The sequence below is a fragment of the Lagenorhynchus albirostris genome, chromosome 16 (assembly GCF_949774975.1).
Source record: "Lagenorhynchus albirostris chromosome 16, mLagAlb1.1, whole genome shotgun sequence".
Taxonomy (NCBI): domain Eukaryota; kingdom Metazoa; phylum Chordata; class Mammalia; order Artiodactyla; family Delphinidae; genus Lagenorhynchus; species Lagenorhynchus albirostris.
Genome location: NC_083110.1, coordinates 68,016,078 through 68,154,762, shown reverse-complemented (window position 1 = coordinate 68,154,762; position 138,685 = coordinate 68,016,078). Strand labels below are relative to the sequence as shown.

Below are 138,685 nucleotides of genomic sequence, written 5' to 3'. Positions count from 1 at the left end.
GACAGGAAGCTGGGTTCAGAGCAGGCAACTGCGAGTGTGTCCTCTGGTGCAGTCCCCTGTCTCCTACCAGTGCCCTAAGTTACTGTCAGTTAAAGCCTCAGTGTGTCTGGGATCTGTTCAGGGCCTCCATCTCCGGCATGGGCAGTGCTCTCTTACTGATGAGCTACTAGCCTTTGGTGTCAACTGAGATGTTGCCAGACCATTGTTCTGTCCATCCAGCCCTCCCTTCTGCAAGTGACAGTGGCCATATGCTCCCTCTGGAGCTGGAGCTTTCCAGCTAAGGATCTGTTTCTCAGGTTAGGGAGAAAGTGGGAGAGAAAATCCAGCTTTCAAATTAAGGGCACATGAAATTCGGGGCTTCCAAATTAAGTCAACACAATCATTTCCTTCTTTGAAGGAACCCTAGGCCCCCGAAAGCCTGGGCTGGAGGTTCAGCCCCTCCTGCCTCCTATAGGGTTGTTGGAAACGCAGGCATCTATGAATCAAAGGAAGCCTGCGAGCGGCCCGCCTGCCCGCGGTCGGGGGCGGGGCGGAGGTGGAGAGGAAGGCAGACGAGGAGTTTCTGAGCCGGCTAATCTCTTTGTCCGGGTGTCTAGGCAGGGCTTTGAAAGGTGCCCTGGGAGTGGGGAGCGAGCTGGGAACGGCTCCCCTTAGGAGCTTCCAGCCACTTTACTCGACCCGCGGCTGTGAGTCCCTTTTCACTTCCTAAATCATCGCTTGAGGATTTCCCACGGCTTGAACCACGGCTCTGCCCTTCTTTTCCTTCAAGAGCCTCACCTCCATCTGCGCCCCTGCCGTCCCCCGCCTCCCTGGGTGTAGAGACCCGTCTCATCTCCTCCTTTGGCCCAGGGCCCCTCGCAGCCCACGGGGACACTTATCAGGCTTCCCTGCCGGGAACCTGGTCTCCTCTAAGTGGTTTTCTCTCTGGAAAGGAAAACCTCACTCATTTCTGTCTTTCTCATTCTAGACGGTTTAACCCTGGCTTGACATGTAGGGAATTTTTCTCAGGGAGCCGTTTCCATTTAATGTAGGATAATATTTGCTTTAGTAGCTGGGTATGTTGCTGGAGCTTTGGTATTAAAACTGAGGTGTATCTAGAAATTTGCAAACTTGCTTTAGTGGGGAGTGAAAAATATGGTTTTCCTTAATAAAATCTTTAGTAAAGGACTTGTGCTGCATTGGGAATGCATCAGTAGTGCGTCCTCTGTGGTGGCTGTTTAGATGGGCAATCAGCCACTGCCCCGGGGTCCTTACACCTCATTTTATGATGTTTGGGGATCAGCAGACTTAAATTTGCCTTTACTTCAAAGGCCGCTGGAAGAGAGGGAAGAGCTGCATTACTTAGAGCTTAACATGTCTAAGATTCACACACCTCCCAAGCCGCCGTATCGCCCCCATGTCACAGTCTGGGTGGGATGACAACTTCCCCACTCTGCATGAAGGTCAGAGACTTTGAGATTGTTCTTTAGTGGCATGATTGGAATCTTTGCCAGTTGTGCATATACTGATAAAAATCTAATGATCATCCTGAAAACTGCAAAGATGATGATAATGAAGACACAGAGGCATATTTTTAAGGAATCCAGTTAAAGTACAGTACTTACATTAGTAGACAGGAATGCAAATTCCCAGAACACTTAGGTTTTGGTCCTGGAGCTGGGCAGGGTACAAAAGCACTCAGGTTGGTCTTCAGCCAGAGCATGGCTGGAGGACCCCGATTGTGACTGCTGCGCACATGGCTTATGTCGCTGTCACTTTCAGCAGTTACTATTTTAACCAGGTCAGTGCCTGATCTCTGCCTGCTGGGAAAGTCAGCTGTGTCCTTCCTCCAGCCTCCTTCCCACCCCAGTGGTAACAAAGGCATCTCTAGCCGGTTCAGCAGGGGGAGGGCTCTGCGCAGAATACAGCTTGGCTCCTGGGCCACCTGTTCCAGAGCTGTCTTTGGGACCGAGGGGCCTTCTCTCTGCTTCAAGAAGGCAGACCCCAGGCGTCAGGCCCACTTGGGACTTAGTGAGCGTCCCTGGGGAAGCAGAGAGGAAAAGGGGAAATGGGCTCATAATGCAAATCATTGCTCACGCCCCCAAGTTTCAGTTCTGCCTCGGAATGCAAATGAGCTCTGCCGCCACCTCCCAGACAGTAAACTGGCAGGGAAAGCCTAGACTTAGAAGTAAAGCGGTGACCCCTTCGCAGTGCCTGGTCACTTTTGGCCTGAGTGGGGGAGCAGTGCACTGCAGTTTTCCCCAAAGGAGACAAGTCAGGATCCAAGGGCTGTTTTAATTGGAATTATGTCTGCCTGAAGAAGTCTAATTTTTCTCAGGATCTTTGTCATTCTCTGCGTGTTGCTCAAATAAGAAATGTGAGTATTAGACAAATAAGGGCAGATAAGAAGGGCCGTTTTAGCTTTTCTTTGGGGAAATAGGGGGTGTGGACCCTGAATTATTTTCCAGCGCTGCCCTGCCTAGGATCAAATGAACATTTTGCTCTAAGTACTAATTGAACTAAAAGTCACCTGAAATGAAAGGAACGTTGGAATTTGTGTTTGTGTGTGTATAGCCCTAGGGCAATTAAACAGTGAGGAAGCAGTAAGTAAATCAGAGATCCATTACAGGTTAACAGCCACAAAGCAGGGCGTTTTCGCCTAAGTCAATTGTTTTATTTGATAAAGAAGTTTCAAATTGGGGCATGTGGACTAAAGTTCACTCTATTTCTTACAGGGTGTTAACATCTTTGAGCCTGTGCTAGGCTCTTAGGGCCGCCATAGCAAAAGACCACAGACTGGGTGGCTTAAACGACAGACATTTATTTTCTCACATTTCTGGAGGCTAGAAGTCAGAGATCAAGGTGTTGGTAGGATTTTTGTTTTGTTTTGTTTTGCTTTTTTCCTGAGGCCTCTCTCCTTGGCTTGCAGAGGGCTGCCTCCTTGCTGTGTTCTCCCTTGGTCATCTCTCTGTGCTCCCACAGATGATGTTCTGATGTCCTCTCTGTGTCCTAATATCCTTTTCTTATAAGGACACCAATCACATTGGATTAGGGCCACCCTAATGACCCCATTTTAGCCTAATTACCTCTTTAATGACACTATCTCCAATAGAGTCACATTCTGAGGAGCTGGGGGGGTAAGGCTTCCACACATGAGTTTGGGGGGATGCAGTTCAGCCCATAACACAGCCCCAGTTTCCTCACTGGGAAAACTGGAATAAAACTTCCTGTCCTTTCTTACGTTTAGGCTCAAATGAGATAGGGGTGGGATAGGCAGCTGAGGACAATGTGTCTTATGGGCCAATGTGAAAGTTGCATCCTCAGTATACACCCAAGGTTTGGAGGCCAAGTTTGCCATGAAAAGATGAATTTGCAAAGGTGCTACTAAATATCACGCTTTCTTAGCTATTTGAGCTTAAATGCAAATCATGTTTTCATTTATTTATTCATCACCATTGATTTCAGACCTACTCTGCTGGGCACTGGGTCAGTGTAATCCATTATCTACAGATGATGCAGAATGGCAAGTTGGCTGGATGAATTTTGTAGGAAATTTCATTAAGCAGGAGAAGACTTCTAATTTGTCTTCCTGTGCAGCTTATGGGGAGCTTCACAGAACATCTCTTGCCTTCAACAACTTCCCCTGACTCTTCCTTCGTCAATCACAGGAGGCTACTCAGGATCTGGAGATTCAGAAGAGCTTGGAGGTCACCCTGGGTTGGGGGCTGGAACCACACAGGTTAAATTCAGGGTGGAAAAATTCAGATTCTGTCACTCTTAGAGACTGAATATCTGATATAGTGAGGCAAAGCTAGGTTCTATGAAAAACAAGGGTCAGTTACACACACATACACACACACACACACACACACACACACGGAGGAGTGTACAGAGGCCAGAAGAGTTTGCACTTGTCCTTGAGTAAAGTACGTAGCACTGGTATTTTTAACTGTTAGGGAGTCCCAAGCTGTGCTGAAGTGTGCTCCAAGTTCACAGAGGGTAAAACGACTTCATTATGCACCCTCGATCTCTCTCTCAAATTTTGAAACTTCAGAGCTGAATGAGGAGCATAAAATCCAAGCTCTGATGTCAGCTATGGGAACTCCTTCTCTGTTGGGTTCTAGTCATGTGACAGGGTGTGGGCAAGACGGGAAATTTAGCCACACTGTCCTTGGGAATCCAAGGGCAAAGTGGTGACACCTTGATTTCTTTCTGGTGCCCAGTCCTGAGTCTGAAGTCTCGCTGTCCCGGAGGAGTCCCAAGAAGAGATAAGAAGTCCACAGCCCCGAAATAGATTCTGTGATAAACGGAGGCGGAAAAGAGCCTGCAGTAAGTACTAAGGAGGAAGGAACTAAAGAGTATTGGAAAGTCCACTTGCTACATGACAAAAGCAACCTGGAAAAAATGGGAAGAGGGACCTCAGGAATTTAACTTTTTACCTTGGGCCAACAGACCATTTTGTAGTTCTGAAACTCCTTTGGACTTCAGTATTGCTTTATTTCCAAAACGGGACTGGAAATGGGAATGACAAAGCCAAAAATATCAAACAGCCTTGGATCCTTGGTAAAAAAACACTAGCAGCAACACATGGCAGAGCTCACCTCCCCCATGCTTCACATTTCATTGTAGGAGGAAAACCACAAGCTGAACCCTGCAAAGGCTATTGTAATTAACTCACAAGTCCTCCTGTGCTTCCTAGTGGTTTGAGTCTCTGAGGTGCTGAAGTAATGTGAGATGGGGTTACTTAATATGTGTTATGGGAGGAGGAAACAAAAACGCATTTTTAGTCTTGTTTGCTGAAAGAGTCCATTATGTCCATTTAATTTACTGTTTCCAGGTTCAAGGGAATCATCTCCACGTGACATTTATCTACGTTAATTTGGGATAAGAGGAGTTAACATGTGTCAATCAAGGTTTTAATGGCAAATAACGGAGACCAAGTCTGGCCCCTTGAAGCAGAAAAAACATTTATTTAAGTGTATTAGATGCTGTCCTAGAACGCAGGAGGGTGGAGAATAAAGCTTGGAGGCTGTATAATCAGCCACAATCCCTGACCTCAATTCTGAGGCTGTCCTGAGTGACACTCCACTGCCTTTGCTTCGGGCAAGAGACCACAGCTTGTCCTGGACCACGTCTCACACTGAACAAACTTCTGCCCTCTATAAACTGGCTATAGTGGCCACCATCCCAGCACACCCCCGAATCCTAAGCAGGGTCCTCCGGGTCCTTGCTCTCCAACGATCTTTATGAGGCTCTCCCCCTGCCTCTTTTGGGAAACCCAACCTGAGCCGATGGAAGGGGGCTCATGCTCTGGAATTATGCCTCCCCCTTGCGGTACCCCCGTTGCTTTTGCTCAGGTTGGAGTTGTTCTGTCTGGAGTGACACTTGGGGCTTCAGCTTGATGGTCAGTGATGTTTGAAGAGGTGGTCCAGACCCCTTGGTAACTGAGCCCTCTAGGCTGGGTCCCCTTGTTCTGCTATGGGCATGGGAGGCACTCCTGATTCTTTGAGCACTTGGTCTGTTAGAGCAGGCTCATGCATGTCTGAAGGAGGGACAAGTATGAAGCCTCAAGGGGCAGTATAATCTAGACTCATATCAGGAAAGAAAATTCTCCCATACACTGCAAGGCTCTTTTTCTGCAGGGACAGCCGGATTTATTTTTTATGCAGAGTGGTCACCTTGGAGGCCCACCAGATAGTAAAGGACCCCCATACTACCCTCTAGTGGCTACTCCTGTTGACAACTCTCCACAAATGCTCCTGGCACTCTTCCATCCTTTCGTTTTTCTCCGTCTCCCTCTGGGGGGTGGAAGGTGGTACAGGGCCTGGTGCTACTTCTTCCCATGACTGGGTCATGTGTCACCCTCTACAGGTTGGTGGTACGAGGCCATATGTTGAACTTTTTTTGTTGTTTTTTTTTGCGGTACGCGGGCCTCTCACTGTTGTGGCCTCTCCCACTGTGGAGCACAGGCTCCGGACGTGCAGGCCCAGCAGCCATGGCTCACGGGCCCAGCCGCTCCGCGGTATGTGGGATCTTCCCGGACCGGGGCACGAACCCGTGTCCCCTGAATCGGCAGGCGGACTCTCAACCACTGCGCCACCAGGGAAGCCCCATATGTTGAACATTTAACGTGGTGAAATAACCAGCTTGAGAATTAACTATGCCTATTTTTTTCTCAGCTGTAAGCTCATCAGGAAAAAATGAGAGGTATTTTTTCCTTCTTCTTCCAAAAGAGGAGCCAGGTTCCGTGTCCTGGATGTCTGGACTTCTCCTGTCTCAGGCGAGCTTTAGATGCCTGTGTTTTCAACAGTCTAGGTTCCTGCAGGAGATAGGACTTAACCCACTGCAAGGACAAGGGCTCTGTGGGTTGAAGGGGAGGGTGCAAGGGTGGAGCCCCAAGGCTGGCCAGATGCAAGGAGTGAGGTTCTGAATGAAGACCCACCTTAGCTTGCAGGCAATACCTTGTGAAAGGGGACACCTTGGACAAGGGCTGGTTACCTGCAGGCCAGTGAAGGATCAGGTGCTGATCCCTGAGGCTCTAACAGGCAAGGCAAGTGTTCCCAGGTACCCAGCCTGGCAGGTGAAGAGTAGAGCACTCACCATTAACTGCCTGCCAGCACCTGGACCAGGCTGGCCTGGGCTCACGGAGCTAGTGAGGCTGGCATCCGATGGATCCACAGCACCAAACAGGTGGCCGCGGGCTGCACCCATAAGGGGATGTAAGGTGAACCAGCTGAGCACTGACCCCACGCTTAGAGGGGCCCTACTATGGCCCTACTAAGTTCCCAGGGTTCCTTATAGCCCAAGACTGGAGGTGGGAGCCCCAAAGAATAAAATGGGTACTGGACTTCTCCCTGACCCTTAAGAAACCTTATTTTGGAAGAATTTAAATTTACAGAAATGTTACAGAGATAGTACAGTGAGTTCATGTCTACTGCTCACTCAGTTTGCCCCAAACTGAGGCAAATTGAGTGAGGGGTAGACATTGGGAACAAGTTACTTTTCCATGGTATGTTGTCAAAAGTCAGAACCATCATTGGTACTCTATATTAACTAAACCCCAACTTTATTTTGATGTAACTAGTTTTTCCACTAATGTCCTCTTTCTGTTCTAGGGTCTAATCCAGGGTACCGTGTTGTACTTAATCACCACGTCTCCTCAGTCTCCTCTGATCTGTGACAGTTTCTCAGTCTTCTCCTGTTTTTCATGACCTTGACAGTCTTAAGGAGGGCTGGCCAGCTATCCTGTAGAATGTCTCCCAGATTGGGTTTGTCAGGTATTTTTCTCATATTAGACTGGAGCTATGGGACCTGGGGACTTGCCCTTCTCATCACATCACGTCACATCAGAGGGTACGTGCATGACACCCACATGACATCACTGATCAGGTCAGCCCTTGTCACTCGGTGAAGGAGGTATCTGCAAGGTTTCGCTGCTGTTACGTCACTATTTCCAATTCCCTATTCCTACTCTTTATAAGCCATCCGGCCCTGTTTTATTTGCAATAGAAAAATAAAGAAATGAGATGCTCCGTGCAACTGAGTGTTGTGGAACAAGTCTTGCCTGGTATATGTATATTTGAACAAGGGTTTTCTTGAAGCCCTCTGCCTCAACCAAAAGTAGCAACTCTAATGGTAGGAATTTCAGGCTCTGTGACAGTTGGGTGTGGGCGTGTGGGCTTGGGTGATAAATGTAAGCAGCGTTCTCAATCCTACCACTCAGGCAGTACCCTGCTCCTCTGCCTATATATAGGGCCAGAGCATGGAGTATTCTGTTCATAAAATCTTAGTACAGATTTGAAAACTTAGCATGCCTACATACATATCAGGGACTGTCCTTCCACTTATTTTCTAACACAGGGTGTGGGTGCAGATTTAGAAGGGGTGATGATTGTTGACCCAGGACAAATGAAGCATCTTTGGTTGAGGATGTAATTAGAGAGGAACATGGCTCCCCTTCTATTTCTAGCCCAAAGTGTTCCCAATGAGACAGTCATTCCATTTCAAAAGCAAGACCTTCCCCACATCTTTGAAATTGGAAGCTACATAAGGATGAAAACAGGTATACAACCGTCACCTGTGTTCCCGTTCATCAAGTAGAAAGGTGCTGCTTTCAAAGTCTTGTGGCCACTTTCAGCTCCAGGTATCACTTTCAGCACCTCTTATTTTCCCAACTGTTCCAATAAACCTGAGAGCTATGGATTTTCAGGTTTAATGGCTTTAGACAGAAAGTACTTCTGTGGTTGGAATCAGCAGGAAGACTCTATGAATCATTCAGAATATCCGAAACGACAGTCAAGGTAGTTATTGGAACATTGCAGAAGTTGTTTATTGGGCTTCTGACTCGTAGAGAAGCAAGGAATTTAGCAACAGATTTAGAGCAATAAAGCATGGTAATGTTTATTCACACTTTGTGCTGCCAGCATTAAAATTCAGCTCCAGAAGTCTCTGACTTAGGTCCTGAGCCGAAATCATCTCATAATATCCCTCGGACGTGGGTTGCGTGACAGCAGTTCTGCAGAAGGTTGGAGTGAGGCATAGATTTCAGAGAGGTCTTTTGAAGAGACTGGAGATCAGGAAGGGGCCTGGAGGGGGTTCTGAGATCAGGAAGACCCAGCTGAGCATCCTGAGGCCTCCTCAAGATCGAGGCTGAAGCTCACCTCACACGTTCACCTCTACCCGGGTCTTATTTCGAGCTTTCCTTTTATTTAACACCTTTTGCCGGAAGCTGGACTGCTGGGCAGAGGAAGAGAGCAAGATTCTGCCTCTGCTGCTAAGCGGCTCACAGTTTAGTGGGGGTGGAGACAGAAGGAGTGTGACATGAGACAGACAGATGAACAACTGAGCAGTTAAACCAGTGGCCAGAGTTACCCAGGTGACGAGGTGGGGTGGGGGATGGGGAAGGGGTTCTCGGCAAAGACAGCAAGGCTGAGAGAGCTGCACGTAACTAACCCAGCCAACCTCCATGGAAACAACAACATGTTGCTGCTCTTTAAAAAAATGACATGGTGGGCTTCCCTGGTGGCGCAGTGGTTAAGAATCCTCCTGCCAACGCAGGGGACATGGTTCGAGCCCTGGTCCGGGAAGATCCCACATGCTGCGGAGCAACTAAGCCCATGCGCCACAACTACTGAGCCTCCGCTCTAGAGCCCGTGAGCCACAACTACTGAGCCCGAACACCACAGCTACTGAAACCCGCGTGCTTAGAGCCTGTGCTCCGCAACAAGAGAAGCCACTGCAATGAGAAGCCAGCGCACCGCAACCAAGAGTCACCCCCACTCGCTGAAACTAGAGAAAGCCTGCGTGCAGCAACGAAGACCCAACACAGCCAAAAATAAATAAATGAATAAATTTATTAAAAAAATAATCACATGGTGATTAAACTTCGTTTGGAAAAATAAACATACCAGCAGAGTTAAGAAAGTTTTGGGAAAGCATAATGAGGAGAAGGAGGAGCCTTAAATATTAAAGGAGATCTGAAAGCTACTTTGAAACACTATGCTCTAGGCATAAGAATTGATAAGTGGCTAGACAGACAGAACAGTCAACCTAAGAGAGACCCCAAACATTTTAATACTTAGTAGTTCATAAAGGAACCAACGGAGAAAGATTTGGATTATTCAAAAAATGATGGAAAATTTATTTATTTGTAAAAGATGAAAATTACAGCCTCACCCGATAGATTAAAATACATTACAGTGGATTAGCATAAAAGTAAAACACGAAGCCTTTTAAAATCAGAAGAAAATATCAAAATTGAGCACTTTCTAAGGGCCACATCAATACAATTAATTATTATGAAAAAGAATGAGATTTTCCAACAAAATAAAAGAAGTTCTTAAGTGTCTAAAGAAACAATAAGCACCCAAAAATGCAAATGACAAACTGGCAAAAGTATTTTAACACTGTGATAAAGAGTTAATATCCTTATTTTACAAGCAAACCTTACAAAATATTAAGAAAAAAACTGCACCAGAAAAATAGACAAAAAGGATATGAACAGAAGTGCAGACACCCAATAAACATGAAAGAATGTTGAATCTTAGAGATAAAGAAAGAATGCACAATAAAATTAAAAGATAGCATATTTTCACCTATCAAAATAGCAAAGATTTTAAAATAAGGGACTTAGGCAATAGGTACCATGAGCCTCGAGAATATGTTTATTACCTTTGACCCTAAATTCCACCTTTAGGAATCTGTCTGAAAACTTGAATTTTGAAAATAACAGCCCCATTTTTTAACTTAATTATTTTATTTTTTAAATTTATATATTTTAGTCATATTAATAATGTAAATTCACATGTATATTTTATTTGTTTTATTAAGTCCTATTTGTCAAGATAGAAAGCTATAATATTTTTTAGTTAATGGGTTAACAGTTTGATTTATGACTTTAAGTAGCTGGACATTACTAATTAGCTATGTTATTTATGAAATAGCTTTTCAATATTATCACATTAAATATTATATTTGCTATGCAAAGGAAGCACAAGGTGATCCCTTTGGAAAATTTTTAACTCATCAAGTATTGTAGAAATAACCCCATTTTTAAAAAAGCAAACTCTCCTTCCATAAATTTATGCTAACTGTGGCCAAAACCCACAAAATTATATCTGATTAGTCTCCTCTTTTACGTCATTTTACAATATTGTAAAGAGAAAGGGTTTGCAGTCAACTTGTTGAGTTGCTAGTACTGTGACAACAGGCAAGTTATTTAACCTCTGTGAACCTCAGTTTCTTAAACTTAAAAAATTTTTTTAAGTTTTAATTTCTTAATTTTAATTGAAAAATTTTTAATTTTATATTGGAGTATAGTTGATTAACAATGTTGTGTTAATTTCAGGTGTATAGCAGAGTGATAAGTTATACATATACATGTATCTATTCTTTTCAAATTCTTCTCCCATTTAGGTTATTACAGAGTATGGAGTAGAGTTTCCTGTGCTATGCAGTAGAACCTCAGTTTCTTAATCTTTAAAATGGGATTTTGCTGTTAGATTAATTCCCTAAAGTATCAGAGGGCAAATAATAATTGCTCAGTAAATGATAGTGTCATGGTTTCCATGTTTCCATGAGATCATTCTCTTCCAACTCCTCAACATGTGTTTGCTGATTTGATTTGAATTAACAGGCAAACCACCATTCTGTGTTTAGGAATCTGGTAGAGAATAGGAATCTGGTAGAGAGAAGGAAAGCATTTTAGAAACTTCTAAGGATCTTGGTGTTTGCAGATGAAAAGCCGGTGGGCACCATACAGAATAAACTAGTCCAAGCGCTCAGATGGAAGAAGGAAGCAGGGGCTCATGGGAAATGGTGAAGTGTCGATCAGCCTAGACAAAAAAAAAAAAAAAAAAAAAGCAAGCAGTTGGCCACACCAGTTTTCAGGACATATCTATCCTGAAGGAAGTCACCAAAAATATTGCTCCACTTGAGCTTGAAAAAAACTGTCCTGAGGTTTTAGGATGTACCTGTCATAGATACATGCCTTCCTGTGAGAGACACTCATCATTTGTATCAAGATAAACTTGCTCACTGGTGCTTCTGCGTGATGCAGGAGACTTAAAACTGGTGCGGAGACTCGGTTAACAGGACAGCTTCTGGGTGAGATGACCTCTAGCTGGCTTCCAGATTCCCACTAAAGAAAGTGGAACAGCCTGTCTTAGAGCTGGAAACTAAGGGTGACTGACTGACACGTGACAGGAACAGGGAGGGATTTCTGTCATCTACAGCTTAAACCCGACCTGATTCAAGGAAGGTGTGATCTAATCTGGGACTGACTCCCGTAATGCAGACATCAGGCAGACTCCCTGCCCCCAGAGACCACAGCTCGTAAAACTTCAAAGCCCGACCCACCGTATCTGTGAATTCCTGGGGCTTATATTCTCACGATCCCTTCTGCCTCTGGCCTCTCTGTTCCTCATGCAGCCCCTGCTTGGCCCTCTATCAGCCTGGCCAGGAACTCAAACCCTTCAACACTTTCCACAAAGAATTCACTCAGCCCAGGCACTTCATGAGTTTAGTTGTCTTAACTCAGTTGTTCTCCACTGGGGGCAATTTTGCCCCCCCGGGTGACATTTGGTAGTGTCCAGAGACATCTCTGGCTGTCACCTCTGGAGGATGTGTGCTAGTGGCATCTACTGGGTAGAGGCCAGGGATGCTACAGGGCATAGGAATGCCCCCATGACAAAGAATTATCAAGCCTCCAATGTCAATAACGGTGACATTGAGAAACTACCTTAACTGAAGGTGTGAAGGTCATGGGGCTGGTGGCCTCGCGCAGTGCATGGGTTTCTGCCATCTCTATGACTTCCTTTTCTCCTTTTCCTCTCTCTCCCTCTCTCTTTCTCTCTCTCTCTCTGTTGCTTCTCAGGAGCAAAACAAATTCCTCTCCCTGTCTCATGGTCTGCAATTCAGCAATCATCTTTAGTAGTAAAAATATGCCTTTGGAGTCTCATCCCCTCTACCAAGTAGCTGGTCAAGTTATTTCTTCCAAATACCACACTCTCCTTAAGAGGAATTCTGGTAAATACGATTCTACTATCTTATTAAATACACATGTAAAGGGACTACTTACCTGGGAAGTGGAAGAGGCTTAGACCCTCACCAGTATCCACCAAATTTGAGGGTGAGAGCTGGAGAGTGTGTGTGGGACAGCGGGGGCAGGGAAGGGAGGGAGAGAAACACCAAGCTTCAGCCAGCCCTTTAGAATCTTTGGGGAGCAGTCAAGTCCAGCTCCAGCTCTTGGAATGGACGGCGGTCTCAGGCAGAGTCAGGGAACGCGGTGCTGCTGGCTCAGAGCACAGCTGCATCAGACAGAGCGTGTATGTCGCTGTGAACGCGAGCAGGGGTCTCTGGCATGTAGGTGAAACCCACTGCCCAAGGACCTATGGAGCTGCCTTTCTTCCTTCTTCTCTCCCAGCCCCCTCCATGCTCTCTGACGAAGCTGCTGGACCTTCGACCTAGCAAGGTGAAACTAGAGTCAATCTCTTTACTTGCGTAAAAAATTCAAACAGGTGACCCAATCATTTTGAATGATTGCACCTCCGCTCCCAACCCTCCTCTCTCTGTGGAAGGCTCAACTCAGACAGAATGCATGAAACACAGTGGGACTCCACACTTCTAAAGAAGGGGACCCATCCCAGGAATCAAGCAAATATGCAAAATAAACTATGAAATCAACTCAGTGCAAAAAAAAGCTAATTTGTGTTCTCAGTAAGATCCAAGAGGACATGGCTGCTGGGAAAACATTCAAAGCAAATTCGAGGAGGAGATATCTGAGAGCAGAAGAGGCAGCCTGGAGATGAAAACTGTGATTTTGCCGTATTACAAACCCCAGTGGAGGCACTGGGTACCATAGAAATGTAAACCAGGACAGGAGAAGATAAGGTTAGGAAAGTCTCCCAGAACCCAGAGGAAAAATAAAAAAGAGATTATGGGGCAAGTTTAAAAGCAATAAATGTTATTTCAAAAAATGATTGGGGAATAGAAGAAGGTGGAATGGAAGCAAAAGGGGGGGGGAAATGATACTCTGAAAAGAGGGGACCAGAGAGAATGATCTTAGAAAGAGTGAATACAGATCTTACGAGGAAATATGACGTATCCCGAGAACAGGCAGAGGTAAGCCTTATAAAAGCAAGATTCAGTGAAGAGTGAGGCTTGTCTGGGCCCTGCCCACTCTGGCCACCAGCATCTTGACAGCAATATTTAGACAGTGTCTGCACAGCCCACACATTCTCCTCTAACCTACAAGATTTCTCTAATCTGGAGCTTTAGGTAGACAATAAAAAAGATCTGATAAGAATAACTAGAAACCACTGTTATTAAATGAGAATTGCAGTTTACTGCAATTAACTGAAGAATAATTTATATTGTGCATAAGCATTTCATGGACATATGTAACCTGCTCTTCTGATGTAGATGATTAGTGTATTAATTCCCTGGGCGTGGGGGTTTGGTAAAAACCCTGGGAAGGGGTGGCTGAGAAAACAGTGCTTATATTTCTCTGGTCTGGGTTCCTCTTCTGCCTGTGTCCAGGCACTGCTGGGCCTCTTCTGCAGGTCCCGTGCTGGCCTGAGAACCAGGGTTGTCATGACTAGTCTCGTTTCGCCGATGCTTTTGTTCACAATGTTTTTCTGTGTTTTAAGTGCAGTCTTGTCACCAAGGCTGGTGCTGAGTCTGCCTGCCTGTTCTTGCTGCCTCTCGCCTGTGTGTGATCTCGGTGTTCTGTCCCTTGTCTGCCTGCTATAAGGTGCAATGTTTAGCTCGTTAGAGTGTGCGTACGCTGTGCCAGTGGAAGGGGCTATCTGCTTTATTTGATGGGTAAAGTCAATTCGTCATTGGAATGTGAGATGAAGACGTACCCACAGAGAGCTGGACTCTGTGACACACCAGCATCCAAGGCTTGTCACCAGACCCTGGAGAATAAGCTCCAGGGTAGTGGAGGTGACCCCTAGCTCAACAGCTCTGAAGTTAACAAAGGTGAACTTAACAGCCAATCGGGAGAAATTGACCGGGAGATTGCATATCCTCTGCGGAGGCTGGGAAACCCACTCAATTCCTGCCCACTTTGGCAGACCCAGAAAATTCCTGTGGCTTTGAAGTCCTGAGTGGGAAATGGGAGTCAGATAGTGCTGGAATGCCTTCAGAAGAACAATCGAGAAGAATAGATCATGGAGATAGGGTTGAAGGACTCCTACTTTTCATTTTTATTCTTATGTACTATTTAGTTTATTTTACCAGGTACATATTTTGTTTTACTACATATTTAAGCTAGTTAAAACAAAACAAAATAAAACAGAGAGGAATTGCTGGCCAGGATGGCAGTGGTGGCAGGCTCAAAGCCTAGGAGGCGAGGTCTCTAAGTCATGTAGATTCCTGAGTGCACCAAAGCCTGACGTGAATGGTACTTTAACCAGGAAGTAGGAGATAGCCTGGAGCCTTGAGAAGCCCAGGAAGCCTTGACTGTGGTTTTGATGTCAACGCGTACAGCCCATGTCCTTACAAGACCAAGTGTGGTAGATTATCATGGCAGTTGTCCTTAGTGAATTCCACCTCCACACCCTTGGGAGACTCCTCCCACAGTGACTCTGGCTTTGGCCAAATGACTTGCTTTGGCCAATGGGATATCTGCAAACATGGTATGGGATGTTTAAAAAGTTTGTATTGAGGTTTGCCTTATCAGAACGTTGCCTGCCTGTTAGAGACACGTGACCCAGTTGACAGCCAACACCAACCACCAGACATGTGTGTGAGGCCATATTAGACCACCCAGCCCCAGGTAAGTTGCCAGATAGATGACTTCAACTGCACGAGGGCCTCTAGGCAAGACCAGCCCAAACTGCTGACCCACAGAATAAATAGAACGGTGGTTGTTTTAAGCCTCTAAGTTGTGGGTGGTTTGTTATGCGTTAATATTTAACTGATATACCTGTCAGATGTCTCCTTACGTGTGCACCTAGTACCTTGCTCTACACATACTATATGATCAATAAATGAATCCTCCTACAGCTTTTATTTAAGGGGGTACAGAATGAGAGAATGAAAAATAGTATAGAATAGTGAGGGTTGGGCCTCTCATCTCCTGGTGACTCCAGTTTACCTCTAGATTAGAGATCTTGTCTTACATCACCAGGTTTAGGTAAAGATAGATGATATTGATGAGTTCTGTTTTTCCTCTAATTGTATTAGGAGGTTAGAAATGTGTTTTCAACAATCGAAGGAGAGAAGTTTATCTGTTCCCTACCTGCATTCTCCCCTCCAATAAGATAGTCTGAGGGCTTTGGGGAGAAGCCTGGGTAAAGGGTCCATGGCACAGGATCCCCCAGGCTACTGGGCTGAGTCCTTCCTTGGGAACACAGCAGGCAGTGCTGGTATGAGGCACTCAGCAGAGCACGTGCCTAGATGCCACCGACGAACTCGCAGTGCTTTCCTCCCTTCCCAAGGAGAGGAAAGGAGGAAAATCATGCTTACTGCGTGGCACTGCAACTGAATTTCACGAGGAGAAACATGGCTTTGTAATTTCAAAGTAGAGTCTTTGGTACTCCCAAACAAGTAGTTTGTCTTTTGGCCCCGTGTTTGCATGGCCAATTATTTAAATAATTTGTTAATGATTACGTTCATAATGATTGATAAGTATAATTGAAAAATGAAACAAGCAGACTCTATGTTAACTAGAGCCCTTTTTATCAGAATGATTTATTTAATGAATCGTATCTTTCTTATCTCTTCTCTATGGAGAGGCCAACCTGGCTGCAATTCAGCTTTCTCAAATATGGTTGCCCTATTTGCACCCAAAGAAATGCAATGCATGCACAGATCTGTCTTAACCTCTGAGGAAGGTTAACCTTTTCTTCTTTCCTGCCTTGCCCACAGCGGAAGGAGCAGCAGTCACGTGAGGAAGTTTACTGTGCAGGTGCTACTTCTAAAAATCTTTCAATAGCCACTACGACATCAGGGACAAACCCCAGGACAGTTTTTGCCCAAGTTACCATTGAATGGCATCCCAGATGGAGTACTTTCCTTTGGGGCATCCTAGGGCTGCCATCTGGGTTTATGTCCTTGGTTAGCTTGAGACTTTGGGAGCACATCAGACTTTGCTGTGACTGGACATCAAAGACTTGAGCTTACAGCACCTTTGGATGTTCAGCTGAAAACCTCCTTAATAATGGGTATCTCTGATTCTTACACACAATTTCCAACCTTTTACTTATTCAGTAATGAATCAATCAGAAAACAACTGCCCATTTTGAATGATCCAGTTTGCTAGGTGTAGTAAGCTACCAAAGAAAAGTAAAGTTTCTGGTCAAGCACATGAGTGTTCTACATATTAGAAAAATAAAGTCGAATCAAGAAAGGTAAGAGGAAAAAACCCAAACTGAATGCAAATAGAAACACATGAGCCCCAGTGTATTGCAAAGGAATAACACAACCATGCTGAATAGGCGTGGGAGAGGGGAGAACAAATCCGGGTGATTTTGAACATAGTGATTGTGGACCCTCAGTCCGGGAGGAACAAAACCTGCCAATAGATCTTGAACTCTTTTCAGAAGGTTTGTTTTGTGAAGTGACATGGGTGTGGCAACAAGTGTCATAGAATTGAGCAAATGAGTAAATGTGCCAATATTGGGGGATCTGGAGTCCTTACTGTGGAGGAAGGGGTGTGCAAATATCAAATGGAGGAAAGCAAGGAAGCACCCTATGAGACTGGTCTGGAATCAGGTGCCAGTGAAACTCATGATTTCTACTCTTCACTTCTGAGCTTGTTTTGAGTCCTTGATCTCTTGCCTCTGTATCTCGGTCGATTCCATTCCCATCACAGAGAACTGCCTTCCTATCACTGCAATGTATTCAAACCAGCCTCTTCTCCACCATGTCTTCTATCTTCTCTCTCCCTGGATGGGAGCGATTTCTTCTTCTCTGAACTTCCATCGTTCCATAACTGAAATTCCATAACTGAAATTCATGAAAAAGCACATTCATGTCTGTCTACCTTAGAATAAATTATTTGTGGGTGTATAATCTTACCTACTATAAGCACTTTTTGATGAAGGACCAATGTCTGATTCTTTTTTGCTTCTCACAGGTGCCAAGGAATTCAATAATGACTTAATGACAGAAGAAAGGAATTATTTTAAGGAGAATAAACGCAACGTTCTGCAAAAATCTGAAAATCTAATTGCACTTGGACTAGAGAGGGAAGATGTGCCCTGATGATAAATCTTGTTTTTAACAAGCTCATCGTGGGTCCACAGTGTGATACAGCATTCAGAAAGCTAGTGAGGTTGCAGGACACAATGGCAAATGTGTAGTTTTAGAAGGGAGGTGATTGGGCCATTAGCAGACTATTTTCTGATGTTGGATTTTGTGGTGTTGTGTTCAAATATTTTCTAATCATAATTTAAGAGCACTGTGAACAGCATTGTCAAAGCCATGTTACGGGCAGAATAGGATGAATAAATTGTTTGGACTGGAAGTGAGACTCCTGGGGAAGGGAGGTGGCCAAGGAAAGGGAAGATGCATGAAAATTGTCTTTAAATATCTAAAAAGAAGCTATATGGCAGAGGGATTCCATTTATTTTGGGTCATCCCGGGGAACAGCTATAAGGTCAATTTTGGTGGAGATTGGTGGGAGGGAGATTTTTGTCTTGGCAAAAGGAAGGACTTTCTGACAAATAGGGTTATCTAACTAGGAATGGGGTTAACTAGGGTTAACTAGGTTAACTAGGAATGGGCAGGTTGGGTCAGGTATTAATTTTCCCCCTCTAGGCAGTGGTTTGGGAGAGCTAGACAGCAATGGGGTACAGGTTGGGGTCAAACTGGATGACTTGTAGATACCTTCCACCTCTAATTTCCTATGACTCTATGATGCTAATGAAGAAGAAACCCAAGAAACACTGAATGAACAAGACAGTATGTGACTGAATGCTCAAACACGATGTATAGCCAATGAGTAGGAGAGGAACCAGGAAAGGAGCAGTAGGGTCCTCGGGCTGGGTGTCATGGAGAAATTTGGTGGAATGGGTACAGGGAAGGAGGGATGGGACCTTCTGGCTGAAGGTCTGGCAGAAACAAAGGGGAAGGGCTGTGCACAGTGGTGAGGTGGAGCTGGGGACTCAGGGCCAAGAAATGATGTTCTATTAGAATGTGGGGTCGAACTGTGCTTTGAAAGTTTATCAGAGGAATTAAGGCAAAAAAAAAAAAGAAAAGAAAAGAAAAAGAAAAAATACAACCATGCCTTGGATTTGGAGCTCTAGCTTCTTATTTCTGTCCATTACTAGCTGAGCAACCATGAGTCAGTCACCTTTTCTGGACCCTCACTTCACCACTTTGCAAATAAGGTATCCAGATGAAATGGCTGAGATTCCTTCTGCTCTACAAGGTAGTGACTCTGAGCTACATTATTGGCTGCCATTGTAGATTCATGACTAAAGGAGGGAAATGAGAGGAGTGTTTTAGGAAGATTAATGTAATATGCAGGGAAGATTGAAGGCGGAAGAGACTGAGGTGGAAAGAACAGCTGAGAGGCAATTCCAGTCACTGTTTCTCAAAATAATATCATTCAACTTTAATATTGTTTACTCGGTTTTATGTCAAAATGCCAGGAAGCACGAAGTTTGGTTCCTCTATACGACCTGACAACTTGGTTTCTGGGTCAAATTAATTTCCTGTCCTCCTGAGTAATTTAAAAAAAAAATGCAATGCTGGTGCGATGATTCTAAACACTGCATCAGGGACCTGAAAATTCTGCGAGTATCTCTTTTTCCTATTCTTTCAAGAGCACGGTTTCAACAATGGCTCACTTAGCAGAATGTTTCTCTGTTACCACATCCTGCAAAATATTCAGTACCATCCACAAAAGTATTGAGGCAGACAGAGGAATTTTAGCACGTCATTTTTTCTCAGCAGTTCGGCAGAGATGGCCTAATCCAGACCTGGCTGGCCATCAAGCTAAGAATACTGAATTCTTCTCCCTGTCCTTTTTCCAGCAGGCACTTTGGGGATGAAGTTTCATCCTGAGTTAGTGAAGAGTTATGGTCATGACACTTCGCTCTGGTTCTTAAAATAAAATGCTTTCCACAGGGAGCTGAATGCCCGGGGCATTCGGAGACGGAGACTCCTCTCAGGGTCGCTGGCTTGCAGTTGGACAGACTGAGAGGGAAGGAAAGTCACGGCCACCTTACAGTGACTGTGGCTGGCAGGGGGCGTGGGTGGGAAAGAAGGGGAGGAGAAGAGTCTTTGATGGCCGTGACTGGACGCTTCAGTGAGCTAGAAACACTAATGAGCGAACCATTAGGTTGTAGGTCAGTGGCTGGAATGTCTTCAGAGCGGGGCCTGACCATGATGTTACGTGATGGGTGCTGTCCAGGGACTCACCAGGGAGGTGTGGGAAGCCCAAGGTGACCTAATGAGCTGAAGAGGAGAGCCTGGGAGGGCCACTGGGAGCACCCTCTGTCAACCACTCTGGATGGGGAGCAGCCATTCCAGTCTCATATCTGTCTTTCTTCCTTTTCCGTCTTGGTTTCTTCCCCCATCCAGTGCTTGAACGGAAAACAGATTTGGGAGAAGGAGGATTTGGGAAACAGTCAAGTCCAGGTGGGGTTTGAGGTCTTTCTGATGGTTTCAATTTCTTACTTGCATCAAGCCCCAGACTTGGTGGGTGAAATCAGAGTGAATTGTGGGTTCATGCACTCTTATCATTTTAGGCACAAAGTATCCTTTTTTTTTTTTTTTTTTTCAGTACTCGGGCCTCTCACCGCCGCGGCCCTCTCACCGCCGCGGCCTCTCCCGCCGCGGAGCACAAGCTCCGGATGCGCAGGCTGAGCGGCCGTGGCTCACGGGCCCAGCCGCTCCGCGGCGTGTGGGATCCTCCCGGACCGGGGCACGAACCCGTGTCCCCTGCATCGGCAGGCGGACTCTCAACCACTGCGCCACCAGGGAAGCCCCAGTATCCTCTTTTTAATTTTTCTCTTATTGACAAAGTGTGGTCAATGGACCAGTGCTGATCTGTGGGTGTTTTCGCTTTTTGTTTGTTATTTTACTACTCTACAATGAGATAACCACAGAACTTAGGATAAAGCTTCTAGAAATGTATACAACAATTTGGCATTGCTATGACACCTACACACACTTTTATTGTGTTCTACCAATGCATTGGCCACCAATGGATTGGAAACTTTAGGAAAGATCCCTCTACCGCAGATAATGTGAGGAGCACTGCTCGATGCTCTATGACTTCATCAATAAAATGTTTCCTTAGGGGGCTTCCCTGGTGGCGCAGTGGTTGAGAGTCCGCCTGCCGATGCAGGGGGACACGGGTTTGTGCCCCAGTCCGGGAAGATCCCACATGCCGTGGAGCGGCTGGGCCCGTGAGCCATGGCCGCTGAGCCTGCGCGTCCGGAGCTTGTGCTCCGCAACGGGAGAGGCCACAGCAGTGAGATGCCCGCGTACACCCCCCCAAAAAAAAAAGTTTCCTTAGGACCTATTACATGCAGGTGTCAGTTCTAGGGGCACAAACCCCCGAGAAGTTCACAGTCCTGGCTTTGTATGGTTGGCTCATGATTTGAGGGTGATGGTCTAGTCCTTCCCTGTGTCATTCTGGAAGGAAATGTGCCGTATCTTGATCTTCTTTGGTGTCTACCTAAGTCTCTGGCACAGTGCTGAGAACAGAGTAGACACATACATGTGCTTGTTGAATGAAGTTATTGCTCTGCATTCATGGGAAGAAAAATGAGATAAAAATTTCAGAGCAGTATTTGGCTACAGCAGGTAGGTGATCGCTTGCCTTTCTTCCTCCCTGCTCTTTTTTTATTTTCTTTTATTAAAAAAATTTTTTTTGGCTGCTCTGCACACCTTGCGTGGCTTGCATGATCTTCGTCCCCTGACCAGGGATCAAACCCAGGGCCCAGGCAGTGAGAGCGCTCAGTCCTAACCACTGGGCCGCCAGGGAATTCTCACCTCCCTGTTCTTCCTACACACCCATTCTGAGATAAACTTCAGGGCACACAAACAAACATGGACTGGAAGTGGCTCTACTGCTGACCTGAAATAAAAACCCAAATCTAAAAATGACTGGAATCTATAACGAGTCATCAAAGGAAGTTAAACTCTTGCTAGGCAAATCATATGGTCTTGTTTACCTGTTAATTATTTTAAAAAATTTTGGGGGATGACTGGAGGCAAGGGTTCCTAAACAGATATGTACACCTTTGGTGCCAAGAAATGGTACATGGATGATTTCATTGTGCTGCTGAATGTCAGGAGCACCCAACAGTCTCGATAGGGATCAAAGCACAGGAGAGCCTTAAAGAGGCCTTGGCAGTCAGCTGCCGCTCTGATTCTCTTATTTCATAGAAGAGGAACTGAGATGCTGAGAGAGTAAGTGGCTTGCCTTTTGGCAATAAATTGTTACAATTTTCAAGGATTTATGATGCAAACGTAACTTACTCTGAGCTAAAGTTTGATAATACAGAGTCTCACCATTAAAAGGAACTCAGTCGCAAAGGAAAACCTCAATGATTTGACATTTATTTAGGTCAGAAGAAGGCCAAATACGTAAGTTAGCAAGAGTGTGCGTCTAAACTTGAGAGAGAACTTATCATGGGAAGTATCAAGCTGAGAGCATGAAGCTATGAACCCTAGGGCAGACTGGAAAAAAAGGGTTTAAGATCTACTGGAAATTGTTTCCTAAGTCCATTTTTATTAGTGTAAATGTAATATAGCATGAAGAGCTCCCCTAATCTTCAGGGTGGCCCGTGTTTGAATCTTTCTGACAACACTCTAGTGCAGAGTTTCTCAGCCTTGGCACCGTTGACATTTGGGGATGGATGACTCTTCGTTGTGGGTACTGTCTTGTGCATTGAAGGATGTCTAGCACCATCCCTGGCCTCTACCCAGTAAATGCTACTAGCACTCCCTGGTTGGGACAACTGAAAACGTCTCCAGACATTGCCAAATGTCCCCTGGGTGACAAAATTGCCCCCAGTTGAGAACCACTGCCTAGTGGTGTGGTTACTTATAGTTGTGGTAGAATTAAAACCTTTCCAGCTTAGCATCATTAGTCATTAGGGAAATGCAAACTAAAGCTACAGTGAGGTATCATCCCACACCTATAAGAATGGCTATGTTTAACAAAAAAGACAATACCAAGTACTGGCAGGGGTGCAGGAAAACTGGAAGTCTTATACACTGCCAGTGGGAATGCAAAATAGTGCAACCACTCTGGAAAACAGTTTGGCCATTCCTTATAAAACTAAATAGGCTAAAAACTAATAAAACTAAAAACCTAGAGAAGACCTGAAGAGAAACATTGAGAAGTAAATGCTGAGCTGTTGTTATCACTTATTGTGTAACTTTACTGGCAAGAGCAAAAGAGCTCTTTAGCCATTCCCCCACCCCAAACAATGTTAAATTATATACAAATATATGTGAAAAGGTCAAGGGAACATAAGTTTGTGAACCTGTACTTTTCAGATTTTTTTACCTACACACTCAATGTTCCTATGAGGCTTTGCTTAATGACAACAAGAAAAAAACCTAAACATACACTTATTATGTGAGCCAGAGGTCCCACTCTGAAGTATTTATGCAAGTAAAGTGAAAACTTACATTCACACAAAAACCTGTATGTAAATGTTGATAGCTGCTTTATTTGTAATTGTCAAAAAAATAGAAAAACAACTTGAATGTCCTTCAACTTCTGTATGGATAAGCACTTTGGAACATCTATACAGTGGAATACTACACAGCAACAAAAAATAACAAACTACTGATATATACAACAATGTGGGTGAATCACAAATACATTATGTTAAATGAAAGAAGCTACAGAATGTGTGATTCCATTTACAGACATCCTGGGAAAGGCAAAACTGTAGGGACAGAAAATAGATCGTGGTCACCAGAAGCTGGAGGTGAGGGAGAGGGTCGCCTGCAAAGGGCCCAGGGAAATTTTTTTGGGTGATGGAACTCTTTGATATCTTGATTGTCATTATGGTTACCTGGCTGCATGTGTTTGTCAAAACTCGCAGGACTATCTGCTAAAAATTACATGGAGGACTATCAACTTCCTCCATGTAATTCATACATTCTACTCTATGTATTAATTTTAAAGCATGAAGAAGTGTGTCAGGGTTAAGAGAATTAAGTAAGCTAAAACAAATACAGTTCTCAATCTTTTCTAAGCTGAAAACTCATACTGTTCTTAGTAAGCTAAGTAGAACACAAACAGCAAAACGTTGCTTCCATAGCAAAGGCCCGGACATCGTGCTGTCACATTCCCCCAGTACACCAAATGGCCTGGACAGTACGTGGCACACACAGGGATGAGCCAGTCCCTGTCCTACAGGTAAAACAAACCTACCGTACCAAGCTCTGGCCCATTAACCGGCCTCAGGCAGGTCTGGCTCCTTTCTGGTTTTGTTTTATGTCTTTGTTCACACATTTCTCCTTGGAAGAAAAGAATGCCCTTCTCTCTCATAATCTCAATACTGTATTTCCCAAGTCCCACCTCTTTACTGAGATCATTTTTTAAAATATCATAGGCTGTATCTTCTCTCCCTTTCCTGAACTCCTGCAGTATTTATTGCCTGCATGGTTGAGCAGACACTTCCCATATCATTTTCCTTAAACCTATTTATTTTTCCCTTCTGTGCAAATATATGCATGTCCTGTATTCACATGTTGTTAGAGGGGGTCCTGAGCAAGTGTCTAGTAAGTGTTTCACGATGATGATGATGATGATGATGATGATGATGGTATCAAAGCAATGGACGGCCTGGTTCTTTTCCGGTTTAAGGATATACTTCTGCTTACATTGGGGTTTTTTAAAAGGCCAGATTTGGCTGCAAGAAGCAGTGGAAAGTGGATCTAGAGGGACAGAAGGAGAATATCCAGCATTCCTCTTAATTACCTCAGTGAGAGAAAGTTATGCACATGAGAAATCAAGTATCTTAATTGGTAAATGTACTCATCTTGAGATAAGAGTGTATGTTTCCAGCCCCGCTAAGCTAACTTTAGGGCTGGGGTTACAGTTCCCCAGACAGAATATTTTCTCCTGTACCCACGCTGAGCTGCCAGGAATAATGATTTTAGGTGTAAGACTAAAAAGTTCTCCCAGCAAGCTGTCTTCAAGGTCAAGGGGACCATCTGGAGCTGAAATGAGAGATGAACTGACAGGCAGGGAAGGGCTGAGTGAGGCAGAGCTCACTGTGGGGATAATTGGCGTCTGGCCCCCCATGTTTGAAACTCTTCCCCTTATCCTTACTGTTCTCCATTTATTTTCTTAAAGATTAAAATGCAAAGAAAATATCAGTAAAACAAACTGCAATAAGAGAAGCTATAATAAAAGATAATGTACTAAAAAATAATTTCAATACAGTAAAAAATGAAAGTCCACAAAGATCAAGACTTCTGTCGTACTGGAAAGTCTAGAAGATACAAACCAGTGACCTAGGTTGTTGAAGCAAAAAATCCAAAAAAGGGCTTCCCTGGTGGCGCAGTGGTTGAGAGTCCGTCTGCCGATGCAGGGGACATGGGTCCGTGCCCCGGTCCGGGAGGATCCCACATGCCGCGGAGCGGCTAGGCCCGTGAGCCATGGCCGCTGAGCCTGCGCGTCCGGAGCCTGTGCTCCGCAACGGGAGAGGCCGCAACAGTGAGAGGCCCGCATACCGATAAAAAAAAAAAAAAAAAAAATCCAAAAGGATTCTTCTTGGGTGAAACTTACAGAGCGCCAGGTAAAAGGTCCAGTCAAGGCCTAGCAGAGGGCTTGGTCCAAAGGGTCTCTGCTATCCTGGTTCTTTGGTTTCAGCCACAGGTGGGCATCTGAGGCTGGAAACACCCACAAGGTTGTGTTCAGGTGTGTATGGTCAGGCCACTCAAGATGGCTGTTCTCTTGCTCTCTGTCCACCCCCTGCTCCATCAGTCCCTGCTTCACTCACATGACTATCCAATGCTCTTAATTATAGGGCTTAATTAGTCCCGGTAACTGATGAGCCCACCTGACGTCCATTCCCCTATAAATGGGAGCCTCCTCCTCCCCCCACCCCCTCACTGCAGTAAAGACTGCTGCCGTGTCCTGCTCATTGACCCCCTCGCTGCGGTAAAGACTGCTGCCGTGTCCTGCCCGTTGACCCCCTCGCTGCGGTAAAGGCTGCTGCCGTGTCCTGCCCGTTGACCCCCTCGCTGCGGTAAAGGCTGCTGCCGTGTCCTGCCCGTTGTCTGCTGCGCATGGTGGGGTGTCGCTCCAGGACGCTCTGTGTAAGATCCCCTGTCGGATAAATGATTGATCTTTTGTCGCTTTCTGTGGGTTCTTTCTTTGGTCTCATGGCTGGGCAACTACAAGTCTTGTAGGCCTGTGCTCTATAGCCCAGCAAGGTGTTTTCCCCAGAAAGCCAAAGATCAGTAAAACTCAGCTGAAGCTGTGATCAGGCCTCTCCCTCTCTCGCTAAGCGGCTCTACCCCAAGCCAGGGTAGATTAAGCCCACGTGAAACCTCTCATACATAGGACGTAACCCTTTGGATTTCCAACAGGCAGAGTGTTGTCTTTGCTGACTTCCACTGAAACCCCCATGGCCTTGGTCAGAAGTTTGCGGGCAAAATAAAAAGTGGATCATAGAAGGAATTGCAGAATGTTACCTAGAAGGGTGAGTTTAAATGCCTACAAATATTTATTCTATTTCAGTTCCCTCTGGTATAATTCCGCAGAGGTCAAGTTTATCAAAACTCAGGAGTCTTCTTCCCTCCAAAGTGGATGACACACTGAAGATGTTTTCTTGAAGCAAGAAGGGGTAAGTCTGTCCTCTGAGTTCCAACTCTCACGAAATTTAAAAATGATAAAGTGACACACTGGAATTCAAGCTCGCAGATCCCACATTTACTAGTTACTAACAGATAATAATGCTGGAAGGATTGTGGCTTCAAAGAACATGTTTTGGAAATTATGTAAGTATTTATACAATGGATTATGAAAACCTTTTAAAAACAAACTTGGGTATTTACATCACAGACCTTCAGACTCCAAAAAAGTTGTTAAGCTCTGTATGTCAACTGCCATTCGCTAGCATGAAGTCTTTTAAAAAATATTGCCTTGCAATGAAGTAATGAGAGAAAACCGCAAGAAAAATAAGGTTCATGAGCCCTCCCTCCAGACCACTACTCTGCATAATTTAAGGGGTAGAGAAAGAATATCTATCAGTGTAGGGAAATTACAAACTGTGACAAGAAATAAGGATAGAAAATGGAAGCTAGCCCTAACATAAGTAAACTGAAACTTCATAAAAAGGGAAGAACGTATTTTTCCCACTTTAATAAACTTTGTGGGACAAGGGATGAAATGATTTGATTCTGGGAGGAAAAACATGCACTTTTCATCTTCAAAGCACTTTCATTTGAATAAAATAGCTCCATGAAATTTAAAAAGTATCTAGTTTGATTAGCACTCATTATAATTTTTAAAAATGTTGTGCTTTTTAATTTGATAGATCAGAGACCCTCATTATACACTTGGAGGTTCCATTAAGTGCTTTTAATGTCTTTTGTCCATAATAATCATCACTTTAATCTTTCATTATCTAATAGGAACACTTGCCTATGGGAATCATTCTTTTTTCTTTTCTTTTTTTTAAAAAAAATAGTTCTCTAAACTAGTGGTCACTGGGACTCTGTAAGATGTAGAATGCTGGATCTCAAAACAGATTGGCTGGAAAATAGCAGGTTGTAGATTAATACCAATAATATAATGCCTATAACATTTAAAAAGTAACAAGACAATATCCTATGATGTATCTATGCATGGTTTAGGCACAAAATCTCGGGAAAAGATGCTTATTAGATTCATGATAGAAGTTGCCTCTGGGGAGGGAGAGGGAGGAATGGTGCTGGGTGGAAAGCAAGGGGCTTCAACTTTATTTTATTAATTTATTTATTTAAAAGCTCTTGAAACACGGCCCAGTGTTAATATTAATACATTCCAGTAGCTAGTGCCACATAGATATCTGTTGCCAATTATCTTTACTTTTCCATTTTTCTTTATCCTCCTGTTAATAAAACGTTACATTTTAAGGAAATGGAAAAAGCCCAGTTGAGTTCAGTTGAACTCTATTATGGATTTGCCAACATAAATGAAGCAACTGTTTTTGGGAGGGAAGCAAACATAAACTCCAATGATGGAAAAGTCACATCTGACCCTTTGTATAAGGTCCTTCTGTTTCATTCTTGGATGAGAATGAGTCTGACTCCCCCAAAAAGAACCCTCCAGGGTTGCTGTCAGTAACAGCACTTTCTGTTGGTTGCACCTCCATGGACCCAGTTTTCCCTTTTGTTGCTCTTGTACCCCTTTCCCCTTCCTGGAATCCCCTATCCATGTGTTTGTTGGCATAATCAACATAACAGTTCGTAGTAAAAAAAAATTTTTTATTGCACTACCATATAAGGTTTGGGAATATAGGCTAAACACATCAAGGTAATTAAAAATAAGATTCTACCCCATTTAGTCAACTTATCTTTATTCAGTTGAACTTGCTAATCAGGCCTTTATTCGAACATCAGCTTTCTTTCTCCTGCTCCTGTCTATAGCTGAAGCCAGGACTCTCTTAATTCTCTTGGCCACTGGGCAGGTGAGAGCTTCCTGTCTGGCAAGACCCTATACCAAACGGTTATCCCCACGATCCACTTGATTTAGCTGCCCTTGTTTTCTGAGCATGTGTCTCTAGGACACTCTCTCAGCTACTGCCATTGGCTTTTCATCCTGTTGTACCTCTGCCAGTTCATGTATTTATTCTGTTCTGGTCGGTTTTCTAGGCCTTCAGTTTGGAAACTACTCATCCTGTTTCATGGGGGACTGGTAGAAGGATTTTTCAAACCTGCATATATTTAGGGGAGATTTATAATAAAACGACAAACATGCTGGAATTTTCAGAAGTATAGACATTCCTATAGAGAAAAGAAAAATAGAAATACAGAGGAATGCCTTAGCCATAGGGGTGAGCCAAAAAATCTATTTCTAGTTCAACCTATTAGCAATCCATGTTAAACCCATTCCTTAGAATCTATCCACACCACCCAGGGAAATAATCACCAGTGAGATGATGTTCATATTCAACTGCCCTTATGGGACAGGGACGTGCAAAACATCTGACTCAGGGACTTCAGCTCAGCTGCTCTGGAAAACAGACTTTAGAGGTGAACAATTCCAACATGAGGTTGGTGTTTAGACTGGATGACTGTTAAGGTCCTTTCAACTCTGGGATCCCACGATTCTATGAACATAAATTGTTTTCTAGAAAGAAATTAACACATCAAGTTATATTTGCACCCATTTATACAGAGTCACCAGACTTGACAGAAGTTCCAGTTAGTTTACGGACTTATTTAAAAAAAAAAAAAAAAACAGGTCTTGCAGCAACAGGGGTTGGACTGCTTCATGGAAAAACTTATCTGCAGCACTACAAACTGAAAAAGGAATTTAGAAGGCCTCTGTGTACGGTCCTCTCCCAGCTGTGCTTGTCTTCTCTTCTTCAAAGTCTGATGTTGGCTGTAAAGTTTATCAAGTATTTTCTCTAGCAGAGCTTTGAGAATCCTTTCTGTGGCATCAGGGTTCCCAGCAGATGAATTTCAGGGGATGGAAGGGGAGGGGGTCATCGTTATTTGGATTCCAAAAGTAAAATCGTAAGAAAAGTATTGTCCTAGAGAATACATTTTCAAAAGGACATCTAAGGGGCAAGTAGGTAATGAGAAAATCATTATGATTTGCAACAAAAAGCCCTGTTGTGCCTATAGTGACTGCGTTTCTTATTGAATAATTCAAGGATATTAAAATGAGGTTCAAATAAGAGGAAAACCTAAATGCCAGGAAGAAAATGCTGACTGATGTCTTTAGCCTGACGTCATAGCTTTCCATAGAAAATTACGGACTTTTGTCTGATTTTTAACCAAGAAAATGGTAGCTCGCTTTATATTGTAGATGTGTATCTGAAATGTGATTATACAATAGACTTTGATCAATTGAATCACCTTCTGCACACTCTAACACTTGATGACTCATCACATTTTCCTCTAATTATTCTTTTGAGTGCAATCAGAAGGTGAGTTCTTTGGAAATGTTTTTGTATGTTAGTATTCAGCCCAGGCAGATAGATAGGCTTCAATAAACATTTAACAATGTGCATTTCCGAGATGCTTTGTATTAATTTCTAAGTGATTGTCAATTAGCCAGGACTTTATTGCCCTCCATAACCCGCCCTGCCCCCGCAGTGGCTATTAATGACTTGTAATGCAATGTACTAGGGACAACTATTTAAAGGTCTTCTGCTCAATTGAATTCAATAGTCTACTCCATCCTAGGACTCTGTGGATGTGGAAGTTTGAATTTTCATAAATCAGGGGAAATGGTGGAAAAATACTGCAGGGGGTAAGACCATGAACGTGAGTTCGGTAGGGTATGCTCGGAAAGAAAAGCACATATTCCGTCGTGCACGAGAACAGAAAAAAGTCATGGCCTGAAAAAGGAAATTGGGTGAAACAAAAGAAGATACTAATATTAAAAAAACGTGATCTTTAATCAACAAATGCAGATGTGTCCTTCGATCTTGCACCTCTGGACGTCTTGAGTATCTGCGATTACCCAGGACATCGTGGTACCATGTGAAGTTAGGGAGGATGAGGCCATGGAATAAACCCCAGCCTGGGCTCCCCAACTCAAGCTGGGGTTTGGAGAGTCACTCTCTTGCCTGAAACCCAAGCTGCCACCCACCAGACAAATCATGGCTTGAATCAGAGAGCCCAGTGGGAGGGGGCTGGGGAGGCGGAGTGCCCATTTCAGTATCCATAAAAAGGCATTTTGGTGTCCTCGGTAGAACAGTCATGTGAGGAAGAGAGGGCGGGCTCTGGAGGAAAGTGCTTGGGTCCCCAGAGCTCTGACAGCCACTTCCCAGCTCTGGAATCTTAAGCAGGTCATTCGCCCCACCAAGCCTCAGTTTCTTCATCAGTAAAATGTGCTGGTACAGGACTTGTCTCACAGTGTTCTCTCAGATCGAGTGATGTGATCCATAAGAGCGTTTAGTGTAGTGCTAAGTAAAATAAGAAACACTAAAAAAAAATTAGCTATCATTTCAAAGCATTTTCCCAAGTTATGCGTTGTTCCTGAGCTATTACCCTATTTTTCCAATTCCTACTCTAAGACAGACCCTTCTCCCCCAATGCATAACTATAGTTATTAATATGAACAGGATGTCCACAGGGATGTAGTTTCTTGTGCGCCAGTAGAACTGCTTCTGTTAAGGGCCATAACCCTCCATTTCCTTATGATTTGCCTCTGACTGTGGCCCTCTCTTCCCCAACTGAAGTGTAGTAATGAATTCACATAATTAACGTCTCTTGCCGTCACTGGCTTTTCCTACTGTTTATGGTTTTCTGTTGTCTAATGACTACATGTCTGGGACTCCTATTTTTAACAAAACATTTAAAACCTGACAGATGACAGCTCTTGGGTTATAATTGTTCAATAAAAATAAGATTCTCGGGCTTCCCTGGTGGCGCAGTGGTTGAGAGTCCGCCTGCCGATGCAGGGGACATGGGTTCGTGCCCCGGTCCGGGAAGATCCCACATGCCCCGGAGCAGCTGGGCCCGTGAGTCATGGCCGCTGGGCCTGTGCGTCCGGAGCCTGTGCTCCACAACGGGAGAGTCCACAACAGTGAGAGGCCCGCGTACCACAAAAAAATAAATAAGATTCTCAACAGGTAGCTGTTAAAACAGAAGGGAGACTGACTTCTTAGGGAAGGTCACCTGATAACAGCGGTTATTTTGACACAGCTGGAAAAACCGTATAAGAGGGAGGAACAGAAAATGCCCGGTCAACACCAGTGCTCTCAATCAAGGGAACTAAGAGCCATAAATTCTGCAACCGACTGATGCAGCGGTGGCAATGCCAGGACTCTGCTTCAATCTGCCTTCACCCTGTTCTGAAGCTGGGTGACCTTCTTGGAAGTGGGTGAATTGACCTGGCTATTTCTGGCAACAGTTCCGGTTCTCAGGCTCTTTATTCTGACAGTGCCACTTCTAAAGTAAGAAATATGTTGTCTGCCTGATACCAAGTCCTCAGGGCCAAACACATTCTTTCAATGATGGAGGGGAAAGTCTTGCATACATTGGACAGCAAACTAAAATATAAAGAAGCAAATATAACTTTTTCCTAGCTATTCTTGGGCAACTCACCTGGCTTGAAGCTGATGCACCATCTTTTCCCAGAATAAGGAAGGACACACACACACACACACACACACACACACACACACACACACACACACAAATGCAAAACACACATTTGCATGCATATGTATATATAAAAATTCTAGAACCTATATTTTTCTTACCTATTATTATATAATGTTGGAATTGGCTATAAAAAATGTTTATCTGTGAAGATATAAGAAATAAGTCTAAGGAAAACTGTAGACATTATTTGTCCCTTACCTACCATTATTTTCTTACTTGTTTTGTTGTATTTTTGTTAGTAGTATTAGAAAGTTTTCACTTTGAACTTCTTTTCAGTGGTGTGCCAACCATTCCTACATCTCTGCATCATGCCATACCCTGAAACCCAAATCTCTTTTCTCAGCTGCTTGGTAGACTTCTCACCCTGCGTGTCCACGTCAAACTCAAGAACCTCCAACCACACATCTGACTCTGTTTCCTTGAACTTCCCCCACCCCAACCCCAACAAGACATGCTACTGGTCTTGCCTTCCTTTCTGTGATTTATGGCCTTCTCACATCGTCTTGACTCACTTAACGCATCTCCCCTTTTCCAGTTCTACTCACCTGTCCACCCTCCCTGTTCTTGTCAAGTACGTGCAATGGAACTCAAATCTGACTTGAGAATTCATTTACTTAAAACCTTCCATGACTCTCTTCGCCCTTCAGAATGAACTCCAAAATTCCTGGTAAGATCTATAAACTCCTTCCTGGTCTAGCCTTTTCCTGTTTATCGGGAGTCGTTTCCCACTGCAGTAGCCTTGGCAGGCGTACGCTCCAGCCATGCAAATGTTCTTGCTGTCTTAGGAATCCAGCCTATTCTTTCTTGCCTCCCTGCCTTTGGAAAGTTCTCTCCTCTGCTTGGAATGCCCTTTTCATCTTGGCAAAAACTACAAAATCAACCAAGTTCCAGCTCACTTGATACTTTGTAGGAGATGCTCTTCCTAATTATCCAAGCCTGTTTTAGAATCTGTTCCCTTTTTGGGGGTCTCATGGTAAACCTTGCATAATTCAATTAGGGACTTGCATTGGCTGCTTCCTCCATCAGGCTGTGAGCTCCTTGGGGGCCAGGATTGGTAACTGTGTGTTTCCATTACCCAAGATGGTACCTGGCTTCTAGTTGGAGTGCAAAAAATGTTTCTGGACAGAAAAATATTAATTAACCCATAAAATTTGATCTTTTGAAAAACCCATTAGAAAGTTACTGGGTTTGCCTTCTAGGAGAGCGTGAACTTTCAGGAAAACACCCTTGGTTAAAAGTAGGTAGTTAACAGCTCATTGGAGCTAGGAAAAGATCTTAGCTGTTACCCTGTTCAACCAGCAGCCTTTTTCAAATTCAACATTGTGGTAAAGACGTATAAAATTATTCCCCCAAACTTACTGGGAGCAGAGGGTATTAGAACCCATGCAGGTCCCTATACCTAGTTTGGGGGTCTTTTTTTCTGATGCTTCCATTGGAAGTGTCCAGAATAGGAATTATTTGCAATACTCTCCTGTCATAGATTTAACCTGCCATATAGATGTGGGTAATTCTACAGGTCAGACAAACTGCTAGTTTATATAAATAAATACTGAAACAAAAACTGTTGTACTTGAGCCCTAGGCAGTAAATCAGGTTGAAGGGGAGTAGCTAAAACTGTCAACGGCTCTGCCCATGAAGGATGTTGGAAGTCATAGGATAGGAGAAAAAGCAAGTAGTCAGACAGAGAAGTTAGGCTTGATGAGGTTCAGATTATCAGACTTTGGGGCTGCCTATTTAAATAATGTGAACCTTTTGGGCTTAAACTCTGTGGGTCCCTCACGTCCCAGGGGATTTTATGTCCTTCCTCTGAGCAGGAAAGCTCCGGATGCCATTGGAAAGGCTGCTTTCTCAGCATCCCGAGAGCCACACCCAGGTCCTCTCTGAAGATAAGGAACAAGTGCAAAACAAAACAAAAATTCATCTTTGTCAAGCCTGAGAAAAGGAATTGAAATTAGAATTTGGGAGCATGGATTTATTAATTTAAAAGATTAGGTGAGTATGTACTGAGTGCTAAGCATGGCCATCCTTGTTTTATAGGTGAGGAAGTGAGGCTTGAGGGGCAAATAATTGGCCTAGGGTCAGATCTGGTGACAGAAAACCTAAGACCCAGGTCTGTTGGCATCACAACCATTCTGCTCTGCTGCTTCTTCATTCAGTGTGGCAGAAATACTTGGGGCTTTTTACTGTGGCTGAATTCATTTGCCTATGCCAGGAGAGGTGGAACCCAACCCACTCATGGAAAGGGTTCTAGAAAGCAAGGCAGAAGACTTGGTTCTAGTTCTGGCTGAGATTCACCATCTAGGAGCAAGTGTTTAGTGGGAATGCTGGTGAGATTTTGGGAGAAAATAAAGGATTTGTTGGGTGTAGGCAATGGTTATGTGCTTGACATATAACCATAGCACCTCTGAGGCCCCCTACATCACACGTGACAGAACTCTTAGGGCCTGGAGCTGAGACTACCCATGTCAACATGGCTTGCTTGTTTGTTCCAGGAACTCTTCCCTCAGAAACGATAAGATTGTAAACCAATAATAACTGCACAGTTTGCCTCAGGAAATTCCTGCAGATCAGTTTATCCAGAGCAACAGGTAAACAGCTGGCTATTCAAACAACAGTTAGTTAGTGAAGACTTGCTTCAAGCCCCTCGCCCTGTTGTTTCCACTGATCCTATGATGCTACGAAATCTGCCCAATCTCAGTCAGCTCCACCTTGAAAGACCTGCTGTAAGTCACTTGAGACCAGATCCTAAAACCCTATAAATATCCATTTTGACTTTCTCTTCTGAGAAATTAAGACTTTGTCAAGACGGCATTCTCCCTTACTGCACCAAGTTCTGATAAATTTAGCTTTGCTGTTATCAAAAAGTGGTCTGGTGACCTTTTGCGGACTTCCAGGCCCATTTTATTGATGTGGAAACTGAGGTTCAGAGAGACTGAGTAAATGCATTCAAGTCACACAGGCAGTAATGTAGACTAGTGGTAGGCCAGAATCTGGCAGAACCAGATTCAAATCTGGTGGTCTGCTCTTCAGACCAGGTTACCCCGAAAGCCTTCACTTCTTAGCTGTAAGATGAGAGAATTGCGTTGGCTCATGAAGACTGAGATGCTCCCTTGCTTGCTTTCAACTTTGATAAAAACAAACTGAACTATTTTCAAAGCTAGAATAAATTTTCTCCTCTTCTGTCTTCTGTTGAAATATTTTCTCCAATTTTCGTCTTATATGTTTTTGTCTACAGAAATAAAAATGCAAGCCTAGTAGAAAAGGACCCTATCACATTTCTTTTTATTGTGGTAAAGAACAAATACCGTAAAATTCACCATTCTAACCATTTGAAAGCTCACAATTCAGTGGCATTTAGTACATGTAAAAAGGGGCAATCATCATTCCTCTCCAATTCCAGAACATTTTCATCACCCAAAGGGAATGGTGCACCCATTAAACATTCTCCATGACCCCCTACCCCGGCCTCTGGTGACCACTTATCCACATGCTGTCTTTATAGATTGGCCTATTCTGGACATTTCATGTAAATGGAATAATGTAACATATGGCTTTTGTGCCTGATTCGCACTTAGCATAAAGCTTTCAAGATCCCATCAGATTTTGTCTTTTGTAATATTCATGGTATATCTTTGACACTGAATGGTAGCAAAGGAACAAGCCAAACACATGAATTATTATGACTGAGAGTTTTTCTCCTACAGGGAGAGGCAAAGAAGTGGTCCTCAAGGGCAACAATGGGAAGGGAAACCGTTCACATCCCTTGGCCACTTGACCTAAGGATTGCTCTCCATCACTTTCCCTGGGACCTGGGCTGAGTCTGATGATGAGACTACATGCAGGAAGGGCAAGGAGCCCATCATCTGACTTGGCCATGATTTTGTTGCCCTGCCTGGTCTTTTCCTCGCATAGTCCTTGTATGGACATGAGGACAGTGCAGCAAGCTATTGGAAGATGCCTAGTAACAGGGTGAGATTTCAGCTGGGCTCCAGCTTGCCCTTAGGACAGTTTATGTTCAATTTCACCAGACTAACTGGAAAGAGGCTGCAGGACACTTTTTCTGTCCATGCCTAGCAGGAACCATTGCTCTCTTAATTTCTTACGCAAAGAGAAGTCAGTCTTTTTGATGTGATTGTGGAGTTCAGGTACTCCTTCTTCGGGTGTGCCAAGGGGCTGGTGTTGGTGAGTCAGTCTCTTTGAGATGCTTAGATTGAGAAGGATGCTCTCGATGAACCGTTCGGATAAGTGCATAGAAGGAAGTTTCTACTGCAGCACACGCAGAATCCTCTCCTATCAGACGCCTAAAAATGTCAAAGAAAGGTAATGGTGTGCCTAATACTGACAAATCTAAATCATGATTTGATGCCAGAGACTAATATAAGTCTTTTCTCCCGTGACAGCTCCACACTTAGAAAAGTTACTCCATCATTTCCTATTCCAGTTAATGTCAAATTGAAAATTGTTGCTTGATAAATTATTAGCAGGAAATTTTATGTTTTTTCCTTAGAGGATTTTTTTTTTTTTTTGCTTTTCCTATTTATTTTTTTAAAAATCCAGAATGGATCAAAAAGAACAGTCATCAGGGATACAGGTGCCAGACACAGGCCAAAGGGTAGCTAGGAAAGTATGCCTTCAGAAAGTTTGGGAGACTTGCGTTTTAGAAGCTGGACCTCACATAAATAGCTAGCTTAGTTTTCCATTGATTTAGCTTCCCCTGCCCTACCTCCCAACATGGCACAGCTGGTTTGCCTTGCAGGGCCTCAGTTGAAGAACTCCATATACACACAGGCTGGTACAGCAGTACTTAGGTAACTAGAAGGATCTCATCCCCCTATGGTCTCATTCCAGACCTGTCTTCAGTGTGTGAGATGGTTTCACCCCTTTGAAAATACAGCTACTTCAGCACAAAACAACGTTAAATCTTTAGAATGATTGATAAATCATCTTTCCCCCCATTTTACATGCAGCTGAAAAGGAAGGACAGGCTAGGGACAGAACACTGTGAACTTTGTACTGTTGGGAATTATCACTTGTTAAATGATCATTAGCTAATGGTCACGAAATTTACACATTCAGGAAATTATATAGAGAGTACTGCAAAAACACAGTAGAAGACTGAAGTTTTGCCCATTTCAGCTCAGGAAATCCCTTCACTCCCAAGCATCATAATATGTTGTCCTTTCGACTCCAAAGTTTACTGCCTTCCCGCTCAGATGCCATCTTTTTGTATGCCATTTCGAAGAGCTTCAATGATGCTTGCTGAAGGGAAGATGCTGCCTGCCTTATGTTTTCTCCTGTTTCACTGTCTTTTCGAGCGAGGAGCTCCCTCATTTTGGAAATCTCTTCTTTTCGCTTGTGGCACTCATCAGCAGGCAATTGGTCCTTGAATTCTTCCATCTTGGTTTCTGTGTCATGAATGATTCCTTCAGCCATATTAACTGCTTCAACTCGTTCCTTCTTTCGCCGGTCTTCCTCAACATACTTCTCTGCATTTTTAACCATATTTTCAATATCATCTTTGCTTAACCCACCAGAAGACTGGATCACACTCTGCTGCTCGCGTCCTGTACCCTTATCTTTGGCAGAAACATGTACAATCCCATTGGCATCAATGTCAAATGTAACTTCAATCGGAGGGACTCCACGAGGGGCTGGGGGAATCCCAATCAAAGTAAACTGTCCAAGAAATCTGTTGTCTCCAGCCATCTCTCTCTCACCCTGACACACTTTAATCTCCACTTGAGTCTGTCCATCAGCAGCTGTAGAAAACACCTGGCTCTTCTTGGTTGGAATAGTGGTGTTCCTGTTAATAAGCTTGGTGAAGACACCTCCCAGAGTCTCAATACCCAGAGACAGGGGAGTGACATCCAAGAGTAGCACATCTGTGACATCACCAGCCAGCACACCTCCCTGAATGGCAGCTCCAATGGCCACAGCCTCATCAGGACTGACAGCTTTACTTGGGGCTTGACCAAAGAGATCCTGCACAGTTTGCTGAACCTTGGGCATCCTAGTCATGCCACCAACCAGAATCACTTCTCCTATGTCACTTTTGCTGGCTTCTGCATCTTGCATGGCTTTTTGGCATGGAGCTATGGTCCTTCTGATTAGATCAGTAACAATCCCCTCAAACTGAACCCCGTCAGCTTCATATTCAAATGCTTGGGCCCAGAAGCATCCATCGTAAGGTGTGGCAAATTGATGTCAGTCTGCACAGATGAAGAGAGTTCACACTTGGCCTTCTCAGCGGCTTCCCGAACCCTTTGAAGCGCCATGTTGTCTTTGGTCAAATCAACCCCTGTCTCTCTTTTGAACTCCTTCACAATGTGACGCAGCAAGGCCTGGTCGAAGTCTTCACCACCTAAAAACGTGTCTCCATTGGTGGATTTCACCTCAAATACTCCTTTCTGAATTTCCAGCATGGAAATATCAAAAGTTCCGTCACCTAAATCATATACGACAATGATTTTGTCTTCTGATTTGTCTAGACCATAGGCAAGAACAGCTGCTGTGGGTTCATTAATTACCCGAAGCACATTTAGTCCAGATATCTGGCCAGCATCCTTAGTGGCCTGTCTCTGAGAGTCACTGAAATACGCTGGGACAGTGATCACAGCATCTTTTGCTGTATGCCCCAAGTAATTTTCTGCAGTCTCTTCCATCTTCATCAACACAAATGCTCCAATCTGACTCGGGGAATAGAGTTTTCCATGAGCTTCAACCCAGGCATCGCCTTTAGAGGCACGGACAATTTTAAAAGGAACATTTTTAATGTCTTTTTGAACTTTTGGGTCATCATATCGCCGGCCAATGAGACGCTTGGTAGCATAGAATGTGTTGTTTGGGTTGGTGACAGCCTGTCGCTTGGCCGGCACGCCAACAAGTCGCTCACCATCCGCTGTAAAGGCTACAACTGAAGGGGTGGTTCTGGCCCCTTCAGCATTCTCTAGCACCTTTGCTTTGTTAACCTTCCATAACTGCCACACAGGAGTTGGTGGTACCCAAATCAGTACCAACAGCTGCTCCCTTGATCGCTTCTGATGCATAGTCCCGCCTTGAAACAATTCTAAAAGTTTCATGACTAAAGCCATTCCAGCCATCCTGGTGGCGGGCGGCTGGGGGGGCCCCGAGAGGCTGCGGCGCCGACGAGACGGGCTACTGCGGCTCGGCTGGTGCTTATCATGACTGGTAAATAGTGGAAATACGAGGCAGCAAACACGCGCTCGGACCACCGAGAATTGCGCGGCGCGGTGATGCTAGCGCTTCTGGAAACCTCCAAGTACGTGAGGTGGGGGCGGGGTTTGATCGCTGCGGCCTGGAAGCCCGCTCTTCCGCTGAGGCGCCGCCGCGCTGCCTGATAAGAAAATACCTGAACGCTGCTTCCGGAGTCAGGGCCTATGGCTAACACGCTTCGGGGCATGATGATCGGGAAAAGCGTGTCCTCCCGAGCCAGCTGCGGCAGGTCTGGGCTCCGTGGCAGACCAGGAGGCTGAAAGCGGCATATCGAGGATTTCTTTTTCTTTCTTTCCCCCGTCTGAGTTATGTGTGATATGGGATGTAAAAATACAAAAAGAAAAGCCAAAAAATGTCATGATGTTTCCTCTTTTCAACCTTTATGGTTAAAACAAAGGGTCACAGTGAGTTCAAAAATATTTATCTTGGGCTTCCCTGGTGGCGCACTGGGTGAGAGTCCGCCTGCCGATGCAGGGGACACGGGGTCGTGCCCCGGTCCGGGAAGATCCCACGTGCCGCGGAGCGGCTGGGCCCGTGAGCCATGGCCGCTGAGCCTGCGCGTCCGGAGCCTGTGCTCCGCAATGGGAGAGGCCACAGCAGTGAGAGGCCCGCGTACCGCAAAAAAAAAAAAAAAAAAAAAAAAATTATCTTATAAATATTGCATAGAAAATCATAAGTTGAGATAAATGTCACAGAAGCCATTGAAACATATGACCACAGTCAATTTATGAGCAACTTAAAATATAGAAGCTCTCCAGGGTAGTAAGATTGCTGTGAAATTATAAAACATTTGCTTTCTTTTCAAATATGGCAAGCATCTAGGCAGGAATTCTGAACTCGGGGTCGGTAGATCCCTTGGAAATGATTGTGACACTTATCATGTATGTGCATCTTTCTGGGGTGAAGATCATAACGTTTTTTCCCTTTTCTTTTTTTCTTTTGTAACTTTAAGGGGTTGGTGACCTAAGGATAAGAAGATTCTTTGCTCTAAGAGGTGGTTGGACTACAGTGATTTTAAAGTGATTCCAATCCTGAGATTCTTTGAAATCAGCCTTGAATTAATCAAGGATATTTTCATAGCTGATATGTTGCCACTAACAAGCAGTGGGTTGGCTGTATAACATGTTGGCTCTTGTTGATTGTTTGCAAATAAGTTGCCCACCAATCACTATCGAGCCTTTGGACATTCTTTTATTTTTCTTAAATATGCATTTATTTATTTATTTGGCTATGCTGGGTCTTAGTTGCGCCATGCATGTGGGATCTAGTTCCCTGACTGGGGATCAAACCCAAGCCCTCAGCATTGGGAGTGCGGAGTCTTAACCGCTGGACCACCAGGGAAGTCCCCAAGCCTTCGGCCATTCTTAATGTCCGCTAACAGGATGTAGCCTATTATATCAAATCTCCCTGCAATTGTCACTGTTTAAATAACTGTGTTTATTCCTCATTGGACAAGTATCTATTGAATAATATTATTTGAAAATTAATTGATTTAACATATTTGGTAGGTTTAAATATGTTTCATTGCCTTCCCTAAAGAGTAGATGACATTCTATGAAGGAATATTTCATAATACACGTCCACAATTTCTCACTCTCAATTCCCAAATCTAGAAAGCTCTGAAGATAGAGTTTTTTTCCATAACTCACTTGAGAGTAAATGCGACCTGAATTGAACTCATTTGGCAGTAAGATCTGACCTGAACTGGCATGAGGCTTTTTATAGTCATTATTTATCTACTCAGTATGAACAATCATACATTTCGCTGCAGAGACATTAATGTTTGATTATGGAATGCTGACCTGGGACCCTGCTTAAGATGTTCTGTAATATGTACCATATTATGTTCCTAGAATCCCCCAAATCCTGAATTCTAAAACATATCTTCCCCCACAGGCTCTCAGGTAAGAGTTTGTGGACCTAGACCTTATATTTTTGCCTGAGAAGCTTTTGTAATGCTGTGTGTATGTGTCTGTGCGGTCACGTTTAAAAGAAGAACAAAGCACCTTTCTCATCTCTCCAAACCGGACTGACACACAATAAATTACTTCTGACCTTTGAGAAATGAACTTTAAAAAGCACTCATTCACAATTACGCCAGCAGGCAGAGCACGGGCTCTGCCCTGCAAGGCGCTGCCTATCAGGGCGTGAACCAAACATGAAATGCTGCACACGGATCAGAGAGCCAACCATGAAGGCCCATGGCCTTCCCGTGGCACACGCCAGCCCCCATATGGTCCTTCTGCCCCCGTGCCGCCCATGACAAGGCCCCCTCCGTCCAACTACCAGCCCCCACCAAGCATGCAGAATCACATTACTCAGGTATCCAGCCCTGCTCCCCTGTCCCAGCCAATGGAGAACTGCACCTCTCCTAGCAAGTCTCCATTCCGGCGCTCTGGGATGAAGATGCAGAAGCCAGGTCCCCCAGTACCTGACTCACACATAGCACCTGCCCCTGTGCAGCCCCCTATGATTCGGTGGGACATCACCTTCCCACCTGGCTCTGTTGAAGCCACACAGCCTGTGTTGAAGCAGAGGAGGCGGCTCACGACGAAAGACATCGGAACCCTGGAGGTGTGGCGGGTAATGATGTCCCTCAAGTCCGGGCTGCTGGCAGAGAGCACGTGGGCATTAGACACCATTAACATCCTGCTGTATGATAACAACAGCATCATGACTTTCAACCTCAGTCAGCTCCCAGGGTTGCTAGAGCTCCTTGTGGAATATTTCCCACGTTACCTGATTGAGATCTTTGGCATTTTAAAGGAGTATGAGGTGGGTGACCCAGGACAGAGAATACTACTGGACCCTGGGAGATTCAGCAAAGCGTCTAGTCCAGCTCCTGTGCAGGGGGAGAAGGAGGAAGACCTTCTAGGTCCTAAACTAGAGGAGGAAGAAGAGGAGGAAGTAATTGAAAATGATGAGGAGATGGCCTTTGCGGACAAGGACAAAGCTGCCTCAGAGACTAGTGAGGAGAAGCTGATTAGTGAGTTTGACAGGCTTCCAGTAAAGCTTGTGCAAAAGAACGACCCATCTACGCTGGGCTGCTCAGATAAGCTTGGGCGCGTGCAGGAGTTTGACAGTGGCTTGCTGCACTGGCGGATTTGTGGGGGGGTCACCACTGAGCATATCCAGACCCGCTTTGAGAGCAAAACAGAGCTGCTGCCTTCCCGGCCTCATGTACCCTGCCCACCAGTCACTCGGAAGTATGTCACAGCAGTAGAGGGTACCCCAGGGACAACAGAGCAGGAGGGTCCCCCGACTGATGGCCCTCCAGAAAAACGGATCACAGCCACTATGGATGACATGTTGTCCCCCGGTCTAGCACATTGACCGAGGAGGGAGCCAAGAGTGTAGAGGCCACCAAGGAAAACAGCAAGTTTCCATTTGGCATCAGCCCAGCACAGAGCCATCGGAACATCAAGATCCTAGAGGATGAACCCCACAGTAAAGATGACACCCTACTGTGTACCCTTCTGGGCTGGCAGGATTCCCTAGCCAAACGCTGCGTCTGTGTCTCCAATACCATCCGAAGTCTGTCATTTGTGCCAGGCTTCGACTTTGAGATGTCCAAGCACCCGGGGCTGCTGCTCATCCTGGGCAAGCTGGTCCTTCTGCACCACAAGCACCCGGAACGGAAGCAGGCGCCACTGACTTACGAGAAGGAGGGGAAGCAGGACCAAGGGGTGAGCTGCAACAAAGTGGAGTGGTGGTGGGACCGCTAGGAGATGCTTCGGGAAAACACCTTGGTCACGCTCGCCAGCAGTTCGGGGCAGCTGGACCTCTCCCCATACCCCGAGGGCATCTGCCTGCCTGTCCTGGATGGACTCCTACACTGGGCAGTCTGCCCTTCAGCTGAAGCCCAGGACCCCTTCTCCACCCTGGGCCCCAACGCCATCCTCTCCCCCCAGAGACTGGTCTTGGAAACCCTCAGCAAACTCGGCATCCAGGACAGCAATGTGGACCTGATCCTGGCCACACCCCCCTTCAGCCGCCCGGAGAAGTTGTACAGCACCATGGTGCGCTTCCTCAGTGACCCAGAGAACCCGGTGTGCCGGGAGATGGCTGTGGTACTGCTAGCCAACCTGGCACAGGGTGACAGCCTGGCGGCCCGTGCCACTGCAGTGCAGAAAGGCAGCATCGGCGACCTCCTGGGCTTCCTGGAGGACAGCCTTGCTGCCACACGGTTCCAGCAGAGCCAGGCCAGCCTGCTCCACACGCAGAACCCGCCCTTTGAGCCAGCTAGTGTGGATGTGATGCGGCAGGCTGCCCGTGCGCTGCTGGCCCTGGCCAAGGTGGACGAGAAACACTCGGAGTTCACGGTGTATGAGTCACGGCTGTTGGACATCTCGGTATCACCGTCGATGAACTCACTGGTTTCACAAGTCATTTGCGATGTTCTGTTTTTGGTTGGTCAGTCATGACAGCCGTGGGACGCCTCCCTCCCTGTGTGCGCGTGCGCGCGCGTGGAGAACTTAGAAACTGACTGTTGCCCTTTACTGATGCAAAACCACGTCAGAATCCAGTTTACCCTGTGCTGTCCAGCTTCTCCCTTGGAAAAAAAGTCTCTCCTACTTCTCTTTCCTCCTCCTTCTCGCCCCTTCTTCCTCCCGATCTTTCTACTCCCTGTCCTCACTTTACTCCCCTCAGGACCCTGCCCTATTTGAAAAGACAAAGCTCTGCCTACATAGAAGACTTCTTTTATTTCAACCAAAGTTACTGTCGTTTACAGTGAGTTTGGGGAAAAAAAAATGCAAATAAAAATGGCTTTCCCAGTCCTGACATCAAGGGGATGCCACATTTCATAATGGTTTTTTTTTTGTTTGTTTGTTTGTTTTGTTTTTTTGCGGTACGCGGGCCTCTCACTGTTGTGGCTTCTCCCATTGTGGAGTACAGGCTCTGGACGCGCAGGCTCAGTGGCCATGGCTCACGGGCCCAGCCGCTCCGCGGCATGCGGGATCTTCCCGGACCGGGACACGAACCCGTGTGCCCTGCATCGGCAGGCGGACTCTCAACCACTGCGCCACCAGGGAAGCCCCATAATGTTTTTAATGGTTAAAAAAAACAAGCCAAAAAAAACCCTGAAGGACAAAAATGGTGACTGCTGAACTGTGTATGGTTTATTGTTGTACATTCCCAATTTTGCAGGAACCGAGAAGTTCGCAGTTGTGGACAAACCCTGTTCACTGGAGAGGCGTGTGCAGTAGAGTAGACCGTTTCATGTACTGTACACCTGATCCTGTGAACATACTGTAATAATAATGTCTCACATGGAAACAAGAGAAAACGCTGGGTCAGCAGCAAGCTGTAGTTTTAAAAAATGTTTTTAGTTAAATGTTGAGGTGGGAGAAAAAAGAAAAGGCTTTTCCCCCAAAGTATCATGTGTGAACCTACAACAACCTGACCTCTTTGTCTCCCCCTTGATTGTATGAATAACCCTGAGACGACCCCTTAGAACTGGTTTTAACCTTTAGCTGCAGTGCTTGCGCTGCCACGTGTGTATATATATGATGTTGTACATTGCACATACCCTTGGATCCCCACAGTTTGGTCCCCCTCCCAGCTACCCCTTTATAGTATGAGGAGTTAACAAGTTGGTGACCTGCACAAAGTGAGACACAGCTAGTTAATCTCTTGCCAGACATCTCTAAGTTAGTGAAACAGAATCTGATTCTCTTAGCTATGTTAACTGTTGGGGGGGGGGTCTAGGGAGAAAACTTGGGGGTGGGGAAAGGGACTTTTTCCCTTGTAAAGTCCAGTAAGAAAAATGGCTACAAATCTTCCAGTTACAAAAGAGAGAACCCCATTGAAAATAGAATACAATAAGTGACAAATAAATCAAGTATTTTACACATTGATAACTGAACCTGGAGCCTAGAACATGTAGTTCTGACTTAACAATTTTAGAGAAATGCCTATTTTTAAAGAATAATGATGTACATTTTCATACAGTGTATACTCATTGAATATATGTTGCTAAGATACATTCCAGCAATCTAGGTGCCATTTCTAGAAATAAATCCATTTCTTAGAAATTTTTGGGAAATAATCTCATTGTTTCCTGTGACACTAGCAAAGAATGCCGCATATATGTTGCAATTTGAGGCTTAGCACCTTTCTTAGAGAAACTATTATTTATGTCTGCTAGTGAAAATCTGAATTTCAAAGGAAATAGAGGGTTACATCACATCTTCTTGCAGTGCACTGCTCTAGTGAGGCCTGTTATCACTCTGTGCTTGGATTGTTGCAGAAGCCAGAGAACTTGGTTCTCTGGCTCCAGTGGAATTCAGTCAATGAAAATTTAGAGTTCATCCCTTGTGCCAGGCAGTGTGTTGGAGCTTCCAGTCTTGTGGGGAACAGACAAGCAGTCTGGTAACAGGAGTAAGAGATGGACTTAGGAGTCAGGCACCTAGACTTGATCCAGACTGCTTACCTGTGGTCTTGAACAAATCACCTGAGCTCATATGCCTTACCTCCAAGGGGGCAGAACCTTCCGTCACTGGCCAGGCTGTCAGCGTTATGCACTCAGAAACCTGGGTCGGCTTCTCTGGGCCGCATTTCTCTGGATCGGCTCCTGGGGCTGATATATGAGAACCAGAAAGCCAGTTTAATAATGAACTCATATTTATTATATGAGATTATATAAATATTAGTCTTTTGATTTATAAAATATGATTATTGAATTTACTTAACTCAATTATTTGGAAGATTAAGATGTGATATCCACCTGTCATGCCTCTGATGCCAGGTTCATCTTTCTAAAACACTGCTTTTCTCATAACACTCTTGATCGTCAATCTCCAGGCTTCCGGGAAGGTTAGAGTTCAACACTTTTGCATTAACCTTCTGATCTGTTCCCGAACTACTTGTCCAGTTTCATCTTCTAATTACTGCATCAACATGAACCGTCTGTAGCTGGTTATTCATTGTCTAAAAATTCATCTCAACTACCATGCTTTTGTTCATGCGGTTTTCTTCCCCCAGCAACTTCTCATGGAATGGCCTTTCACACAGGTTTATCGCCTTATCCAAGATCTACTATATCACCAAGCCTCTAGATTATGCCACCCTATCCATCTACTCCTATCCATCCATGTCCTCTGAACTCTAGAGCTGAAGTGTCAGGACCGTAGCCACCAGTCATATGGGTCTGTTGAACACTTGAAATGTGGTCTCAGTTGAGATGGCTGTAAGTGTAAGATGTATATCAGATTTCAAAGATTTAGTATAAAAAAAGCATCTCCTTCATACAGTTTTACATCAATTCTATGTTGAAATGATAACACTAGCTTCACCTGTTTTTTTACTTTAAAAAAATGTAGCTACTAGAACATGTAAAATTAAATATACAGCTTGCATTGTATTTCTATTAGAGCTGGTCTAGAGCCCTTACTTTTGGCCACGTGTCTGGCCTGCAGCCACACCTGCCTCATTCTTTGTCACTTTTCACTTGTGGATGTCTGATCTCCCCAGCCAGAGTGTGGGTGCCTTGGGGACAGGCCCAGTGTTTTCAGCTGGTTGTATCCCATACAGCACACTCACTCAGGACACAGTACCCTCAATCTTTCAGGAACAGGTAAACATATGAATCACAACTCAAAAACTAATCACAGAAATCCTCCAAATAGTTAAGCTCCCCGGGTGTCTTCTGAGCATCTCTAATGTGAAAAAAGTATTTATCTGTATAGGTATATTAACACTCAAAAGGTTTGAAGAGACTTGTAAACATTTGCCGCTTGAAGAGGTAGTTCTATGGGTTGCCTGTTTTGAGTAAAATTTATATTGTCCTGTGCTTGCAAGAATGCTTTTTGCAGTACTGTAAGGACTTACAATTTTCATGTTACCTTTGTCACTTGGTACAGTATTTTTTCAGATCCTCGGAATTTTGTGACTCGGAGATGTTTAAAAACATTAGCAACACAGTTACAGGAAGGATGGCATGTTGATGCCACCAGGCCTCGTGCCACACTGAACACTGCACAGTGCCGTGTTTCATTCTAGTCTCCAGCCAGGAAAAATCCCTGTAACTGGGATGTAATGGGACCCCCATTTGAACAACAGAAAGAATGAAAGGATTTGAAATGAAATGAAAGTTGTTTATAAGAGGAGAAGATTTAGCACATAGAAAGCTGAGGGGGAGGGCCCTGTTTTTCATATGTACCACTGGAAGGATTTTAATACAGAAAATAGTGGCTCAGTCATTAGTTTTCAGATTCCATTGAGATTAATCATGAGTCAAAACGGTAAGAGGGATTTGGGTTAGCTACAAAGGAAACATTTGCTGATAAGATGTAATTAAATGATGGGTCAGGTCTTTACATCTCAGATTATGTCTCGTCAGTCTTGGTGGTCTGTACTGATCTAGTTATACTGTTGCTTGAGTATAGTGGTGTTTTTGTTTTTGTCCATTTCCTTTATTTATTTTTAAAATTTAATTTAATTTTTATTTTATATTGGAGTAGAGTTGTTTTACAATGCTGTGTTAGTTTCAGGTGTACAGCAAAGTGATTCAGTTATACATATATATACAAACCATTCTTTTTCAGATTCCTTTCTCATATAGGTTATTACAGAATATTGAGTAGGGTTCCCTGTGTTATACAGTAGGTCCTTGTTGATTATCTGTTTTATATAGAGTAGGGGTGTTGTTTACTATACATATCTAGGTCCTTCCCATGCCGAAAATTCTGGAGTTTTTCTGGGTGACTCAGTTTTATTAAGATATGCCTATTTTAAGGGAAAAAAACCCACACATTATTTCAGGACTGATCACTGAATCATTTAAACACAAGGAATTCTTTAAAAAGAGCATCTTACTAAACTGTTAACTTTAATGGCTTTAGAAAAAACTCACTGCAGAAAATGTCATTGGAACATCTATTCATGTTTACTCTTTAAAAGCATTTTTAACTAGGACCTCAAGATCACAGGTGAGTTTCTTTAGTTAACATAATAGATATTTTAAGTCAGTGAAGTTCCTGTAGATTTGCCTCTGTTCATTAAGTTGGGAACAAAGAAACCCAATGCCCTGCAAGCCACAAAAGAGAGGTTAGCAAAAATCCGAACTGCCATTGCTCTCAGCACTCTTCATCTCTGAATTGCTATTCCAGGAAAAGGAGAACAATCTAGAGAGTTGCTTTTAGTGTTTACAACTCAATGCAAAATCGTAGAGTTGAGTTACCTTCCAAATTGACTTACTTTTCTCAAGTGGCCGTGGGTTCAGAATCATTAAACAACCACTTTTGCTTAGCACAGAGCAAACAGGTTTTTAAATCTGATGTTTGGGAAGGAGACTATTTTATTCAGTTGTGGTTTTTGTGGAATTTTTTGGGTGTATGGAATTTTAAGTATAATAATAAGTGAAGGACTGTTTCTTGGGATGCATGGGGTATTTTATATATATATATATATATATATATATATATTTGCCATTCTTAGTTGTTCTTTTCACTTAAAAAAAAAAACCCAGGGATTTTGTGGGTGGTGTTGCAAGGAAAGGGAAAAGAAGGTCAGGAGGAAGTATTCGAAATGATAGACCGTGCAAAGCTATAAACTCCTTCTATCAGAGCATCTCAGAGGGATTTACAAACAAAGGCTACTGATCAGGATTTGTGGGAAGTGAACCCGAGTAGCAGGGAAACCAACTGACTTCTCCAAGCTCACTGGGCACAGCAGCAAATACAGAGGAGCCAGAGCAGCCAGTCTTTGGACTGTCTGCTTGAACACGTTTTCTGCTCTCCTAGAGTAAAAATTTACCCACAATTCCCACAAATCAGCTAGCCTAATGATTAGGAAAACTAATTTACAAATAGTTGAAGGTGTAACAGCTCATGTTATCCTTTGCAATCAGGATGCTGAAAAACGGACAAGGTCATACAGTTAAGAACTGAAAAATAAAGAAAAACAGGAAAATAAAGCCTGTTAGAAAGCCCCACACCACAAATATTAAACTCAACATGAAGACTTTTTATAGGAAAAGTACAGAGTTTAAAATGTTTTTCTACTCATAATTATGAGCAATACTGAAATTCTCAGGAAGAAATCCAAACTTAAGACATTTAAAATGCATCATAGGTAAGTTCTGTCATAAATAGGAAGAAAACAATGTGATCTTGCTAATATTAATTAATAGCTATGAGCCAGGGGACATGGAGAGAGAAGAAAACAAGAATCTTAAGTATTGAGAGATGTTGAAAATCAGAGCTTTAGGAAACTGTTCATGAGACATTAATGCTGCCAGGAAGACAATTTATCTAGATGTTCTAGATGGTTCTAGTTCATTCAAGAGGAAATGAAGATGTGCTCAAGAGAAGAGCTGGTGAGTATAGGGTATGTCCAAGGCAAGAACTGGCTTCAGGTGCCAGGAAGGTAGAGATGTGCTCAGAGTGAAGGCAACATGTAAGTGAAGACAAAGGTTTAAAGGGTGTAGACAGTTACTTTCCATGCTTTCTTGGGTGCTGCTAAGATGACTGCCAAGATCATGCTCTAATGTTGTCAGCATAGTGTCAGCTTCCCCTTTGGGCAGCTGTTTTCCATCTGTCGTTAGAGGGATTGGATCTGGAAGCCTATTAACTGCTCCATCAAATGACCAAGTCTTATTGATTCAGAAACTATCTCCCACAAAAGGTAAAGAGACTATCAGGAGGTAAATTAATCCACAAAGTATCTATTTATAGTATTAATACTTTTTGATGACATTATACGGACTATTTAGTAGAGACTCTTTAAATGAGAGCAGAGTAAAAGTTGGAATTTTAGGAGAGGTGTATTTCTCAGAAAGTAGTTTGATAGAATTTGCTTTTTTTTTCTTTTTTTTAACATCTTTATTGGAGTATAATTCCTTTACAATGGTGTATTAGTTTCTTTTGTATAACAAAGTGAATCAGCTATACATATACATATATTGCCATATCTCCTCCCTCTTGCGTCTCCCTCCCACCCTCCCTATCCCACCCCTAGAATTTGCTTTAAAATAATTGCAATGTAGCAGTGCACTCTGGGACACATTGAATCACAAATTATGAGATTCACAAGCAATATTCTAGATGGAAATTTAAATAATGTGGAGGGTGTGTGTGAAGGAGAAGAAAGAGAAATTAATTCCATTTGCTGATGTGACTGTAGTACAACTATTTTTATGTATAATCCAAACAGTGCATATCTTCTCCATTTTGATTAGTAGCAAATTGGCAGGGAGTCAAAAGAATTAGTATTTCTCAGCACATAATGCCAGAAATGTACAAATAAAACTAAATTATCTGTGCCAATGTGTTTAATTTGAATTACGGCTAAGGTTTTAAATTTTTTTCCTTCCAAAGAACTGATGGGTCCTGCTTTGTTAAAAAATTTTTTTAAGCCTTTCACAAATGGCAGTAAAACTTAATAATTTTCCTTTTGACCCTTGCTTAGAAGCTCTTGCTAAAAACTTGAATGCTAATATCATCCTGAGACTTCGAGTGCAGAATTTCCGTCTGGCAATTTTACATATTGCCAGAGGAAGTCAGCACGCTCAACAAAATGCGAAATTAGGAAAATGTGCTTAACAAGGAAAGGTTTCACAATAGCCACTTAGAGGTTATTAATAATTCCAGTTCCAAAGAAAGCCTGGATAGAAAAAATGAGCTCTATTTACAAAGTTTTACATTGCCAAGTTCACCAAGCGATGAAGCTATCTTCTATACCAATTATAGATTCCTACACTGGAGGGAGAATTATGGATGCTGGAATATCTTGTTACACATAGAGAACTTTACAGCGTGCAACCGAAACATAATTTCAAATGTAGCAAATAAGTGACTCTTGGTCATATGTTCACTGTTTTAATTTTAAGGCTTATGCCTTTGGTACTGTTACACACAAACCCGCGGGGTAAGGTTGATTTTCTGCATACTCACTGCCCTCCTCCTGTCACTTCTACTGTGCATTATCTCACCAGATTAAACAGGATTGGCAGTTTTCTCCTCCCACTGATGTAGCTATTGGGATTGGCAGCTCAGATTCCTACATTTCTATTATAGATCAATGTCTTCTTCAAAACAACGAAAAGCAGTTTTCCTGGGTAGTAGGAATCACTGACAAGGTCTGTTTCTGAATCCCCGTAACCCTCAGAGAACTCAAGAGATCACAGAAAACTCTTTTTTTCTATTTCCTACAAATACATATAAACTGGCCCCAAGATTATAGTGGTTTCCTCTAATTCACTAAAGAGTTCAGACCTGTCTACTAAGCAGTTAAATTATATATATTTGTTATTAAAGTTTATAGGACTTTCATGATTTTGAGACCTAAGGTTTGATGGGTCTATATGTAAGTTTGGGTCTGGGAAAATTTCTTTTTATTTAAATGTAAAGACTTATCTAGACAAAATAGGAAAGTGAAGCATTACCTGGTACTTGAGTGCTCTTCAGATGAAACTGTAGACATTAAGTCTATTAATTTTCTAGTATGATTTAAAAACGAAGAGGAACAAAACCCCTAACAAAATGCAACTTACATATTCAGGTGGGGGAAGGGAGGATAGAAATGGACTGTATTTATTCCTAGGGGAAAGGATAGTGAGATTTCATCCTAGAATTTTTACATTCTCCAAAATGAGTTTCTTTAGGTATGTATCTGTATTTTTAAATAACTTTTGCTATCTCCCACCTCTCCACTTTTTTCTTTGCTGGACAAAGGGGTTAAACTTCACAGCAGCTTTTGTTGAAACTGCTACTGTTCATGCAACCTTCTGCTGGTCTCTAAAACATCGGCAACATTAATCTTTCTCAGAAGACTGGTCTTTCCTGGTTTTTAGAATATCGCATTGCCAAAAAAAAAAAAAAAAAAGGATAATCGGTCTTGACTTTCCTTGGTAGCGAAGAGTTTGTTCATGTTCAATCTCGGTATAAGCCAAAACTTTATACTCTTCACATTGGTTTCTTTACTGTACCATCATGAAATGAAAAGCTTGTTTAAAAATACAAAGAAAGAGAAATACTTAAACTTATTTTGGAGAATGTAGAATTAATCCCAAGATAGAATTTCACTATATTTTCCTTAGGAACTAACTTTAGGAAAACTATCCTATCCATTGGGGGGTGTCATAATCTTGTTAGGAAATTTGAAAACTTCACATTTACTTTTACCTGTTACCTGTCCACCCAGAACTTCTGCTGAAATGGTCTACTTAATTACACAAGAGAAAAAAAAATTTACTTAAGTGCTCTTTTATAAATTTTTGCTTAACCATGAAAGCATTTTGCTTTCTAAACAGCCACTGGAGAAATCTGCACACACTGTGATTTTGATTTTCTGTTGGAAAACAAAAACCAGCCGTGGATGCCACTTACCGAATTCCAAGTAGGCAATGCCGGTTCCACAACTTAGTCTTCTTTCCTGCATTTCTGTGCAAAGTTGCAGCTGAGTTACCTGACTCAATCATTTTTTCTTAGAAGATGCACAATCCCAAATATTACTTCTTAAGGCAAGTACGGCAGATGGGATCTTGAAAACACCTACAAGTAGTCTAGAATACTCTGAATCTGGCTGTGAAAATTTAGGGCAAGCATGCAGCTCTCAGTAGGTGCACGCCTTATTTGGTCTAGAGGCATTTTGCTATGCTATTGAGTCATGAAAAGCTATTAAAAGAGCTCTATGGGAAATCCAGCCTATATTTTGAACAAAACAAACTGTCTTTTCCATTATCACTGAGCCCTTACAGACACACAGTACATAATCTTTTTTTGTGCTTTATTGGTATTTATTGCACATGGATCAATTCCTCACATAGTAGTTAGTTGCACCAGAGTATAAATACTTGGCAAAACACAGAGAGGAAATAGTATTTACACACAAGTGCTAAATATTACCAGCAGATTCACGTGGGCCCTTGGACATAAAAAAATAATAAAAAAATCCTTAAGATAATTATATTTATAATATGGATACAGTTACAGTACCATGATAAAAGAGTATAAAAAGGTATTTTTCCAATAAATCATTAGCTCAGTAACATAATAGACAACAGAAGCAGAGTTTGAGTTTTATTTTAGTTTTTAAGATCTGCCCCTACCTCACCCCACCCCCGTTAAAAAATATTCAATTTCTTTTTGTGCAAGTAACATCTTCAGCGGACTTTACAGTTCCTAATACTGTGCAAAAATGCCACTTTGAATCACGCCTTTTTGTTTTGTTCTGTTTTTCGTTTTTACCCACATGTGCAGTAATCTGAACTGTTTCCTCTTCTTTTCTTTTTCTGTCCTGTCTTCAACAGACAGAGTCACACGTCACAGAGGCTCAGCGCCTGGTCCTTCCAACTAATATTGATACATAAATAAGCTGTTTAATATAAACAAGTCTTTCTATCTTGCTGTGCAATGTGCACAGTGTGAGGTAGGAACCCCTCGGCCTGACCACCGAGGCTCTCGGGGACAGCCGGCTTGCCCTACAAAAGGAAAGCAAGGTGAGGCTTGTTCCAAGAATAGCTTAAAATTTCCTGAAACGCGATTTTTGCATCCATCCTTTCCCTCTGCTTTAAGAACAGGAGAAATCATTACTCAGCAATTCAAATGAAATTTCAACGGAAGGCAAAGGAAACACGTCCTCATCAACTGTCATCCTCTCCTCTTTCTCCGGTTGACCGCTCCTGTTCCCGAGAACGGGATAGAAGCCAAGTCAGAGACTTATCTCCTAACGCTTCTCCCTTCCCTTCCCGGTCATCGCAGAGAGTGTTAAAAAACCACCTGGGAGAAAAAAAAAAAATCTAAAGACGTATCACACGCACCCACAAAAGAAGGCCGGACCACAAAGAAAAAAGAACCCAACAAAAATCAGCAAGCCGCTCTCCCACCCCTCCCCAAACCTTCCTTTCTGTGCAACACTATCTGTGGCTTTTCTGTTTGCCTTGGACGATGCAGACGAGGTTTGCGGGCTTCGAATTCACCTGCTTTCGGTCTTGAGTAAACACAGATCTCCTCTTCCCCCAGGAAGCCATTCAGGGACGCCCGGGTTCTTTTCCTCCCGGGGCGCAGAGACTGCGCCCGGGCTGGGGAGGCGGGGAGGGCGCCCGGCCCTACACCTTGGATTCCGAGGCACAGCCCGGGCGGCTCGGCTCGTCCGGGCTCGAGTCGCTGTCGCCCGCCGCCCCACCGTTGTAGTCGGCCCAGGGCTCCAGCAGGCGCGCGGGTGGCGAGGTCCCGACGTCGACGTCGTCGTCGTCGTCGTCTGAGGCGGCCCCGGGCGACGGCGACGGCCGGGCCACCGCCAGGCAGCCCGAGGCGCGCGGCGGGTCCCCGGCGGCCGCGTGGCTCCCGCGGGCGGCCCGGCGCGCGCAGCAGAGCAGGCGCTGGAAGGCCTTGCGGAAGTCGGGGCTGCGGCAGTAGATGATGGGGTTGAAGGCCGAGTTGGCGTAGCCCAGCCAGTTGAAGAAGACGAAGAGGCTGTCGGGCACCAGGTCGCGGTGGAAAGCCTTCACCACGTTTGCCAGGAAGAAGGGCAGCCAGCAGAGCGTGAACACGCCCATGATGATGCCCAGTGTCTTGAGCGCCTTCTGCTCGCGAAGGGCCACGAGGCGCGAGGGGCGCCGCTTGCTGGCGCGCCCGTTGGCCACCGGGGAGGCGGCGGCGGTCGGGAGCGGGGGCGCGGGCGAGGACGCGGGCGAGGGCGAGGGCGGCCGCGTGGGGCCGCTGAGGAAGCGGCGCTCGCAGCTGTCGATCTTCTTCACCTGCTTCTGGGCCTCGCGGAACACCCGCAAGTACACGAAGGCCATGATGCACAGGGGCACGTAGAAGGAGACGACGGACGAGGCTATGGCGTAGGCCCGGTTGGTGACGAAATCGCAGCACTTGGGGTCGTTGTAGCAGCGGCGCGCCTCGTCGCCCTCAGCCCGCCACCAGTGCATGAGGATGGGCAGGAAGGACACCAGGGCCGAGATGGCCCACACGGTGCACACGAGGGCCCGCGCCCGCGCGCGGGTCAGCAGGCTCTGGTAGCGGAAGGGCGATGTGATGGCGAGATAGCGGTCCAGGGCGATGACACACAAGGTCTCGATGCTGGCCGTCACGCACAGCACGTCCACCGAGGTCCAGAGCTCGCAGAAGAAGGAGCCGTACTCCCAGCGGCCCCACACCACGATGGTGGCCCCGAACGGCACCACCAGCAGCCCCATGACCAGGTCAGCGCTGGCCAGGGACATGATGAAGAGGTTGGTGAGCGTCTGCAGCCGCGGCGTCTTGGCGATGGACACGATCACGAGCACGTTGCCCGCCACGATGAGCAGCACGATGAGCGCCATCAGCAGGCCCATGCCGGCCGTCCACTGCTGCGACAGCGGCGCGGATCCCTCGCTGGCGGGGGTCAGCAGCGAGGCGGGCGGCAACGCGGGCACTAGCAGCCGCGCCGCCGTGGCCGCGCCGTCGGGGAGCGGCGCGGCGGTTGACAGGTTGCAGGGCTCGGAGGCGCCCAGGGCGAGCGCCCCCGCGCCCATGCCGAGCTGCGGAGGCCGGGGGAGGGGGTGTGGCGGAGTTGGGCCGCGGTTGGGGAACCCCCCAGAGGCCCGGGCGGCGGGGCGCGCGGAGGGAGGTCGCGGCCAGGTCAGGACAGCCGAGGCGCTGGGCCGGAGGCATGGGCGCCGGGCGCCTTCCCAGCCGGAGCCGTGCGCTGTCGCCGCCGCCGCCGCCGCCGCTGCTGCTGGAGCCGCTGTCGCTGCTGGAACAGCTGCCGGGACCTCAGCATGTTTCTGAGCGCGCGGAGCCCGCAGCCCCGGCACCCAGCACCCAACCCACCTCAGTCCCACTCCCCCGAGCCAACCCCCGGGGCCTCGCGTCAGGCTCCTGCAGCCAATCCGGGCGAAGGCACGCCCCTGTCTGGTTCCCCGCAGCAACCCCCCGCAACCCCCCCTCCTACCGGCGGTTCCGCGGCTCCGAGGAGTGAGGCAGAGGGCCAAGCGAGCGTCTCCTCGGCGCCCGCGGGTTCCTGCGCGCGCGCGCCTTCCTGAGTCCGCTGGTTCCAGCGCCCGGTTCCCCTTGGCTCCCTACGGCGCCCGGCTCCCACCCTGTCCCCTCCCGCGGACCCCAGTCTCTCCTCTCCTGCGCTCCGTTTGCCTCCGGCGTTTGGCTCCTTCCTGCGCTCGGGCTCAACTCTCTACCCGTCTACCTCCGGTGCCCAGGATTCCTGCGGAGCAGAGCGCGCGCTTCCTTTAGCGGGGAGGGGACCTCGGTGTTCTCGAAGCACCAGAGCGCCTTGGACGGTCTGTTCACTGGGGTTGGAGGAGTCTGGCTGCAAGATTGTTTCTCGTGTTGGGCAGCCTAGGAGAGTGCGTGTAAAAGCCTTCCTCCGTCAAGAGGGGACCCAGCCAGCCTGCGTCCTGCCAGCTCAGGGGATCGGAGGCGGGTGTTAGCGGTTAGAGGAAACTTTCCAGCAAGCGCCTTGCTCGAGCAAACCGCGCATCTGTCAGCAACGCTCTCTGGGAGCTATTCTTGCACGAAGCTTCTGTTGTTCCAGGACAGCAGATGCAGAAAGGAAGGGAAGGTTTGTGCATCTGACAGCTAATGCTGAGGACCAGTTGGAAAAACACACACTCCCCAGTCCCAGCTGATGGATGTGTGAGTATGATGCAACAGTGTGTGTCGATACTATGAAGAGAGAGGCTCAAGGAAACACAAATGTTAACGTGGAGTAAGTGACACCGCCACGAAGACAGAGCACGTTTAATTACATTTCAGACTTTTCACATTCAGTTATAACACCAGGATTTTGTGTTTTATTACTCACTTGATTTTACAGTTTGAGCTGGGTCAGTGCAAACAGAAAGGTACATTAGTTTTGGATGACATAGTGAATTGAGATTTCAGATTTCTTGGTCTGCCCAAGTTGTTTTCTCCTTTGCCCAAGTTCCCAGATTCTCAAAACTCTAGGATTAGTTTTGGAGGGATGAGAGAAGAAAATATGTAAATACTCCAGAAGATTAAAATCCGATAGCATTTAAAGTTATATCAGAGACCCCTGAGTTGGCAGCTAAATGGGTTTAAAATTAGTGAGTCAGCCCTGCAGTCGGTGTGCTTATATGTGGGGACCCACCTACAGGATGGGCACCATGAGCACACAGTGCAGCAGAAGGTGTTCAGGCCCCCTATCTGATTCCACCACAGTAAGGTCCTCAGCTCAGCCTTGAAAATAAAAAGACTTTAATCGAATCTTTGAGAACAAGGACGGGTAAACAGCTTCTAATTACCCATGTAAGGGTGCATGAAAGTGTTATATAATGCTCACACATCTTTCTAGCATTGGAATAAAAAGCATAGCATCTGCGGGGGCTTCCCTGGTGGCGCAGTGGTTGAGAGTCCGCCTGCCGATGCAGGGGACGTGGGTTCGTGCCCCGGTCCGGGAAGATCCCACATGCCGCAGAGCGGCTGGGCCCGTGAGCCATGGCCGCTGAGCCTGCGCGTCCGGAGCCTGTGCTCCGCAACGGGAGAGGCCACAACAATGAGAGGCCCGCATATCGCAAAAAAAAAAAAAAAAAAAAAGCATAGCGTCTGAAAGGAACAAACTCATATTCTTACCCTGTAGAGAAAGACTGACTTCCACAGCTACCCAAGTCAAGAGCTAAAAGCAATGTTTATTCAGTTTATAAAGCCCAGCAGTTTAAACCACTTTCTCTATATCCAAACATAAATTTGCTTTAGGCCCGAACTTGATAATCAGTGCTACAAGGTGGGTGGGTGTGGATGTGGGTGATTTATTTGTTTATTCACCCCTGCCCTAGGACTTGTCAGCCTAGTTCTGCCCTAGTTCTGCCAACTTGGGAAGCTTGAGAAGGGGGAGCAAGGAAAGGAGAGGGCTAGAAAGAGGCGGGGTTGGAGGCCTGCACCCTGAGTTCAGTGTAGGCTCCCAGAGAGCCCTAGGTACCCAAGTCACTGCAAACCTGTCTCCGCTTCCGACTTTTTTCTGTTCCCGCCCTCAAGGGACAGTCTCAAAATAGCCAAGGGGTTGGAAAGAGTTGGATTTGACGCTGCAGGATTCTGAGTGCTGGGCTGTGCCGTGAGGTGTAGGGAATGTGGGAAGGAGGCTTTCTGTTGGGCGCCATCTTTCTGTCAAGTGGTGTTACCGGGAATATTGTGTGCCAAGCTTAAGGGCCCCTGAAGGGCAAAGGGACTGCATTTCTGTGAGCGATAAGGCCTGAACTTGGTTGTACAGATTCAGTGCAGAAGCCTGGATGCCAATAGCATTACCATATGTGCAAATATGTATGTATTTGTATACATTTTGTATACATCCATGTATTGGTATACGTATGTATATGTATAAACACACCAAAAATACCAGGGCGCGAGATTTGAATTGTTGAAAAACTCTTCTGAAACTTTTTTCCCCTGCTTATTCAAAGATAAATCAAGTTTCCCTGAATTTCTGGATAATAAATACATTAAATCACAAATATCTAAAACCAGAAGGTTATTTTGATAGGAGTTCCAACGTAGGGCTGCAGGCGTAAAGGGATTCCTGGAATTCTTGGGGCCGTCCTTCAGTTGTACTGATGGAAAAGTTTGGAGTATTCAACTAGAGTTCACTTTCTTTTAAAATAAAATGTTCTCGGATTTCCTTTAATCCTTACACTTCATGACACTTTTTTAAAAGAACATTTTTGAGCTAACATTTTTTTGTCCTGAGTTAAGGATACAAGATTAAGAAGAAAACATACCCACTTACACAGGTATGAGATGTTGCAAGTTCAAAATTAGTAACTCCTCCATTTCCCCGTTCCCCACCCCCAACTCTTAAAATGAATCAGTTCTTGGGAACCCACTGACTTGACGGTCCTTTAGAAAGGAACAGAAAGCTCCAACAATACATGCTAATCAGCACATTGAAAACGAGAGGGCTTCCTCCTCAGTATTTCCTGCTCCCACCTCTACCTTTCCCGTCCCGCTACCTTTATCCCACACCTGAACATGCTATGGGTTCTTTTTGAGCTCCTGGCCTCTAGTCCTTCCTGATCCATTTAATCTGGCATACCATAGCCAAATTCATATTTCTAAAATGCTGCATTGACCGAAATGCTTTTCTGTTCAGAAACCTCAACTCCTCAACATGGCCTTCAAAGCCCTCCACAGTCCGGTTCCAAATAGCCTTTCCAGCATTATCCCGTACTAGAACTCTCCATGTCACCCTAACTTGCAGTTGTGTAAGTTAGTTTTTGGATCTATACCCTTTTTCCTTTTTTTTTTTTTTGCTGTACGTGGGCCTCTCACTGTTGTGGCCTCTCCCGTTGCGGAGCACAGGCTCTGGACACGCAAGCTCAGTGGCCATGGCTCAGGGGCCCAGCCGCTCCGTGGCATGTGGGATCTTCCCGGACCAGGGCACGAACCATGTCCCCTGCATCGGCAGGCGGACTCCCAACCACTGCGCCACCAGGGAAGCCCCCTTTTTCCTTTTTTTGCATCTGTACTCTTTCTCATTGTGATCCTTCCACCAAGAATTCCCTCCTCCATCTCTGTCTCATTGAGTTCAAATTCAAGATCTGGTTGATATATTTTTTACTTTATGGTCATCCCTACCCACTGTTTCTGGAAATGATCTCTCCTTCCCCTACCTAGAGTAGTTACTTTGCTCATTGCATTTCATGTGTCAAGGAACAATATGTTGCCTTTCGACGTCTCTTATATTGTGATATGGTTTTTATAATTTTTAATTTTTCTCTTTTCTTCTCATATGGATTATAAGGCCATCGAGAGCCAGGACCATCCTCTACATTTTTATATTTCCCATGTTTACTAAAATTACCTAACATTAAGCTTTGATTCATAAATATTTAATATTTAATTTATTAAAATATTCTCATATTTACTAGTATGAGAAATAATCGAGTGTTTTTGGAGTTATGATCTTTCCTCATGCTTCAAGTTTAGAGTAATAATTCATGTCCCTATAGCCTAGTCAATACTTTCATATAAGCATTTCAAAATATAAGCTTTACAAATACAAGGTAGGCTCATGAGATAAATAAATTTATATCATACCTACTCAGTAATAAATAATGTGGGGCAGACTTAGGTAAGAGTTTTTCCAAAGGTACAATGAAAGTCCACATAATAAAAAATACTACCTAATCTTCATAAATATTCAGGGTGAATTACCTTTTTCCTTCCTTTATTATACTATATATCCAGGCATTTCTGCCCTGGGAGAATGGCTGATGACTTGAATCTGGCTTCAAATTCTAGATCAAATTAAAAGTCTGTGTGGCAGTGACTAATGGGCGTCCAACCCACCCATAGTTGTAAGCCACCAACTTGATGGAGACCTTTCCATTCTTCAGTTGACTTTGTTGGCAAATGAGATTAAAATAATGGTGAGTAGCCTAACTGGACAGCTGCTGGAAGTTTGGCCAGAGGAAGTCCAGGGGAAATTTCTAAGTAAAGCGCCAAGAAAAGTATCAAATCAGTAAGTTAGCATAATTTGCCTTGAGGCTGATAATAGGTGGCAGAATTCATTGATCAGAGCTCTAGTGGCTGTTTCTGAGGAAAGATATACAACTTTTCACATAAAGTAATGTAACTGCTAAAACACTCAGTGCTAAACTAAGCAAAGAACAGTTTGCACCTGTGGCTGGCTTAAGGTCATATACTGGTTTTGAAGACACAGTTTACACAGGGACAAGCAATTGCATCCACTGTGATAAGAAGAAGCACAGAAGACAGTTGTGTAATCATAGCAAAGCGTGGACTATTTGGGCAATTCAGAAGCTCTCCTTTCTCCCACTTCCTCCCTCTTTGCCTTCTCCTCCTCTCCCTGGTATGTCTAAAGAGTACTTTGAACAATGCAAGAGCCAGTAATAATATTTTTCAAAATTTGGATATATTGAAAAGTGTTCAGACCTGGTAGGCGGAAGATCCAGGTTTGTGTCCTGGTGTCACTTTTGAGTTTGACCTTCAGCAGTGGCTTCATCCTTAAAATGGACTCACCGTTCGCTCCCTCGTAGGGTTACACATGGATTAAATGAGATGATGTATGTGACAGCTTCTTGAAATCTCATATAGCACCGTATGCTTGAAACACATCAAATGCGGTCTCATCCAATCATTATGACATTTCAAACCATGAAATGTGTCAGGATTTGCTTGTACGAGAGGAGTCAGTTCACTTACATAAGCTTCACTTTATCAGGTCACTCCTTTCTTTCTCACGCTGGATATTAGTACGACTCAGAGGCTGGATAACAGTGAACAATTTTTAAATGCCTTTACCTTTGGCCAATCACATTTTAAAAAAGATTTTCCCCCATCTTTGTGCCCTTCCTTAGTAGGTACCCTACTCTTTTTTTTTTAAGTGTTCATTTATGTGATTCTCTGACATAAGTTCCTTTAAAGTATTTCAGTGGTGAAATATTAGCAGCAGAGAAAGGATTTTTTTTCCTCAACTATTTAGTGCCATAACTAGTAACTTTAAAAAAAGTGGAAGGTAGTGCAACATAAAACTTAGCCAACTTTCATAAGTTCTGTTCTTATTCAGGTGTATGATGAATAAAAATTGAGTGTTCATCAGCTGAGATCTTACCTTAAAGTGCCGGCGGCAATGGGAGTATTATCAGCACACATGAAAAGTACTTGGCTAAGAGTTGTCCTTCAATCTGCCCAAGTCTAGAGCTTGTAATGACAACAAGCTGCACTAATTATTGAAAACTCTAGGTTTTATTTTAACAGAGTCTTATTGTGCTCCTGATAAAACGATTATGTTGTAAAAAGCTGAGAAGTCTGTAGCAACAAGAATCCCCCAAGCCCTTATTTTAAGTTTCTAACGGGTAGAAATGATACCTTTTAAACGTTTTAGCTCCCATTTATTTTGGTCATGTAGTTGGTACTTTGCAAATTCCTGTGGAATAGAGGAACCACTTAAAAGCTTATGTGCACTCTCTAAAATAAAAGAAGACATTGTGTTTTCCATTCACCTATGGAAGATGGGTCTGGCCCATCCAACTGAATGGAATTGCCAAAGGGAACCAGTGGAAGAAGCAAGTTGTCTTGCCTCTGGGTGGCAGACCAAATCATTTACATTGCTTCTTTTCACTCACTACTCTGAGTAGACCAAACAGGTATCTTCTTTCATATGTTTTTCCACTTCTTTGTTTTGGATATATATTTTCGTAGGTAACTTACGTACTGTATAAATGCTCATCCAGACCCACTCAATAAATACAGGCATGGCGAGTCCTTTGCCTTGGAAGGGCAGAGTCCCACACTAGTGGGACACTATTGCTGCTACTTTGGTTTTGATAACCACTGTGGTTAGGCTTCTTGCATTGAAAATAAATATCAAACCTTTGACATGACATATATTTTCCACAGTGTCTCAGCTTTGCAGCTCCTTGAATAAAACCCATTAGAAATCTTTATCCTATGATAGCTTTCTGTTTCCAGAGCATTATCACTTAATTAAATGTTAAGGGGGCAGTGACCTTCTTTGCAGACCTCTTCTAAATATAAGTGACTTTTCACACTGGTGGAGAAATGGTTGGGTTTTTTCCTTCCTGTTTTCGTATGGAGACACTGAAGCATAAGGAGAGAGACGTGCTTAAGGTTTCAAGGAAAGGGAAAGGGAGTTCTTCACTTTCCTGCCTATTGAGCTAATCTTTAATTACCAGAGCCTGCATCCTTAACAGATTTGGACCCACCTCTTAACTACTTGTCAGCATAATTCAATTGCATGATATATTTTGGGGCCTGGAGCGAGTCATGGAGTCATTTTTTTAAATAAATAGCTCTGAATGAGTGAAGAGATTCTATCATGCAATGTTTATTTGTATTTTTCAATTGGTTTAAATATAATAGATCTAGAAGAATAATCATATTTATCCACACAAATAAAAGTCTCTTTGTTAGTACATTTCAATGTGAATTTCCAGAAGTGTCACATGAATACTAACTCTGAAGACAAAAACAAAAAACCCAAAAAGCAAAGCAATTAAGTAATTTGGTTTTTTGTTTTGTTTTTAAATCTGTAACTAGAAAAAAATTTCACAAAAGACTCTTACTGAGAATCAAAGGCCCCAAAGCTGTGACAACCTTGGGGTTTTATTTAAAAGTCAAAATGAAGCTGTTTGGGAGTTTGGAACAGAAAATTAAAAAGCAAGCTCTACTTGCTTGGTCATTTCCTCACCCTAGTAACTTTTCCAAACCAGGTAGCTCTGTCATGGGCATGTTGAACTTTGAGGCTCTCTGAAAAGCCTGGAAAATGCACTGAAATGGTATTGACACGGTCCTGAAACTATTGTTTTTTCTTATTCTGAAAATATCTAAAGTTATGATTTTACTCCAGCTTGTCACCATTTCCATCCCACTCCTTACCTTTCCTTGCTTCTGCTGCTAGTTACTCTGCATTTTGACATCTCCCCCATTATTCATTAATAGAGATTATTTGCATTTTCATAGCTGTCTCTTGAGGATAATAATCTTGGTTTAAAAAATTCCCACGCGTACACATTCATGTGTATAGTGTCCATAAGTTCTTATCTGAGGGTTGACTTAGACTAAAAGTAATTTATTAGCAAGTTAAAAACCCATACTTAACCTCGCAAAAAAGAATCAGTGTTTTATAGCATAACCAGGCTTGATGGGAGATTTTGAGAATATCCCTGGCTTATGCGTTTTTGTTTTAGTTGCTTTTTAGTACATAATTTCAAATTATGGCATTTTAGTAAGATGACACTCATGTTAGTGTTGACACTTGCCTCTCTCTGTATACCATCAGGATTAAGGATGCAGATTCTGAAGTCACACTGCCTGGGTTACAATCCAGGTTTTGCCAGTTAGTAGCTGGATGACTCAACAACAAGTTACTTGAACATCTCAGGGCTCGGCTTCATCATCTGTTAAGTGGGAAGAATAATAATAATCGTACCTACCTCTGAGGCGTTTGGAGGATTCGATAAGACACACAAAGCATTTGGCATATTGCCTGGCTCATCGTTAAGTACTTAATAAACATTATCTTTTCTTTTTTCCATTTTCCCCCCCAACTGCCACCACCACAAAAAGATCATGGCAGAAAAATCCTCATTCTGCACAAAATCACGGGTGGCAGAGGAGGCAACCTCTAGTCAGTGGAAATTGAATAATTGCATTTTCTTTTCAAGTGAGAGGATGTAGTAAAGAATCTAATTTGGTAAGTACTCTTTTGCTTTCAAAGGCAAGTTTATTCCTTTGTGGTCATTTAATCTGATTATCATTCTGTTTGGGGAATTAGAATTTCTCAAACTAATTTTACATCATGGAAAGGTCATTGCAGAGAGTTCCACCCTATGGTATAAACCACATTCAAAATATATGAAACAACAACAATTACCAAACAAAGCCCCACTGGGCTCTTAATAGAGAGGCTTATTTCCCAAGCTCTAATTGATCCAAGCTGCTTCTTTTTACGGTGTATATTCATAAGATCTCGAGGAGACCAGAAGGTTCTCTTGTGACGTGTTTTGTGTCAACGGAGGACACTTCAGTTGTCCTGAGTACAAGGGGTCTGACCACCCCACCTCCTGAAAACAGAGAGTATAGAAGCAGGCGACAAAAGAAGTTTTCCCAAGTCCATGCGGTGTAAACCCTAGGAGAGTCTTTCAGACTCACTTGGAACAATTTTATTTCCAAAACAGTTTCAATATCTTGTTCGGTCTCTGTTCTTTCATAACAGATTAGGAGAAACAAGTTGGAGGGAAGGCACGAGGATGGTGCAGGGAGCGGAAGGGCGCTTCTGGGAACTTCATATTAGAGAAGAAAACAGGGAAACCGGTGATGCCATTTACTGCAGAGACCAATAGTCTTCTGTGTTCTGCACTCCGCAGTCACCGATAGTCCTGGCTCACTAAGAAAGTTTTAAATTAGGTTCAACCGTCCTCAGTTTAATGTGCGTTTTATGAACATTTTTATTGAAAAACGGTGGTATGAAAATCCGGGAACTTCTTATTTTCTAGAACGCATGGGTTATCTAGAAAGTGAATTGATGTGGGCTGTTTTTATCCTCCAGTGGTACCAGATCAGTGAGGTGGGAATTAGTTTGCTACGCGTCCAAAATCAAGGTGTTGGCAGAGTTGGCTCCTTCTGAGGGCTATGAGCAAGGGATCTGTTCCAAGCCTCTCTCCTGGGCTTGGAGATGGCTGTCTGGCCCTCCATACCTGTCTGTCTCTGTGTCCAAATTTCTCCTTTTTATAAAGACACCATCATATTAGATTAGGATCCACCTTAATGACCTCATTTTATCTTGATTACTTCTATCACCTGTATCTCATACATGCTATATTAGTTAAGTCTTCTAGGACAGAGGGCAAGTATAATGTCTTCTCAAATCTCATGCTAAAGATGGCTCTGCAAATAAATAGTACCCAGACCCTGATGAGAGCAGTCAAGTTGGTTGCAGAGTCGCAGGCTGTCACAAAGTCATGAATGCCACAGGCTGACGGTGATCAGATCAGTTCCCAAGTTTGCTGAGTAAGTAGCCTGGGTCTCAGATGGAGGGGTGTGGGGAGAGGGCCGGGGAAGGGTAAGGCACATACCCTGTTAGGTATGTGCTTAAGGTAGGAAGGGGTGGATGCACTGCTCATTTATAGCTCTCATTACAAACCAACAAACTCTACTGTTTTCTTGCAAATGGAGTAGAATAATTCAAGTTCACTTTAGTAATTCAAATTCAAGGATTAAAACCAGCCAATCCACTTGGTTGTTGTGTAGACCACTTTCAGCAGGTTGTTTTGACATTGTGTAGACACACTCAGAGTTTCTCTCCATAGCTGCAACATGCCTGTTACTTTTCCTGAGCTAGAATTAGTGTAACAGACAGCAAATAACTGGGTAGGAGAGATATAATAAACCTTTATAAGTGAAGAACAAAGCTGGCCTTTGAGGCAAGATAAATCAGGTACTCGCTCATATGGAATCCATTGAGAAACAGGATTTTTATCACCTTGAAGTAATGATTTTGATGGAGAGAATGATTCAGATCTTACAATATTGGCTAGCAGAGGTTTGACTAAGAAACAACTTCCTTAAGTATGTCGGTTTAGATTTATTATGGAATCTGAAGTTCACAAACAGCCTGATTTTTTGTGGCCCTAAGTTGTACATCTAATTGGCCTTTGTTGCTACTGATGATCAAGCTAATAATAGCTTAACCTGTGCATGGCCACGGACCAAATCAACTTGACCTTAATGCCAAAAGAACAAAACCCAAAACCCCAGCTGATTAAGATCCAAGAACTCAATCTGATAACTTGTCTTTGCCATTTGATATTAAGAACGGCTCCCAGCTGTCCCGAATGCCTCTGCTACCAGAGCCTCATGAGAACTGGGTGCCCAAGCGGGAAGTTCTGAGGATCTTGGTAACATAGTACCGCATTCCACAGGCAATGATGCCAGCTCCTCCTGACAGATGTATCTGTTACGTGTGTGCTATGTAAACAGCATGGATGTGGATGTATATGAAACTGTATTTTTTTTAATGTCACATCTAAGTTTGTTTAATGGCGAGGTTAGTTCAGTAGAACAAGCTTATATAAGATAGTACTTAAAGAAAAGCTCAGTCCTCTGGGTCTGAGTATTATTTAGTCATCTGTTTGTGCAACTGTATTTTTAACTTGATGTATGATGAGCAGATAGTTTTTCTGAACTCCCAAGCTGTGTTTCCTTACTTCAGCTTGGTTTATTTTCCTCTCAGTTTCCTTCAGAACACATCACAGAGACCTTTCTTTGGAAACTTCATAATGCTTCCATGAAAGTTAGCAGCATCCGTCAGAAAGCACGAGACCAAATGATGAAAATTAAAGACTTGAAATAGAATCATAGGATATATGCACTCTTTGCAGTGCAGCGTAATAGAAACATAGATGTGTGTCACATTCTCTTTCTTTTGTCCTTTTTCCTGTTTCTTTTTATTTTTCTTGAAGACATTATCTGTGACCATGTAAAACTTCTGCAAACACTTCTGACTGACAGAGAATCTTGAAAATTTTGTTAATTGAGGTACCATTATTGTCATAGTATTAATAGTAATATCCAGCTGTAAAAATCCACTTGCTATGGAATATAGAATAGTAAGTCTATATGTAAGATTTGGACCCAGTCCTCAAGAAGTTTACCTTTGGAGAGTTTCTTTCTTTCTTTTCTTTCTTTTTTTAACTTCATTGAGGAATAATTGACAAATATAATTGTATGTATTTAAAGTGTACAATGTGATGATTTGATAGAATGATCACCAAAGTCAAGATAATTAATATATCCATCACCTCCAATAGTTAGCATAGCTAACTCTGTGTGTGGGGGGGGTGGTAAGGATGCTAGATCTACTCTCAGCAACTTTCAAGTCTGCAGTACCGTATCATTAACTATAATCACCATGCTGTACATTAGATCCTCAGAACTTATTATTCTCACAACTGAAAATTTGTACCCTCTCACCTATATCACCCCATTTCTGTCTCCCCCCCAGTCCCTGGCAACCACTGTTCTATTCTCTGTTTCTGTGAAATCAGTTTTGTTTATTTGTTTTGATTCCACATGTAAGTGACACCATACAGTATTTGTCTTTCCCTGTCTGTCTTATTTCACTTAGCATAATGGCCTCCAGATTTATTCATGTTGCTGCAAACGACAGGGTTTCCTTTTTTAATGGCTGAATAATGTTCCATTGTACATATATATATATATATATATAGAGAGAGAGAGAGACATATATGTCTATATATGTATATAATTTTCTTATTCATTCATTTGGACATTTAGGTTATTTCCATATCTTGCTAATGGGAATAATGCTGCAGAGAACATGGGTGTGCAGATATCTCTTTGAGATACAGATTTCAATTCCTTCAGATATGTACCCAGGAGTGGGATTTTTAGATCGTATGGTAGTTCAATTTTTAATTTTTTGAGGTACCACCATACTGTTTTCCATAGTGGCTGCACCATTTTACATTCCCATCAACAGTGCACAAGGCTTCCCTTGTCTCCACGTCCTCGCGGACCCTTATTATCTCTTGTCTTTTTTATAATAGCCATCTAACCGTTGTGAGGTGATAGCTCACTGTGGGTTTGATTTGCATTTCCCTGATTAGTGATGGATGTCACATTCTCTCTCAAAACCAATGACTAAACACCAGATACTTTGTTAAGGGTATCATTTATAATATCTCATTTACTTCTTGTAATAGTCTTGTCAGGTATTACTTTTCCCTCTGAAGGAGTAAATTGAGGCTTGGAGAAGTTGAGTGACTTGCACAAAGTTTCACAACTACTTAATAGCAGAGCAGGGCTTCCAACCCAGGTCTGTGTGACTCCAAAGGCAGCCCTCTTTACATCTCTAAAATAAGCCACATTTTATTTTTCTCCTATTTTGAAACAGCTTATTATTTTGAAACTAAGATCCAAATTCAATTGATATCAGAAATCTTAAGTGAATGCTACACGATGTCATATGAATTTTTTTCTGTGCTTATCTTTTGTAAAAACTTCGTTTGTAAGGATGTTTTCCATGAATGCTCACGGCTGGTCCTCCATGACTTATTGAATTCTGCCTGTTAGGACTTTCTTCTCTTCTGCTGTTACCATGTCAAGTCTGCCTCCCAACATCCCACACAAATCAACAATTACATCCTTTTAATGCCTTCAAGATCTTGTTCCAACTTTCTGTGACCAATAGGGAGAGAATGACCACTAACTGGGGGCGGGGGGGGGGCGTGTCACACCATCAGGAACAGCATTGGTGAGAGTTGACCTTGGTCCCCGGGAACCTCCCTTTCCTCACTTGGGGCCCAGGCAGGAAGCCAACCTCTCACCTTTAGAGTTTTTCAAGCATGAGTCAGGTATGAATCCTGTGTCTCCCCAGTTCCATAAGGCACAGGCCAGAGTCTCTGAAAGTTTCTCTGAAATTCCCCTGCTTGGTTTGAGGGTGTTGGGAAGGAGCCACAGGACCCCCTCGACTCTGCGGAAAACCCAGGAGCCACACTCAAGCCTCAACTGAAGACCCTCACCATGAGGCGTGGCCCCTGTGTGGTGTTTTGGGTCACCCTCCCAGGGTCTGCGTGGAGGGTCTAGCCCTTCTCTTTAGAAGGCATGGGTGCCTTACAATCCTTACTCTCAGCCCAGATGGGGGCATCAGAAAAGTCCTATTTTAATATCTGGTTCCATGTGTATTTGGGAGTTTTCAGCATACAGTTGTAATTAGAATTCTGATGGAGGAAGAGATAGAAGGGAAGGGCTGCCTTAGAAGGATATGCAGAGGAGGCAGGCTGCCGAATATGGGGGGCACTACCCTTTTTAAAAAGGTACCAAGGGGAAAAGTAACCCACGCACAGAAGGAAAAAGTCCCAAAACGCTGAGACGAGATCCTGGGAGGCGAGAGAAGACCTAGGAGACAGTACTGTTGTGGAAACGAAGAGAAGAGAGTTTCAAAAAGGGGATACTATAAAGGACCAAACTCTGTGATATTTAAAGAGCTCCTAGAAATCAAGAATAAAAGACACACAGCTCAACAGAAAAATGGGCAGAGACCTTGAACAGATAGCTCTCCAGAAAGAAAGACAAATGGCCCTTGAACATTTGGCAAAATGCTCAACCTCACTCTCAATAAGGGATTCACAAGTGAAAACTACCCCGAGATCCAATTCTCACCTTCCAGATTGGCAAACATTTTGACAACACGCTGTGTTGGCAAGGCTGGGGAAAAGAGCACATCGACGCCGTGCTGATCACGGTGCAAAATGGCTCCACTCCGGTGTAGGCGAATCTGGCAACCTCTTCCCAAAGCGCATTCCTGGATACAGATGGCCACTATGCGCTCTGGAAACATTTTCTCTTTTGGGTTCTAGACAGCAGCTCCCATAGTTTTCCTCCTATATCACAGTTTGCTCCCTTTGAATCTTCGTTATTGGCCATCCTCCTCTGCTTGGCTTCTAAATATTGGTGTGCTCCAGGGCTCACTCGGGAATCCTCGTCTCTATCGAAACCCTCTCCTTAGATTGTCTCGTCCAATCCCATTGCCTGTTTTTTGTTTTTGTTTTTTTGAGTGTGCTAAAATACCGCGAATGTACACTTTACCATTTCAAAGTATACAATTTGGTGGCATTTAGTACATTCACGTTGTTGTGCAACCAGCACCTCTATCTAGTTCCAGAACATTTCCGTCACCCCAAAAGAAAACTCCATACCCATCAAGCAGTCACTCCCCATTTCCCCCTCCCCCCAGCCCCTGGCAACCACAGATCTGCTTTATGTCTCTGTGTATCTGCTTATTCTGGATGTTCCAAAGAAACGGAATCGTTCACTTAGCACAATATTTTCAAGGTTCATCTATGTAGCACATATCAGTACTTCACTCCTTTTTATGGCTGAATAATATTCCACGGTGTGGTTATTCCACAGTTAGTTTATCTGTTCATCTGTTGATGGACATTTGAGTCCATCATTTTCTACCATTTGGCTATTTTAAATAGTGCTGCTATGAATATTTGTGTACAAGGTTTTGTTTGAACACCTGTTTTCAATTCTTTGGGGTCTATACCCCGAGTGGAATTGCTGGGTCATATGGTAATTTTATGTTTAACTAATCTGACCTTTTTTTTTTTTCTTAAATCAATATGCTGATAACTCCAATCTGTAGTGCTGGCCTGACTTCTCCCAGCTGTCTACTTCAGATCTCATCTGGCATCTCAAAGTTAACTTGTCCAGTACTCTCAACTCCCCCCAAACTCCTCCCTCAGTCTTCCCATCTCAGGAAATAGCACCACCATTCAGCTAGGGTTCTCGGGCCAAGGTCCTAGGACTCATCCTCAGTTCCTCTCTGTCCAGCTCTCCCCACAGCCAGTCCGTCAGCAAATGCTATCAACTCTGCACACACCAGATTCTCACCTTCTCCACTGCTGCTGCTACCTTGGTGGCAGCATCTCCCATCTGGACCCCTGCACAGATGCCAGTGACTTCCACTCCTCCCCCTAGAGTTCATTTTCCACTCTGTACCCAAGGTCATCTTTTAAAAATACCTACATGATCACTTAGCCTTCCTGCTTCAACCCTCCCAGTGGTTTCACACTGCAATTAGAATTAAACCCAGATTCACTTCTGTGGCCTCAAGTGTACGGTGATCTGTTTGCTGCCTCCCCTCTTTCCCCCTCCCCTGCTTCCTGTGTTTTACCACACTGGCCCTTTTGTCCCTTAAACTGGTACCTGCCACAGGGCCTCTGAACTCTCTGTCCCCTGAGCTGCATGGCCAGTTCCTTCTCACTACTGAGGTGTTCACTCAAATGTCACCTCCTTAGAGAAGACCTGTCTGACTACCCCTTCCCCCAGACTCAGCCAACTTCTATCTTATTACACCCATCTCTTTTGTCATCGCTATATCATTGACATTTTCACATCATTATATAAAATTACCTTATTTATATTTATTGTGTTTATTTTTATGCTTGGTGAGTCTATCTACCCTGCCCCCTTCCTATTCCCTCCCCCAAACATAAGTTGCTGAGGACAGGAATTTTGTTGGTTGTAATCATGGCTGTGTCTCTGGGGTCTAGGACAGTGCCTGGCACAATACAAGGCACAGAAACATGTTTGAATGCTGTTGAAAAAGAAAGGTTCATGTCTCATCTGGCCTTAAACAAATCCTTCCCATCCCACCACCACTTCTCATCTCTCTCCTCCTCTTGTCAACATATTTCTAGAAGGAGTAGATCATACCTAACGTATTTATTTCGTTATTGTTCCCTCCCTCTGTAATTCTGAGCAATCCAGTTTTGCTGCCACTACCATTTAAAAGTGCTTCCTCAGAGATTCTCGGTAACTCCATGAAAGTTAGAACCAGTTGCCCTGTGCACTGTGCCCCTTCTGTAGCATCTGACACTATTAACTCTATTCACACTCATGAATCTTCCTTTGAAATGTTGTCCTTTCTTGGCATGAGGCCTGGATCTACTAGGGGCATGGGAATCCTGGGAATACATCCTAGAGTCTCAGGAATGTGCTGGGGGTTCCTTCCACTCACACCAGGTGAGCAGGTTGGCTCCTAGGTGGATGGTCCAGACCATCTGTAGGAATGGGTCAGTGGCACAGACTCCTAATGAAGAGTGCGAAGGCAGATGCTCAAAGCCCCTGAAGTGATCCTGAACTCATTCGGGTGGTACCTTGGCAGTATCGTGCCATGCTGCATTCCCTAGGGCAAGGGAAGCTATACCTGCTCTGTGTGGCCGTCTCTGGGCTGCAGGTTGGTCTTTTATCAGTAAAGTGAGTTGGATCATTGTCCTGAGCCTATAGAATCTTTTGATCCACTCCGTTGGGTCAAAGTCACACCTGCTGCAGCTAGACTCTCTCTCTTTTTTTTTTTTTAATGTTTTTAAAATTTATTTTTGGCTGCGTTGGGTCTTCATTGCTGTGCGCGGGCTTTCTCTAGGGGCGGCGAGTGGGGGCTACTCCTCATTGCGGTGCGCGGGCTTCTCATTGCGGTGGCTTCTCTTGTTGTGGAACATGGGCTCTAGGTGCACAGGCTTCCATAATTGTGGCATGTGGGCTCAGTAGCTGTGGCACACGGGCTTAGTTGCTCCGTGGGATCTTCCCAGAGAAGGGCTCGAACCCGTGTCCCCTGCATTGACAGGTGGATTCTTAACCACTGCGCCAGCAGGGAAGCCCTGAAGCTACACTCTTGATGTTCTTTTTTTTTAAATTGAAGTATAGTGGATTTACAGTGGTGTGTTAATTTCCGCTGTGTCTATATATATACATTCTTTTTTCATGTTCTTTTCCATTATGGTTTATCATAGAATGTTGAATATAGTCCCTGTGCTGCACTGTAGGACCTTGTTGTTATCCATCCTATGTGTAACAGCTTACACCAGCTAACCCAACCTCCCACTCCAGCCCTCCTCCAACCCCCACCCCCTTAGCAACCACCAGTCTGTTCCCTATGTCCATGTAGACTCTTTTTTTAAAAAAAAATTATTTAGCGATTTTTGGCTGCTTTGGGTATTTGTTGCTGTACACGGGCTCAGTAGCTGTGGCTCACGGGCTCTAGAGCGCAGGCTCAGTAGTTGTGGCGCATGGGCTTAGTTGCCCTGCAGCATGTGGGATCTTCCTGGCCCAGGGCTCGAACCCATGTCCCCTGCATTGGCAGGCGGATTCTTTTTTTTTTTTTTAAAGAAGATGTTGGGGGTAGGAGTTTATTAATTAATTAATTTATTTTGGCTGTGTTGGGTCTTCGTTTCTGCGTGAGGGCTTTCTCTAGTTGCGGCAAGCGGGGGCCACTCTTCATGGCGGTACGCGGGCCTCTCACTGTCGCGGCCTCTCTTGTTGCGGAGCACAGGCTCCAGATGCACAGGCTCAGTAGTTGCGGCTCACAGGCCTAGTTGCTCCACGGCATGTGGGATCCTCCCAGACCAGGGCTGGAACCCGTGTCCCCTGCATCGGCAGGCGGACTCTCAACCACTGCGCCACCAGGAAAGCCCCCCACATAGACTCTTGATGTTCTAAATCACAGTCCTGTCTTGTCCCACTCAATTCCCCCTGGGTATGAGGAGCGTGGGGTTTTGGGGTGCCCACCTCAGCCACGTACTAGCTGCGTGAACTTGTGCAAGTTAACTGCACAGCTTAAATCCTCCTGCTCTGCATCTGAAAATTGAGCAGAGCCACTGCCGTCCCACAGGATTGTTGTGAGGATGGAAGGAGGCCATGCCCAGAACATTCCACCATCAATGGCTCCCCATTACCCTCCTAATTAGGTCTGGCATTCAGGTCTCCACCCCACGTTCCTCCCTAGTTTATCAGGCTCCCCCACAGGTCCTGCTGTCCAGCCCCCCATGTCAGGTCCTGCGCCTCTGCTCAAGACTTCCACTGCTTATGCAAGGTCATTTTTTCCTTGGGGTTTTCTTTGTTTTCTGTATTTTTTTTAAAAAACAAAAATATTCATTAATTTTATAATCAGGAGCAAAACTTCACTATTAATATTCTTTTGAACATCCACCCTTATTTCAAAACCCACGTCTACATAAACTTTTTCTTGATCGCCCATCATCTGTGGTTGCTCGGGCCTTTGAATCACCACCGGATTTTTTAAACCTTTCCTAGAGTTCATAGTATTGAGCCGTTAAAGTATACAAAGTCAAGTATGTATGGGGATATTATACAAATATACAACAAATTGTTATAGAAATCAAAATCGTAAATACTCTGAGGGCAGATCCTTATTTTTTTACTCATTGGGTATTTCCACTGCAGTGACGGGTGACTATCAGATTGCCTTGTCCATGGTTTCAATAAATATTTGTTTAATGGAATTGTTAAGTAATGCATGTAAGAACAAGCAGGACCTACATGCCTTGTCTCTTATGAATAGAATAAAAATAACTGATGTAATTCATCAGATTAACTGATAGGAGGTTTTGTTCTTTTGCCTAGAGAGAGGGCTGTTGAGAGAAGCTTTTCTTTTCTGAAGCCAGCAGTTTCATGCCACTTGAATGCATGACTAACAGCAGCCGTTACAATGATATATCAGTTCGTATCTATCTTTTGCCTTCCCCCCGCCCCGAGGGTGTCTCATGAGGGAACGGGTGTCACCTTCATTCCCTGCCTTTGCAGGACAGTAATTGCAAAGAGATGTTTATCCCGCCTCACACTCTTCACTCTGAGGGTTGCAGTCATTCACTGCTATGGGGAATTTCAGTTTTCCTGCCTCTTACCTTATTTTGTGGGAGCAGTTTCATCAGGAGGTGATGGACCCTTTTCTTACAGGTTTTCAATTCCCCTGTGTGGTTAATACATGAGAGCTAAGAATTGTTGTTTTAATCTTACAGATTTGAACGGAAAGCTGAATAAGACAAATCATCCACTGTTTACTCGATTATCTGTTTAAATGTTCCGTTTTCTTTAGATGTGAGCCAAAAATTCTTGTTACATTTTTAGTGATAGTGATCATCATTAAACAGCCTCTCTGAGCACCTTCCTGTTGTGAAGTCTGTACAAATTAGGTTAGTTCCAATCCTAAAGGAACTTGTAATCTAGAACAGCGTAAAGCCAAGTGTTTCTCAACCAGGGAAATTTTTGCCTTCCTGGAGGATATGTGGCGATGTATAGAGATAGTTTTGGGTGTTGTAACTTTGGAGGGGGTGCTACTGGCATCCAGTGGGTTGGCCAGGGATGTTGTTAACCATCCTTTTGTGTATAAATAGCCCCGCAACAAAGAGTGATCTGGCCCAAAATTTCAATAGTGCTGAGGTTCAGAAACCCTGATATAAACATATGGACTTAAATGCACAAATAATTTAAAAATAGTGATGGATTAAGAAATGTCTATGTGCAGACTTCCCTGGTGGCACAGTGGTTAAGAATCCGCCTGCCAATGCAGGGGACACGGGTTCGAACCCTGGTCCGGGAAGATACCACATGCTGCGGAGCAACTAACCCTGTGCGCCACAACTACTGAGCCCACACGCCGCAACTACTGAAGCCCACGCGTCTACAGCCCGTGCTTCGCAACAAGAGAAGCCACTGCAATGAGAAGCCCGCGCACCACAACAAAGAGTAGCGCCCCGCTCGATGTAACTAGAGAAAGCCTGCGTGCAGCAATGAAGACCCCACGCAGCCAAAAATTAAAAAAAAAAAAAAAAGAAAGAAATGTCTGCGTGCTATACAGGAGGTGTAGGCAAGAGACTGGAGGGGCAGCAGACAACTTGATGCCTACTGAAATAGCCCCAGGTGGCAGAGTTAACTACCGTTCTATTGTAGAGGCTTTGGGAAAGGAATAAAGAGGGCGCAGGAGATCTTTGGGGAGCCGAGAGATCTTCGTGAGAGTGTGTGATGACTTGAAATCATTCTCGGTATTAACACTGAGGTCTACATCGGAGAAAAATGCCAGTCATTTAGGAAACAATCACTACCAGTCAACCCTTTAAATTGGAAGACGTGGACTTTATCCTGGGATTACGAAATTAACCCACGAAAGCCAGAAACAACTTAAAGCTCAGAATCGTACTAATTCAAAGACCAAAAAACAGGAACCATTCAGCCAGCTCAGAGAAATTATCGCCTCATTTCCTTGTGTGCCGTTCAGGTTGAACATAACCTTTAATCCTCATCAAGAGTAAACTGTCTTGTCAAAGAGAATTAGGAAGTCACCTCAGAGCGAGCTTACAGGGCAGGGGAGAGAAGGAGCAATTCATCAAGGAAGAAGTTACTTGCCGTATCTTAAGATGAAAATTTCTCCCTCCTCCTCTTCAGCAGCTGATTCATTTTACTGTACAGCAGAAACTAACAACATTGTAAAGCAACTATACTCCCATAAAAATTAATTTAAAAAATACAAAAAAAAAAAGATGGAAATTGTTGACATGGCTGAAGAAGTGTGGGACTAAGGGGATGCGGTCTGTAATTGGAGGAGCAGAAGGGCACGGGAAGGGTTTGTATGTCTGTGTGTGGAGTGCTTGGGGGGCACAGGAACGCTGGGGCAGAGGTGGCTGGCTACGGTGTCTCGAACTCTTGGGCAGCCGGGTGTTCTTTTGTTCTCAGTCTTGGGCCGTCTGCCCGGGCCTTGAATGCTCCCAGAGATAGAGGGTGAACCACAAACTTGGTGCCTATTGGGCCATGAAGTGAAACGCGGAAAAGGCTGACCTTAGACTGAGCCCCAAAGCCATCTCAGCACCTCCGCGTCACCATAACATGCCGGGGACAAGAGTAGACGTGGTCCTTGCAGGGTCACCACTGCTGCCTAGCCTATAACGGAATGAGGTGGGGTGGCGGTGGCAGATGTCAAACAAAGGAGGCTTGCTTTTTTTTTTTTTTTTTTTTTGCGGTACGCGGGCCTCTCACTGTTGTGGCCTCTCCCGTTGCGGAGCACAGGCTCTGGACGCGCAGGCTCAGCGGCCATTGGCTCACGGGCCCAGCCGCTCCGCGGCATGTGTGATCTTCCCAGACCGGGGCACGAACCCTCGTCCCCTGCATTGGCAGGCGGACTCTCAACCACTGCGCCACCAGGGAAGCCCCAAAGGAGGCTTTCTGACCTTTCAGATTAACTGTAGATTTCAGCCAGCTGGCAGTCACCTCCTATTTGCTACTGTGTTTAAAAACTCCGTAAAGCAAAAACCAAGCGGAGGTGCTGTAAATGTGTCCTGAATTCTCAGTATGGGCACTCATATATAGGCGAAGATTATCAAAGGTTGCAATGTCCTCTCCCACTGTCCCTCCAGCCTTGTAATTTGGGACAAGCCTTATCGCTCTGGAGGTAATCAGCCAGACTCATTCTACCCAATCCACTTCAGAGTACGCATGAATATGCATATTGTGGAAGTCCGTATTTGAAAGATTAAGCGGTTTTCTTTTTTTTTTTTGAGGTCACACTATACTGAAGTCAAAGGAAATCTACACATCTGATCTTGTGGGTTTTTTTTTAATAACCAAACCACAATAACCCTGAACATGGTTTTTAGTACATGAGCAGTTCCACGATGTCCTGTGTAATAAGCGAAAGAAATGTGTTTTTCTTAGAACTATAGTATCTAACCCAGGTGGTGGAGTAGAAAGAACACAGGCTGATCTAGGTTTAAGTCTTATTTCACCACTAATTATATGTCTTTGAGCAGTACCTTTCGTAGTTTTTGAGGTTCAAGTATTTCACCAGCAGAATCAGAATAATATTCCCTATTTCCTAGGACTCTAGTGTGAAATGACTAAGCTAATATGTGTAAGAGCCCTACGTAGTGTGTGCTTAATAAATAGTATTTATTATTTGTTTTCATAATTTTTGTGTTAGAAATACAGGGTCTCTAAGAGACATCTTTTCATCAGTGATTAAATGACACATTATATAATATGCCACAAAACCATACCATCACCGACAGTGCATTGAACAAATACCAACACATTTTTCATTAACTTTATCATCAAAACCCTCCAGGAAGCGGTCACCATGTAGAATTAAAACTTGCTTACCTGATTACAATTTCTGTAAATAGTGGGAAATCAAAGATAATGTGCGCATACGTAGACGTAAGTCAACTGTTAGAAAAATGCACAATAAAGAATATGACATCATTTGGTCTGACGGTTAAGGAGGTTTGGTCGACAGGAGTATGCAAAACTCCAGGGAGATGCCGGGACTCCAGCCAATAACTTCTGACCTACAGAGAAGAGACTCTGGGAACTGAAAGGTCGCTTATCACATTTTAACTCAAAAAATAAAATCTTACACTCTAGAGTCAGAATCTATAAATGGAATAATATATCAGAAAGAGTAGTCTTCAGGTGATAAATAGTGCATTTGGCAAAGAGCTTGCCGCATGTGGCATCAATGAAGCATGGAACTCTTTTTCTGTCTATTCCCACCATGCTTATCATCAAAACAAATGAATGTCTAGACTTTAATGATAATACCGTGCATTTATTTAGCAGTTGAAATACGGGGGCAGCTTGACGTATAGGACCTTGAAAGTGGGGAAATTTATTGACTGATTGGTCTGTCTGTTCATCCATCCATCCATCCATCAACCCATCTATCCATCCACCTACCCACCCACCTACCTACCCACCCGTCCGTCCATTTCTCTCCCATTCACCCGTCCATCCATTCAACCAACATTAAGTGATTGCACACTCTTTGCCAGGCCCTGGGCTGGAGGCCAAGGCTACAAACACGGAAAGGCTCAGTTCTACTCCTCAAAAATCTTACAAAGCGCCGAGAGTCAGGCACAGTCAAAAAGCAGAAATGTTCAAAATTCAGTGAGTTACCCACGAGCTGGGCACAGAGCAGACTTTCAGTAAATACAGAATGAAAACAATAGAAATGAACCACAGGTTCTCTCTGCCATATTTAATTTGAGAATAAGGGATATCGAGCCTGACTTTTGGCAATTTGGGTGGAGCAACTGTACCAAGTAGGTGGCTCTTGCCTCGCTTTCACCTCCACGTTCTTCCTCTCCAGAGAGAGTGACTGCTGTGGCTTGAAGCCTTTAATAGAGCCAGGTCTGCCCCATGGGGAGGGCTACTTGCTGTGTGCTTCACCACTGACGATCCCAGTGGAGACAACCCAGGAATCACAGTCACTTTTAGCCTCTGAGCGTGCTGGACTGGGGCCACCTGTGTTACTCTCCCTTTATCTAACGTGTGTGTAAGGGGGAAGCCAGGAATGCATTTTTAAAAGAAATACTCAGAAAAGTTTAAAAAATGGCACAAAATGACATTCCTAGTTCAGTATCAAGTTGTGATTTATTGTTCATTTTAGTTTCTATTTTGTGTGTTTTGCCAAGGACTTAGCCATGTATTCTTTGGCTTTTTTGAATTAGAATTTCCAACCATATGGAAAGTCTGGTTTTAAACAAACAAACAAAAATTGAGTGCCACGCTTCTCTGTTTTAAACACGAGCAAAAACTGAAATTGATTTTCATATAATTGTGCATTATAATGACTTTCACCTACTTGGGTTTGGTTTGCAGTTTTGGCATGAACTGGTGAGAGCTAAAATAATGTTAAACTTAAAAAAAAAACCTTCTGGTTTGGATTTGAGAGATTCTGGAGGTTTGAGATTTGAAAGTAATCACTGCAAAACATATGCTCATCAGTCAAATTACTGAGACCACGGTGTACATGGTGTTCCATTCCAGCTGGTACAAATCATCCCATCAATTCTATGTAGCCCTTGTCACAGGGGTAGACAAAGAATCAATCAAATCAACAAGTATTTATCTGGGACTTGTTAAACACTTAGCACGGTTCCAGGGCACCATTTGCAAGAGGAGCCGGAGGATGTGGAAGAAGAATAAGACACATTCCTTCATTATGTGAACAAGTGAGGAGGACGATGTCAATTGTTTCCTCAAAGCACATCTGCCTTGATCGTGAGCTTTGAATAGCTGTATGATTTCAGGTTACGAGGTTGAAAATATTATAACTGCTTTGTACTTTCAATGTGAGTTATCTGGGGAGGAAAAAGCCCACAAACTCAGTATACTCGTCTGTTTTTTTCTCTTTACAATTGCTGCTGATTTGGGCAGTGTAGAAAGGACCCTACATCCTGTCTGCTGCAAAGGCACCACAGTATAGGAAGGGCTTCAAGGGAATTCTTTCCTCCCTGGCATCCTCCCTGTTGCGTGAGTGGGCATGGGACCAGCAAGGCCCTGCTTACCCGTTGGTATTGCGGTGTCTCAAAGGCCCACAGACAGCAGGCAGAAAGACACTGATTTTCTGTTCATATTCCTTGAAAAGGGGGAATTGGCCAGGTTATGTAATAGTCTGACTTTAAGAAATGTCCACACCCTTTGCTAATAAAGAAAGCCACAGCTGAGAAGCATAAGGGAAAATTTCTCCTGTGCCACCCAGCCAGAGAGGCGTTTCAAAACACCTATGATTTTTCTAACAGCTTCATGAGGTATAATTTACATAATATAATTCACCCATTGTAAGCGCACAATTCAACGAGTCCTAATAAATGTATACAGTTGTGCAACCAACACTAGAGCCAGTTTTAGAACACTTCCAACACCCCCTCAGGCCCATTTGTCATCAGATTCTGCTCCCACCCTCAGGCCCAGGCAACGCCTGATCTGCTTTTTGTCTAGAAATTTCGTATAAATGGAATCATACCATAAGCTATCTTTGGTGTCTGGCTTCTTTCACTTAGCATAATGTTTTTAAGGTTTGTTCGTGTTGTTTCAAGTGTCCATAGTTTATTCCTTTTTATTTCTGAGTAGTGTTACACTGTATGGAGAGACCATTTTGTTAAAGGTCTCCATCGGTTTATGAACATTTAGATCTTTTTTAGGTTTTGCTGTGATATCACTCGGTCACTGATCTTTTTTTTTTTTTTTCTTTTTTGCGGTACGCGGGCCTCTCACTGCTGTGGCCTCTCCTGTTGCGGAGCACAGGCTCCGGATGCGCAGGCTCAGTGGCCATGGCTCACGGGCCCAGCCGCTCCACGGCATGTGGGATCTTCCCGGACCGGGGCACGAACCCGTGTCCCCTGCATTGGCAGGCAGACTCTCAACCACTGCGCCACCAGGGAAGCCCGGTCACTGGTCATTTTAAGTGAGACATGATACTAATGTTGAAATGGCAGTTTGGTCTAGTTCTGATTTTGAGTTATTCATGTCACAGCGCCAGTTCTGAAGTGTTCTTATATTAGATCCACACAATATCAAGTACATTGGAAAGTAGGAAGTTATCAGATGGATGTATTGTCCAACTAAGGCTCCAGTTTAAAAAAAAAAGACTTCCGGTATTCCACATGAACCAGATCCTAGCAGCTTGAAATGAGCCAGTTCTTCCCCAAAAGCAAGAGAAATTCGCCCCCAAACCCTCTTACATTTTTTCTCTTATCTGTTTTCTCACCCTTCAAGTACTTCCTCATTCTAGCCACGTTGCACTTCATTATTCAAACATGCACTTAATCATTCCTCCACAAATACTCAGTGAACATTCCCTCTGTGTTAGGGCACGGTGCTGGGTGCTAGAGGATATGAACAGGAATGAAACATGAAAATAATAACCAGTTCTGCACAGTTACTCAAGTCAGGTTTTTGAACACTTTTGACTGAGGCCCACAGTAAGAAGTACATTTAACTTATATATACATACCTGACACAAAAGTTTCATAGAATGATACTTAACTTTACCATGTATGATGCACTATGTTATTTCCTGTTTAACTTTTAAAAAATAGTTGATGGCAACCCATGGAACTGATTTTACCAGCGCTAATGGGTTGCATCTTGCAAATTTAAAAAGCTTCACCGAAATATTAACTCTTTAGGATGAAGAAGGACAGTGCTTGCCACATAGGAGGAAGAGGCGATGGGAGAATTGTATGGAAGCTGATGGATGGTAGGGGGGAGGGTGAATATCACATAGAGGGAGAGCACAAGGGGCCTTCTCAGCGACATAACACCGCTCGGAGCACTTGTCACTCTAGTTTCCACCACAAGCATCCCAGCAGTGAATCCTGGGTAATGGAGAAGCTAGGCCTCTGTGGCTTAGCAGAGGCGGGTAGTGAGGAGATGACAGAGAGAGGGATTTTTCTTCCTTCCCGGCTGATAGAACTTCATAAAGCAAATGTGCCCTCACTTATTCTAAATTTATTGCCCATAAAGCAAATGTGCCCTCACTTATTCTAAATTTATTATCTAACACTTCTCTCAGTGAAGCTAAAACTCATAAGCACTGAAGAGACTTGATGATCTCCCTGGATGATGGAACACTTCGGCTGTATTTCCCTCTCTTTCTGAATCAATAATTATCCTTGGCTTGTTTTTCTTTCCTCTTGGTTCAGTCCTTTAAAAATTCCTTCTCTAGCCTGTTTTCTCTCAGCTGTCTCTCTTATGAACTAACTAAAATTGGGCACTGTAACAAAACAGCTCCTTTTAATAAATGCCACCCAAATCCTTTATCTGGTGGTACTTCTGTCCTTCCCTAAGGCTGGAGGGTGACAAGCACTGTGGCATAGGTGGCTGTCAGATATGCAGCAGAGGCCTGCCTATCTAAAGAGCATTTATTGAGAGTTTATTATTGACTAAAAAAATTTTTTTAGAAAGCATTTATTGAGAGTTTATTATTAACTAAAATTTTTTTAAAAGCATTTATTGAGAGTTTATTATTGACTAATCATTTTATATACTTTGTTCCATTTAATTCTCAAAAAGAACCAATGAAATAGACACCCTGACCCTCATTTGCCAACATTGAAAATGGGGCTCAGAGGGGTTAGTTAACTTACCTAAGCCATTAAGTGGTGGAACCAAAATTCCAACTCAGGTTTTCTGACCCGAAAGCATGTGCACTTGGCCGTGCTGATCCAGCACACATTAATGGAGAATCTGTCAGGTACAGACATAATCCCTCTCCTGAGGAAGTCACGACATTGTAGTCATGACCTGGAGACAGACCGACCTGGCAGCCGTGGCAAGTTGCCTGGGGAGATCAACATGGGGGGCTAAGCTGAGGAGTTGGAGGTTTGTTCTGTAGGAGGTTTCCGAGCAGGGGAGTCACCTGGCAGATGTGAGCTCCATCTGGCAGCAGGCGAGAGGTGATGGGCTTCTGGCCCAGGAAGGCGGCCTTGGGAGGCAGAGGAGAACATTGCGAATGTGGAAGGGAGACGAGCAGACCTGATGGCTGATTCTGTCCAGGCATCGTCGCGTCACCAGCCACTGTGGCTGACCGGAGTGACCCCCTGCCGGAGCCATCCAAGATAACCCTTCCAGAAAAGGCCCTGGGCCCTGATGCTCCTCACTTCTGCCTTTGGGAGAAGCCGTGTTGCTCTCACCTCTGGCTGCTGCCGGGTTTGGCTGGAGGTCTATTTCCTTGGGTATCCTGAGCTCACTAGCGTGTGTGACAAGTTTAACTGCTCTCGGCCACAACAAATGATTTCACATTTTCTCCAGTTGCATTCGAGCGATCTGGGAGCCTGTGATTTTCCTTGCCTTGGTCCAAGTTCCACGGTGCCGGCAGTTGTGCAGCCCCATTCCTGCAATATGTTCCCCCCATCTGCCGCAGTTTCCCACAGTATTTAACTTTAAAAATCTTGAGTAAAGCCTTCCACGTTGGTGGATTCCCATTTTCAACATTTTCCTCCAGCCTCATAGTTTCTGCCACCCAAGAAAGAATCTCGCGGGGCTCAGTCTGGGACTGCCCATCACTTTGACCTTGGTCATTTCGGTCTCTCCCTGAGATCTCTTGGTCTAGGGGAAAGAGGTGAAATGGTCAAAGCACCCCACAATCAGGAAGTGTTGGGGTCTAACATTTTTTAAATTAGGAAACAGCTCTAGCAACCTGGGCCAGCCCTGCCTCTGAGAAATGGCAAAATGCGGAGAACCCTGTATTTTCTAACCACAACAGCAACTGGGGTTGGTGAGTCTGAATGGGGCTCGCTGGCTGTGGGACCCAGAGAAGCTGGCTTAACAGTCTCTGGACCAGAGGTTCCTTGACTACAGAAACGGGAACCGCATCCTAGAGCTGGGTGCCATAGTTGAACGAGCTAACATTTGCACCTGGTAAGGCCGGGCAAGCCCTTACTTTCTTGTCCCTTATTTGCATTCATGTCTTTGGTTTCTCAGCCTCTTACCTCCTCTAGGGCAGAATAGCAAGTGGTCAAGAATGTGGCCTCTCGGGTCAGACCATCTGGGTTTGGATCCCTGCCCTGCTTACCACCAGCCATGTGTGACTTGGGGCAAGTTGACTTCAAAGTGCCTGTGCCTCAGTCTGCCTGTAGGTAAAATGGGGCTGTTGTGAACATCAAGTGAGCTAATCTTTACAACTCCTTGAATCTTGGGAGCCACTAGTTGGTCAAGGAAGCAGGCCTTTGCTCATCTTTCCTTGGCTTCCAGTTACTTATTCCTTCTCTCTGATGAAGCATCTAACACAACTTGGAATTTAATGACAGCGAGATCTGCCATGAGTCTTAGATTCTACATGTGACTTCTGAGAAAGCCACAGAACAATAGTCTCCAGCTTAAGCTGTTCTCCTCCTGGACACATTTCCTATGGCAGTTAAGCTTTTTGATCAGGCAGGTTCCCTTAGAAGAAGAAAAGTTAGGAAACTTCATTTTTTTTCCCCATTTAAAAAAATTGTGGTAAAATATATATAACAAATTTTGCCATTTTAACCATATTTAAGTGGACAGTTCAATGGCATTACATACATTCACAGTTTTATGCAACCATCACCAACATCCATTTCCAGAACTTTGTCATCTTGCAAAACGGAAACTCTGTCCCCATTAAGCACAACTCCTCTTCCCCTCCCCCAGCCTCTAGCAGCCACCATCCAGTCCCTGAACCTGATGACTCTAGGCACCTCATAGAAGTGGAGTCACACAGTGTCTGTCCTTTTGTGTCTTCTTTCTTTCACTAGGCTTAATGTTTTTCAGGTTCATTCACTTTGTAGCATATGTCATAATTTCATTCCTTTTTAAGGCTGAATGAGTATGCCATCATATAGCTATACCACATTTTGTTTATCCATTCACGTGTCGATGGTCATTTGGGCTCTTTCCACCTTCCGGCAATTATGAATAATGCTGCTCTGAACATTGGTATACAAATATCTGCTCGAGTTCCTTAGGTAACTTCATTTTAAAGAATTATGGTAAAAAACACAAACTGTATTGTCTTAACCACTTTTAAGTGTATAGTTCAGTAGTGGTAAGTATATTCAAATTGCTGTGAAACAGCTCCAGAACTTTTTCATCTTGCAAATCTGAACTTTTATACCTTACTAAACAATAACTGTCCTTTTCCCCCTTCCCTAGCCCCTAGTAATCTCTATTTTACTTTCTATTTCTATGAATTTGTCTACCTTAGACAACTCATATAAGTGGAATCATACTGTATTTGTCTTTTTGTGACTGACTTATTTCACTTATCATAATGTCCTCAAGGTTCATCCATGTTGTAGCATGTGACAGGATTTCCTTCCTTTTTAAGGCAGAATAATATTCCATTGTATGTATATACCATATTTTGTTTACCTACTCATCAGTTGGTGGACATTTGGGTTGCTTCCATACCTTGGCTATTGTGAATAGTGCTGCTGTGAACATAGGTGTGCAAACATCTTTTTGGGACCTACTTTCAATTCTTTTAGGTATATACCCAGAAGTAGAATTGCTGGATCATATGGTGGTTCTATTTTTAATTTTTTGAGGAATTTCCATACTATATTCCATGGCAGTTGCATCATTTTGGAATCCCACCAATAGTGCACAAGTGTTCCAGTTTCTCAACATTCTTGCCAACAATTGTTATTTTCTTGTTTTTTGATAGTAGTCATCCTAGTGGGTGTGAGGTGATATCTCATTGTGGTTTTAATTTTCATTTCTCTGATGATTAGTGATGTTGAGCATTCTTTCATGTGTTTGTTGGCAATCTGTATATCTTCTTTGGAGAAATGTCTGTTTAGATCTTCTGCCCATTTTTGGATTGGGTTGTTTGTTTTCTTGTTATTGAGCTGCATGAGCTGCTTATAAATTTTGGAGATTAATCCTTTGTCAGTTGCTTCATTTGCAAATATTTTCTCCCATTCTGAGGGTTGTCTTTTGGTCTTGTTTATGGTTTCCTTTGCTGTGCAAAAGCTTTGAAGTTTCATTAGGTCCCATTTGTTTATTTTTGTTTTTATTTCCATTTCTCTAGGAGGTGGGTCAAAAAGGATCTTGCTGTGATTTATGTCATAGAATGCTCTGCCTATGTTTACCTCTAAGAGTTTGATAGTGTCTGGCCTTACATTTAGGTCTTTAATCCTTTTATTTTTTTTTGCGATATGTGGGCCTCTCACTGTTGTGGCCTCTCCCGTTGCAGAGCACAGGCTCTGGACATGCAGGCTCAGCAGCCATGGCTCACGGGCCTAGCCGCTCCGCGGCATGTGGGATCTTCCTGAACCGGGGCATGAACACATGTCCCCTGTATCGGCAGGCGGACTCTCAACCACTGCGCCACCAGGGAAGCCCCTTTAATCCATTTTGAGTTTATTTTTGTGTATGGTGTTAGGGAGTGTTCTAATTTCATACTTTTACATGTACCTGTCCAGTTTTCCCAGCACCACTTATTGAAGAGGCTGTCTTTTCTCCACTGTATATTCTTGCCTCCTTTATCAAAGATAAGGTGACCATATGTGCATGGGTTTATCTCTGGGCTTTCTATCCTGTTCCATTGATCTATATTTCTGTTTTTGTGCCAGTACCATATTGTCTTGATTACTGTAGCTTTGTAGTATAGTCGGAAGTCAGGGAACCTGATTCCTCCAGCTCCATTTTTCGTTCTCAAGATTGCTTTGGCTATTCGGGGTCTTTTGTGTTTCCATACAAATTGTGAAATTTTTTGTTCTAGTTCTGTGAAAAATGCCAGTGGTAGTTGGATAGGGATTGCATTGAATCTGTAGATTGCTTTGAGTTGTAGAGTAATTTTCACAATGTTGATTCTTCCAATCCAAGAACATGGTATATCTCCCCATCTATTTGTATCATCTTTAATTTCTTTCATCATTGTCTTATAATTTTCTACATACAGGTCTTCTGTCTCCTTAGGTAGGTTTATTCCTAGATATTTTATTCTTTTTGTTGCAATGGTGAATTGGAGTGTTTTCTTAATTTCACTTTCAGATTTTTCATCATTAGTGTATAGGAATGCCAGAGATTTCTGTGCGTTAATTTTGTATCCTGCTACTTTACCAAATTCATTGATTAGCTCTAGGAGTTTTATGGTAACAGCTCTAGGATTCTCTATGTATAGTATCATGTCATCTGCAAACAGTGACAGCTTTACCTCTTCTTTTCCGATTTGGATTCCTTTTATTTCTTTTTCTTCTCTGATTGATGCACAAAAGTTTTAAAGTTTTACATAGTCCCATTTGTCTATTTTTGCTAAGTAACTTCATTTTAAAGCAAAAAGAAGTGTGGTTATTTTTTCCAATGTACATGTTATATTCTAAAGAAACTTTTAGATTTTAAGACCAATGAAGCAAATCTATGATAATAGTAGTAAGTCATAACATCTGCATATCTTTTCATTTGGTTCAAGAGGAAAAATAGTCCTAATGTTATTTTAGAACAGTCAGAAATGGGGGCCAGGAGTGCAGGGGTTAAGTGTAATCACTATAGTCTGTCCGTGTTCTAGGCCCAGTCCTACTCCCTCCAAGCGGTGTAACCTGAATAGCTTAACCAATTTGCTAAGTCTTAATTCCTCATCTTTAAAATGGGATAATAATGGCTTCTATGTTATTATGAGAATTAGGTGAGCTCACTTTTGTCCAGTGCTTGAGAGAGTACCCAGCACAAAGTAAGGATGTGCTCGTAAACCAAGACCATTGCTCTTCTAATCCCGTCCTGACCAGTGTGCCTGACTGTTCCAGAAATTTTCATTAAAAAGCATAGTGGCAAAACCAGAGATAGTAAAATTATCGATGGTTGACAATGTTTCAAGGAGGGGACAGGAGTGAATAGATGGAGTACAGGGGATTTTTAGGTCAATGAAATTAATCTGTATGATAATGGTGGATACATGACATTTTCACGTATGTTAAAACCCATGGAATGTACAACACAAAGAGTGAACCCTAATGTAAACTAGGGACTTCCGTTAATAATATTGGTTAATCAGTTTTGGCTCATCAGTTGTAGCACATGTACCACGCTGATGCCGGATGGAAATAACAGGAGATACTTTGTGTGAGGGGAGAGGGGATAAGGGGATTCTCTGTACTATCTGCTCCATTTTTCTGCCAACCTATAACTGCTCTAAAAAATAATGTCTATTACATTTTTTAAAGACACGGTAATAAAAAATACAGTATGCCAGCCCACCTTACTCCCCCGCATGCTGGGGGAAACATCCTCCAAGTGTACCTGCCAATAGGTGTTTTCTTGAATTTCTCTGTCTCTGATTGCCCACCTGACCCATTTTACCCTTCACAAGGTTTCCCTCCTAAGGCACCATCTAATGGGAAAAGGGTTTTGATTGGATCTGTCATCATCTGACGAAGAAAAACAAGACTGTCCTCTCCTTTGGGAAATTTCTCCTTTTCACAGAGACTAATAAGGACAGCCTTTAAGCAGATGCCTCATCCAAAGACAGAGGGGCTGGGACGAACAGTGAGAACACTCGCAACTTACCCTTGGTTTACATTTCAAACAGACGAAAGGATCTTGTCCTAATTACAAGACATCATCTCTTATTAGCTGCACTACTGGTCAGCAGTGATTTGTAAATAATGACTAAAACCTCACTTTTCACCAGGGCATTTGGGTCCCACCTGGGCTGACTCCAGAGCCTGCTCTTACGTGCTGCCCTCTTTGGCTTCTGCATGTTCTAACTACTCTCAAGTAATACAATTGCCCTTTTCCCTTTTGAACCTAATGAAAAGATGGGGAGAGAATATAGTTTGCATTTAACACCAGGGAGACCAGCTGACAGCAAAGCACATTCATATAGAAACATTCTGGATCAAGCAAGTTTGCCTTGCTGAGATCAACATTCAGCCTCTGGAACTGAAACGCAGCCACTGGCTATTAACTGTTCTCAGCATTGGACATGCTGCCGTCACGCCAACACTGAAGGGTGCCTTTGGAACATTACAGCTGTTCTCCCTGAAAGGCCAGTACGTTAAGTCGAAGACAAATAATATCAAGTGTAGAATACTCTTGGGGGCTTAAGAAATGGGCATAATAAATAATGTGTATTGGTTGTGAACAGCTTTGAAACGTTCCTCTGGGTGCTAAGTGCAGCCATTGCTGCCACCCCCATATGCCCTTCCTTGGAGTTGCTTTCTATCCACAGCCCTCCATGAAGGCAGGGGCCAATTTGACAGTGTTTGCCACAGCTGATTGGGCCCCAGGGGCTCCTGACCTCAGAGGAGAAATGCTGAATGAGGGGACAGAGAAGCTGGAGTCTCATGGGGGCCCCTGGAGCTCTAAGGTCATGTGAAGATGAGGCTTGGGCATGTGTCCTGGGAAGCCAGACACTGAGGCTGCGGATGGGAAGCAGAGGTGAAGTGCCTCACCCAGGGAGGAGCGGATAAGCAGGGAGGGGCAGAGACGGGACTACACTGTCCCCAGAGAGGGACAGGGACAGGGTAGCCATCTGATGCCTTTCCAGGTCCCGGAGGCCCACTGAACTTCCTGTACCAGGATCCCAAGAGGGGCCCCCTTTGCCTCATAGTAACCCTCTTCTTAATGGTGCTTTTTTGAGAATCCATATCTGTTCCTTGCCACCAAATGCTCTGTGTGGAAAGCACTGTGATGCTGAGTGCCTTGTCTGTCCCAGCAAAAGCAGCTTCCTCCAGCAATCCATTTCAAAAATGGGCAAAAGACTTGAAGAGACATTTCTCCAAAGAAGATATACAAATGACCAATGAGCACATGAAAAGATGCCCAGTGTCATTGGTCATTAAGGAAATGCAAATCAAAACCACCTTATACCCATTAGGATGGCTAAAAAACAAGGAAAGTAACAAGTGTCAATGAAGAGGTAGAGAAATGGGAACCCTCTTGTGTTGCTGGTAGGAATGTAAAATGGTGCAATGCTGTGGAAAACAGTTTGGTGGTTCCTTAAAAAATTAAACACAGACTTACCAATATGACCCAGCAATTCCACTGCTAGGTATACACCCAAAAGAGATGAAAGCAAAGTCTCAAGCAGACACTTACACGTGAATGTACAACCGTATGACAAATTGCAGCATTATTCATGATTGTCAAAAAGTGGAAACACCCTAAATGTCCATCAGCATTTTTTGTATGAATAAACAAAATGTGGTGTACCCGTGCAATGGAAGAAAATTCTGACGTGTGGTACCACATGGATGAGCCTTGAAAACATTATGCCTAGTGAAAGGAGCCAGACGCCAGAGGACAAATACTGTGTGATTCCATTGATATGAGGTGCCTAGAGCAGGTGCCAGTATCTGGGAGGAGAGGGAAATGGGAAGCTATTGTTTAACGGGTGCAGAGTTTAAGTTTTGCAGGGCGAAAAATTTCTGGAAAAGGATAATTATGGTTGCACGACAATGTGAATGTACGTAATGCCGCTCGATTGTATACTTAAAAATGGTTAAAACGGTAAATTTTGTGTGATGTATGTTTTTCCACAACAAAAGCAAACAGATAAATAAATAAAAGGCAGTGGAGAGCAGACTCCTTTCCATCCTTTGCCGTTTTGTCACGGTCCCTGCACATTTGGCAAATGCTACCCGGTGCCTCCTCATCAGAAAGTTCTTGCTGCTGCTGGTGTGCAAGACTTGGCCACCTGATAAGAGGGATATAGTTGTTGACTGAAAAACACTGTGTTGCATCCACAGTGTTTTTCAAGAGCAAGTGGAGTCTCAAGTCCTAAAATGATGAGCAAATGAGGGATGATTTTGTGTGTATTCCACGGAACTGCTCCCTCAGGAGCACAGGGGTCAAAATCTTTGATGGACTGTCTTTTGAAACGTCTTTCCAGTTATGTAGTGCCATATTTCTTCTTGCTGTGTTAGTAATGCTACCCACGCAAGACACAAAGATTCCCCCTAGGTTGTTAAAAAATAAGTTAGGAGGAGTGTTCATTACAGAACGGTTTATAATAATGAAAAGTTGAAAACGATGTAAATGTCTAAGGTAGGAATATAGTTAATTCTGCTGTATCCATGTGATAGAATAGTACGCAGCCATTAAAAATCATGTTTCTAAGGCTATTGAATGATGTGAGGAAAGGCTCACAATATAATGCTAAGTGAAAAAGCAAGTACAAAACTGGATATTTATCAAGGTTCCAATTTTGTTATGACCTATGACCATATCTGTGTAGGAAACCATTTTAAGGAAAAACACTAAAATGTTAACAGTGATTATTTCAGAGCAGAATGATTATAGGTAATTTGATTATTTTCTTTATACTTTTCTGGGTTTTATTCTATAAGGCATAATTTAGTTATTTTTATATTAGGAAAGTTAAATATTATTAATTTTTTAAAAGGAAATGAGATGGGTTCGTCTTGGTGCCTAGAGGGAGTCCAGTATAGCACTCACAGGACAGTTTTAAAGGCCCCCAGACACTTGACCCTTGGTCTTTGACCCTTGGCCTGGGTCTGTAACTGTCATGTGTGTTAGGAGAATTGATGAAAAGTGGTTTTTAACCCATTATTCCTCCCAGAGACCTCAGTTTGGTGAATCATTTTGTCGGTGATTGGAGGTGGAAACACAGCCACCTGCTTCTTCTGCTAGAATTTGTGTCTGAGTTTAAGCACTCACTGTCCTATTGACACTTTTCCTCTTTCTGACGCTTTCACTACCTGTCCACTCCACGGCACCCAAAGCTGCACAGCCCTGCCTTCTGCTCCAGAGTTCACAGTGGTCCCCATTCTCCAGGGCTTTAGAGTTCCTGATCACTTACTCAAAGGGATGAGTGATTCATGCTTGGAATTCCAGTTCTTGTTTATAATCTACAGAGCAGTTATTTGGGGGAACTTTGAATTCATCTTGGTTTGAGTTTTGCGGAAAGGAATAGATTACTCTTCTTCCCCAATAAAATCTGTTCCCAGCTTGCTTTTGTATGGAATACATAAACTACGAACAAAACAAAAGCTAGTGACACACTTCCTGGTGTTAGCATCACAGACTTTATTACAATTAAGGAAAGGAAAATTAAGTCAGTAATTCAATCCAAGTGGCATTTTTATACCACTTATTATTGCCATTTTTTGATGGGGCCAGTACTTATGATTCTATGGGAATTAATACATTTGTGTTTCATAAGTATTGTAAGCCCTGTCATTGGCCTAAGCATCTTCTCTTTTGGAATATTTAAAACACTTAGTATGATTTGTGTGTCTTTTTCACTACATGGGATTGTGTAATAATAATTTTACTCAAAGTTAATAAAATCTATAACCGTGAAGTGAAATACACACTTGCAATGACTCTAAGGAACGTTGTGGTTTTGTTTTGTTTTATTTTAAAATAATAACAGCAGTATATTCTTTGACATTCTTTTAAAAAAAAGCCACCACGTCTAGGCAAAAGCACCACACTCTTTGAAGTCTTTGGAAACAAATCCCTTTCCTTAGCCAGAATAGGAGCAACCAGGCCATTAAAATGATTACCTACTTGGAAAACAGAGACTCGAGAAGATTGTAGAAGATACTCCTACACTTAAAAGGGCAAAACCTCAAAATAAAAACTAATCTAGAACACTTGCCAGAAAGAGCAGCCAACGTCATCAAATTCAGTTACACCAACGCAATGCGCCCCTGAGAGTCCTGTTCGACATTGTTGAATATTAAGACTGTTTGGACACAATTATGGCTATTGTTGGTCACAACTCCGGCATGACATTGGCAACATACTGGGGCTGTCATTGTCTCAAGGTCAAGTTCAGACCATACCAGAGAGCTTAGAGCTACAGCTGAGAGCGTGACAAGAAGCAAGTACAAGATCAAGACCATTCGCTATGGTGATTGAACACCACCATAGTAAGAACATAATTTTTAATCAAAGTGACGTTTTATCTATCATTGGGGAATAAATCTAAATATTAAAAAACTTAAAAGAGGGCTTCCCTGGTGGCGCAGTGGTTGAGAGTCCGCCTGCCGATGCAGGGGACACGGGTTTGTGCCCCGGTCCAGGAAGATCCCACATGCCGCGGAGCGACTGGGCTCGTGAGCCATGGCCGCTGAGCCTGCGCGTCCGGAGCCTGTGCTCCGCAACAGGAGAGGCCACAGCAGTGAGAGGCCCGCGTACCGCAAAAAAACCCCAAAAACAAAAACAAAAAAAAGTCTAAATATATGATGGCACTTAACAAGACAGCATTGATTTATTGATTCTAATTTAACATGCTGAATCCTCCTCTTAAAATGGGATGAAGAAATGATTTAGGGAAAATAGCATATGATTATTGCTTTTAACAACTTTACCGAGATGTAATTCACGTATCATCCAATTCATCCATTTAAAATGTGCCATTCAATGACTTTTAACATATTCACAGAGCTGTGCAACCATCACCACAGTCAATTCTAGAATATTTTCATCACTCCCAAAAGAAACACTTTATCCCTTAGCCATCAGTCCCTAATTTCCCCCTACCCCCATCATCTTCAGCCTTCAGCAGCCACCAATCTATTTCTATCTCTATAGATTTTCTTATTCTGTATATTTTATATAAATAGAAATAATGCAATATATGATGCTTTGTTATTGGCTTCTTGCATTTGGCATAATATTTTCAAGTTTCGTCCATGTTATAGCATGTATCAGTACTTCATTTCTTTTTATCCCAAAATATTCCATGATATGAATGTATCACATTTTATTTATCCATTTATTAGTTGATGGACATGTGGGCCTTTTGATGGACATGTTTCCACTTTTTGACTCTTATGAATAACGCTGCTATGGACATTTACATACAAATCTGAAGGTTTGTTTTCAGTTCTCTTGGAATACACCTAGGAGTGGAATTGCTAGGTCATATGTTAACTCTATGTTTAATTTTTTGAGTAATAGTAACTTACAATCATGGCATTAGATTTTCTGAAATATTTGATCCAGCATATTTTTTTTATAACTCAAGCAGACAACCCTTAGAATCCTCATTATAGCTATAGTTCACCCTATTAAGGTAATTGATTCAGACACTCCTAGGACATGCACATCTCTCATTGCTCCCAGTGACTATAGTACTGAAATTTTCTATACTTCAGTATAGGTTTGGATTTACGTATGTGACACCTCTCTTCAAAATAACATAGTATAACATCTTGGAAATTATCTTGCTAAATGTCAATTATCCAACCTGAGGGGAGGAGAGACAAAGTTAGAGGCACTAAGATGTTGAGCTGCTTGTAAAAAAATCACAGTAAGTTTGTGGTAGCCTGAAATAAGATCTTGGTCAACTTGGTCACCATGCCAATACCTAAAAGATGCAGTACATGATTGTCTTCTAACTTAGGAGAAAGAGCTTTCTCTATGAGCCCACATCCCTCTCATTTTTCCTTCCTAGGAATATTGACAGTGTTTTCAGTTGTGTGTGTGTGTGTGTGTGTACAAATTAACTTTCAAATAGGTGTGAATTCTCTCCTTAGGTATGGCAGTGTGAATACTTTTTTTTAACATGTTTATTGGAGTATAATTGCTTTACAATGGTGTGTTAGTTTCTGCTTTATAACAAAGTGAATCAGTCATACATATACATATGTTCCCATATCTCTTCCCTCTTGCGTCTCCCTCCCTCCCACCCTCCCTATCCCACCCCTCCAGGCAGTCACAAAGCACTTAGCTGATCTCCCTGTGCTACGCGGCTGCTTCCCGCTAGCTATCTATTTTACGTTTGGTGGTGTATATATGTCCATGCCACTCTCTCACATAGTCACAGCTTACCCTTCCCCCTCCCCATATCCTCAAGTCCATTCTCTAGTAGGTCTGTGTCTTTATTCCTGTCTTGCCCCTAGGTTCTTCATGAATACTTTTTCAAACAAGGAGTTCTGCAATTTTCAGGAATGGGTATGTGTGTCACCCAAGCACCTTTGAGGAAATTTTAAACAAATACTTTTCATTAGTTCTAGGATTATGCTCTTATTTTTATAGGCATTTTTTTCCAGAAGAGCCTTTAATTCTTCTAAAAATTTTTACCTGAAAATCTTGTATCAAGATTTACTTGCCTGTAAGTCTTGGCATTTCATTCATTCATTCATTCAAAGCCATTCATTTATTGAAAGCCAATGGAGATTTCAAGGTAGTAGGGGAGAGATCCAGAGAGAGACATCTGATGGGATTGCAGAGGTGGGCAGAGATGGGTCCGGTAGGGCTCAGTAGGTTTGATGTTATTAATACTATGGGGATTCTCTAGGTTTGATGTTATTAATACTATGGGGATTCTCTAGGTTTGATGCTATTAATACTATGGGGATTCTCTAGGTTTGATGCTATTAATACTATGGGGATTCTCTAGGTTTGATGCTATTAATACTATGGGGATTCTCTAGGTTTGATGCTATTAATACTATGGGGATTCTCTAGGTTTGATGCTATTAATACTATGGGGATTCTCTAGGTTTGATGCTATTAATACTATAGGGATTCTCTAGGTTTGATGCTATTAATACTATGGGGATTCTCTAGGTTTGATGCTATTAATACTATGGGGATTCTCTTTCAGTTAACCAAGGAGAAAGCCTCAGTGTGGTACCAGTCCGCATAAAGCGCTTCTCTAACTGCTGTTAATTCCCTTTTTAATCAAGAGAGAGCAGGCTGCAGACCTGGAGCTCTCCATCTGAAATTATATCAAGCAGAAATTGAATCACACTGCTTTGCTTTCATTGTACTTAATTTTTTATGATTGTTATAGTTCTGTCAAGTGATACCGGTTTTCCATTTATGTTGGTGATATGCAACGTCCTTTGAAAATAGAATTGAGTTTTAAAAGTGAGGCAACATCAAGAAAAATCTGTGGTAAATGATATCAACAGCATAGGAAGTATGGGACGTGACCAAGGCAGTGGCATAGGAAAGACAGAACTGGGAAACATTGAATCCCTTCATGTTGCCTGACCTGATTTTCATTAGAGTGAGAGTTAGCTTCATCCACTCCTGTAAGTTCATGTCAAAGAGATGAGTCTCCAAGTCCTGGAGGTGGGCTGGGCAGCACTGTGTGATGGGAGCTATGCAGATCAATTACTAGCCCAACATCCCAGGAACCACCACGCGGCCCAATCTAATGACAAGAGTTCTTGAGTTAGCAGGGTGATTGGAAACCCCAGGGCAGAGGAGCAGATGGTGCACTGCAGAGCACTGTGCTGTCCCCCTCCCGCTGCAGAGCCCCTCCTTTCTGCCATCGGCACCCACCTCCCCTCTGTATTATCATTCTGCTTCAGGACTGTTCTCACAGCATTTAGTGTCAGCTGCCTGCACTGCTATGTAAGAAAGAACACAAGGGAAGTCGAGGACACATTATTTCCAACCAGTCTAACTTCAGCATTGGCCCTTGGCCTTTGTGAGGGCATGGGCATGAACGTTGGATGAATCAGAGATTCTGGAATTTTCCCAATCAGTGGAGCCTTAAAGGAACTTATCGTTTCCTAAACTGAGAGTGTGCCCTTCCTGGTAGAAGGAGGAAAAAAGTCCCTTTTCTTTGTTCTCTTCTGGATTTCCAGCCATATATGTAGACTTGCTTCTAACAGAATAGTATCCTGTAGGGTGACTAACTCTTCCCAGTTTGCCTGAGACTGTCCTGATATTAAAACCGAAAGTCTCATATACCAGGAATTCCCTCAGTCTCGGGAAAACTGGGGTGGTTGGTCACCCTAATCTTAGGTCTGGAGACAAGTGTACACTCGTAGGGTGGTGTTTCTCTTAGACACTAAAGAGTATTTGAATGGTTGTGTCCAGAAAATTGTGTTTTGACAAAGTCAAATGGTATTAAGTGATTTCATCATTCAGGTTTAGACTACAGTGAAAATATTAAAACCATGGTGTTTTTGTTAATACTCGTTATGTAATGCATTAAGAGAAGGGTTTGTTGCATCAGCAGTGGCTTTAATTGGGCTGAACCAGGAAAACCTGAAAAGAACCATTCTTCAAGTCATGTTTATAAAACCTGCTGTGTTCAGAGTGACACATAAACCCTAATCAGTTTCTTACAGTTGGCATTGATCCCACCGTGTGCCTTTCTGCAAAACAGGCTGTGCTTGCCCCAAATATTTGGGATTTGCATTGTGTGTTTCCTTAGAGTAATGCTAGCTGCTATGATAAACAACCCCCAAATATATAATTACTCAACACAATAGAAGTTAATTGCTCATTCATATAAAGTCCCAAACAAATGTTCCTGATTGGCTGGTAATTCTCCTCCACCTGGTGATTCAGGGACCCAGTCTCCTTCCATTGTGTGGTATATACAACATATGGCTTCCAAGGTTGTCTTGATTATCTGCATCAGGCCAATGGAAGGGTAAAAAACATGGAATAACATGCATAGGGGGTTTGGGGGAGGGCAAGCTTGGATGTGGCACACATCGTCCACTCACATTCCATTGGCTAGACCTTGGTCGGAGGCCACACCCAACTGCAAGGATGGTCTGGGAAGTGCCCAGGAAGAAGAGAAAATGGGTTTGGTGAAAGCTACCAGCCTTTGTCACAGATGAGTGTCTTGCGTCTCTCTCACTCTAAACCAGAGGCAGATTTAATCTCGAAGGCAAGAAACCTGGGAGTGGAGGCACAGTGCGATTGAATTCTGTTTTCTTCTTTCTAAACATACTCCGTCCTCACACATAAGCCGTCACACTTTTTTTTTCTTCTCTAAAACCATAGCTCATTTGGGTCAAATAAAAATAGAATCTGTTTCTTAATATGCCATCTCAAACTCTTTAGGAATAGAGGTGAGGTCATAATTATAAACAAATACACTTGAAACATGTGAATAATGGTTCTGGTTGAACAGGGCTGGAAATGTCCCCTCTCCCTAGGGTAACTTTGTAAGACCCATGGAAGTCCGTACTAGTTTCCCATTGCTGCAGTAAATTACAGCATTAGGAAACTAGTAATTAATAAGTTACCACAAACTTAAAACAACACAAATTTATTATCCTAGGGTTCTGAGGGTCAGAAGTCCAGAATCAGTCTCAGTGGGTTAAAAATCAAGGTGTCAGCAGAGCTGCTTTCCTTCTGGAGGCGCTAGGGAAGAATCTATTTCCCTGATTCCACCAGCTTCTAGAGGCTGTGCACATTCCTCGGCTCACGGTTTCATATCATGCTGACCTCTGCATCCATCAACACATCTCCATTTCTCTGACTCTCCTGCCTCCCTTTTATAAGGGAAAATACAATCTTTAGAGTATCCTTCTTCTGTACAGATTAGGAAACTTTGGTACAAGCAAATTCCATGACTCGACAAGGTGATAGTCCCAATAAGGGGTAGAGCCAGGATTCAAATTCATGGCTGCCTGGATCCAAAATCCATTTATGAGTTCATGAGAGCCAAGGACAGGGAAAGTTTTGCAGTGGAAACACACAATCTAGACTTTAAGGAAGCAGATTTCCCAAAGGTCAGAGGAGAGATAGGGCAGATGTCACGGTCAGAGACTTTCAAATGACTCATGTCCCAAGAGGGTTGGGACACTCTCAGAAATGTCACTCTGAATCTGCAATTGCAAGTGATCCTCTTGCAGGAGGAAAGGGAAGGGAGCTAGTAAAAGCAGAGGCTGCACAGGACATCCTTTGATGCTCTCGGACTTTAAAAGGGCAGGAACAAAAATGGGAAGGAAGAGCACTTAGCCAAGTACAAATAGAAACCAGTGGCGGAGAATTGTAGGAATAGCAGCAGGAAGCGTTACACCCCAAATGGTTTCAGGGAGAATGTTTGGGAAAACAAGGCAGGGCAACACTTGCTTCTTTAGGTCACCAGCGTAACATTTATGGGTCAGAAAAGGAAGGAACTCTTCCAAGACAATGACCTTGAAACTAAAACAACCTCTGAGACACAGAAGATGATCAATCCATATTGGTTCAATGCATGAATGAACAAGCAAATATGTTTAGGAGGGGAATGAAGTTGTGCCAGGATTGGCCACAGGAAGAAAGAACCAAGTTCTTTTACATGAAGGTTTGGTGCAGAAGATCTATAGCCAAGTGGGATGCTAAGAGCGGAGGTGATAAAGGAAAGAAAAGTAAGATGAGCCAACATCAGTCTAATGTCTACAAGGAATAATCAATGACAATTAAAATGGGTTACTTGGCAAAAGTTAGAACCACTATTCCATTGAAGAATTGGCAAAAGAAGTTTTGACTCAGAAGTATCTTTGGCTTTAAATGGTTAAAAATTAAAATATAGACATTTGTTTTAAAGGATTGTCTTGTTTTAGTACACTGTAATTTAAAAAATCTTCTAATTCTGTATTTTTTTGCTAGGGAGAAACTTTTAGTTCAATTGCTTGCTAGAGAGGTACCAAACTTTAATTTTTACTCAGACTCCCAGGTTTAAGCGTAATTTACTAACAAAACACATTGTTTTGTAACTATTTCAATATTTAGTTCTCAAAAAAACGGGGATTTTTTTCATGAATTGGATACTATGATACAATCAAAGGTTTGTTTTTGGTTTGGTTGTGCTTTGAAAATGTGTCGATAAAAGTAATTTGACTAATGTAATCAATAAATGCTTTGTCTTTTCCTTTATAGACTTTATGAATAAATGCTAGCATTTTCCCATTAAGCCCTTGTGAGATTTGCATTCAAAACTCCTGCAGTTGAAACCATTTTAGTGTATTTTGGTATTCAGAAATCTGTTGATAGACGCCACAAAAAAGACATCAAATATATTTATTCAATCATTATTATTGTTTTTGATTCCTATCATGTGCAGTCTGGGTTCTAGGCACTGGAGATAAAGCAATGAGTAGGATGATCCCTGGTAAGCAAGTAATCAAATAAATTAAAAAAAATAAGCTCAAAGAGTAATATATGCCATAAACAAACACGGGAGGTGTTATGAAGTGACCGCAGAAACTTCTGTTTCAGATATTTAGGTAAGGTTTTTTTATAAGATGGTGACACATGAGCATAGATTAGAAGATAAGGAGCCAGCCATTGTGTACACAATAAGTATAATAAAAATATATTATCCTTATAATAAATCCTATAAAAAAACTTCCTTAGTTAGTTGGTTCATTCATTCGTTATTTAGGGACTTAGCCTCACAGCACCGTGGCAGCTGGTAACTAGATGATGTGAGGCTGTTGCTCCTGTATCCTGTGCTCCATCCTGAAGTCAGCAGCGCAGGCAGTTGGGAATGATGTGATGTGATGTGAGGGCAGGAAGGATGAGTGGCGAGCTGCAAGGGTGAGCTGGAACCTGACTGGTCTCTCAACACCTTCATGCCTCCATCCTCAGTGCCCTTCGTCACAGGGCTAAGCGTGCACCTGGCCAGGAGCTGAAGTTGCTGAACGAAGAGATCCTGTGGGAACCAAAGGAGCTATGGCTCAGCCACTGGCTGACAAAACAAAGCCAGCACAGACGCATCCATCAACGTGAGCGAGCTGCACCTGCACCTGGTACCCGGCACCACCTTCCTAGCAAAAAGGAATAACGCTGCGGCTTCGTTTCTGCCTTCCAAACCTCATGCGCAACTGTGGGCCATGCTAACCTGGAACTATGCGTGGAACTAGGCTATTCTAAGCAACAGACGTCCAGCTTGGCTGAGTTGACACAATACAAGCCCAGCCCAGTCCATTCTAGGCATGGCAAGAAGACCGTGGGTGGCTTACTTCCTCATCTTAGCTCGGGTCCTGCCCCCTCAGTGAGGACCTACCTAACACTGCAGCCGGCTCTCGCTGGGCCAAGCTCACCCCTTCCAATTCCTCTCTAACGTCTCTTTACTTTCCGTAGCACTCATCACCTTCTTATACACTCTATTATTAATTATTACCGTGTTTACTGCTCACTGTTTGTTTCCCATCATTATATATAGAACAGAAGCTCCACAAGAGCATAAATATTTTTCCATTTTGTGCCACAATGTGTCCCAAACACCCCGAACAGCCCTGTCCCCAAGCAGGCACTTAGTACCTGCTGTTGAAGGAAAGAGAGTAATTGGGAGAGTGTTGGAGTTGAGTCTGGAAAAGTCAGCAGTGGCCGGGTCAGGTAGCATGGATTTTGTTTTAAATGTGGTGAGAAGCCTTTGGGAGGTTCTCAGCGGAGGAGTCATGTGTTCTGTTTGACATTTTTAAAAGATCACTCTGACAATGTGTGTGTGTGAAAGGGTGGGCGGGACGGCTGTGGGAGAGCCTGGAAGTGGGAAGACCAGGTAGGAAATGATGGCTGTTGTCCAGCTGAGAATGGTTTGGACTATGGTGTCTGCAGAGAAGCAGAGGCAAGTCGTCAGATTCAAGATATATTTTCATGGTCAAGCTGTTGGCACTTGCTAGTAGAAGATGAGGGCGGGTCAGAATTTTATCCTGAAACACTGAGTGAAATGGTGGGCCCGTCGGCAGAGTGGAGGCTGGGAGAGACCAAGAGGTTGAGGACAGAGACCAAGATTTTCATTTATTTATTCAACAAGTATTTCCTGAGCCCCTACTATGTGCTGGGTGCTGTGCTGAGTCTTAGGGATACAACACTGAACAAACTGAACTAAAATCCTTGCCCTCGGGGAGCTTACATTCTAGTGGGAGGAAAAGCAATAAACAGGAAAGTCAGTAAGATATAGAGCGTTGAGAGGTGATAGGAGGTGGGGTTGGGGAGGGCGTAGGGAGTGTGAAGGATGTAATTCAAAATATGGTGCTCAAGGGAGGCCTGTTTAACAAGGGGCCTTTTGTAAAGACTTGAGGAGGTGAGGGAGGAAGCCATGTGGATACCTGGTGAAAGAACTTTCTAGGCAGATGCAATAGCAAGTTCTCCTAAAGTGAGGCCTGTCTGCCATGTTTCAGAAATAGCAAAGAGACCAGCACGACAGTGGAGAGAGCACTGAGAGAGGAGGACAGGGAAGTGATGGGCTGGGGACGTAGGTCAGACCACTTTAGGGATTTGTATTTGGCATGAGATGAGTAGACACCGGAAGCAGAGGAGTGACATGAGCCAGTGTAACCTTTTGAAAGGTTTGAGACACCCATTGGACATCCTAGTGGAGATGTCAAGGAGGAAGTTGGATATAAGTCTGGAGCTCAGGGGAGAAATCACAGCTGGATTTGGGTGTTATCAGTGTGCAACAGTATCTAATGCCATGGATACCATGGGACGAGATAAGGTCAACCAGGAAAACATTACAGAGAGGAGTAAATAAAAGGCAGTGAAAATCTGAGAAAAAGTGTCATGCGCGGAGACTCAGGCCATCTGTAGTTATTCTGGTTCTGCTTCGTTCACACTGGGGGACCACTGTTAGGAGCTGCGCTTGACGTAATAATACGCAGTGCTCTGGGCACCCATGATAATGGAAATTTACAAATTCAAAATGCAGATTATACATGTGTGCATATTGCAATCCTTTGTAAGAAAAGCCGTGATTCTAAGTGGTCTCAGGTGGGCAGAGGTAGCTACCAAGACCCAGAAGTGACCAAGATTCTCAGCTACAGGCAATGGCCAACCTTTGTTCCGGGCACCATAGGCTGCTCGTGGCAGAGGCTGGTGCCTTGCACAATAAGGCCTGTCAAGGTCACAGTCAGCTTGAAGCTTTTGCTCAAAACTTGCTCTAGCCTGTGCACAGATGCTCAGGTGTTAGCAGTCGTGTTCTGGTAAACCAGCTCTCCTACATGAGACGGGATGGGAAGAACCTGATTGGCAGTGTTCGCTGATTTCCATGGTGTAAATATTCTTACCACAGCTGATCTCAAGGTACCAATGATTTGACAACTGGCTCTCAAAATTCCTGCAATTTTCCTGAATATGTAACAGCTGTCTCTGTGGTACCAACCTTTTTCCTCTCCGTAACCCATGGCTAGGCTGTACTTCTAAAGCCGCAATTCCTGGGGCTTCTCAGATTTTTCCCCACTCCCTGTATCCATGCCTATGGTTCACACTGAAGATGGCCAAGTGTCCAGCACAATGGCATTTACCTCTGGAATTAGGAGCTCCTTTTCTGTGCAGTTGCTTTTAGCCATGACCCCGGGGAGGCGTCAGCAAGTGTTTTCTTAATTGAACTGCTGTCCTTGTCATTTCCTACTGCAAGATACTTGTCCTCACTTGGGATGGGCCATATATCCATACATAAATGGACGTTTCTGCGTTATTAAATTATTTTGAGACCTTCTGTAGGGAGGGCCCTTAACTTGATGCTGGGGATACAATAGGCACAAATCTGCCCTCCAGGGCCTTATTGGAGAATCGAGAAAAATGCAAAGAATATCTAGGAAGGTTATCATTATTATTATTAGAGTTAGCAAACGTTCCATGCAAAATGAGGGAATACAGCTGGTGGACGCTGCAGGCGGTCACAGTGGGCAAACTCAGGCAAGCGCTCACGGAGGATGTGGGGCTGGCCTCTGAGCGTCATGGAAAGCTTGGGACTAGGAATCCATTTGCTTTCCACATTTTCAGTTACCATTTTGCATCAAAGAAAACACCATTCCCCAAAGCGCTTTAATGGTCAGCCAAATGCCGTGGATCTCAGGATTGTACATTGGAACAAAGACGGACAACATATATAAACATATATATACACACACACACGCGTGCGCGCGCATATATATATATATTTTTAAATTTAATTCGATGCACCGCTCTCCCCACCCCCAAAATTCCATCCCATTTCTAAAAGTCATGAATGGAAAGTTTAACAGCCTTGGGGACTCAGTGCTACTTAGGATGGGAAAGGGCCTCTTTGCTAAGCTGAGTCACCACCTTTAGAGCCCAGTGACTCTTTTCTCATGGGCATATTGTTTGGAGCAATGATTCAAGCTCAGTTAGCCAGTCAGCCGGTCCCCCACGGGTCACACTTTTGCATGTGCTCATCAGCAGACGCGGCGTGAAGCATCTCAGGTGGCTCATGCGGCCGGGAGAAGGGAGACACAGCCAGCCCGAAGGGCACCCGTGTCCAGGTCTCCAGGAGAGGAGGCATTTCGTGATCAGTGGAAGACACGAATGTCTCCCAACACCTTTTTTGTTATGTGATGGTGAAAATAGGGGAAAAGTCACAAACTAGAAGACATCCAGACAGTGGGCTGTTCTCACAGACGACATTTGTGCCGCATTCTTCCTCGCCCAAGGAGTGCATTGCGACACTCAGACTGGGGACTCTGGGAGCCAAGTTGCTGATTGGGGACCCCAGGAGGCAGCAAATACAAATTAATCTTCAGGCCCACCAGGTCCCCTGAAACGTACCACTTGCTAAACTGTGAATTTCAAGCCAAGAGCAGCAATTTTTCACAGCTCGAGTCTGGAAAAGGCTATGGAACCACATGGGTCAGAAAACCAAAGTTGGTTTTTTGCTATTTTGCATGGAACACCAGAGGGACAATTCCAGAATTCCAGATGTGCAGCAGTGGAGAAAAGTCTGTGTCCACACATCTGCATAGCAGCTTCGGAAAGGCAACTGCTGGCAGCTTCTAAAAGCAGACCACTGACCTCCTTCTTTCTCTGTCTGAACCTCTGGACTTACTTGTTTGGAAAGAAAGAAAAAGAAAAAGAACTGGCGCTCAGTGTTTTGTTTTCTCAATTTTCTTGTCAACTGACTCATGATAAAAGAATGTCAATTTCAATCAATTTCGATTCCACCGGACAGAAAAATAGAGAATTTATAGGCAACTATTGGAAACAAAGGAACCATCTGTTTTTTTAAGCATAACTTTTCTCTGAAACAGCTCTCTCCAAGTACCAGGATCGTTTGTTTTTCCTCACTGCACCACTGTGAATAGTCCAGTTTCTCTAGAGAACCACAGAGCTCTACCCAGGTGGGTTTCTCTGAAAAGACCCCTCCTCCCCAGAGTGGGTGGGCTTCTGGAGCAGAAGGTCGGTGGGGTAATCAGCACATCTGTCTCTTATGTGAGGAGGGCTTTGTTATCATGGCAAGCAGCCCGGGCGACTGGTGGAGGTCATCCAACCCTGGTTATTCTGATTCATTTGTCATTTTATAGTGACAGTTGTCACTTTCATCCAGGAATCTCCAGGGACATTTTACAACATTGTGACTCAAATTCAGTCATGTGCTGGTAGCTTCCATTGACTAAAGACTTACTTGCCCAAAAGCCAGAGGTGGCTCCATAAATGGGGATAAGTTTTATGTAACCCGTGTGATGGCAACACGTTGTTTCTAAATCTTCCAGCATTTGGGGTCCGTCCTTCCTTCCTTTTAATACAATGCTCGCTGGCTCGCAGTCCCTTCCCACATTCAGGAACCATCTTGCATCCACTCCAAGGTTGCTGGAGTTTCCTGATGGAGCCTTGCGTTCTGCTCACCAGCCTGTGCCTCAGAGACTTCCCCAGTTCAGACCCGCCCTGCTCAGCAGCTTGCCTTCCCGGACCTTCTCTTCTCTCTGCCTCTCTCTCTCTCATCCACCTGAAGGTTGAATGCAGCTCCCTTTCCACGAGACACACTATCACAAGATTGTGGCACTTGGCCGACTTTCCTGCAGGCTCGGGAGTGGGGGGATGGAGTTCCAATAGAATATTACACAATCTTGACCTGCGCCCGACTTTCCTTTTCAGGCCCTTGGTCTCCTGCTCTGCTGCTGGGTCCTCTTTTGTTCCCCAGAGCTGGTCTTATCACTCACAGCTTCTCTCCCATATCTCCTGTTCCCCACCCATCCTCTCCCTCCCGAGGCTTCCCTGAAATCTTCACATTCTACCCCCTTCATTTTGCCTCAGTACTTTCTAAACCCAAGCTTTCCAGGAAGACTATACCCAGGGGCCTCTCCTCCCGTGACCAAAAGGCCCCTCAAACCCATGAGGATGGCTTTCATCCATCCTCAAGGATGAAAGAAACAGTAGTGGACACGAGAGAGGCATTTGGGGGCTCTCCTATAAGGCCATGACCAGTAACTTGGGTATTAGCTTACTTCTCACTAAACTCAGATCGCACTGTTAAGACCATGCAGGCTCTTTGCTGCACTTTGATTTAGGTTCAAATACATATAGGTGCCCATGATGTGTCAGACATTCCAGTGAGCCCTGCATATACAGGAACAGCCGGGCGTGTTCCCTGAACTCACACAGCTGATGAAGGAAGCCGCGCGAGGGCTGCAGAGAACCCCAGAACGTGTTTAGGCCCCTCACTCTGGCAACATTCTATTTCACCTCGGGGAATTCAAGGGAGACTCCCAGGTTAGGCCTGGAGAAGAGCTTGTGCCTCTCGAGCTGGGAGACCACCTTGCTCAGGACATCCTCGTGGACTCTGGGGCCCCGGAAGTCAAGGCAAAGTACTGGAGTCACCACGCAACGTTCACTCCAGCTCTGGCTCAGGCTCTGGCCGGGGGCCGGTGGCCAAAGCTGGAGATATACATTCACTGGGTGATGGCTGGAGAAGGGAGGAGGGAGGATCTGGGGCCCAGAGGGAGGTCAAGGCTGGGGCCACAGCACACCTACAGAAGCAGCAGATGCCAGTTTCTGCTTTGTGACCCAATCTATGGTCACAGTGGGATCCCCCAGAGTTAGGTGTGGGGGGAGCCACAGAGGCCAAGGATGATGTGACTGTGGCTCTCAGCGGTTGTGTCCTCATTACTGTGGTCAGGCAGAGAGGCTGGTGGATGTGAGATGATGATTTTCTGGTGCCAGCTCAGTGCCAAGGGCAGAGAAGCAGGTTGAGGTGGCCTCAGGAAGGAGAACCAGGCCCTTCCCTGGCTCCCATGGAATTGGCTGCAGGGGAAACCACTGGTCTTCATTCTACACTTTAAAGTTCCATATGCCTTTTGTTCATTTCTTCTAGACCTGTCTGCTGGGGTTTCATTTCTGTTTTAAAAAGGCATGAAAATAAAACCACTGGTTAGTGACAAAGAAGCCTGCTAAATCTTCAGTTCTGACCAACGTGTGGTCGGAAATAAACTTCTCAAACTTTGGCATAACATGCGTCCCCTGGGAATCTTGTTAAACTGCAAATTCTGATTCAGCGACTCCAGGATGGGACCCGAGAGTCTGCATTTCTGACAAGCTCCTGGGTGTTGCTGAAGCTGCTGGACTGTGGACCACTCTTTAGGTAAAGCTTGATCTTCTAATGGTTCTACTTGTTAGTAGATGTGAACATGTCCACGGTTCTGAGTCATGATGAAAGGGACAAGGACAACGGGAGCACCCAAGACAAGGCCAAGAGGCCTGTGTCAGTGACCAAGAGAGAACCAGCATTTCTTTCCCTTCTCCTCTTCCCAGATTTCACGCTCCCATAACTGGATTTGAGCTGATCATTCGCTCCCTTGGCAGACACTCTGCTCTCCTAAAATGTTTTCGTCTTTCAAGGATGGAGTCACTTTTCCAAGACACTTTCCAGTTAGAAAGAAGAGCAACTCTGACTCCCAAGATAGAATCTGAATTTTTCTTGCACCAAAGTTCCACGGCCTTGGCTTGAGGAGGTATTGCTCTTCTCACGTTGCAGGACAGTAGACATGACTTATGGAGGGCCTGCTTTTTGCCTTATTTATTCTGCAAGGAGTTTTTCCTATCCCCATTTACAGATGAGGAAACTGAGGCTTGGAGAGAAATCAGGTAACATGTCCAAGGTCATGCAGCTGACCACTTGCAGAGCTGACACCGCAGGCTGTGTTCCTTCCACTACATGTCACTGTCTTTAAATGTATTCAGAAAGCTCAGGGCTTTCCTGGATTTCAGACACCCTGAAATCCATTATTTGTGATTCTGCTACCAAATAGGGTGACCTTAAATTACTCTAGACAAGAGATGGGAAAGGATCGGTAAGTACCAGGCAAAATTTATTACATAGACCAATAGATCTGCAGTAATTAATTTTCTTGAATTTCAAGGGTAAAGAAAACAACAAAACAAGCAAAACATGTAAGCTTCAAGGAAAGTTACTACAAATGAGTATGTGTCAGTGTGCTTTTAGATTTCTCTTCCCTTACATGAAACAAAAGAAGTAACTGAACAACATCTACATAATTTTTAGGGGAAATGTTTATGAATCAATAATTCTACAAGCCAAGTTAATGTTCACAAAAATATTATCAGATATTCTAGACTCAGAAAGTCAACTGCTTACATGCTCTGCCTGAGGGAATTACCCAGAGAAGAATACCAAACTGGCAGATTAAGTGAAACAAATACTTTAAAATGGGGAAGACAGTGTAAGTGCATGGGTGTTAAACTATGTGACCAGTTAAATACAAATCAGTCTAAGTAATTATTGCTGATGTGGTCATAAAACTTAATGTAAATATCAATAATTATTGAAATAGAAGGTATATATTATTAGCAATAATAATTTAAGCCCCAAATTCCATATTAAATGAACCAAAGCTGGGAATGGTTGAAAAAAGTAGCAAGTAAGTATTAATGTACCAAATACCATGTCTTCCATAAGAGAAAGGTAATAGGTACTATTTAATTCTTGCCATTGATAGAGAAAAATGAATTCAAATTAATGTGAACCAGTAGCATAGTAAAGAGAGGATGCACTGTTTTCCCTCCCAAACTACTAGAAAGGGAAAAATAAAACAGATCAGAGAAATAGGCTTCAAAGTGTACACAGCTGTTGACCCTAAATAGTGGAATTATGAATGATTTTAGTGTCATTGCTTTTTTCTGCAAATTTTCTATAATAAACATGAATTATTTTATAATATAAAAATGAAAGCTACAAAATTATTATAGGAAAGTTTTGCTCCTTAAAAAAAAAACTATGCATGCATCCAATAAACCATTTTTACACAATTCATCACACTTAATAGCCACACTAACTGGATTTTTCTCTTTTTAATCATTTGTAGTCCCAGTATGAAATTTATCTGTTTCAAAGTCTCAAATGTGGGAATGAATAATTGATGTGCCTGGAACCTTCTATGAATATATCAGATGACCTTTGCTTTTGTAAATAGCATCTGACGAAGGGAAAACTCAATTGCCTGACATTGAGAGCTGTGGTCCCTCAACCACCTGGGCAGAACCTTCTCTTTTTAGCACTTAATTTTTAGCTGGTTGAAAGTCATAATTTTTGTCATTACTGTTACCACTACTACCACCATCACCATCATCATTATTATCATCATCACCATCATCATTGTCCTTTCTTTTATTGAGCACCTACTGTGTGCCAGGCTAGATACCCGATATCTTAACACACACCATCTCATATGAAAATGAATTCTCACTACAACTCTATGAAGTAAGAATCCTGTCCCCTCCTTATAGCTGAGGAAACGGGCTCAGAGAAGTTAAATTGCTTGCTTGATCATTGATGACCCAGCATGAACTATAGTGATTTTAAAAAATTATATAAATATTTTACTTTAATAATAAAATAGATATTACAGATTTTGGAGATTAGGAAAGAAACAAAATGTCTAATTCCACTGTCCTCACCCAACAATATAACACAGCAACTAATTATATTACTATGATTCATTCATTCATCCATCCACTAGGATGTTCAACAAATACCTTGTACCCCATCTGTGGGAGGCATAGCCCTAGGAATTAGAAGTCTGCACAGACCAAAAAGACAAGTTCCCCAGGCAAATTTAGGAGAAGAAATAAGCCAAGGATAACTATAACGCGTGTCCAAATGCGGCAGACGTGTTAATAAAGACAAATGCGAAATGGTATGAGAGTTCAAAGAAGAAACTACCAGTTGGGGATGAGTCTGTGTAAAGGAGATCTTCATGGAAGATACTGTGTTTATTCATTGAACTGAGCAGCAGCTCAATATATTTCAGATGGAGTGACAGAGGCTAAGGAGTTCATAAGGCATGCAAAGGGAATTGCAAGGAATCCAATCTGGCTGGAGCAAGGGGTAGCCGTGTGTGGGTGAGCAGGGAACGGCTGATGTTGGAGGGGGCCCTAAATGATTCATCTGAGGCTTTAAACCTTATTTCAAAGGTGCTGGGGACAGGTGGTGGAGGAGGACACTACCACAGCTGTACTTTAGGGAGAGTAACCTACTGATGGTAAGGTGGGGGGTGATTGGATAAAAGGGAGAGTGGGGATGAATCAAGAGACTTCAAGAGGGTCAGCCCTGGAGACTGGATGAATGGAGAGGCACAGAGGCGAGAGACCAGCCCTACATTCCAAGCCCGGGTGACCAAAGCGCTCACGATGGCCTGGGCGGCCTGCCATTCTAGACTCTCATCTCCTCCTGATCTCATTTTCTTCTGATCTGCCCCCTTGCTCACTCTGCTCTGGCCATTGTGGTTTCTCTAAATGTCAAATGCTGGACACACTCAGCCATGAGGACTTCTCCGTTGTCTTGGAAGCTCCTCCCCGGGTATGTGCATGGTTCACTCTCTCTCTTCCTTGAAGCCTTTGTCCCAGTATCACGTTCTTTGTGGGCCCACCTAAGTACCCCTCTCCTACACTCTGCATTCCCCTTATCTTGCTATGTTCTCTGTAGTGAGTATTACTTTCTGACATAGTATGTATCTTCCTTATTGATTATGTTTGAGTGTCCATCTATCCTCACTGGAGTGTCACCTCCACGAGGACAGAGATGCTCGTCTGGCTTGTCCCCTGCTGTATCCCCACAGCTGTCACAGAGTAGGTGCTCGTTAAATATTTGTTCAGTGGTGATTCAAACATGAACAAAAACTGGGATGTCAGGGAAGAAAGCTAGCATGGGTAGGAGGAGAAGATAGGGCTGGTCTAGAACATTTGGTCTTAGGTGCTGAGGGATGCTAGGTGGATGGAGAAGTCCTTCAGGTAGCTGGGAATATGTGTCCTGAATGCAGGAGCCAGGTCCAGCCTGGGAGCCTGGGTTTTGGAGCTGTTCAAATAGAGAGAGAGAGAGGAAGACAACTGAGGCTTGGAGGGCAGCAAGAGTGCCATGAGGACACCATTGGAGAGACAGGGAAGGAACCGAGAATGTCAGGTTTTGTAACTCAAGGGAGGAGACAATTTCAGGGAGTGGGTCATCAAACGTGCCTCACATAGCAGAGACTTCAAAGAGAATTCGAGGAGGCTTGTGTGTGAGAAGAGGCCATTTGCCTTAGGAGGTCACTGGTGTCCAGTCAGAGAAGAGTTGCAGTTGAGTGGCATAGGCAGGGACCAGACCCGCGATGTCCAATATAGTGGCCACACATGACCTTCGAGTGCTTGAAATGTGGCCAGCTCAAGCTGAGATGCGCTCCAAGTGCCCAAAACACCCTGAACTGTGATGATTTAGAAAAGTCAGGGGAAAAAAAGAATGCAGCATGTCTTCATAATTTTTACATTGATCACGTGTTGAAATGATCTTTTCATTTCAAATATATTAGATGAGGTCTGGTTATATTAAGTTAAATAAAATATATTTTTAAAAAGTAGTTTGGGGCTTCCCTGGTGGCGCAGTGGTTGAGAGTCCGCCTGCCGATGCGGAGGACACGGGTTCGTGCCCCCATCCGGGAAGATCCCACATGCCGCGGAGCGGCTGGGCCCGTGAGCCATGGCCGCTGAGCCTGCGCGTCCGGAGCCTGTGCTCCGCAACGGGAGAGGCCACAACAGTGAGAGGCCCGCATACTGCAAAAAAAAAAGATTAAAAAAAAATTTTTCTTAAGTAGTTTCAACTTCTTTTTTTTTTTGCTTTTTAAATACACTTACTAGATACTTTCAAATTACACATGTGGCTCACATTATATTTCTTTTTCTTTTATTTTTCTGAATGATATTATTTTGAACATAAGCATTTCTTGCGATTTTGTGTATGTGTGTGGCTGTCTCTTTCTCTCCTACAGATTAGTGGACATTCTGAAGGGATGATGGAATGTGTCAACAAGGAGTCCATCTGCTGTTATATAAGCATCTCTATGCTCAGTAAGAGAGAGTGGTCCTAAGGTCTAGTTATAAAGAGCCATGAGGAAAAAAAAAATCAAAAATTTCTAGGCAAGAGGCAGGCTGTTTAGTTGATTTAAAATAAATATTTTAGTGAGACTGGTTTTGTCCCAGCATACTGAAAATGCTAAGTCCTAAATTGTAACACTCCATTATATATTATAAGTAGATCAGAAGGGCATGTTGCATATGACCTCATTCCTTAATTCGCTCCTTCATTTACTCAAAAAATATTTACATTTCTGCAATGTTTCAAGTAATGCTTAATGCAATATGGTAGCTATTCAGTGAATATGACTTGAATTTATTCGTGTATGCCGTCTCGCATTTATATTTATAGAACAGTCACCTCATGCCAGACAATGTTAAGTCTTAGGGATATATTGGTGATCAATGAAGATAGTCTCTGCCATCATATTTCTATTAGACACAGCTGGCTAGTCAGCTGGGGTTAAAATTCAACAGCATATATACATTTGGTTTTCTGCCTTTCTTTCCTTCTACCTCCCTCCCTCCTTCCCTTCCTTCCTTCTTCCCTTTTGTTGTTTCATCCACTTCCTTCCTTTTTCCCTCACTCCCTCCCTTTCCCAGCCATGCCTTCTAACAGCTACGTTATTTTCTGAATGGACACCTGATTAGTTGATTTCCCATTCTCAATAAAAATGGATGCTTTTATGATATCAAATCATCACAATGCTTTAGCATTAAGTTGCCTGGGACTATGTTAAAGCCAGTGATATCTGTAGTCCATTAGCTTTACTGAGCTCTTAACCTCCCTGGGAGAAAAAGAAACTACATAAATGAGGTTTCTTTTACATCAAGCAGCAAATAAATGAAGGCCTTTGAAGAAACCACCTACGTGAAATCCTGGAATTGCAATTACCCAACTCTCCAATTTGGCAGACAGAGGTTTTCTTACAATATAGCCATCTCCCAAATAATGGTCCCTCCCAGTGGGACGTAGCAAGCCTGTGGGTCTCATGGGTCCAAGACAAAGACGTTACTGATTTGGACACTTGAACTGCTGCTTAAGAAGGATATTCCCAATGTTCATCTTGGCTGGGGTCAGAAATTGTCCTTGTAAGCTGTGAGGTTAACCTTTAGTCTTTTTTTTTTTTTTTTTTATGGTACTCGGGCCTCTCACTGCTGTGGCCTCTCCCGTTGCAGAGCACAGGTTCCGGATGCACAGGCCCAGCGGCTGTGGCTCACGGGCCCAGCCACTCTGTGGCATGTGGGATCCTCCCGGACCGGGCCACGAACCCGCGTCCCCCGCATCAGCAGGTGGACTCTCAACCACTGCGCCACCAGGGAGGCCCAACCTTGAGTCTTTATGAATCTGCTTGTAGTGCAATGACTTTGCTTACTTCTCAGATAAGTAAAAGGACACTTAATAAAATAAGTTGCTTCTACTCCCCTCTGGTTTCTGTGAAAAAATAAAATTCAGTATTAAAATTCAGTGCTCTGTAGGAATGTGGACGTTCTTCCCAGGAGAGATGGAGAAATTTGGAGCTGGACAGGACCCATGAGGCAATCATTTCAATAGATGAGGAAGTGGATTCAGAGAGGTCCTATAGTCCCGCGATGGCTCAGCTCGTCCGGCAGCAGCAGAGTGGAAAGGAGACCTCCCATCCATCCTGCCGTCTACTCCCCGCGGCTCACCTCTCTGCTGCGCGTCGTCCACCTGCCCTTGCCCAGGAGACCCTGTGGGCACCAGAGCTGCCCAGATGTTCCTGTGCCTCAGGGTGCCTCTCTCCACCAGAGTAGTCTTTTTTTTTTTTTAATTTAATGAAAGGAAAGGGTTCTTTCCTCAAATATTTATTTAGGAACTTGTGGTTTAAGTGGACACCTCTGGTGACTGTTAGGATTGGTTTGGCCAAAAAGTTGGTTCAGTCTTAAGTAAAAATAAAAGACACATCTTTCATTTTCACCAAGAACTTTATTGAACGACATACTCCTTAACTGGATGAACTTTTTGTCCAACCCAATATTTTCTAATCAAAGAGCAGTGAAAATAAAATCGAGATTAATTGATACTCTCTTAGGTTTGCAATGACTTTAATCTGAGTGTAAGGACAAAGAAGGAATTATAAACGTTCCCCGTGTAATGATCTCCTTTTAAAAAGGAGGAAACCAGTTTGCATCCAGAATCCTAGCTCAGAGGTGGGACTCACCTGGATATTGACAATGTCACGTTCCAGGTGAGCCAGAGCAGAGGCCGGGATTCTCATTGGCTGTGAACACTTCTGGCCATTTCAGTATCTCCAGTATTCTCGGAAGCAGACCCAGAGATGAGGATTTGTGTGCAAATGATTTATTAAAAGTCTTCCCAGGTACTGGGGGAGCAGGTCAAGGAGGGGGAGAAGCCAAGAAGTGGGGGAGAGGTATGCTCTGGGGTCAAGTCCCAGACTCAGCTGGATCCCACGTGGGAACCCTGCAGTGTCAATTATACCTCAGAGTTACTCCACACCTGAGGCAGGAGAGCTGGCCTTTCATCCCCCTGCACTGGTCAGTCATTGGTCAAGAGCTAACCTGCCCAAGGTGAGCTCCCGGGTAGCCCAGCACTCTGCGAGTGGAAGAACCCAGGGTAGTCTTCTGCTGCAGGCCAGAAGCCGAGCACACAGGGCCAGGGGATGGATACAGGAAACAGGAAGGAGGATGGAGGGAATCTGTGTGTGGCACTGTCAGTGCCTTCTGCACCACAGTTTTGGCCCGGACAGAATCTTGACATCTTCCACTATTCCGTTTATGTCTTCCAAGGCTCCTTACCCTGACATCTGAGTCGGGGTGTGTAGTGGACATTTGTGTTTTTCGGTTGCCCAATCTCCATCCCCCCTTTCCCTCGATAATTGTAATTTAATTGTTAGTAGAGTAATTTAGCAACACTAAAGTAATAGTACTTTCAGGAAATTATTCTTTTTTTCTGTATCTTTTGGCAAAGATGACTAATCCAGACTCTGTGGGTGGGCATGTGCCCAAGGCCCGGGCAATCAGCACGTTCCTTTCCCTCTGGCCCAGTGACTGGTTCAGGGATGGGGCCTTGGTCAGGAGTCAGACACAGGGAGCAGGAATGACTCAGTGGTTTTGAAACAGAAATATATTTACTTGGCGGGAAACAGGTGTTCATGGAAAAACTCTGGCTGGGTCTCCAGGAAAGATGCTTTTTGCCCACCAGGCATTAAGGTGGAAGGAGAGGAACACCACCCTCCACGCTGCCATCCCATTCAAGAATATACCCAGTTGCTGCAATCCAGGCTTCAGAAGCTTCTGGACACCCATGGAGCTGGAGACTCTGCCCGGAACCTTGGCCAGGAGCCACAGCTGAAGCAGCAGGAGAATGGGACCCGTCTCACTGCTGCCTTCCCAATCTCACACTAGGACATGTGATGAATGGCACCTAATTTGCATGCAGAACCCTAGCTGAGCGGGGCTGAGGATGCAGATTTCCACTCTGCAGGCTTTGCAGCACAGGGACGCAGCCTGAAGGGATCCTGAATGGGGACTGGTTCACCGTGACCCCCTCAGGTGGGTGCAGAGCACCTCTAGCAACAAAGTCAGCACTTTGGTTTGGACAACAAGGGGGAAGAGAAGCTCTCTGTGTTTCCTGCTAGGTGTGAGCATCAGAAGAAGAAGGTTAGTAGCTACTGGAAGCCATCCTGACATCATGTAAGGTCTGAGAATGAAGCCACTGTGAGGTGGAGAACAGAGCCAGTTTGAGAGATCCGAAAGATCAGACGCCAATTAAAGGCTCAGGGGAGGCAACTTATTCAAGGTCACACACCTGGAGTGAGGGGCGGGGCTGAAACAAGACCACCGACTACCTGACTCCCAGTGCAGACTTTTCCCCATTATTGTGATCCTTGGTCTCCATAGAGCCTGTCATCCTTCCCCCGACCCCGGCAGCCCTCCCTCTGCAGCTGGCAGGGTTCCACAGGCCCTTTTTATCGAAGGAGCTGATTGGCCCGACCCCTCCGCATGCTCGGAGCTCCCGTAGCAGGGGGCCCTGGCAGGAACGCACCAGAACGCACTTCCGCTGCCAGCCTGGTGGAGGCCTTGTGCGTGAGAATAACTCCTAGCTGGAGCCTGGCTCGTAAGGAGCTCAGGGCTGGCTTGAAAACACCCTGTGGGTCCTCTCCGAGGGCCGCTGAGATGCGGTCACACCGGTTCAGGCTACTTTAAAGCTTCGGAAACCAAGGGAGGTGAGGTGAACCGGCGGTGGGCTCTGAGGGCAGATGAGTCTCAGGCCAGCTTTCTCTGTGCCTCCAAGGTCACCTTGGGCCCTTACTCTGTCACCTGTGATCTTGTTTTCCTCTCTCCTCTTCTCCCTGGAAAGATGGGAAGGAAGGACGCTTCTGACCTCAGGAGGAGGGGGCTGGGAAGGAGGCGCCTAACTGGGCAGGCGCCTCATTTAGACCCTGAGACGGGCAAAGATGTCGTCTGCCAGCTCCTGAGCGCTTCCCCTACATTTATTTATGTACATTGATTTTTAAAAAAATCCTCCCAGCAGCCCTTTGACGTACGTACAACTGTTATCTCCATTTGTCACAGGAAGAAACAGAGGCTCAGAGAAAGTAAGGAGCTTGCTCAAGGTGACACAGCAGAACTGGGATTTGAACCAGGTGGGTCTGCGTTCCAAATTACTATGCCCTGTGGCCTCAAACCCCAGTAATGATCAGAGCTACCCTCTCCTACACATTGGCTACTTTCTATTCCTCCCGAGAGCTCTGCAAGTTCCTTTTATAAGCCCCATTTTTCAGACGGGAAAATTGAAGCTCAAAGAGCTTAAGGAATCTGCCCGAGGGCACTCAAGGACATAGAGTCAGACGTGGCAGTGCCAGGACTGAACCCAGTCTTCTCCCTCCGTGGCCCGGTTCTGACCTTTATACTGTGCCAGGCTTTCATTCTCTGAAACGGTTGCACAGTCTCTCGTAGGACACCTACTCTGATCCCTCCCCATTTTACACCGAAGGAAGTGAGGTTCTCAAAGCTTGGGCGACTTGCCCCAGGTCAACAGCGAATGGTTGGTAGGGCTAGAACCCAGACTCCGGACTCTTCGGCGGTGTGTACGCAAACTCCATTTCCTGACTCATGTTGTCATTTCAGGGATGTTTTATCTCCATTGCTAGCTAATCTTCATTGGGCGATGGCTTCTACCACTTTGGCTTAGTTTTTCCCTTATCCTCTGTCAAGTAGTTAATGATCTATAATTGCCTGAAGAGGAGATTGGGTTAGGGCTTCTGTAATTGCAATGGATACTCTATGAGAAGAAGACTCCTTTTCAAAACAGGAACCCTCCTATAATACAGTGTTGACACCCATCATCTTTCGCCATGGAGGTCCTGAGCACAGCTACACTTAAACAGCAAAATTCCTCTAGGTACCTCTATGTATGTTTCTTACAAAAACACTTATTGGAACGCGGGAGGGGGCCTGGGAGGGTGAGCAGCGAGAGAGAGAAAAAGCCTAGAATCTGGGAACCAACAGGCACTGCATGTGATTTGGCTTTCCTCGAGGATTTTAGATGATCCCGTTTCTTTTAATTTTATTTTTCATTGTGCTGAAGTAGATGATACAGGTCTAAATAATATGACAATTATGGCAGAAAGTCACATTTTAATTGCTTGATTTATTCCTCCTCTTCTGAAATCAACAACATTTGCTGAACATCCCCCCTGTGCCGGGCACTGCAGGAGCCAGGTGCTGAGGATCCAGAAATGAATGAACCCAGGTCCCTGCCCTCCTGCAGCCCATAGTCTAGTGAGAGAGACAAATGCGGGGCACCCAGCTGCAAAGCCCCGTGTACAGTGCTGTGATGTGGACAGGGTCGGTGTCAAGACCAAGCGCACGGCCAGCAGCGTTTCCTTGGGTGGGGAAGTGTGGGATGCTTGAGCTTCACAGAGGCTGGGAGCCTGGGAGGCTGGGAGGTGGGGGCATTTCGGGCAAAGGGAATGGCTGGAATGAGTGCCTTGGGGGCCTACAAGCTGCAGTGGCTGTGGGGAGAGCTGCTGAGGAAGGAGAGGGGAAGAGCTTGGCAGGTTTGGTTCTCAAGAGCCCTGCGGGTTCTGGAAAGGAATTTAAATTGTCTCCTGGAGGCAATGTAGAGCTATTGAAGAAGTTGGGCAGGAATGTGCCGGGACAGGGCTCCTAGTTTAGAAAGTTACTCTGGCTGCCGTTGGAGGAGGGACTGGATGATGAGTGACACCAGCAACGGGGAAGCCATGTAGGGGAGGATGTCAGTGCTCAGAAGAGGATTGAACCGGCCCCAAGTGTCTGCACTAAGGACCAGAAGGTGGAGATAGAGAAGAGAGGACGCATGGACTGAGATGTTTAAGGGGAAGAAAAGAGAGGCCTCAGGAATGAGTGCCGACATTTTTAACTAGGTGTTTGGGTGGCTGATATGCTAAAGAAAAAGGGGGGGGGTGTCTTTTTTTTTTTTTTATGGTATACAGGAAGTTAGGAAAGTAGAAGGACAAAAATACCCAGGAATCCCTTCATCGTACCACAACTCATGTGCATATTTTGATTTATTTCCAATATCTCCCCCTAGTTTGTAACTCAGATTCTTAGGTGACACTTTGAGTGTTGGGTGGTGATGGGAAACACTGCATGCTTCCTGAAGCTGGTGACACTTGAGTGTTGGGTGGTGATGGGAAACACTGCATGCTTCCCGAAGCCGGTGACACTTAAGTGTTGGGTAGTGATGGGAAACACCGCATGCTTCCTGAAGCCGGTGACACTTGAGTGTTGGGTGGTGATGGGAAACACCGCATGCTTCCCGAAGCCGGTGACACTGGAGTGTTGGGTGGTGATGGGAAACACCGCATGCTTCCTGAAGCCGGTGACACTTGAGTGTTGGGTGGTGATGGGAAACACTGCAGGCTTCCTGAAGCCTGTGAAAGACTCACTTGTAGACCAGTTGCTGGAGGCTCTGTCCTCATTTCTTACTTTAAGGGAGACTGAATTTCTTGCATATGTAAGAGCCAGTCTCTTTGATCCAGGACCTGACAGTGAGCATTTTACTGTTCCATCTGTTCCACAGCTTGGTGCATCTAATTATCTTTTTTTCTTCTACCTCCCCACCGGTCATAAAAATGACCAAGATGATGCAACATCTCATGCCTTTGTGTCCTGGAAAATTCATCCTGAGATGCCAAGAAATGGCCATGTTCAAATTAATCCTTGCTGTGGCTGGTGAGGCCCACTCGTTGGAGAAGTTGGTGGGGAGATCATAGATTTTTCGCTTAGCAATGAAACCTGGTGTTTTCACTGCCAGGATATTCTCTGAGCATAGTTTGACTTCCAGCTTTGCTCTACAGGGAGTGTCCAGCCTGGAAAATAAGTAATTGATGAGAAGCCTGCAGAAATGTCCTGACTCTAGCGGTCTCCCACGGGTCAGAACCGTTTGCTATGAGCAAGCTCCGTGTTTTGCAGAAGCATGGAGAGAAAGCTGCAGCCTTCCTTGGGGGAGGTATTAGGCAGAATGTCAGCACACTTGGCTTTGAATGAAAGGCCTCAGGGACAACCAGACAGTGACCTTATTCTGTGTTATCAGGCTGAAGGGTGATCTTTGGCAAAGTAGACATTTGATGGAGAGAGCCGAGCCTGGAAGGGGAACCAAGTTAGTTTGCTAATCCGGAGCATAGATGTGGTTTCAGTGGAACCTTGGCAAACAGGAGGCCACTGGGTTCATTCCTCGGCTTCTCTCTGCACACCATGGCGACCAGGAGACTTCCCTCTCCTGGGCAGCCTCTGGGAGGAAATTCAGTGATCAAGGAATCCAGGGCAGCAAGAAGAGTAAAAGTAGGAGATGGATAGTGAAAACTGGGAAAATGCTGATGACCAATGCAGGAGTTGGAACCATTTTTATCTGTCACATGCTCTTGTGCAGGGAGAGCAGGATGGCATCCAATGGTATGTTCTCTGGGGCTTTGCCCGGGCTAATTTTACATGACAAAGGCTGTTCTGTGTTCTTTCATGGAGCTTTGGAATGATTTTGCAGGCCCCATGTGGCCTGGTGGCCAGAGTTGGAAAGGCTCCCTCTTGGACTTCCGGCAGCAGGTGAGGGACACGGGCTGTGATTACCCAGGAGGCTAGTTTCCCCTGGCCGCTCCCGTTGTTCTTCCAGTAGGAGGCCTTTACCAGTCACTGGAGGGGCTGCCCAGGGCACGATGGGTCACGGTCCTGAACACCAGGCTCTTTCATCCAGGCCGGAAAGAAGGTTGGACCTTTCACTCCATGTGGGTCACCGAGAGATTTTGCAAGATAGTGTGGCAGAATGTTTCTGTGGGCCTAGCCCTTCACGTTCTGTCCATGTGGAAATGCCCAGTGTGGCCAGAGGAAGAAAGATGCCTGGGAGCCAATGTGAGGCTGGGCCAGACTGGCAAGAGTGAAAGCACTGTGGTCAGCCAAGTTGCAAGCTGGTTTAGAAATTTACTGATCTCTTTAAAAATAGGTAAAGAAAACGAAGTGACTTCTTTTTTTTTTTTTTTGAAAGAAAACCACTAATAAAGAGAAAGAAAAATGTAAGCACTCTGTTCTTCTGAGAGCAATAAAGGCAGCGAACAGGGAAACGCCAGAAGCTGTGACCCATAGTGTGTGCTCTCTCTTCAAAGCTCATTTCCATTTGCACACGAAGGGGAGATTCTTGTTTTCAGGTCACCTTCGTAAAAAGACATAACTCAGGGAAGGAAATGAGCTATAATTATTATTATTAATTTTTAGTTTGTTCTTTCAATCAAAATAGCTCTTCAGTAGAGTGTTCCAGTGCAACCTAATCTCTTACGTCAACACGCAGCCCGGAGAGCCAGCAGGGGCCCTACACGCACACCTAGGGCATAGGCGTCTGGGGAAGAATCTCTCCATAAGGAAGGCAATCTCCATTAACTCCACGGGCCCCTCCACTTACAGGGCTTCTCGGTTTCCTCTGTGGTGTGTTCCTGAAGCCAGAGACAGAACCAAGTAGAACCTTCCTGACTCTTTGGTAGCAAGTGACAGAAATCAAAGTTAAAGGACATGATAATTATACAAAAAGGATGGGAAGGAGTGGGGGTTGAAAGTGATTAGGTCATGTAGCTGAGAAGAGGCAATTCCTTTCCCCCAGTTTTTGTCTCCAGAAGAAAGGGAAGAGGAGCAATGTGGTTAGAAATAACAGACACCCACCACAGCCTCTGCCTTAGCCCCAAAGGGGACAGTAACATCAGCCTCCTCCACCCTCAAATCCCGAGATGCTACTGCTCTCTGTAGTCACTGGGTGTGTCCTACTCGGGAGCTCTTCTTTGATCTCAACTCATCTTCCCCCTCTTTGAGCACCTGGCATACAACCCACTGAAAATCCTTATCTTTCTAATGCATATTCTAGGAAGACCAGAGTCCACAAGATCGCTTTGGACTTGTAGTAACCTGAGTACTGAATGGATGGGATGCTACAGTATTAGAATCTTGTATCGGGGCTGAAGTTGCTGCAGCAAGCAGATGGAACTAAAACATCTTCCCTTTCCATCTCAGTAAAGTCCCCTTACCCAAGATTCCAAGGAGGGAGCTTTTGACGGTAGTTAATTTGCACTGCTGCAAATGATCCCAAACTCAATAATTATTGACTTCTTTCTGAGCTAAGGAATAGAAGAGAAGACTATTTTGGTTGGATTCTTGATACACAAATCAGAGACTTGCTCAGGTGAGCTCAGATAAGGATTCCTATTGTTCAGTTTCAGGGAGCTCCAAGAACAGGGCTGTCTGAGCACTGGGCATCACAAAGAATGGAGATGGGAGATGACTCTAGATTCATGTGAGACATGTCAATAGTGGGTTTCTTCATTTTCATACCACTCACTGGAAATGTGTGTGTGGGGGGTGCTTCGTTTTGTTTTTAGCTCTAAACTCCTGCTAGGCAATGAGAAAGGTGTTCATCTCATTCACTGTTATGTCCTCCCAAACCAGCCTAGAGTGCACAAAACACTAGGAAGTGTCTCTTGCATTTTTGTTCAGTGAGTTAATGAGTTTTCACTGTATGTTTCACCATTTCAATGAGCAGCTAACTCGGTGTGTTTGCTTCTATCAAGTCTGCTCTCAATGGTCCTCTTTGGTTCCTCTGATGACCCAGTTTTTTCTCCCACAACTCTGGATTGTACCTGGCCCATCATGAACTTCTCAACCTCTTTTCCATCATGACCTTTTGGTTTTAGCTTCCAAGACTGACTGACCAATGCTATCCTAATTTATTCAAATTTTTGAGAGGGAGGGAGGGAGGGAGAAAGAGAGAAAACCAATTAGCCGCGTCATCTGTATGTACCAGGTCATAGGTCACGAGCCAACCAGAAGACTGTCCTTGGGACTGATGCCCACTTTTGTTTCAGCTGAGGTGAAGGTCAGGGGTCAGTGTCAACCGGTTCAAAACATAGGTTCCTAGGCAGCAGGGTCTGTGGGCAAGGCGATTTCTCAAAGAATGGAGTATGAGTATGGCGGGCAATTTTTGACCTTGTTTTCTTGTGTGCTTGGTTATTTTTTACCACGACCTGCTCATTTTCCTTGGGAAGTTATTTGTAAGACATTTTCCCTAGGCTAGGGATGCATTTTGTCAAAGAAGATTTGTGTTTGCTTCTGCCAGGTACTTGGAAACTATATTAGTTTAGGACCTCTTTCAATTATATTAACAGCTTAAGATTTTTTTTGACCATCCAGGTGATATGAATGTGGGCTCCTGTGGTGGGCTGAATGGTGGCCCCCAAAAGTTATGCCCACTTTCTAATCTCTGGAACTTATGGATATTACCTTATTTGGAAAAAGAGTATTTTACAGATGTATTTAAGCTAAGGATCTTAAGATGAGATCACCCTGGATTATCTAGGTGGGTCCTAAATCCAATGATAAGTGTCCTTATAAGGGACACATGGAGGAGAAATACACACAGTAGGGGAGTCCAAGATCACACAGCCACAGGCTAGGAAATGCCAACAGCTACCAGGAGCTGGAAGGAGGACAGCCCTGCTGACACCTTGATTTCAGACGTCTGGCCTCCAGAACTGTGAGAGAACAAATTTCTATTCTTTAAAGCCACCAGTTTGTGGTATTTGCTATAGTAGCTGCTGGCAACCAGCTCAGCCTCTAAATCCACGTAAGGACTGACCTATTATTATAGCTTCTCTAGGGCTCCCCCCACTTCCCACCCTGCTTAGCACCCACACAACATTATTTGCCATCCTCTGGGGGTAGAGAATGTCCAACATTGTGAGGGGTGTTTCACCTATAAACAGTTCCATGGATGTTGGCAGAAGATACACGATTCCTGGGTCAGAGACAAGGGATGTTTTCGTACTCATCACAGTGGCAGTAGCTAGAGTATCGGCTTTGTGTCAGTTCTCCTCCCCCCGATTCCCACAGAGTGACATGAACACGCGGTGGGTTGTATTAGGAAAGAAACTTTGAGTTTAGGGAACTGACATTTTTGTATTGGTCAGTAAACATGCCTATCTTTTGTATGACAAGGACATATCTTTTTTATACGGGATGGTAAGTCTGCATGTCCTTTGCTCTGGAGGGAGAAACTACACTTCTAAGGCTGTTCATTACACAAGCATCCTTGAAAAACTAATCCAGAGTGAAGGCAGTCAGTGCTTCTGTTCATAACTTGTGTAGAAATGGAAGAGATCCATGGACAGTTATCTCCCAGCGAAGAGGTGGGGAAGAGTGGGCTGCATTTACTTCTAGTTCATTCTTGTTATATCACCAGAAATGGACTAGGGCAGCTTGTGTATAGCTGCCTAAGGGTAACACAAACAGTAACATCAGGATTGGATGATTCCTCACATGAAATGGCAGTGAGAACTGTGCCGCTTCAAAGGGTGTGCCTATCTGTGCTTTGCAAACTGCTGAGAGATTTAGCACCAGTTATTGTAGCCCATTGTCCTGTAAGACTCTGTGAGCAGCCATAGGATTGTTTAAAAACAACATGGAGAGCTTCCCAGGGTGACTGCTTTGAAGAAGACCTCACTTATCTGGATACAGGGTTCAGTGTGGTTGTTACACAGCAAACAGCAAGCTCGCTGGTTTATGATTCGCCCTCTTCTTTACTGAGAGCCCCCCAGCAGTCGACTGTGAGGTGGAAGGCAGGCAGAAGCACGGATGAGGGATAAAATAAGAGAATGTAAGCTGCACTCGGCACCTCTCCTTGCGTGATGGTACGTTCCCACCTAGAGGGTCTCGGTAGCCCGCCCTTTGATCAAGGCTTAAGTAGAAGCTGAAGGAGCTAGAATGTGGAAACCACCCCCCACAGCCCCTGTCATTTGTTTTTATTTGTTGTTTCCATATTCGAGGTGCTCTCTGGGTTGGGCAGCTCTTCCACCCCTCTGCCTCTGTGGAGTATTTTATCACCTACCAAACTATACAGTTCCTTCAGAGCCCTTTTGGGAATGGCAGTGCTCAAGCCAAGATGGAGTTTCCCCTTAGTTCAACAAAAACACCCGCTTTCTACCAGTTCCATTGATTCCATTGGTATGAGACCAAACTCTGCTGAGGCAGAAAGTCACTACAGCAGAAACAGGTGAAATGCAGGTATAGTCAGTTGATTGAGCTAGGAGGAGAAGGGGAGAGAGAAAGAGACAGAGACAGAGAGAAAGAAAATCCAAATTGCCTTTGTTAATTGAAATAAAACATTTCTGAATTCATTACCTAAGCCAGAATAAACCCAACCCTTGAGATGTGAACTTTCTTTTTCTTCTTCTGTTTTCCCTTTTTATTTTTGAGAGCAAAGCACATGTTTCCCCCTGCGTCAGCAAGCAGGGCAAATGCTGAGTCTAAGGCAACCAAAGGACATGAACTTGAACTAAAGCTTGAAAATATAGACTGTCCTAGATAGAATCTCAAGATTAGGAGACATTTTGATGTAGAGCTGAACGTAAGTCTTTTCTCCTCCAAAGAACCAGTCACCCTTTATTCTGGAAGCAAAAAGGGAGAGTCTGTATTTCCCAGGGTGAAAAAAACCCTGGGGCTCCGAATGAGCAAAAATCACAATTTTCCCAAGAGTTATTTTGGTTCTTTATCTTGGGGCAGGGAGGACATTAGACCTTGAATTGGAAGGTACGTGTGTAAGGGTGAAGGTGTCTCCAGGGATGATACTTGCAGGCTTTACTTAGAGTTTTCTAGAAATGCACGATGACCCTTGATAGCTATGGGTTAACTTGTGGTCCAGTGGCATCGTGAGTGGTCACATGCAAATACTGAAGCAGGCGACATAGGAAAGAGCCTGGCCACCATCTCTGCACAGACCCTGTAACAGGACAAAGGGGCCCTTATGCACTTACTCTGCTCTAGATCAAGGTCTGGTATCTTCAGAGCGAGACCTGTGAAAGTGGGCTAGCTCAGAGGGCAGGGCCCAGCCTCAGCTGGAGAGTCAGTCTGGACCAGCCTCTGGACCAGCTAAACTAGGAGCAGAATGGAACTCTCTATAGAGAGTGTCTGAGCGACCGTCCTCACTTCACAATAGGGGCGAGGGACCTGGAAAGAAGTGTTTTACCCAAGGCTTTGCGTTGTTCCAGTCCTCCAATAAGCAGACTCCAAGACAGGATTCAAGATGCCAGGATTTCATTAGAGGAAACAGCTGAGTGTGGGAAAATGAGGTAGTGGGGGAAGACCACCATGGAAGTCTGATCTGAGTGAAAGGTTGAATGGAGGGCCTTAGACTGCCGTGCAGTCCAAGGAAGGGTCAGCAGGCTGCGTGTGTCTGTGTGTGGGTCCCCCCGCCAAATTCAGCTGAGAGGAATCTGGTGTCTCCCAGGAAGGCGACTGCCTTAGAATCCTGACCACATCCTTCCAGGAGCAGCCGTGGGATGTGTGGCCTCTGTGCAAGGGCAGTGGTGGGTTCCAGGAGCAGCAGTGGGCCCTTGGGTGATTACGTTCCCTATAGTTGGAGGTCTGCTGACGCATTCTCACGGCCACCTTAGTGCATTTGGTCTTACAGTCACAGCTGGTACTCAGCCTCTCCCTCCTCCATTATCCATTCTAAATCCCTCTCACCCTCAGCTATCCCCTTGGCAGGTATTGGTAGCATCCTTGGTGGTTTGAGCCAAGTCTGCCTTCCTGGGGGGATCTGAACCCTTGATAACATGCCCTTTTCAGGCTCTCCACCATGTAAAGCATCCCTCCATCCTTCGGGTTATCAAGGTCAATAGCCCCTGGCAGGATAAAGATTTCTCTCCTCACCTGCTGATCCTTGGGCAAGGAGTTCAAAGCACGCTGCTGGCAGCAATAAATTATAGTTCAATGGGACCCTTGCTTTGTCCCCTGCCATGAGCGGGTCCCTTTGGGAGACCAGGACCTTCAAGAAGTCAGAGTCCAGGGTTGCAAGGACAGGAAGGACAGTGGGTCACTAGGAGTGATGGTAGGCGGGGCCAATGCTGCTTCTTCCCCCTGTTTTCTGAACTCAGGTGTCCTTCCTATTGGAGACACGGTGCCGTGTAGGAGTCTCTGACTTAATAAACGTGCTGTGTCCTGAAGGATGCGCCCCACCCTTTCTGAGGGTTTCCTTTGACCTGGCGCTTCAGCTGTACCTTCAGCAGACGGTTCCAGCATTTGGGAGGTGGGCTGTTCTTGTACAGGTCACCAAGTCAGCGGCCTAAGCAGATATCCAATTGGAGGATGACATGCCAGTGTCCCTCTTTGCAGGTATCCCCAATTTTCAAGAGGGACTTACTTGACTTCAGAGAAGGTGTTAAATAATGTGTAATTTACTTTAAAATACCATACACGGTACGATCTATGCATGGGTGTTGGTATTAAACTCAGGGAAGTTAGTGGACATTTGGAGTACACTATTTAGGAACCACACCCCAGGCATGATGAGTTTGCATTTGAAAACTCTAAAGGTTACCACAAGCCTTCAACTATGATGTTGGATGACCTCCAGATCCACTCCCTGTCTTGCACGCTGGCGCATGGGCCCTAAGAACTGACCTTTCAGAGCTGTATCAACCCAGCCCCCTTGCCTCTAGCTTCCTGATGGGTTCAGCTAGCGGGAGGCACCAGCAGGAGATTGGAGTCTGGAAGGCAGAGACCGCGGTGTTTACCCCTCCTCCCCACACGTAATCCAAACGAGTCCTTTTAGGCTACAGACTGGCAGTGGCCACATTGCTCTACCTAAGGCTGCAGCTGTTGTTGGTAACCCTCTGCTCCAGGTTCCAAGAACAACTTCTTATGTCCCTTCGGGCTCAGGAGAAGAGTAACAAAGGCTCTCAGAGTTGCTAGCCCTGGCTGCCTCTCCATCCTTTGTTAGTTTCTCCTAAACCTGACCACACCTTTGCAATAGTCTCTTCACTAAACTTTCTTTCATGACCTCATTGGAATGTGCTGTTTTCTGCCAGAACTTTAACAGATAGAAATACTTTTATCTCCAGCAACACCAGAGGGTTTATTAATTAGAGGAGGGATTTTTAGAAATGACTTTTATACCTGTGAAATGAATAGTGTTCAAGATACATGAATTAATGGACAGAAATGCTGTACCGGCACCACTGCTCTACATAGAATAAAAACCTAGAAGTTCAATTGCCTATTACTTCCAGATTGACATTTTAGCCCCTTAACATAGGAATCTTGATGATGACTAGACAGTTGGCTGAAACATGCCAGTAGAATATTCTTGCATTTACCTCAAGAGAATCCAAGGACAGATTGTAGGGACTTTACCAAGCTTACAGGCACGTTGGAGGATAGTGTTTTGTTTTATTTTGTTTTGTTATGCCTGCTTGTTTATAAAATTTGTGTGTGTGTGTGTATGTGTGTGTGTATGTGTGTGTATGTGTGTATGTGTGTGGTGTGTATGTGTATGGTGTGTGTGTATGTGTGTGTGTGGTGTGTGTGTGGTGTGTGTGTGGTGTGTGTGTGTGTGTGTGTCAGAATTTGGCTAGGACTTCTGGATTGTGGAGTGAGAGATTGTTAGCTCTACCCTGTTGCAAACTATTAAAAGCTACACTGTTACGTGGAAAAAATAACTCAGTAATTCTGAACCATCAAAGTAGCTTAGATCAGACCCTGACAGAGAGAAGCACTCTTCTCTCCTCCCCCATCAGAGGGACGAGAATCTTCTTTCCCAAACACAGATCGCCTCCCCAAAGACCAAAGGCCTCAGTGGCACTGCGCCCATTGTGCCCTGAGTGTGGAGGAGGGTGGAAGGGTTTGCCATTTCTTATTCTGGAGGGGGCACCTGGCCGCATACCTGATGGCTCTTTTCAGAGGATGGCTGCATAACAACTCTGTTTTCATCTCTGAGCCCTCATTACCAGTTTGGGGCCCCAAGTAACCTCAACACCTTGTTACAACTTATATTTACAAGTGCAGCATTTCAGCACAGGAAACCTCCGATTGTATGACTAACACACTCAAATTGCTGAAGCAGAAAAAGAGGCCCAGGGAGGCTGAGCCACTTGTCTTGGCCACTCTTATTTGGACTCCAGGTTTCCCACCATATCCATTATTCTCTGTACAGCTGAGCTGACCTTTCAGGGAAGCTGGTATAGGAAGTTTAAGTGCAGGGATCGTATGAAGGCACGTTCATCATCACCAAGCATTCACCCAGCAGTTACTAGGTGCCCAGAACTATGCCATATGGGCCACAGGAAGAAGAGAAGACTACAACTAAAACAGAAACAGCAATGGACTAGCTCACGGGAGCGGGATAGCTCTAGCTCGAAGAAGGTAGGAGCACAGAGAAAGGTTACTCAGGTGGTGGTTAGAGGTCTGCTCCAGACTCAGACAGACCTGGTTTGAATCGTAGCTCCCCTCGAGCAAGTCACTTCACCTTTCTGAACCTCCTGTTGCCTATCTGCATTGGAATAATGAGGGCCTCTGTCATGGGATGGTGAAATTAATAAGATCTTGCCTGCTAAAATGCTCTCTGCAGAGCAGGCCAACATGGTAGATGCTCTACTGTCAAACTAGTATGAATTAGTTAACTTATTTAGTAATTAAAGAGGAGAGGGGCGCCATAAATGTACACCTTTCTTGATCAAGCATCACGGTGCATGTGGTATTCCAAAGGGGGCCCTTTCGGGGGTAGAATAACCTTGAAGAATGCTAATTAGATGGCTGAAACAACCGCCAAGTAAACACGATCTAGAAACGGGGTTAGCCAAGGGTCAACCAATTATGGTGGGATTCTCAGCCGCTGCTGTGTCAGGACTGACGGTGTTACATCGTATTTGGGGAACAGTAACCACCTGCTGTCCCACATGCTTCCTCATCTTTAGCCTTTTGGCCACAAATGCAAGCATAGATCTAGAACTGACCAAGGAACCCATTTTCAGAGTTGTTTCGCAGAGCAACTGCCATGCAGAAATGGATTCATTGTTCTTAAGGTTTCTGTTTATTAATCTCCTTACCAGCTTCACAAATACCCAGATCGCGTTTAGTCCCAGATCAGTCTATTGTAATGCAAGTCCAGGGCGATAATATCATGAGGCCAGACTGCACTCCCGTGCCTGAGTTCTTCAGGAGTTAACGAAAAAGGTGATCACCAGGCTACCCACACAAAGGAAACCAGAAGGAGAGCAGTGTCTGTCTAGCAGAGGGACAAACATTTCCATAGAAGGAAGATGGAGTCAAAAGTTCCCAAAGGTACTCAAAAGCCAACATGATTTCAATTCGAAAGATATTTTCACCAGAGAACAAAGCCTTAATTTGGTGTAGAAACTGCAAGAAGCCTCATGGATCAGAATCAATGAGAAAATTCAGGATATGAAACAACTTCGGTTTAGTTAGGTCCATAATCTGACTATTAATACATAGAATTTACCTTTCTCTTAGTACCTCTGATGGTAACAAACCTGTAGCCTTTTAACCCAACCTGTACGCTGACACTGACTCAACGAGGCAAATAGAATGAAATTTACAGTGAAGAGAAATTCCATCCCTGGATTTGCCCTGAGAACTTCCTGACTTACCATTCACGTCTAAGGAAAGTTTTTTACTTAGAATAATCAACCTTTGTCTTGTCATCAGCACTGCAATTTCTTCTGAGAACCCTATTTTCTCAGTCACCTAGAAAAGGTTAGCTTTTAAATATACCAACCACTTCACATCCATTAGGATGGCTACTATCAAAAACAAACAAACAAACAAAAACCAGAAGATAACAAGTGCCTGTGAAGGTGTGGAGGTATTAGAGCCCTTGGAGAGGTTGTAAAACGGGACAGCTGCTATGGAAATAGTATGAAGGTTCCTCAAAAAATTGAAAATAGAACTACCATATGATCCAGCAATCTTACTTCTGAGTAGATACCCCAAAGAATTGAAAGTAGTGTCTCAAAAAGATATTTGCACACCTACGTTCATAGCAGCACTATTCACAATAGCCAAGAGGTGGAAGCAACCTATTCATCAGTGGATGAATGAATAAACAAAATGTTATATACACATAAAATGGAACATTATTCAGCCTTAAAAAGGAAGGAACTCCTGACACATGCTACAACGTGGATGAACCTCGAGGACATTATGTTAAATGAAATAAACCAGTCACAAAAAGACAACTTTTGTATGATTCTACTTATATGAGGTGCCTAGAGTCGTCGAAGTAGATGGTGGTTACCCAAGTTATTCAATGGACATAGGGTTCCAGTTCTGCAAGGTGAGAAAAGTTCTGGAGATCTATTCCACAATAATGTGAATATACTTAACATTACTGAACTGTCCATTTAAAGATGATAAATTTTGTTATGTATTTTTTACCACATAAAAAAATCAATGTAGAGGCTTCCCTGGTGGCACAGTGGTTAAGAATCCGCCTGCCAATGCGGGCGACACGGGTTCAAGCCCTGGTCCGGGAAGATCCCACATGCCTCAGAGCAACTACGCCCGTGCACCACAGCTACTGAGCCTGCGTTCTACAGCCTGTGAGCTACAACTACTGAGCCCATGTTCCACAACTACTGAAGCCCACGCACCTAGAACCCATGCTCCGCAACAAGAGAAGCCACCGCAATGAGAAGCCCGTGCACCGCAACCAAGAGTAGCCCCCCCTCACCGCAACTAGAGAAAGCCCACGTGCAGCAACGAAGACCCAATGCAGCCAAAAACAAATATATAAAATAAATTTATAAATAAATAATTTTAAAAATCAACATCATAAATGCTTCAACAAGCTAAGATAAATTGACAGATGGAAGAATGGACAGATGGACAGATAGATGATAAAGCAAGTATAATAAAATGTTAATTGTGGATAAGTAGTGGGTATACAGGTGCTTACTGTAAAAATTTCCTCAACTTTTTCATATGCTTGAAATTTTTTATAATAAGATATTGGCAAAGGGTGAAAAAATCAATGTAGTAATTAAGATTTCTATGCACGCCTTGACATATGATACCTATATCGTACATATGCAGCTAATACACGTGTGATACATTTTTCTTAGAATTAAACCTCCCTGAGAGAGGAGAATATCGTAGAAATAAAAGAGGGACACTTCTTTACATTAATTTGCTCAACGTTCTTTTTCCCATCAGACAAGACCTACACATTGTCTTTTAGAAAATCAGTTGGGGTGGTGAGTAGTAACTGCACTCGGCTCAGCCCTCTGCAGCCCCAGTCCTGCTCCCAAGAGCTAACTGCATTCCCTCCTTTTTGTTTCTGTTTCTGATGGTGAGTTCCCTATCTTTAAATAAAATGCTTATACCACGATTTCTCCTTTTATCAGCTTCAGACATTGTCTGCTGACTTCCTGCACTGACAAGTGCGGATTCGGCTCCCATACACAATCCCCACACACCATCTGCACCCCACCCCTCATCACCGCCTTTCCCCCTCCTTCTTCCCTGCCAAACACCCTACCCTCCGTTCTTCCACCTACACCTCCATCTTTTGTGCCACCAACCAGCCCCATCGCCTCTTGATTCTCTGTTGTAAGGTGGGCTTTTTTTTATTCCCATCCTCCCCCGTACTTCTCCCACTCACCTTCCACCCCTTGGACTGTTCACCACGCCTTTACTTTTGTATCATTACATCAGTTTGAATACGTCGAAATAGAACCAAAACCCCTGTCACAGCGCCATGTTGAAAGTCCTGTTCCAACATGGTAGAACGTGCACACACTGCTAAGAACGCAGTAGGCACTTTATAAACACCTGGACAAATCGGGTATTAGTCATGTTTGCCAACACTAAGCTCAAACAACAGAGGCCTCACCGTAGCCTCTTTACCCCTGGGAGGCAGTGAGCAAGTTCATCACGATCCCAACTGAGAACAAAGACAAAAGGCATTTCACAAACTTATACTAAAAAAAAAAAAAAAGGCACCACATATACTCTGCATCCTTTCAGGATTCTGAAAGGCCTTACAACAGCACTAGATTTTTAAAAACAGGATTAAATACATTAAAGCAAGATAGAACCAAAATGGACTATTAGAAGAAAATTTAGAGAATGTCCCTGCCCTTTTCATTTTGGCTGAATTGTCCGCAAAACTGTTCCTTTGTGTCTCTAACAAACAGAGACATAAAATACTGTGGTTGGACCACAGGCACGAGCCCTTTGGCACATTCCTCCTGGGCTGCAGCCCCTGTTTCATCCTGTCATGCATCCGAGTTATGCCTATGCTTGATGCCGTCACTAAATTATAGATCACTTCCATCCAGGGACTCAAGGGGTTCAATCATCTTTGTTTCCTCCTCACCTCCCAGCATCATCCCCTTCCTGTCACTGCACCAGAGCCCAGGTCTCCTGAAATGCAGGCCAGTCCACTCTACAACTCTGCTTGAAACCCAGCAGATTGATCTGGTAGCTATTTTATCAGAAGCCGGTCATTTACGACGTACTCTGACATGCATTGTGCTCTCTCTGTGATCTGCTCCCCCCAGGGCACAGAAAGCAGCCTCTTCCCAGGAATTCATATAATGCTTCAGGAGTGTGACAGTCTCAGATTGCCGTCTGACATGGCCCATGAGGTAGAGAACTCCTATTTTTCTTATTTGATTGGAGGGAAAAGCAAAATTGCAGAGCAATTCCATGCCTCACTCTAGTCCTGCAATAGTTTGCTGACATTGCTTAAGCTTGAATTGACCTGCTAATTCCACGTCTAGAATCCTAGCCTCTATCTCCCACACCCTACCTCCGAGGGGTGTCCATCTCTGAATCCCCGGAACCTGTTACCTTACTAGGCAAAAAGGACTTTCCAATGTGATTAAGGTTAAGGACTTTGAGATGGGGAGATTTTTCTGGATTATCCAGGCAAGTCCAATCTAATCACACGAATCCCTAAAAACGGAGACCCTTTCCTGGTTACGGAGAGGAGGTGTGACTGCCGAAGGAACGGGCAGATTGATGTAATATAGGAAGGACTCAGCTTGCCGTTGCTGGCTTTGAAGAGTAAGGAAGGGGGCCGTAAGCCAAGGAATGTGGGTGTTTTCTAGAAGCTGGAAAAGGCATGGAAACACTTTCTCCCCTAGAGTCTGCAGAAGAGCACAGTCCTGCCAACACCTTGAATCTAGCTCGTTATGACCCGTTTTGGACTACTGACCTACAGAACTGTAAGATAATAAGCGTGTCTGGTTTTAAGTGACTACATGTAATTTGTTATAGCAACATTAGACAACTAATACACTGCCCTAGTCCTTCTATCTTTTGGCATGCCCTCAAAAGATAGAAAAGCAACCAGTTCTTCATAACTACTAGACACTGGACAATTGTTTACAAATTATGTATGGAAAAGTCTCAGCTATCTGGGACTCTTGCAAAATATGTCATGATGATAACTGAGTTTTTCTAAAAAAGCTGAGGGTTTACTCATTTAAGACCTGAAACATTTTTTATTTTAAACATTTTGTAAGATGAACATTTTTAACTTTTAGGAAGTTTCAATTTTAACATTTTGAGTTAAACATTCAAGTTTAACATTTTAATCTTTAGGAAGATTAAATTCTTTATGAATCATACATATGAGTCATATATATCATATTTACCATATATATTCCTTCATATATATATGAATATATACATACATATTCCTTTCTACTTAAACAGAATACATTAAACTTTATTTAACATTTTTGTGATGCGTGGGGGGATTTCTTATTTTGAGTATTAACTATTATCCAATATAATAACATCACCCTTGAGGATCACTCAGTATTTGAAATCTACCATATGTTGCAGATTTTCTGGAATGATCCCTATTTTAAATATTCTGTCCTACTTTCCTTATTCTTGTCAGATACTGATTTTCAGTTCAGGTACAACGGTCACTATAGCTGTAAGGCTACTTGCCTTTACAATAAGTGGCCCCAAACTGCCGTCCAGCAGGGAGTTGTAAACCATGTGTTTGCCTTGAATGAATTAAAATGAAATAAAAATATTTTGCAGTTTCCTGTTTGTTACCTTTCAACCCTGATAAATAATTCTCTGCACAAATGTTTTCGTCGGTGGTATCACCCATATGGGTCTGTTGGCATGGTGAGACTAGGTAACCGAGGCCATGAGAAGTTAACTGGTAGTGGTGTCAAGCAGTTGATCTATAGCAAGGCCCTGGTGAAAATTTAGAATACCTTAGGTCTCTATTCTTTGGCCTGGTGAAGCCACCAGCTTGCTTTCAGCTTACATAGCAAAACCTGCATCTCTAGTCTTGCGTCTCAGGACTAGAGCCACCAATCACACAAACCAGTGTGATTATGATCTCCCTCCTCAAAATAGTGCTTCCTTTCTAAACCCAGGCTCAGAAAATCTAAACCAACACAGGCCTCCAAACTCTAACCACAACCATCTTCAAAAGGCATGTGAGATGTTCCAGGTTTTAGCAGTCTGGTTGCGGCTGCTGGAGTGACCACCTACTCAAGTGGCTGAGACAGGAAGCTCCTTTCCAGGAGGTGATGTGGCTGGAACAAGGTTCATATATGAGGCTTCCCAGCTTATTGGTCCTGAGCCTCAGATATTTGACTGACCAAGACGCCCCTATTGTTACTAATCGCTCTTAATACGGAGAGGTGTCAACAAGCCTGTGGGTACCCAGCTGGTCTTCTGAGTTTACTTAGCTTAGCCTCAACAGAAAGCAGGGAGTGTATGTGTGCATGTTTCTGTGGATGTGTGAGAGTGTGAGTTGTGTGGGATTGTGTATGTGTGCATGTGTGTATTGTGTGTGCATACATGTGTCATGTGTGCATGCATGTGTGTGTATGTTTCTCTGTGTGTGGCTCTGTGAGTGTGAACTTGTGTGGGGTTGTGCTTGTGTGCGCATGTATGTGTGCAAGTGACCAAAGGGAAAACGGAAGATGGAGAGATGGAAGCACAGAAGGGAAAGAGAACCACAGGGACTTCCCTGGTGGTCCAGTGGTTAGGACTCAGTGCAGCACTGCAGGGGGCCCCTGGTTCAACCCCTGGAGGGGGAACTAAGATCCCACATGCGGCACAGCTCAGCCGAAAAAAAAAAAAGAGAGAGAGAGGGAACCACAGAGAAATGGGCATACGTAGGCACAGATACAGAGAAAACAAGTGAGTGGAAAAAGCAGGGAGTTGGGAAACAAGTGACTGAGGGCAAAGGCAGAGAGCAAGAGAGCAGAAAAAGAAGAGACAGCACAAGACAGAGAAAAGGAGAGATTCAGAGATGCCAGGTCTGCCTTGTTTCCGGGGGTAGGAAATGCCCTTTGGGTGGGCCAGGTAGGCTGCCCAAAGAGTAGTGTCATTCCCTTGTCACTTTTCTGTCTCCTCAACACACGGCTACTGTCTTCAGCCCACAGTGGTTCTCATCACCCAGCCTCGGCCCCGGCTCCAAGCCTCCTGGCCTTGGGAGACGGTGCTGTGCAGTCATATCTAAAACCGCACTGTGGAGCCTGTGGTTTTATTTATTTATTTTTCTAAGAACTCAGCAACATCAGACAAAGAAAGTCATGCTCGTCTGCCTCAGCAAGGCAAACAGTGGCTGCCCCAGCCTGGGTGCCACCCTCCCAGGACACTCACAGGTGGCACCTTGGGGTTGTGGTGCTGAAGGGGCAGGGGCTTGAGCCTGAGAACAACAAAAACCAGGTGTGGCATTTAGTGTGGAGCCGTGGCCAAGGAGAGGGGCTGACCTAGGAAGAGACACAGCCCCAGCAGGAGCCTTGTGAAGCCTGTGGGACAGGCCACCTGCCTGGGGACACAGGAGAACCTCAGGCCCACTCCCTCACAAGCCCGCTGTGACTTGGAAACACAGCTTTCCCTTTTAGGCCAGGGTTTTCTTTCCTTTCCTTCTTTCTTTTTTTTTCAAAGAGTAAAATTCTATGAGCCTTTTAAAATCATTACTGAAGTATAGTTGACTTGCAATATTATATTAGTTTCAGGTGTACAACATAGTAATTCAAACTTTTTATAGATTATACTCCATTTAAAGTTACTAGAAAATATTGATAATACTCCCTGTGCCATAGAGTATATCTGTGTTGCTTATTTATTTTTTATTTTTTTAAATTTTTATTATTATTATTTTTTTGCGTTACGCGGGCCTCTCACTGTTGTGGCCTCTCCCGTTGCGGAGCACAGGCTCTGGACGCGCAGGCTCAGCGGCCATGGCTCACGGGCCCAGCCGCTCCGCAGCATGGGGGATCTTCCTGGACTGGGGCACGAACCGTGTCCCCTGCATCGGCAGGCGGACCCTCAACCACTGCGCCACCAGGGAAGCCCTTGGTGCTTATCTATTTGATGCGTAGTAGTTTGTGTCTCTTAATCCCCTACCCCATCTTGCTGCTCCCCTCTTCTCTCTGCCCACTGGGAGCCACTAGTTAGCTGTCTATCTGTGAGTCTGATTCTGTTTTGTTATCCTCACTGGTTTGTTTTAGGTTTTGGATTCCACGTGTAAGTGATGACATGCAGTCTTTGTCTTTCTCTGCCTGACTTGATTTCACCAAGCATAACACCCTCCAGGTCCATCCATGTTGTTGCAAATGGCAGAATTTCATTTCTTTTCTTTTTTTATGGCTGAGTAATATTCCATTGTATCCAGGGTTTTCTTTATGCACATAAAAAGGAGTTGCACTGGATCAGTGGTTTCCAAATGGCTCTGGGGATTCCAGGGGGTTCCAGGGCTTGTGGATGGGTGTAGGCCAGTGAGCCTGGAATCAGTCTCCCCTCTGCTCTGACCTGAGCCGCCCCACATTCATGGTTTACTTTTATTTGACGACCGCTAAGCAAAAGCAAGCATGAGCTGAGCTGGACAATGTCAGCATCCCTGCCAGCCCCAACACTTTATGACTCACCTTCCTATTCCAGAGGGTGGCCTGGTGCAGGGGAAGCTCTATTGGGACCCTGGGACAGAGTTGGCAGTGAACTTTGGCAGAGGAGAAAGCTTGTTTTTTCACGTGATTGAGGGATCCAGACTCTTCCTGGCTGGCCCCCAGCACTGGAAACTCACCCAAAAGGCTGATTCCTTGGGGACCAAGGCACAGCTGTACACAGGCTGGAGGAGGCGGAAGGGTGCACCCCACCCTGAAGGACACAGTCTCATCACTCTGGAATTTCTGAGCTGGACAAACCATTAGTTGACACAGTGCTCGGCCATAAGGGAACAGAGAAATTTCTTCCTTGAAATCAGTGCTGCCTTGATGATTACAAATGGTGCAAGAAACCAGGGGGAAACCCACATGAGATGACTCATTGGGTTAGAAGGTCAGATTCAAGCTCCTTGGATGGCAGTGGCTGTGCCTTCCTGCCAGCTGGCTCTGGGGTGTGAGCCAAGGCCTCCCAGCTGGTTGGGCCCAGCTCTGTCCTTCCGCCTCACCAAGACCTTCCCTCTTTGTCAGTGAACAGATATTATCCCTCAGCGCATGTCACTGACACATGTCATTTCTTGGCTCCTAAGCTGCCCCCGCCTCCCAATGTCACATTGAATTGGCCAGTTGCATTTTCTGGAAGGATCAGAAAGCAGGGAGCCAATGGAAAAACCAACCATCCTGTGTTGAGTTCTCCTAGACTTTACTCTAGGATCTGGGAGCTTGGGGTGGGAGGGACCAGCCTGTGTGCCGAGGTAGGTGGGGGAAGCATTTACCACCAGCCTGAAAAGTGACCAACTGCTCAAAAGCCAGGTGGATAAATCTGCAACATCAGTGAAACGGCATCCTGTTCCATTTGGAGGGTACAGCAAACAGATGTACAACGCAGTGTGATAATTACATCCACTGCAGAAGAAGATGCTAACTCTTTAAATGCCTGTCTGGTGCCGATTCTTATCAGGGAATTTTGTGATGTTGGGTTTTACACGCAGTAAGCTTGTATACTGAGTTATTTTTTCCTCTCTCTTAAAAAGTGTTGTGTCCATAGTTTACCACGTAGAAGGTAATTACTCGGTTCCCTCCATGTCAATCATCAGTTACCTTCACCCCCTTAGCCTCAGTTCTCACACTGGAAAGTTCTTTACCACAGCTGTCCCATAGCTAGGGAAATCGCTTCATCACTGGACCAGAGTTCATTTCTGTTTCCAGGAACAGAAACAACAGGAACGGGAACAACCACTTCAGCTTCCTAGCCTGGGAGTGCTTTCCATACGTGAGTCACACAGGTGTGACATTCCTCCCAAAGAACCAGTCGTGTATCCTTTGACCGGACCAGGACCCTCATTGCCAAGCTGCCCTGTCTGGGAGGCTGCCCCATCCCAGGAGAGGGCACAGGGCCAGCACCCTTGCCTTACTGGACACCGTGACTGCCATATGGAAACGCGCCGGTGGCCCTCGTGCCTCAGTCACAGCTCACCCTTACCTGAGAGCTGTCCCTGCTCCGCCCTCCTTCTTGCCCTCCCATGGAGGGTTTCCTAAAAGGCACATCCACCGTAAGTCACTTGTCTCAAATTCCTGTCTCAAGCTCTGCTTCCAGGACCTGAACTAAACCAGTAAGCCTCCACCCTCATAACCCAGTTACCTCCCAAAAGCCCACCTCCAAATATGACCCCACTGGGGATT

The 138,685-nt window shown here is 44.3% G+C and overlaps 3 protein-coding genes across 3 annotated transcripts; 1 reads left to right on the top strand and 2 right to left on the bottom strand.

Moving 5' to 3' along the window:
* Positions 1 to 35,974: 35,974 nt before the first annotated feature.
* Positions 35,975 to 43,403, top strand: LOC132507193 (AT-rich interactive domain-containing protein 1A-like). The gene is given in 3 exon segments (XM_060126302.1): positions 35,975 to 35,987; positions 41,138 to 42,292; positions 42,295 to 43,403. Coding segments are annotated over 3 exon segments (2,277 nt in total).
* Positions 36,910 to 38,929, bottom strand: LOC132507477 (stress-70 protein, mitochondrial-like). The gene is given in 4 exon segments (XM_060126883.1): positions 36,910 to 37,886; positions 37,889 to 38,711; positions 38,713 to 38,868; positions 38,870 to 38,929. Coding segments are annotated over 4 exon segments (2,016 nt in total).
* A 10,625-nt stretch (positions 43,404 to 54,028) lies between the features above and the next one.
* Positions 54,029 to 55,441, bottom strand: ADRB1 (adrenoceptor beta 1). The gene has a single exon (XM_060126137.1). The coding sequence runs from the start codon at positions 55,439 to 55,441 to the stop codon at positions 54,029 to 54,031; it is 1,413 nt and encodes a 470-aa protein (XP_059982120.1).
* Between the last annotated feature and the right edge of the window lie 83,244 nt (positions 55,442 to 138,685).

Coding starts and splice junctions, on each gene's coding strand:
- ADRB1 (XM_060126137.1), bottom strand. CDS start 55,441: ATGGGCGCGGGGGCGCTCGCCCTGGGCGCCTCCGAGCCCTGCAACCTG.